At 34.3% G+C, this 133,075-nt stretch overlaps 13 protein-coding genes across 26 annotated transcripts; 10 read left to right on the plus strand and 3 right to left on the minus strand.

Moving 5' to 3' along the window:
* Window positions 1–941: 941 nt before the first annotated feature.
* On the plus strand, window positions 942–4,413 carry LOC133670602 (protein TRIGALACTOSYLDIACYLGLYCEROL 2, chloroplastic-like). Of its 3 annotated transcripts, none has more exons than XM_062091132.1 (6): window positions 942–1,087; window positions 1,562–2,254; window positions 2,356–2,685; window positions 3,456–3,571; window positions 3,808–3,898; window positions 4,008–4,413. In XM_062091132.1, the coding sequence occupies exons 2-6, from the start codon at window positions 1,730–1,732 to the stop codon at window positions 4,098–4,100; spliced, it is 1,155 nt and encodes a 384-aa protein (XP_061947116.1). In that variant the 5' UTR covers window positions 942–1,087; window positions 1,562–1,729; the 3' UTR covers window positions 4,101–4,413. The 3 variants fall into 3 exon arrangements, with proteins under 3 accessions (XP_061947116.1, XP_061947118.1, XP_061947117.1); XM_062091133.1 differs by having other exon boundaries at window positions 944–1,087; window positions 1,547–2,254; XM_062091134.1 differs by lacking the exons at window positions 3,808–3,898; window positions 4,008–4,413 and having other exon boundaries at window positions 3,445–3,571.
* An 8,092-nt stretch (window positions 4,414–12,505) lies between these two features.
* On the plus strand, window positions 12,506–17,758 carry LOC133671164 (uncharacterized). 2 transcript variants are annotated; one of them, XM_062091820.1, is made up of 4 exons: window positions 12,506–14,535; window positions 15,040–15,348; window positions 16,063–16,157; window positions 16,715–17,758. In XM_062091820.1, exons 1-4 carry the CDS (start codon window positions 13,603–13,605, stop codon window positions 17,562–17,564), a joined length of 2,187 nt encoding a protein of 728 aa, XP_061947804.1. In that variant the 5' UTR covers window positions 12,506–13,602; the 3' UTR covers window positions 17,565–17,758. The 2 variants fall into 2 exon arrangements, with proteins under 2 accessions (XP_061947804.1, XP_061947805.1); XM_062091821.1 differs by having other exon boundaries at window positions 12,508–14,535; window positions 16,066–16,157.
* A 3,558-nt stretch (window positions 17,759–21,316) lies between these two features.
* On the plus strand, window positions 21,317–25,673 carry LOC133671368 (calreticulin-3-like). Of its 2 annotated transcripts, XM_062092112.1 has the most exons (13): window positions 21,319–21,613; window positions 21,710–21,905; window positions 21,995–22,253; window positions 22,377–22,433; window positions 22,532–22,579; window positions 22,864–22,950; window positions 23,044–23,101; window positions 23,543–23,610; window positions 24,165–24,257; window positions 24,354–24,410; window positions 24,522–24,593; window positions 24,909–24,941; window positions 25,301–25,673. In XM_062092112.1, exons 1-13 carry the CDS (start codon window positions 21,379–21,381, stop codon window positions 25,310–25,312), a joined length of 1,275 nt encoding a protein of 424 aa, XP_061948096.1. In that variant the 5' UTR covers window positions 21,319–21,378; the 3' UTR covers window positions 25,313–25,673. The 2 variants fall into 2 exon arrangements, with proteins under 2 accessions (XP_061948097.1, XP_061948096.1); XM_062092113.1 differs by lacking the exon at window positions 24,522–24,593 and having other exon boundaries at window positions 21,317–21,613.
* A 943-nt stretch (window positions 25,674–26,616) lies between these two features.
* LOC133670383 (hydroxyacylglutathione hydrolase 2, mitochondrial-like) lies at window positions 26,617–31,049 on the plus strand. 2 transcript variants are annotated; one of them, XM_062090870.1, is made up of 8 exons: window positions 26,617–26,801; window positions 27,456–27,638; window positions 27,753–27,956; window positions 28,223–28,346; window positions 28,998–29,098; window positions 29,650–29,724; window positions 29,821–29,919; window positions 30,677–31,049. In XM_062090870.1, the coding sequence occupies exons 1-8, from the start codon at window positions 26,748–26,750 to the stop codon at window positions 30,725–30,727; spliced, it is 891 nt and encodes a 296-aa protein (XP_061946854.1). In that variant the 5' UTR covers window positions 26,617–26,747; the 3' UTR covers window positions 30,728–31,049. The 2 variants fall into 2 exon arrangements, with proteins under 2 accessions (XP_061946854.1, XP_061946853.1); XM_062090869.1 differs by having other exon boundaries at window positions 26,620–26,801; window positions 30,712–31,049.
* A 3,482-nt stretch (window positions 31,050–34,531) lies between these two features.
* Window positions 34,532–45,883, plus strand: LOC133670890 (flowering time control protein FPA-like). The gene is made up of 7 exons (XM_062091485.1): window positions 34,532–34,928; window positions 37,134–37,379; window positions 37,678–37,752; window positions 38,086–39,002; window positions 39,535–40,516; window positions 40,653–40,938; window positions 45,499–45,883. Exons 1-6 carry the CDS (start codon window positions 34,623–34,625, stop codon window positions 40,920–40,922), a joined length of 2,796 nt encoding a protein of 931 aa, XP_061947469.1. The 5' UTR covers window positions 34,532–34,622; the 3' UTR covers window positions 40,923–40,938; window positions 45,499–45,883.
* A 6,911-nt stretch (window positions 45,884–52,794) lies between these two features.
* LOC133671248 (F-box protein SKIP16-like) lies at window positions 52,795–57,899 on the plus strand. Of its 7 annotated transcripts, none has more exons than XR_009834232.1 (6): window positions 52,795–53,110; window positions 53,905–54,627; window positions 55,067–55,285; window positions 56,032–56,167; window positions 56,761–56,853; window positions 57,628–57,899. XR_009834232.1 is itself a non-coding variant. In XM_062091954.1 (6 exons), the coding sequence occupies exons 1-5, from the start codon at window positions 52,907–52,909 to the stop codon at window positions 56,837–56,839; spliced, it is 1,332 nt and encodes a 443-aa protein (XP_061947938.1). In that variant the 5' UTR covers window positions 52,797–52,906; the 3' UTR covers window positions 56,840–56,853; window positions 57,628–57,899. The 7 variants fall into 7 exon arrangements, 3 of the variants coding, with proteins under 3 accessions (XP_061947939.1, XP_061947938.1, XP_061947937.1); XR_009834229.1 differs by having other exon boundaries at window positions 52,797–53,110; window positions 56,061–56,167; window positions 56,761–57,554; XR_009834230.1 differs by having other exon boundaries at window positions 52,797–53,110; window positions 56,061–56,167; window positions 56,761–57,283.
* A 1,805-nt stretch (window positions 57,900–59,704) lies between these two features.
* Window positions 59,705–64,718, plus strand: LOC133671358 (probable transcription factor PosF21). The gene is made up of 4 exons (XM_062092096.1): window positions 59,705–61,066; window positions 61,593–61,725; window positions 61,903–61,987; window positions 64,003–64,718. Exons 1-4 carry the CDS (start codon window positions 60,384–60,386, stop codon window positions 64,359–64,361), a joined length of 1,260 nt encoding a protein of 419 aa, XP_061948080.1. The 5' UTR covers window positions 59,705–60,383; the 3' UTR covers window positions 64,362–64,718.
* A 1,182-nt stretch (window positions 64,719–65,900) lies between these two features.
* Window positions 65,901–74,141, minus strand: LOC133671562 (electron transfer flavoprotein-ubiquinone oxidoreductase, mitochondrial). The gene is made up of 18 exons (XM_062092339.1): window positions 73,610–74,141; window positions 73,383–73,459; window positions 72,810–72,916; window positions 72,083–72,164; window positions 71,892–72,000; window positions 71,357–71,403; window positions 71,182–71,256; window positions 70,707–70,823; window positions 70,375–70,443; window positions 70,046–70,138; window positions 69,692–69,794; window positions 69,240–69,364; window positions 68,743–68,792; window positions 68,547–68,613; window positions 68,115–68,194; window positions 66,608–66,736; window positions 66,446–66,512; window positions 65,901–66,154 (listed from the first exon to the last, which is right to left on the minus strand). Exons 1-18 carry the CDS (start codon window positions 73,995–73,997, stop codon window positions 66,071–66,073), a joined length of 1,869 nt encoding a protein of 622 aa, XP_061948323.1. The 5' UTR covers window positions 73,998–74,141; the 3' UTR covers window positions 65,901–66,070.
* A 2,878-nt stretch (window positions 74,142–77,019) lies between these two features.
* Window positions 77,020–78,886, minus strand: LOC133670938 (protein STRICTOSIDINE SYNTHASE-LIKE 13-like). Its single transcript, XM_062091537.1, has 4 exons — window positions 78,519–78,886; window positions 77,903–78,187; window positions 77,646–77,813; window positions 77,020–77,419 (listed from the first exon to the last, which is right to left on the minus strand). The coding sequence occupies exons 1-4, from the start codon at window positions 78,884–78,886 to the stop codon at window positions 77,020–77,022; spliced, it is 1,221 nt and encodes a 406-aa protein (XP_061947521.1).
* A 3,348-nt stretch (window positions 78,887–82,234) lies between these two features.
* LOC133670440 (protein ENHANCED DISEASE RESISTANCE 2-like) lies at window positions 82,235–85,550 on the plus strand. The gene is made up of 3 exons (XM_062090936.1): window positions 82,235–82,467; window positions 83,288–84,240; window positions 85,245–85,550. Coding segments are annotated over exons 2-3 (948 nt in total). The 5' UTR covers window positions 82,235–82,467; window positions 83,288–83,293; the 3' UTR covers window positions 85,246–85,550.
* A 1,260-nt stretch (window positions 85,551–86,810) lies between these two features.
* Window positions 86,811–88,819, minus strand: LOC133670512 (RHOMBOID-like protein 13). Of its 3 annotated transcripts, none has more exons than XR_009834104.1 (2): window positions 87,215–88,797; window positions 86,811–87,037 (listed from the first exon to the last, which is right to left on the minus strand). XR_009834104.1 is itself a non-coding variant. In XM_062091017.1 (2 exons), the coding sequence occupies exon 2, from the start codon at window positions 88,204–88,206 to the stop codon at window positions 87,397–87,399; it is 810 nt and encodes a 269-aa protein (XP_061947001.1). In that variant the 5' UTR covers window positions 88,207–88,570; window positions 88,664–88,819; the 3' UTR covers window positions 86,811–87,396. The 3 variants fall into 3 exon arrangements, 1 of the variants encoding a protein (XP_061947001.1); XR_009834103.1 differs by having other exon boundaries at window positions 87,181–88,797; XM_062091017.1 differs by having other exon boundaries at window positions 86,811–88,570; window positions 88,664–88,819.
* Window positions 88,820–102,962: 14,143 nt separating this feature from the next.
* Window positions 102,963–104,948, plus strand: LOC133671378 (cytochrome P450 81C13-like). Its single transcript, XM_062092129.1, has 2 exons — window positions 102,963–103,934; window positions 104,158–104,948. The coding sequence occupies exons 1-2, from the start codon at window positions 102,993–102,995 to the stop codon at window positions 104,779–104,781; spliced, it is 1,566 nt and encodes a 521-aa protein (XP_061948113.1). The 5' UTR covers window positions 102,963–102,992; the 3' UTR covers window positions 104,782–104,948.
* Window positions 104,949–110,819: 5,871 nt separating this feature from the next.
* On the plus strand, window positions 110,820–112,772 carry LOC133671623 (cytochrome P450 81C13-like). The gene is made up of 2 exons (XM_062092432.1): window positions 110,820–111,779; window positions 111,999–112,772. The coding sequence occupies exons 1-2, from the start codon at window positions 110,838–110,840 to the stop codon at window positions 112,620–112,622; spliced, it is 1,566 nt and encodes a 521-aa protein (XP_061948416.1). The 5' UTR covers window positions 110,820–110,837; the 3' UTR covers window positions 112,623–112,772.
* The last annotated feature ends 20,303 nt before the right edge of the window (window positions 112,773–133,075 follow it).

The following is a 133,075-nucleotide window of genomic DNA, read 5'->3' on the forward strand; positions in this document are numbered from 1 at the left end:
GGAGAGTTCTAAATAGTCTATAGGCAAATTTGGATTCAATTAATAACTTATTATAATTTTATATTTGAAATAAAATATTGAATAATATAATTGAAGTTAATTATACTGTTTATATATATATATATATAAATTAAATTAGCAATCTTAACTATTTTTTTTTGCTTAACTTAGAAATCATTCTTGTTATGTAAATATTTTTTTTGTTACAAAAAAAAACTTTATATTTATTTAAAATGATATAAAAAGAAAAAGAAAAGAAAAGTTTAATAACATACCTTATAAAAAACAAGAATGTCTTGACAGTGATTGATGCAGGTCGAGAATGAAAGGATATTCTGATGTCAATAGTTTTTGGAAGAAAAAAAACAGAGGGGTATGCTAAAGACAAAATAAAAATAAAAGTTTGTGTTAATATCTGAATATTTTTAAAATATCGTTTTCAAACATTAATTTTATGAGATATTACTCTAGCAAATGAGAGGAACTCCTATCAGATATATTTTCGCATCTCTTTTATAAATTAAATTCTATTTAGAATTTAAATCAATATTCTTAAAAAAATTTCAAACACAATAATAATTCAATTCATGAAGTTATAAATAGGTTGCATGTAAATTAAATATGTGAAATTAATTTACCAAATTTCAGTGAAGCTTCATGGACCATCATAAAATAAAATATCATGGATTATAAATAAAATATTAAAAAAATAAAATTTATTAACATAAAATAAAATAATTCAATTCAATTGAAAAGAAACTCGATAAAAATACCTTTATCTTTTATGAAATGACTCATCATGTTTTTTAAAATTTAAAATTTTATTTATTATTTAAAATTAATTTTTATATGTTTAGATTATTTTAAAATATTCATATTAAAAATAAAAAAAAATATTTTAATATATTTATATAAAAAAAAAGGCAAAAGAATACTTTGAAAACAAATCTTCATGCGAATCAAACGTTTCTCTCTTTTTCCACATGTTTGAATAACATACACTCCTGTTGCCTCTTTGATCTAATCTCTTTCTCTCTCACTTCAGATTCTTATAATATCAGTAGAAAGAAAAACCCAGCTCTCTAAGGTAAGTTGTTTTCCTTCTTTAATTTTGTGTGTGTATATACCCGCCTTGCTTTTTATCAATATGTGCACTACTCTTTGGTGACTGAGAAAATGCTTTGACTTGTAAAGGAAAGTTGAAATTTTGAATCATGGGTTTTGTTTAACTGGTTGATATTTGAATAACCCATTTTGTGATTTTTCAAATTGAGAATTTATTCTATTAGTGTTTTGTAGTGGAATCTTACGTTGAGTGTATGGTTGGTGAAGATGTAGTTATGTAGAGAATGATCAGTGCTTAAGATTGGTAATTGAATGGCTATCTCTGTTTGGCTGCTGAGATAATGTGGGAAATGAAAAGAAAGGGTTTCTCTATGAGTTAAAGACTAGAACCTTGCTTTGTTGTTTTTGGTATTTTAGTTAACTCGAATAGAAATTTGCAAAATTTCTGATTGATTATTTATTTCTGGGAAACACATAAAAGGGTTTTGTTTTGTAGTTGCCTTAATTGGACTGGTGGAGATTTCAGCTGCTGAAGAATGTTATGAGGGTAAATTTTAGTTCAAAACTTGGTTAAAGGATAAGTCTTTGTTGAGGATATCAACTCGTACCATTGTTGCGAGGCATTGTCATAAAAGCTTTCATTGAGCTGTGATTGTGCAGAAAGATGGTTGGGAAGTCATTAGTCCAAGTTTCAAACTGTCCTCCTATACTATCTTCGTCATCATTGATTAATGTATCTCATAGTTCTTCAAACTTCTTGCCTTTTCTTCCGGCAAGACCACAAAAGAAATTCATGGGGGTGCGAGCTATGTCAGCAGATACAGGGCATAGCCAACAACCACCCTCTTCTTCGGAGAAAATGAATGCACTTGCAGTTATTTTGGAGGTTCCTCGTAATATTTGGAGGCAAACATTGAAGCCGTTAAGTGATTTTGGGTTTGGTCGGAAGAGCATTTGGGAAGGTGGTGTTGGGTTGTTTCTTGTGTCTGGTGCAGTGCTTGTTGCACTCAGTTTGGCTTGGTTGAGGGGGTTTCTATTGCGTTCTAAATTCAGGAAGTACTCGGCTGTGCTTGAATTTGCTCAAGCTAGTGGTATTTGCACAGGAACACAAGTTAGGATTAGAGGGGTCACTGTTGGTGAAGTTATCCGCGTTAATCCTTCTTTGAAGAGTATAGAGGCTGTTGTGGAGGTTAGATTAATGATTATTTTTTTTAGTGTTTCTTCCTGACATATAAATGCTGAGGTTTGTGGTTTTGTTTTTAGTCAAATGTGTTCCCTTGTATTTTTCAGGTTGAGGATGATAAAAATTTCATACCTAAAAATTCATTGATTGAGGTGAACCAGTCTGGTCTTCTCATGGAAACAATGATTGATATCACTCCTCGTGATCCAATTCCAACACCTTCTGTTGGACCTCTTGATGCTGAATGTGTTAAAGAAGGTCTAATTGTTTGTGATAGGCAAAAATTAAAGGGACATCAAGGGGTGAGTTTGGATGCCTTGGTTGGGATATTCACTCGTATTGGACGAGAAGTAGAGGAAATTGGTGTTGCCAAGAGCTATTCATTGGCTGAGTGTGCTGCTGCTGTTATTGAAGAGGCAAAGCCACTGCTTACAAAGGTTTGATGTGCCCTACTTATGCTTTGTTCTAGTTTCGATGGATAACATATTGTCATGCATGCACTCTTTAATTAAATAACTGTCTCAGTTTTGCAATCATCAACATGGTTCTTATGAAAGTGAAGGCTTTCTTCTCATACTAGTTAAACTTCACCTGCTGTCTTATGAAGTTTCTGCGGACCTCATTTGTCTTAATAAAATATGCTGCATGAGAGCCAATCCGTTCAATTAAATTGCTGGGGCACCCTTAGGACCAAAAGAAGTGCAGAATTGATGATGATATTACATTTCTTAAAATTTTGATAAAAAGAAAGAAGGATTTAACTTGAGCATTGGGTTTGTAAAACTCTTAAGAAACTTCATGCACAGTTTAGGTGTTCAGGAACCATCTAGTTTCTTGCTTGTTCATTTGAATGATCAAATAGAATCATGTGAATGACAATGCTTTTCAGGTTTAAGGTTGTCGGCCATTAATTTGTAATTACCCTGTAAATGAGTGAACTACATTATGGAATTTGAGAGTGCAGCATTTCATCTAACCAGAAAACTTAAAGATGAACTCATTCCATTTCACTGAAACTCCTGCATTATTGTCATATATGCCTTATGATATTTGACAGTTAGGCAATTTGGACATTGATTGGTATAAGGTAGTGCATGTATCTTGTGCATGTACTTTGCCTACTGCGTGATTGAAATTCTTCCATGTTTGTTGTCAACATTTAACTTGTATCCATGCATACTTTGATTTTGATGTAGTGATGTCTCAGATTAAAGCCATGACTGAAGATATTCATCCTTTGCTGTCTGAGGTTCGTGATAGTGGCCTGCTAAAGGAAGTTGAGGATTTAACCAGAAACTTATCACAAGCCTCTGAAGATTTAAGGTAAATTGTCCCAAACACTTTTCCTTATCCCCCCCCTCCCCACAATTTAGAATGTTTATTGATGTCTCACGTTTACCATTTTAACACTCAAATATGATGATGACCTAAATGAAAAATCCAAATATAACCCAAAAGAAACAAAGTGGTGGTTTTTTTTCATGGAAATCTAGGTTTACTGCATCTTTATCCTACTTTTTTACGCTAGCTCACAATTGTAGACCTTCCATTTTCCTCAGAAGGGCACATACATCCATTATGACACCAGAGAACACTGAGTTGATTCAAAAGTCCATTTACAGTTTGATTTTCACTATGAAAAACATTGAGGTGAGATCTTAATCTGAAACTTATTCCGTTTTCTGATAATGCAGAAATCATGAGTGCTGTTGTCTAATTATTTTTTATCCCTGTTCTGTGTATTCTTCAACCATATCAGAATATAAGCTCTGATATTCTGGGATTCACGGGTGATGAGGCTACAAGACGTAACTTGAAAGCACTTATAAAGTCCCTCAGCAGGTTATTATAAAATCCAATGAACCGCGAAAATGGTATGGCTATCTTCAACAGCTGATTAGATGGCCTGAAACGGTTCCCTCATTGTGTTAGCATTATTGATGCAGAAGGGCTCATTCTAGACTACTTGTTGAATGTTCTCCCATGGCCTAGCTAGAAGTGACAAGAGAATGCTTTTTAGACGAAAGCATTTTTGTTATACGAAATCATTGATTGGCATTCTGAATATTTTCAATTTTTTTTCCATGAGATATTACTTCCCAACCAAGAAACTAAGTCCATATTAGAAGAAATAGAATACATCATCAAGAATTCCTCGTCCATAATTCTTTCTTTTCTTGTCATTTAGCTCTCTTCTTGAAAGAATCAAGATGGTTATTCAAAGAATCAGAAATTTCCACGTGTATCTTGGAGTAAATTCAAGTCCTAATCTTCGATTTAGCTACTCTTATGCTTCTAAGAACCTGATACAATATCTTCCTTGATCTTTATTATTGAATTCAAAATCAATGGCTAAAATAAAAAAATATGAATAAAAATTATAAATGTAATTTTAAAATTAATGATTTAAATTTAAAGAATATGACATATTATATTTTTAAGAATATAAAAATATAAAGTTTGATAGTGTGGTACTTTCTGCTTTTTAAAATGTTTTTCAAATTATTTTTTGCATGAAAAAACATTAAATTAATGCTTTTTAAATATTTTTTAATGATTTTCATGTGTCAATGTTGAAAATAAAAAAACTCAATTTGATATATTTTTAATTTAAAAAAAATATACACCACATTAATCAACTCTCATGTCAATTAGAAAGACAAACAAATTACGAATATATCACTCACCATATTTGATTTTACTTTTAAAAAGTACTTTACAGCTCATTATCAAACATTAATGGATTAAAATTAATATTGTGTTTACTTCTGCGTTTCAAAGTGTTTTTAAAATTATTTTTCATTTAGAAAAACATCAAGTTAATATATATGTTTTAAGTATTTCTAGAAGGTTTTGATATGTTAATATTTAAAATAAAAAAATTTTAAAAAATCTAATTTTAATATGGAAAAATCACTTTTTTAAAACTATTCCAGCACAATAATAAATACCCAGTAAATACAAGTGTATATAATTATTTGTTTCACAAGTGAAAGTCGGTGTAGTTACAATCATTCACATGCTATCCTTGAAGAGGTGGTAGCCAGCAGCACCATATATCTGACCATGCAACCGATCAACGTCTGAGTCTTTGCGTATTTTTTTGACAATATGGTCCTTTTTTCTTCCGTGATTTCCTTCATTTTGTAGTGTTCTAAGTTTTAGCTTCCTTTCACGTTTATCTTGCTGTGTTTTTCGTTAATTACTTGCAACTTTATGGTGAATTTGCTTTTAGAAACATAAATGTCTGATTTGAGGCCAAACATTCAAGCAAAATGTTACACAACAAATGAGGGATTTTCTTAGGGCATGGTTTTTTTTTTTGTCATAATTATTAAATTCAACTTGGTGTGGTAGGTTGATTTGGGATTCGGATCTTAATCTTGATTGGGTTTTAAAAAAAAAAAAATAGACTGGAAGGTTGATTCAACAGGTCAATCCATGACTCAATTATACCTGTTTGGTTTTTTTAAAAATCTTTAAAATAATAATGTTTTAATTTTTAAAAAAATATTAAAAATTTATTGTTTTGATTATTTAAATTAACTCATCCAATTCGAGATTCTGATAATAAGCTTAGCTGAGATTAATAACTTTGCTTTTTGCATTTTCCATCACACTTCTAATTACAATATGAAATGAAGATTTATTTTTACATAATGCATAGGAAAATAATAAAAAAATAAATTCACAATAATTAGTACCTTAAACAAAATCTTACAGATTACTGAAAGATTGTCTTCATTTTGACCTCACAATGGTTTTTATATTTAATCGATGGAGTGTTAATTAGAGGGGGAAAAATGAAGAAAATGTCATTTTAGTTCTTAATCTATACTTATATATAAAAAATTAATTATATGTCAAGCAAATGATTATTGATTAGGCTCATCAACCTTTGGATTAATTTGTCTTGTCTGAAACCTTAATGAGATTTGATCTCAAATCTTTAAGAGGATGTCAACTGATTATTATTATTATTATTATTATTTTGATAATTAAATTGTTCATAATAAATATTTGTAGAAATAATTTAATGGGCCATTATTGCCTAACTTTAGTGCTGCTGTAATAAGAGTGTGCCTCAGCTGGTGGGGGGGCGATGGTGATGTTTCTGCAAAATGAACACAAAATTAGGCATGCGTGGTCAACGTGCCATCCCAAAAATAATTGGTAGGGACTTCACTATATGTCATCATCATTATTTTTTTATAGGTTAAGGTGTTTCTAGGTTTTATAACAAGGAGATTAATAAATTCTCTTATAATTTGGTTTTAAATATGCTCATCTATATTAAAAAAAAAAAAACTCAAACAAATACATTGATATTCTTTTGAATTAGAATTTGAGATGATCATATAAAAAAACAATTTTTCTTAACGTTTGATTACTATTTCAGGATAAAATAAATTAAATTAATAAAAATAAAGAGGATGTATTTTCTATACTTTTTATTTTAAAACTCCAAAAGTTCACTTTAAAACTATTTTGAAAATAGATTTATTGATTTTTTATATGTCTCTTTAATTAAACATGTTTTTTTTCTTTATTATTTATGTCTCTTTTATTTCAAAATAGTAACCAAACTATATCTTTTAAATGTCATCCTCGCTAATATTTAAAAGTCATTCAAGTTGTAGGGAGTGCTTGTTTATGTGATTGAACATGTTTTTTAAAGTGATTTTCAAATTGTTTTTTTGTTTGAAAATATATCAGATATATTTTTAGATATTTTGATATGATGATATCAAAAATTAAAAAAAAAACATTATCATAATACATTTACAATTAAAAAGTAATTTTAAAAAGTAATTTTCACTACACTACTAAACACACACACTTAAATTACATGATTTTTTTTTATTGTACGATAAGTTAAATCCAAGTCACTTTTAAAAAATTAAAAAAATAATTTTTTTTTAATAAATTATTATTTTCTCTACATTATCCTAATATAGTAGCATTAAATAAAAATCCTAACCAATGGGAAAACAAATATATCAAGAAAAAAAAAGGTAATATGAACAAAATCACGAAGAAGAGATGTATTCAATTCAAAGTGTCGGGATTTTGTTCTAGATGGGTTCTTGACTAATCAACATTATTAATCTTTTTGCTTAGGGATTACATTAATGCAAATGAGTGTTGTCAAGAAACCAAACCTTCTTGCTTTATTGACAATTAACTTTAAATCAGCAAATAATTACAACCACTTTAGCATATTCTAACCCTTAATCTTATTGCTTTTTTCCTTGTTTTCAATTTGTTCAACAAATACTCAAGAAATTAAAAGAGAGAGAGAGAGAGAGAGGAACAAAGAAATTATTAGGTAATAAGTCGCAAACAGAGATGTATGGCATGTGTGATGTGTCGGCAACCATAAGATTAGTAATTATTACTCGATAAAAAGAAAAAAAAAACAAAACAAAATATACTTGATCTTGCTTAAGAGTTACACTGTACCTTTATATATACTTGAATAGGATACTTGCCTTGTTACATCCAAAGTATTAATCCCTCCCGGTCTAATATTCAATTCACAGTTTAACTTATCTTATAGATTCACCGAATTAACTCAAGTCAATTTAAAATTATATTATTTTAAAATTTAAAAAACAATAAAATTAAACAACATCAATTTGAATGATTAGAAAAACAGGTTTTGACATGGCCAACTCTCTTTTGGTTTAATTTAAAACCGAATTCAAATCAAGTCTTGAATTGATTAATCACCGGATTGGTCTAGCTGGTCGGGTAGGTTTAATAATATTGAATGCATTTCTGGAGATTTATCAAAGAAAAACTTCCTTTTTCTTTTTGAAATATTGGAAAATTTTATTTTTGAAAAAGTTTAAACAATGTAAATTTAAATTATTAGAAAAACAGGTCATGATAAGGTCGATTTTCATCTGGTTTAATTTAAATTCGGATTCAAATCAAGTCTCGAATCAAGTAGTCATCAAATTGGTCTGACGGATCAGGGTATCTTTAATAACATTGAATACATTTTTGTATTCTCGAGATTTATCAAAGACAAACTTCCTTTTCTTGAAATTATAAGCAAACTTGTTCTCTCCATTGTCTTCCAATCAAAGTCAAGCCTCCTTTGAATGAACACAGAAGGGTATGGGCTCTCCATCGATGTTGCCATATCAACTTCTCCTACATTAAAATCATAAGCTATATATTTTTGAATCACACCAGTGATCTTATACTCTGCAGTAAAAAGATGAGTTAAATTCCTAGGATGATGCAGACAGCAGGTCTAAAACCTGGATTTTGGTGGTAAAAATTGTAAAAAAAATACCTTAATGGCTGGAAAAAAAGAGAGGTAAGAGGTAAAATTTTGCATTGAGGCTACAGTGGCTGCTGCCATGGTCTCAAAGGAAGACAGATTCTTTTCATCTTCCTGTAATCTTTAGAGATTCCTTGTGCTTTCACATCGTTTATGTTCATCGAATTTGTTGAAAAAAATGGTTGAAGTTGAGAATCTAACGTTAATGGCGGCAATGATTAGACAAACAAAGCTTTAGGACAGCTCTCAAGTTAGGTCCAGGATGTCACAATGACATAATCTTTTTGCAACTTGAAGTATTTTTTATTTAAATAATATTTTTTAATTTTTAAAATTGAATTTTAATATTAACATATTAAAAAATATAAAAAAACAATTTTTCTTAAAGAAATCCAAAACTTTTTGGAGACGCTTAGTCTCACCTCAACTAGGTAATTAAAAACTTAAAAACTCCATCATATTTTTCTATTTAACTTGGAACTTAATCCAAACCAAATCCGGAATCTTGAGTTTCTATGCAAACCCTTTATGTTGTTCCTAGTTTATTCTATTAACTATAAATAAAACATGAACCACCTTTTCTTTATGTTCTTTGCAAGTATTATATATATATATATATATATATATAATTGTTTGCTTTGGCATGATGATGTTGATTAAGTACAAGAAAACATTATTAAAAACATGCATTGTCGTTAAGGGTGAGAAAAATCCAATTAAATTAAGAAAATAAAAAATTTAAAAAAAAACTCAAATCATGAAAAAAAATCAATTAAAATATTTTTCAAATATTCAGTTTGGTTCGGTTTCAATTTTATAAGTCCGAAACTAAGAAACCAAACTCAACTAAATTAAAAAAAAAACAAACTAAACTGAAACCAAACTCATTAAAAAGTCCAAAAAAACCCAAAAAACAATATAATTTTTTGTTTTTAATATAAAATAACCGAACTTAAACCAAAATTAAAATCAATCAATTTGAACCGGTTTTAATTTTATTTTTTATATTTTATAAGATTTTAATTTAATTATTTTTAGTAATAAAAATCAAATTCGATCGAAAAACATCACCCCCAATTGCTTTCAATTTGATGAGAAATAGAACCTTGCAACGGCATTGCAGACGCTAGGGATTCTGTGGATTGACTTGGCCATATCAGTTGTCAGCATACTAAACATCGCAGAGATGCCTCACGCTTGATTGTTTTTTAGCATTCCTTCTCTGTCAAGTAAAACGCCCCTTTCTTGGTTGACCTCGGAGCACAGCTTTGTCTTTCATGGCGATCCATGTCTGGCTTGCTCAGCCTGCTCACTGTCTTGATTGCGTAAAATCATCCTGCAATTCTCTTTTTTATCAGTTTACAATTCCTGTCATCACGCAGAATCCTGTCCAGATAAGCAAATCCGCAAAATAACATAGTTTTTATCAAGTTGATTAAATTACGAGTTAATTTATCAGATTATCTAGATTTAATCAGTAAATTTCATTATAAATATTTTAAAACCTAGCCTATGCCATGTTTCAGATTGACTTGACTGAGTTTAATAATACTGATAATGATTCAAAATCCAAACTCAAGAACTCATTCAATCCTCTACTCATTCTCACCAAAATATTACACATTTGATGAAAAAGGTAATCAAGAACTTAATTTGGAAAACTTCCTAATAATCTTAGAAAAGGGAATCTGATAAAAATGGATGCTTTAAAAGTCCGTCCAAATACACTGCAGAAACTACTACGGTAACAAAATCACCATGCAAGAGAGGTAATTCATCCCCAGTTGTGGAACAATATCCAAGAAATCAACATGGAAGCACGCACACCCATCAATATTGTGGATAATGAAGCAACACAAGCCATGAATCTAAATGAATCATGACAAGATAATGCAGTAGCGATGAGATCTTTCTACTGTGAGGTGAAATCTTCATACCAGTTACAATTTTTTTGTGGGGCAAATTCTGTCTCTGAAGATAGCCCAAATCAAGCATGATCATATGTTTTGATTGCATGAGATAGAGCCAAATTGGTGTGGGGGCAAAACCAACAAACCCTAAAAAGAAGACTCATGAGAAGTGAATCAGCTAAGCACAAAAATCGACAGCTCACGCAAGATTTAATACCCTTTTAAACATAATCTTAAACAAGTTATTCATATTTGTAGGATGTTTGGAAATATGATAATGGTTATTTTTTAATGTGTTTGTTGTTAAAAAATACATTAAAATATTTTTATTTTTTAAAAATTATTTTTGATATTAATACATCAAAATGATTTGAAAACACCAAAAAAATATTAATTTAAAAAAAAAAATTTAAAAACACTTTTAAAACGTAAAAATAAAATGCCATTAAACTTATATACTATAAAAAAAAAATATTTCTATTATTAAAATAGAGCATGACATGATATTGTATCAAAGGAGCTAGGACTAAAGTTCAAGAACTTGGACCTAATCTATAAACACAAAATGAAGTAAACATAAGGCGATAAAAAGAAACACATAGTTTCAATTGAGAAACAAATAATGTGAAGGATGTAATTAAAAAAATCAAGATTTCATCAGGACTAAAATGTAAACTTTTATATGCAAGATTTATTCCTTTTTTATGCCTTCTACGGATCTATAGATTAAAGGAAAGGAATACTTACCTTTGTAATCAAGTGCTTATCTCTTCCTTTTGCAACATGGGGTCACAAATTCTTTGTTTTTTTTATTTTTTTTATATATTTTTCCTTAAAGTTTTGGAGAAGAATCATAGTTATAAATTAAATTAGAGGGTTCATCTAGTACATTAATCTAAGTTAGTAAAAAATAAAAAAATTAACAGGATTTTATATTCGAGTTTTAATAAGGTCAAGCACATTATAAATTTACTTGCTGGATGAATCAAATCAAACCAAATTAACTCTAAATTGACAATTTAAAACTCAATTAAAATTTAATTAACCGAGTACCGAGCTGATATACAGACCGAGTATAGAGAAAAAAAAAACCAAAAGTTATTTCCAAGATAATAGAATAGAGTAATAAAAAAAAAATAGAAACAAGATAAAAGAATGCAACAGGGCAACTGCCATGCTATCTTAGGGATGTGACAACCTTTTCAGGTAGCCGACAACCTTTACCTTGTAAATAACACCCCCAATTGCGGAGCACATGCACCCATTTGCAGCATAACATACAGTACACTATCAAAATTATTATTTATTATTTTTTAGTTTTCTTTGAATGTTACATATAACTTAATGGATGATGATATTCTTAAATCAATTTTCGTTTTTCAAGATTATCTATTTTCTGTTAAATATATCTTGTTTTAAAACTTATGAGGCGTTTAAAATTGAGTTTCAACGTATTTTTTTTTGTTAAAATTTTATAAAAAAATTAAAGTATATATTTTTAAAATATGTTAATATTAAAAATAATTTTTTTAAAAAAATAAAAATTTGATATTTTTTTAAGTAAAAAATATTTTAAAAAGTAATCGTTACAACACTTTCAAACACCATCTCAATCTAATACTTAAAATAACCGTGTTAATTTATAAAAATCCAAACTATATTTAAAAAAAACTAGTCAAACAACATCAAGTCATAAACTATATTTGTAAGTATGTGTATAATTCAATGCATTTATATGCAGTTAAAAAAAAAGGTGTCCATCAATGGTGTTTTATATAGATAATGTATATTCTTCTTACCTTTAATGAGTTCATACCATTTAATTCATAAACTTTTTTTTTTTATCAACGACTAATGTTAAATTAAAAGCAGCAAATTCTTTAAAATTCAGGAATTATAAAGGAATAAATTTAATTATTTAAAAAATTCCATAGATTGATTACTGACAAAATAAGTAACTTAATCCTTACATTCTATGACAGTAATATTCCTCTAACAGTTTCTGCAAGAATTCAAGAGACTTTTGTTTTTCATAGTCCAAATCCACAAAACCAAACACTCCCAATTCACTAAGTACGATTTACAAATCCTTTTTTATATTCATGGATTGAATTCCTCAATCCAATCAAAGAGAGCTTGTTGAAGTGGGTCAGGTTTCATTTTTTTTTTCTTGGACACATTACAAGTTGTTGTGCATATGTCAATGTGTCAGGTTCTGACAACTCTTCTCTCTCTGGATTGTGCAATACATACCAGTCATACATTAAGCCTGGCATCATCAAATTATTCTCTTTAGCTTTTCATCGGTATGTTGCAAAAATTTCAGCTTCTTATGATCACATGATATCATATCCCATGTTACATGCTGCACCTGTCAAGAACTGGCTTAGCTTCTTTGTGTGCTTTGTATTAAAAAAAAGGTTGCCTTTTTTAAGTCCATTTTGATTTACAAAATAAATTTGCAAACTTGCCTTTGGGTTTTCCTTATCTTGGTTGTCTCTTGTAATGAGTTGTTAGCAAAAGGAAGACCAAATCTTATTTGTGAGTCTTCCTTTTTCTCTTTCTGAGTTGTTAAGTTTTTGAGCACGCACTTCAGTTGCCTCTGCCAAGCTGGACACCATTATTGCTTCTGAAAGCATCTTTAAAGGAGTTTTCAGTTTCTGGGTTTGTTTTGTTTTTACTGATTAATGTATTTTCTTGAAAAAAGTTTCCATCTTGGTTGGTTTTGGTGTCTAATATTTACTTTTAGTTAGGTTCTTTATTACTGGGGCTTGGTTTTGTTCATAGTTTATGTATTGGTTGGTATCTTGTTCGTTCTTCTAATCTGGATCTTGAGCATTCCATTTCTCTCACTTTTTTGAAACTGATATGTGGTTTAAAGCTTTTTGTGGTAAAAAATTTCATTTGGGTCTAAAGGGTGATCCTTTCTTTCCTTTTCTGAAGAAAAGTAAATATCTTTGATTGCAAATTTGCATTTTTTTTTCAATATTGACAAAAACTCTTTCTTTTCAACTATTTCTTCAAGTTCTCCATCTGGGGTATCCTTGGAGTATCTGGGCATTGGCAAAAACTCTTCCTTTTCAAATATTTCTTCAAGTTTTCCATCTGGGGTATCCTTTGAGTGATGCAAACTGAAGGCCTGTTAACAAATGGCAAGTCTTGTACCTGGAGTGTTACTCAAGCTTTTGCAGCACATGAATACAGATGTCAAGGTTGCTGGGGAACACAGGTCATCTTTATTGCAAGTGGTGAGCATTGTCCCAGCATTAGCAGGTGGTGAATTATTTCCTAATCAAGGGTTTTATCTTAAGGTATCAGATTCATCTCATGCGACTTATGTGTCTTTGCCTGATGAGCATGATGATTTAATTCTTAGTGATAAAATCCAGTTAGGCCAATTTATTCATGTTGAGAGGCTTCAATCAGCCTCACCAGTACCTATTCTTAGAGGGGTTAGGCCAGTACCAGGGAGGCACCCTTGTGTAGGGAGCCCTGAAGATATTGTAGCAACACAGTCTCCTGGTTTTCTCAATAATAATCACGTGGGGAAAGCCAAATCACCTAGAAGGGGTGTTTTGAGCAGTACGAATGTTGGAGAAAAGGATAAATCAGTGGGGGCTAGACTGAATGGTAATTCTAATAAGGATGCTTTGTCAGATAAGAAGACGACTCTGACTAGATCAAAGTCTCAATTGTCAAAACTTACACTAAATCTGGATTCGAAGAAGGAATCTGTGGCAAAATTTAAGTCAACGAGTTCAAGATCAATTCCTTCTTCCCCGACTAGTTGTTATTCATTGCCTACTTCATTTGAGAAGTTTTCAAATGGGGTTCGACTGCAGGCAAAGGTTAAGGGACTGGACAAGGGATCACCTAGGATTGTAGAAAAGGCAAGTTCTGTTCGTGGGGCCAGTCCCACTGCAAGGAGGGTGCCGGTGATCAAGAATGGTTTTCAGGGGATTGAGTTGGGGGCAAAAGCCTTGAGGAAAAGTTGGGAGGGGAATGTGGAGGTGAAGCATAGAGAGAATTCCAAATTGAGAGCTGCCAGACATGATTCAAAGCCTGAAGCTAGGAGTATTTCTGTAAGTATTATTATACATGGATTTTGTCTTTAAGCAGATTGTGATTTGGTTGAGATGTACTTGAAAAAATGTCCTGTTTCAGTTTAGATGTAAAATGTTGTCATAAATTTGGAGTAACAGGCAGGCCAAGTCTGATTTCGTTCTTTTCTTGATCATGGGTTTTCAATGTTCCTAAATATTCAGTACTTGAGCCTTTTTTTCAAACTTAAATCCTTTTTGATTGGTAAACTGTTGAATTGATTTATCTCACTCTTAATAGTGTCCTGATTTTGTGTGACCCAAAAGGTCCTGAATCTCCTTTGGTAAACTGTTGAATTGATTTATCTCACTCTTAATAGTGTCCTGATTTTGTGTGACCCAAAAGGTCCTGAATCTATGGGACTCAAAGGAGATTTTGGAAATGTTGTGCTGTTTACTGCAATTCTCCAATTCACTGTCACTGGTTTCCCAACTCATCCTTGTCGAATTATCATGATCGACATCTAAGCTAATTGTACATGGCAGACTTTGAGAAAAAGTACATCAAGTGAGAGATTGCCATCTAAAGAGGATTATAGGGCCCAAGTATCTACCAAGTCGTCTAAAGAGGAGAATAAAATTCAGATATCGACCAAGAAAAATGTTGCAAATGGAAGTTTGGATGAACAAGACAAGTCAAATAAGCTAAGAACAAGTGTTGGAAAGAAATCATCAGAACATGCTAACAATGGGTTACCAGGAAATCTGGTCAAGGTCTCGATAAATAGCAGAAGACTGACTGAAGGAAGTGTTTCATGGAGTTCACTACCCTCTTCTCTTGCCAAACTTGGAAAGGTAAAACTTCGTTTTTGACAAGTTCATGGGCTTTCTTTCTGTTTTCCGAGAGAAAAAAAAGATAGTGGTATATATGTTTGAGTTTCTAGACTTTATTAACGTTACCTGTTTGTTGAGTGCTGAATCACTGTGCTGCTTAAGAGCATTCCGTTAAGCTATTTTATAATAAAATGCATGGCCCGAGCATAACATAGTAGCCACACCTCCTTTGACAAGGAGGTTAAAAGTCCAAATGTGTCGCTCCCAAACAATCCCATCATCAAAAGAATTCAAAACAGAAAGTGTGATGTAGTTTTTAGCCAGCATTTCTTCATGAAGTAGTTTTGAATTAATGATAACAGAATACATGGCCTGAACCTTGGAGGCAGGGGCCTCAGGCCACTTAAACCTTAATTCTTCTGCTTTCAGCTGTTTGCTCATAGCAGCATAGTCATTAGTAACTTTCAGACTGTAAGTAAATATCAATATGTAACACAACGCTACATCATACATTCTGTAGTTAGTGATTTGCTCATGAGAAATGCAAGTTTTCCACATAAACTAGGGACACTGCTGATACGTTAATTACTTGAGTGGTTAAGAGCAAATTCTTTTGATTCCACGATTATTATCTGTAACATTAAGTACAATTGGTTTCTGGTATTCTAGAAGATTTATTAAATTTAATTACTCTGATATTTTCAATTTTCACATATCTCTACACTTTTTTTATAGCAGGAAGTTGTGAAGCATAGAGATGCTGCACAGATGGCAGCAATAGAGGCTATTCAAGAGGCAACTGCTGCAGAGAGCTTACTTCGATGTCTAAGGTATAACTACTCAAAGAAATAGTGGCAACAAGGGTAGAAGTATTAGATCACTAGGCTGTAACAAGCAATCAAGTTGTATAGCTTGGTTTAGGATGAATGATGCTGTTGTCTTGGTAAATGAAGACATCTTCATTTGATCTATAAGGCATCAATTGCAAGAAAAATGAACTCATGAATTGGTCAAAAGACTCCCGGGCAGCTTCATAGCAAATACTGTTGAAGGTTCTATGGATCAAAGAGTAGTTATATGCAAACAGCGTGGTTAATTATAAAAAGAAGAAGAAAATGTCAAAACTTTCTACTTGTACTTCTGATTTCTTTGTAGCTTGGACTACATCCAGTCCATATTTGAGAAATGTTGGACAAACCGAGATCAACTTGAGTTCTACTTGCATGATTAAAATATTGAGAATATGAGAAAAGTAATTTTCAGGGGATTCTTTGATTTGACATCTCGGATGTGTAATCTATGTTCAGTTTTTTTCTAGTGTATGAACATTTCAGTTTTAATTTATTTTTTTTCTGACATTTTGTATTGTGCCTCTTTTCTCTTGCAGTATGTACGCGGAGCTGACTTGCTCTGCTAAGGAAGATAACCCAAAACCTGCTGTGGAGCAGTTTTTAACTCTTCATGCGAACTTGAATAATTCTCGCTTGATTGCCGATTCTCTTTTTAAAATTACTCTAGTTGGTTCATCCCCAGATTCCAATGACAATCCATCTGAAGAAGCACTAAAGGTCACGTCTGATAGACATAAACATGCAGCCTCTTGGGTCCAAGCTGCACTGACCACCAATCTGTCGTCCTTTTCAGTGTTTACCAAAGATTCTACAACTCCTACTCTAGGTACAAAGCCTACTGCCAGCAATCAATCTATTTTAGTCCTTGAAAATTCTTCGAAGAATACCTCAACAAAAACTCAAGGGAAAGCCCGTCCAATGGTTGGCTCCAAGCTTGTAGCAACAGGAGCTTTTCGCAAACCAGGGGATAATTCTGCCATTACTCGAAAGGTGCCACCCCAACCTCCACCAGAGTGGATCAAAGGAAATGGCCTTGACGAGGCAGTGGACTTGGCAGAAATGTTGCGGATGGAATCCCAGGATTGGTTCTTGGGATTTGTTGAGAGGTTCTTGGATGCCGATGTGGATACCTCGGCTTTGTCAGATAATGGCCAAATAGCAGGGATGTTGACGCAGCTTAAAAGTGTGAATGACTGGTTAGATGAGATTGGATTGAACAAGGATGAAGCAGAAGCACCCCATGTTTCATCAGAGACTGTTGACAGGTTAAGAAAGAAGATTTACGAGTATCTTCTTACACACGTTGAATCAGCTGCTGCAGCACTAGGTGGTGGATCACAATCATCACTGGCGATCCGAACTGTAGACACTAAAACAAAGAGGTGATACTATTAGTTTTTGTAGCTTGGCCACATGCAGTGTTGGTGATGCATATAATAGTAACATACCATTTGAGCTGTGCCCCTTAGCAACCAAACCAAGTGGGCTTAGGAGCTCAGTGTTCTAATCAATGTACATAAATCCTACATGGGTTTGAGTTATAGATCACTATTAATTATCAAAGAAAGCATTTGTTGTAAGTGCAGGGTTTTTTTTATCCTCACAAGAATTTGTTTATCTTTTTCCTTGAAAGCTACACAAAATAAACAGTTCCATAAGCTGGAAAAGCAATATTTTATCTCCTTTTGGAATGCTTATGCAAGTTTCTATCAGAATATGTCCCTTTTAGATGTTCTCGTATTTGCATTCTGTGGATATGAATTGGCTCAAGAAATTGAACACTTGCCAATGCGAATTTGAAACTTAATAGGTGCTAGTTTTGTATACTGGCAAGCTTCTCAACCTCCAAGGATAGATAGCATAAAGAGATATCATGGTACAGTTGATCAATTTCTGCCAATCAACAACAAAATGCAGGCGCTGAGTCTGTCATCAACATGTTATCCACATCCTGTTTTGATGTCATGGTCTTGAAAACAAAATGGAGGAATGTTTTGAAGAAAAATGGCTGCTGGACTTCTCCAATTCCAATGTCATTCTAAGTGGTATGTTTCACCATAATTGGCATCAGAATACACCTGAAGCCAACAAACTGAAATAATTTTAATTTCACATAAAACATAGATTTGAAGTCCTGCAAACAACAAACTGAACCTTCCTACTGTCAATCTTAGTCCCATTTCCTGATCTTCCTGCCAAGCTCAATTCACCAAACGTCGTCCCACTAGTGACTTGCATAGTCTCGGATGCTTGCTGTCATGTTCTTCAGTCTTGTAGCTACGGAGGAACTCAAACTTCCTACTGTCTGCTTTTGGACTACTAGCCTATATGGTTTCTTAGCCTATTCACATTATAAAACATCTTATAGAAGGAGGAGGCATCACGCCTTTTAAATATCCTAAACTTACTCCATACTCCATACTTCAATAAGTCAAGTCTAACAAAAAGTCTAGACACATGCATAAAAACAAGTATAATTTTTAATACAACTGGTGGATTATGGTGAGATTTGACCAGCAAGTTCTACAAACCTACTTCTATAATGGATCAAATTAGTTGTAACCTGTTTAAGTTGAGATCATATCCAAATTAGAGGTGATGTTTTTGAATTTTCATTATTTTTCTAGTTGTTTTAGGATTCATTTTTCTTTGTAGTTTAAGTTGGTTTAACTACTATTTAAAAAGTCTTACGTGCTGTTCTTATAATATATTTTATGCATTATTATATTTTAAAATATATCATAATTATCTCTAATCTTAGAGTTTGAGTAAACAAAACTAGTCGTATACCAGCATTATTTTGTCGTAGCCTACCTTTGAGAAATACATTAAATTTACAGGTTTGCAATTTCTAAGATAAGAGTTATTTAACAAATGGATACTTAGGCTCCATTTATCTAAGCTTCTGCTTTTTACAATGCTTTTCAACCCAAAAAACAGAAGCAGCAACTCATACAAACTGGCTTTTGGAGACCACAATAGAGTGGATTCCAAGGATGGTAGATGTTCGTCTAGAGGACTTCCCCAGCTTCATTCTCACAACAGAACAAGATGAGGTTATGGTAAATTAAGTGATCAGAGCCGCAGAGAAAGCTTCGAAAGTTTCAGATATTATTCTAAATACTTTTGATGACTTGAAGCATGATGTTTTAGCTGCTCTCTTATCCATTTGTTAAATAACTTTGCGGATTTCAATGGAACAGGTCGCTACAATGCCACAGGGAAATAATGGGACACATGCTGCCTAGAATGGAAGAGCATGTTGAGATGCTTCAGAGACATCAAAGAAGACCATTTTTTAAGCAGGAGTACATCTCACGAGCTGCCATAATAGCTCGAGCATGGTGAACATGTGCTGGTGTGTGAAAGGACCGGTTGCCAGGAGGGAAAAAAAATCAATTACCGACAATGCCACGGGGCAAATAATTTGAGATGTCTTATCTAGAATGCAAAAACATATATATTTGAATGCTTCTGGGGAAAAAGAAAAAAAAAACCATTTTTTAAGATAGAAGTACGTTGCACGCTCCACCACAGTAGCTAGAGTATGGATGGACGGGGACCTGCTACCACAACTTTTTTTTTTTTTTTTTCACTTTGGTTTTTCATTTTATAAGCACCCATCAATTAATTCTTAAATTTCATCTTCCGTGTATCTAAACTCTTTTCTTTCAGTTTAGTCCTTAATTATCCAAAACAACTCTTCAATTTAGGCTCTAATTCCATCTAACCCAAGTCTAATAAAGACCCGAGCTAGGTAAAAAATAAAAGAAGAAAAACAAAATAAGACAATTAACCAACTATGTTAGCGCATTGTGATTGTATCCCTAGCTCGAGTCATGATTTTTGTATTAAACTAAGATTGATAGAGTGATTCGTTGTATCTCTATTTCAAAATTAACATAATTAAATATGTTATATTAAATTTTTTTTAATCTATCACACATTGTTATTAGTCATCCAAATTGCATTTATCTTATCAAATAAATTTGATAATATTATGACAATTTTTACATGGTTAATTTGATTCTCGAGCTATACATGTAATCAGGTTAGAATGCTTAAAATTGACCCGCTAAGTTAGTTGTAATAAAATTACCAAAAGTTTTCCATAACCTAACAATTTTTTTATGTGCCCAAGAAAACAACGGCATTTAAGATTTTCTTTTTTTAGATTTGTTTTTTATTCATACTAAGTTAACTTAGTTCGACATGAGATTACTCCTAATGTTTGCAAAACAAGCTCACATGAACCTTATTGACACCTCGCAATTCATACCATTAACAGAGCTCGAGGAATGAGACTAGTTGATCTCTACAAAATGATGAAATAATGTTAAATTATTCAAAATTGCCATTTGTTTGAGTGAGAGAAAGTTGTTGTGTGTGCCTTTGATCATGTCTCATGACGATGCCTGGACAATTACAAAGAATTTCATGAATCTTTCAGTCAAGAAACACTCCAAATGTTGAAGTGGCATCAATCACTAGATTCAAGAAGTAATTTTTATTATATTTTCAATTTCAAAACCTTCTTTTTTTTTTTCAAAGGAAGAGAAGAAATCGACCTAAATTTAAGAAAAAGGAGATGTTTTGAAAAGAGAATGGATGAAAAGAGAGGGGAACGAGGAAGAAGAAAGTTGCAAGGAGGGAAGAAATGAGAAAAAGGAAATTTTAATTTTTTTATTAAAATTACCATTGATCCGATATGTAAAATATAATCTTTTTTAAAAAATAAATCAAATGTTATCACACTAAAATGTTTGAAAATTTATGATAAATTTTCCTAAAATAACATAAAGGGTATTTGAAAATACAATAATGGTTAATTTTTTAAAAAAAATTCGTATGGAAAATTATTAAAATGATATTTTTTTATATTTTGAATTTATTTTAGATATTAGAACATCAAAACAATTCAAAAACAGTAAAAATAATTAATTTAATAAAAAAATATTAAATTTTTAAAAAATATATATATATTAAAACACACTTCTAAACAACTTCCATAATCTCAAAAATTAAATTTTGACATTAAATAAATTTATAGATAAAAAAAAAACTCAAATATTGAAAAACTGTAGATTTGTAGAGGGGTTATTTATGTAAAATCACTGCTCACACTAGATTCTCTCGCCCTGCTATACCAAATTACCAATCACTAGATCTCTGGCACTCGGAGCCAACTGGTTTACCAGAAATGGAGAACAGGCCAAAACTACATGTCGTTCAAGCCTTAAAGCAACTATTTTTGCTCTTCGCTGTCCACTCTCTCTTCCTCTTCCCCTTCACTCTCTCAGAAATCTTCTTTGAGGAACGTTTTGAAGATGGTTGGAAAGGTAGATGGGTTTTATCAGACTGGAAAAGAAGTGAAGGCAAAGCTGGTACTTTTAAGTACACCGCGGGGAAGTGGCCTGGTGATCCAGATGATAAAGGTACAATAACATGTTCAAGATTTGATCTTTTTGTGTTTATCTTATCTGGGGTTTGAATTTTTTTCGTTTGATTTGTGTGGAAATATGGTGTTTCAGGTATTCAAACATATAATGATGCAAAGCATTTTGCTATATCAGCAAAGATAACCCCAGAGTTTAGTAACCAGAATAGGACTTTAGTGGTCCAGTATTCTATTAAGTTTGAGCAAGATATTGAGTGTGGTGGTGGTTACATTAAGCTGCTTTCTGGCTATGTTAATCAGAAGAAATTTGGTGGTGATACTCCTTATAGGTAAAGAAAATGACCCATTTAATTCTTTTGAGGTTTGAGAATTGGAAAGTGGTCAGGTTTAAAGCTTGCTGTGTCTTTTGTCTTTGCAGTTTTATGTTTGGACCTGATATATGCGGTACACAAACAAAGAAGCTTCATGTTATATTGTCTTATCAAGGACAGAATTATCCTATCAAGAAGGATTTGCAATGTGAAACTGATAAGTTGACTCATTTCTATACATTTATACTTAGGCCTGATGCATCTTATAGTGTGTTGGTTGATAATAGAGAGAGGGAATCAGGAACCATGTATACGGATTGGGATATTCTTCCTCCACCAAAAATTAAAGATACTAAAGCAAAGAAGGTATGATAGGAACTTAGGTTGGATTTTGGTTCCATTTTTTGCAGGAAAATGTGGTGATTTTCATTGTTGATAGTTTGGTGTTTTTAGTCTAGCCAATAAAGGTTGACTTTCATTGTTTCGCAGCCAGCAGACTGGGATGATAGAGAATATATCGAGGATCCTAATGATGTCAAACCAGAGGTATTGCCTGGTAGTCTGTTTAATAATGTGGTTGAAATAGTGATTTATATGTGTTCGTGGTACATTTTGTACATTAACTATTTGCTTTGATGTTGCAGGGATATGATTCTATTCCCCGGGAGATTCCTGATCCTAAGGCTAAAGAGGTTTGTTCATTGCCTTTAGCATTTTAGAATCTCTTCTGTAATTTTCTCGTTCTCACCATGTTGGGGTTTGAAACATGTGATTAGACTATTCATCGATTAACTTGCCTTTACACAATGACAATGCTCTAGGAAAATGTCTTTCTTTTTGGCCCTCACTTATTCAACTTGATTGTTGGATAATTAGGTTATAAATAAGAAGAGATATGTAGGTATGTCGTTTATTTAACTGTCACAGCCTAGAAGACAAAATATAACATGCCTTATTCTATTGCTGCTTTGAATAGCCCGATGATTGGGATGAAGAGGAGGATGGAATATGGAGGCCATCCAAGATACCGAATCCAGCTTACAAAGGACCATGGAAAAGAAAGGTGTGCATCCATACTACTAACCAAAAGTTTGAACAAAATATCTTAGCTGATTAATAATGATTATTGAATTAAGTTGTTATCCTGATATTGTAGAAAATCAAGAACCCTAACTATAAGGGAAAATGGAAGACTCCATGGATCGATAACCCAGGTATGAATCATTCCATTGAGACCAAATGGTTATTTTTATCACTCATTTGGGGAAGAATGCTTTGGAACATTTTGGCAGATACAAATGCTCAGAAATAGGAAAATGAGCATTTTGGCCTATATACCAGCATTTAACCAAATAATGGAGTAGGCAGCATGTTCCAACTTCCAAGTGGTGAACTTTGCTACTGGGTTTTAGACAAGTCTTTTATTGTATAAAAAATGGAAATTTCATAAAGGATACTAACAGAGCATAGTAAATGAGCTAGCTTCTATGTTGTAGTAGGAATATTTGCTGGTATTTTAAAGACAACTGGTCCTCCAACAAGTTTGTATCAGTTGTCTCTCTAAGTATGTGGTTGATCTAATAGATGTGCCTGATTTTAGTATCCAATTTCATTTTGTAAATGCGTACAATCCACTTTCCCTTTCTTTTTGTCAGAGTTTGAAGATGATCCTGATCTTTATGTGCTGAAGCCAATAAAATATGTGGGTATCGAAGTTTGGCAGGTAGGTCTCATAACTTCTTTCCCTCTTCTGGAGATCATTCATACAACCTATTGTTTTGGGGGGTGGGGGTGGGGGGGAATAGCACATTAATGATACCAAGAAAAAGTAAAATTTAGTTCTTTGAAACAACAAATGATTGTATTATCTAATCTGACAAACACATTTGCCTCTCTTATTTAACCTGGCTTTGTTTATCTGAAATCAAGATAGTAGATTTTATTATATTAGTATCAGTAAACTGGTTTGTTCGAGTGTCGACCAAGCCTTTCATTCTAGATGGAAAAACCATTTATTTTAACTCATTTTTGCTGTACTGGTTTATTGACTTATATCTACCCTCTTAGTGGAGTTAGGATTTGTACTCAGCTCTTTTGATCTGTCCAAATAACTGAGATGCCTTACCCTAAAACAGATTTGAATTTCTCATTGTACATTCCTGGCAGAAAGATTAATCTCTTCCATCATTGTGTTTTCAGTTGAGTTTGGATTTATACTCTCAACTAAAAAACATTCTGAGTTACCTTGATCTGATGACATCAAATATTGCATTGCAGGTGAAGGCTGGATCAATTTTTGACAACATATTGATCTGTGATGACCCACAATATGCAAGAGAAGTTGTAGAAGATGTTTTCCAGAATAGAGAGGTGAATTTATTGATTTTAGAATCCATAATGGCTGCTTGGTTCCAAGGAACATGGCTTAAATTTGGTATTTGGATTCTCATTTTATGTATATGCCAGATAGAAAAGGATGCCTTTGAGGAAGCAGAGAAAGTGAGGAGAGCTCGAGAAGAAGAGGTGACTACCTTTGTTTGCTTGCTTTTGGGAATTTGCATTTTGTCCTATAACTCTACTTTTAGCCATTCTTTTTGAGCATTATCCAATGGATTTGAATCATTGCATGAGTAGGAAGCTCAAAGAGCAAGAGAGGAAGGTGAAAAGAGGAGGAAAGAAAGGGGCCACAGGAAGCCTCGCAGAAGGGTATAATGTCTCTTGATATCTTCTAACTAAACCTTAGTTGCCACTTCAATGTTGCATCTCTTGAATGCAGCTGCTTGAGTTTTTTAATGGTACCCCTTAAATAGAATCATTTTGATGAATGATGCTCCAAACCATTAAAAGAAGTAAGGAACAGCACATTAAACCATTTTCAGATTACCTTTCATCATGTTTCATTGAGAAAGAGAGATGAGCAGCAAAAGAATCATAAAAAATAGAACGTCATTTTTTTATTTATTGTGAAGCTTTTTAATGGTTCGGTGAATGTTGATATAACATAAAAAATTGGTTTTGCAGCATGATCCCCGGGACTACATGGATGATTACCATGTAAGCATATCTTCGGCACTCTCTCTCATTTTCCCATTGAATTGACTCTGTTTTCAATAAACTCATAGCAAGTGGTAAAAGATCAAGGCTTTCTCTACAGTAGGCAGGAATTACTTAGCTCGAGTCTTTTACTTTCCATCACATTTCATTAAAAAGGGTACCTATATTGTTTTCCAATCAATATAAAGCAACACAAGCAGATCAACTTTATGGTAAGCTGTAATAACATCAATTTCTTGGCAATGAAGACAGTACGCAGCTTGAGATGTTCTCAACAATCATGCATGATCTACACTAGAAAATCATCTCATGCTTCAGCTCAAATACTTTAGTTTCCCCCCTGAACTTTTCTTTTGCAGGATGAACTATAAGCTGTCCATGGCTGTTTCCATTCACACCTTACAATCGCAAGAGAGATCAAGTTTCAGATTTCCAAAGGCAGCATGTTTCAGTCTCAAGCATGTCATGTTGTTGTACCTCCTGTTGTATTACTGTTGCTGTAACATAGAGACCTACCACACCAAATAAGTTGACCAAGTTGACGTGCCAATCCAGCCATTAAGGCTTATGTGGGCTCTTGTTACTTGAATTGACGGTAAATTGATGGACAATTTTGAGTCTTCTAATCATCGAAAGTCCTCATGGTTTGAACGGATTCAGGATTGTTTATTAGTTAAGATTTGGCTGTATGAAACCTTTTTGCGGTATAAAGAGAGCAACTTGTGCTGCTAAGTAGATAACTTATGCACTAGGTCATATGGGTTTCATCTCCACAATGGCTCAATTTTCCATTGAAGTAGCAAAGATTAAATCACGTGCTCTGTGGAGTTGCTTTTTTTTTTTAAAAAAAAAAAAAGTCAATTAGTTTCTTATTGTGTTGAACAGGTTGAAAGTCTGCTGTCTGGGTTTTTAATTGGGTTATAATAAGTTAATTATCTATTATTAATTACAAAACCCGACCCGAGCCAGGTCAGGTTTGATCTACCAAGTCGATTTGGATCTCGGGCCGTCCTCAAGAATCTCAAAATGGCCTGAAAACACTACAAGACCTAACATCTTCTGTTCTTGTTTGCTCTGTGTGTGTGTGTGTGTGTGTGTGTGTGTGTGTGTGTGTGTTCTCGTTATATTCCACTGTTGCTGAAAGCATTTATAATGATTATTCTTTGATTAGGGCTAAAAAACAATTCTTGATTAGGGTAATTTTGGGAAGGAAAAGGAAAGAATGGATCGGACTTGACGCGTAATCTGCCACGTGGGCCCGGCATAAAGCAGTTAATGACGTTACTCTGCACTACGAACACCCACTTACACGTAAAGGGTCTCCATCACCTTTTCCTTTTAACGTTCCTCACTGTCATGTAACTTTATCATCTCTTCTACAATGAACAAGAGCAACATAAATTAAGCTAATAGAATAATAATACAGAAGAAAACAAAATTGCAGTCCATAAAAATTGATAAAAAATAAAAAATAAAAAATAAGAGGAAAATAATATTTAAAAAACTGACATCTATAGTTCCAATTGAGCATTAGAAAAATGTTTGAATTATATATATATATATATATATATATATATATAAAATATGTTTTTAAGATTCCAATTTAGGTGACTTGTTTTCCATGTTGGTCAACAAAGTATCATAATAATAAATCATCATCATCATTCAAGTGACAAGTGCCACCAAAGTGCCAACCCACAAGCATTCACAATAACACTCTCTCTCTCTCTCTCTCTCTTTCTCTCTAAAAACTCAAAAGAATAAAAGAATAAAAAATAAAAGAGGGAAAGAGAAAGAAGGGGAGCGATGCAGATGATCTCCAAAGCATCTTGTGCCATGGCTTCCCTTCCTTGCTCCAGGGTGGGTTTACTTTCTTGCTTGTTTGCATTCCTTGTTTACTCCAAACCCTTTTGATTTCATTCTATGTTTTGTGCTTTAGTGGTTGTTTAAAGTTTAAAGTTTCAGTCTTTATGGGAAATGAGTGATCTTGATGTCTTAACCCATTTGAGATACTGCAAAATCTTTGCTTCTGTTTTTTTTTTAGCACTATCTGCTTGTTTGTTGTTTAAAGTTTTCTTTTTAACTGTTTTAAAGAAAGCCCATTTACTGTTTTGTACTGGTTTAGATAGTGGAAGTAGAACAAATGGTAGAAGTTCAGGAGGTTGGATGGTAAAGAATCACGTGATTTGATGCAATGGACATTTTATTTTTAGTGAAAGTTGAAGGAGATGGCATGATTGGTGACTTGTATGTTGACTTATAAACTTTTGATGAAAGGAAATCATTTTGAGAAGTTAACCTTCCATGTATACTGTTTGGCCTTTCTAATGGATATGATCCATTTATTAATTTCCATCTGGTGCCTTTTGTTGTGAACCGCAGGGGATGCTTTTCCATCTATATGGAATAGGTTTTTGGTGTTTGTTTCTGGCCTTCGGTGCAGTAGATGTGCTTGCAAAATTTGTGGAGATTGATAATTAGGACCTTACTGTTTTTTCTCTCTCATATTATTAGGTGAGGAGTGGGATTCGCGTAAGGCCAGGCACGAGACAACTTTCCCTTAGAAAAGTTATTGTGTATGGATTCATGCGTTTGTTGTCCACACCGTTCAAAACCTTACGTGGAGCAAGTCGAACACTTAAAGTTGCTCAATTTTGCAGCGTTTCCAATATGTCTTCTTCATTGCAAATTGAATTGGTAAGAATTTGTAATGTTTTTATTTTGCAAGCTCTGTTATAGTTTTGAAAATATTTAGTGTTCTGATTGTGAATGGATGCCTTATATCGTTTTTTGTTTTGTTCATTGCTTCAGGTGCCATGTCTTAAGGACAATTATGCATATCTTTTACATGACGTGGATACAGGCACAGTTGGAGTTATTGATCCGTCTGAAGCTGCACCTGTTATTGATGCTTTAAGTCGGAAAAACCGAAATTTGACTTATATACTAAACACTCATCATCATTATGATCATACGGGTGGGAATGAAGAGTTGAAAGCAAGGTATGGTGCAAAGGTATGCGACAGTGTTCCCAAGTTCTTTTTTCTCCCAACTCTCATGGGATGAAATTAAATGCATTTAATTGATACAAGAACAAGAAGCCAACATTTTTATTCACCATTTTAAATCTGCTTGTATTGAGTCTAATTCTATAAAAGAAATCTCAGACAAAGGTTTTCAGTGAATGTCTTCCATCTGAGTATTAAGAGGGACCTAGATGCCTGTTTGTAAAGTGGCTCTCAAAATTGTGTAGTTTTTACAGTTTTGCTTTTTGTTTGTAGGTAATTGGTTCAGGAGTTGACAGGGATAGGATTCCTGGCATTGATATAGTTCTGAATGACGGGGATAACTGGATGTTTGGAGGCCATGAGGTGCTAGTAATGGAAACTCCTGGCCATACCCGAGGTTCTATTTCCTTATCAATCTACATTAGGAAATCCTATTTGTGAGAAACATGCCATTATAAGGTCAAAATGCAATCTTTTCTTCTGTTGACACTGGAAAAGGCATGTAAAATCTACACGTTTCCTTGCAGCTCCAAAAAAAAAAGAAAAAATAATGCATTTCCTAGAAGCATGAACCTGTGATACATGAGTTTATAAGTAGAAAAAAACTCATTTGAAATATGTAGAACACCAATATAAAGTCTGAGTCATATGAAACAGTTGGAAGGCCACAACAGGCTATACCTTCTGATATATGTCCTCCATGCCATTAAAATGCGAAACTTATGACTTTCTGCTTGGACATTATCTAGTTAGAAAGGGACATGTGGTATGCATTCAATACAAAAAATGAAGCAAGCAAACAATTTTTGTTGTTTCAGCTAAACCAACGAAAGAAAATGTAGCAATTTTGTTGGTTAAATTGTCTGTCGTGTCCTCATTCTTTCTAGTGATTGCTTACATGGAGAATCTGGGTATTTTCAAGTGGGATGGTGGGATATTTGCTGGCTTCTCTTGTGGGTTTTGGGTTTAGTAAAGAGTACAAGACTTTATGGTTATGCAGCTGCTGAGTAAATAGTTGTCTTGACATTCAGCATTCATTTAATTGCAGGCCATGTAAGTTTCTACTTTCCTGGTTCGGGGGCAATTTTTGCAGGAGATACTTTATTTAGTCTGTCATGTGGCAAGCTTTTTGAAGGAACACCTGAGCAGGTAATTCATGACACGCATTCTTCACTATGCTATAATTTTGAGGTCGGAAATAATAACTGATGATGCAATATTGAGATGAATATATTGGATTGAGCCTTCCTATTTAGACAAAGTTTCAGCGCTTGAATCCTCAATGTGAAACAATTCTTTAAAATATCACTTCATCTTTTTAACTAGAAGAGTAATGAATTGTTAAATGATACATGTTTTCTGAACTTGAAGGTTGAAAATTTTCTCAAGCTACCACACAAAAAAACGTAAAATTCTGTGTTTTTAAAGCCTCCTGAAAAAATATATATTTATTTTTGTATTTACTTTGCAAGTTGGACGTTTGGATGGAATCTTTTATAGTCACAAGTGGACAGTCCTGTTGTCAAATATTGAAATGAACGAGTGAAACATTGGAGGATGGGGATAGAATTACCCTCCCCCCCAACTGTAGTCCAAAGCCCAGCTGGCCACTCTTAACCAAAAGAGCATATTTAATAAGAAGCTAGTTGCCTGATTTCATGATGATTGAATACTATAGCATCTGATTTTCTTTGTTGCAGATGCTTTCATCCCTCAGGAAAATCATGTCACTGCCAGATGATACAAATATATATTGCGGTCATGAATATACGTTGGTTGGTCACCTATATATTTGTTTTCCATATTCTTCTTGTTTTATCTACTAAAGATCAAAGTTAAATGCCCTAACCATGATGCATGTTTTTTGACAGAGTAATTCGAAGTTTGCACTGTCCATAGATCCAAATAATGAGGCACTCCAGTCCTATGCAGCCCATGTGGCACATCTTCGCAGCAAGAGTTTGCCAACTGTGAGTCTTAAGCCTTCTTTCTTTATTGAATACCTGGCCAATGACGGGCTACTGTGATGAGAGAAGCCTTTGCTCCCTGAACCCCAACCCCCCCCCACCCCCTACCCTACCTTGAGTTCACAATGAGAGCAGGACTCTATCCTGTGTCTAGTATAAGGCCAGGAGAATTTAGCAACTAAGTGATGTGCCACCAGATTTTCTGATTTTTTTTATCTAGAAAGGAAATGATTTTATGATTTGTGCCTCTTATCAGTCTTTGATCTTGAACCCTCACGGAGCTCTTCACTGTGTTGGACATTCCTATCCATGATTGATCTTTTGATTTTTTAAACTGAAATTGACTTTTGAAAGGTATCTTGCTTTTTGATAGAAAATATATGCGCACCAATTTCAGTTGGCATGTCATGCAATTATCCAATTTTGAAGTTAACTTCTCTTTTGCAATGCTCATTACTGTACAACAGCACATACCTTCTTTGGCTTTATTGAAGCACTTAAAGTTATATGCCCTTAGTTTTCCTGCCTGGCACCGGCTATTTGTCAGGCGGTGAACTTTGTAGAATCGCACAAGCTTCCTCATGTTTGTGTGCCTTGAAATAGTGATCGGTTTCAGTAAAAGTTGAAGTGGCAAGCAAGCTGGGTTGCTTAGCCACAATCAATCTGCATAATGATTGTGGACTTGATTTAATTTGGTAGTCCTGTGTGTGTTTTTATTTTCTCTTCTTACCTTTTAACTTTAAGTTTTATCTTCCTGAAGTTCCACATTGAGGGTGAATTTTTGTGTCTCGTCAGATTCCAACAAAGTTAAAGGTTGAAAAGGCTTGTAATCCTTTCCTTCGCACTTCAAGCACAGCAATCCGGCATACCTTAAATATCCCAGCAACAGCAAATGATTCAGAAGCGTTAGGCGTTATCCGCCAAGCAAAGGACAATTTTTAAGATCACTTGCAAGATTATATCTACTTGTCTATAGGATAGGTGTCCCCGCCATGTATTATTCTCTGCCAATATGTTCTTTTATCTAGAGTTTTGATATCTTGAATTTCCTTTGGATTCTTTAACCACAAGAAACAGCAAATCCAGTTGCCAGTAACAAATGCTTTCTTCTATTCGAAAAATTGGTTTAATTTTGTACTGGTTCAGCATTTATTTGCTTTGAAAATATTGCATGAAGGTATTCATTTCTCCTTCTGGTTCATGCCATGGTGTAAAACACTTACTAAAGTTAGGCTTGGCAAGAGCTTTGACTTTATCAGTCAGCGAGTGCTGCTCCCTGCTCTTGTTCAAAGATGGAGAGCTGAATTATCTCTTTGGTCAGTGTTCTTTGAATAGAAAACTCACAGAAAATGGAATATCAAGACGAGAGTTAAAAACTTGGTCGTCACTATTTAAAATTAAAAAATATAAATTAATTTAAAGGAAAAAAAAACAAAATTTTTGAAAATCACGGTACAAAGAATGGGTGGGTTTATCGAACAAAGCAAAACCCAGACATTGTTCCCTTCTCCCATTAAACATAATGGCACCATGTCCATGAAGCTGACAGAGGCAGTCATGAAGTAACCTTATCTGCTCTGCCACTGCATGTATTCTTGAAAATTGAAACCAACAACATGCCCTTCAAGCCTTGGACCAGTGCTTGCTTGTTTTATATCGTGGTAGTTTTATTTTTTAAAATATTTCTTTAAATTCCTTTTTATTTAAAAGAATATTAAATTAATATTCTTTAAGATGTTTTTTTTAATAGTTTTGATGTGTTAAAAAAAACAATATTTTGATGAAAATACATCTATTATTTCTAATTAAAAAATATTTTTAAAAAACATCATATACTACAATGTCAAATATATAATAATATTATTTCTCTTGTTTGTAGAATCAAATTCAGGATCTAACTAGTTTTAAAACCCTAATTACAGGTTGACGAGATCAATTTACAGTTGAATAGGTTAATTTAATTTTTTTATATCAAAATAACATCCACCTAGGTTTTATAACTATGTTAATTCTTTTAATTCTCTCATTATTAGATCACCTAATTAATATTTTTATACGAATAATTTCTTTTTTATTATTCCAATAGCTTTGAAGCATTAAAATTAAATTTATCTTAAATTAAAAATACATTATTCGTGTGCTTTCTAAACTGAAAACTCAAGATTAGAACACTAGAATTTGAGAGTTAGACCTTTTAGGATTCCTTAAATCAGATGAATACACACTCTCTGTTCTTAAGGTACTTTCTCGCTATTGCAAATGCACATGAAAAGCATCTTTCATTTTCATTTTTAATCAGTTTTAGATAAAGATTATTATTAAAATATTTTTTATTTAAAAATATTTTAAAAAAATATTTTTTAAAAAAATACTTTTAATATCAACACATCAAAACAATTCAAAAATATATAAAAAATAATTTAATTTTTTAAATCTTTAAAAAATGCAGTTCGATCTTTAATTAATATTATAATATATGGTGCTTTTTAAAAAATTTACGTTTGAAAATATTATCGCCTGTAATATTAATACGTTACAAGTTATATCGTTTTTGCTAGGTTAAGAAGGACATACAATGGTAGATATGCTTACTGATAACATTGCTGCAACTCCTGTGAAATACTAGAAAGAAAATGTTCAGATATGATCATGGATAGATTTGCATTTGAAATTTTGCTCGATGGTGTTGATTGAACTCGTGATATAAAGTTTAACTTGAATTGATTTTAAGTTGAACTAGAAAAATATTAATTTAATAAAAATTATTTAATATGATTAGATTTTTAATGATTTAGTTAATTTAGTAAAATTCGGTTTAAATTCAATTAGGTTAATACAAAGTAATTTTTTGAAAAAATAAAACTATGCAATTTTGATAAAAATAATGAATATAGATTGTGTAAGCTTCTATTTATATCTTTTGGATTGAAAAAGCATGTAAAATGATGCTTTTTAACCTAAAAAGTAGAAGTAACAGTTTGTTTAAATGAACTCTAAATCCAAAAAAAATATAAAAATAGCAAATATAGTTTTATTTTTTATTATTATTATTAACATGGGTGTTTTGGATAGTTTGTGCATACCTCAATTAATTTTACAAGTTTTAAAATTAACGATTATATAAATCTCTAATTATAAGACTCAAATTAATAATTTTTTAAAAATAAATCTATAATTAATCGAGAGCTATATCACTCGGGGTTATAGTTTACATTTCATATTAGGCAATGGAGAGTAAATTCTCATTAGTTGTCTTCGTATGTCTTTGCTTGTTAATAAAAAATATATATCATATTTTTATCCTTACAATATATGTTCTTTTATTTATTTTTATTCTTTTCGTGTGTGTGAATTCTCAAAAGGTTATTTGAACCTTGCGTTTCAACAAGATTAAAAAGATTATTTTAGTTATTTTTTAAAGTATTTTATTATTTAAAAATATATTAATTTTATTATTTGTAAAATTGTATTTTTGATATAGAACATTAAAATAATTTAAAAATAAATAAATCAAATTTTAAACAATAAAAATCAAATTTATAATAAACATGGGCCTAGCTACGGTTTGCCAAATAAATTACAAAAATTAATTATCAAGAATTTATTTGGGTGTGGAATTTAGTAATCTTCTAGCGAAAGTATTCCTCTAGATACTTTGGCTATATGAGCAATTATAGTTTTTTTTTTCAATAAAAAAAAAAGTAAAAACAAGATCTAATACTGTATTGCTTTTAAATAAAGCTAATAAAAGGAAATCTTTCAGAAAAACAATACCAGCCCATTGTAATATTATAGAAAACAATGTGTTGAAAGCACTTTACAGATTTGGACATTGTTGTTCACCACTCCTATTTTTACCAAAATCATTATAAAATAAAAACATAAATTATAAATAGATAAAAACCTCTAAAAATATATATAAGTCGACTCAATCAACAAAGTGTTGGTTTAGTGGTTAAAATACCGTTATATTCCTATAAAAGTAAAACTACAAGTTTGATTCTCAAAAAGCACGGTTGTTGGGAGGGACAACCATAAACTTCAAACAAAACTAATTTTATTTTTTTAAAAGGATGTGAGGATATTCGGGTAAGAAAAAAATTAGAAAGAATTACCATTTTTTTCTTTTAAATGATCCAATAACTCACATTCTAAAAATTGTTTACTTGTTATTTTTAAGAATATCATTAAGTAACTCTTACTTCTTTTTTTTTTACTAAAATATAATCTTAAAGTTTCAACTCAAATAATAAATTAAATTTGATATGTTTGGTATTGTGGTACAAGTGTTTTTTATTTAAATATATATAAAAATAATTTTTTTTAATATTTTTTATTTTTAACATTATCATATTAAAATAGTAAAAAAACTCTAGAAAAAATATTAATTTAATATTTTTTAAAAAATAAATATACTTTTAAAAATAATTTAAAATAAAAAACTAACACACTCCCAAAAAAAAATAAAAAATAGAAAAAATATATCTAATTACCCTTAAAATATTTATATAAAAAAATACTCTTGAAATTATTCACAATTTAACCCAACAATAAACCCCAAAACGACAAACCGTTTCCCAACCTCACGCCTCCTATAAATAATAGCCACCCGTCGTCATCAGCTTCCCTTCCCTTCTTTAAAAAAAATTCCCCAAATTAATTTTATTCAAAATCGTCAAAACCCTAATTTTCTAACAAACTCTCTAATGGCGCCGCCGCCAATGAAATCAAACAAGGCAGGAACGCTAAAATCAGAGACAGACCAACAGAATTCATCGGAAGTCAAAGAATCGAACAATCTATGGGTAGGGAATATATCGAGAGAAGTAGCAGATTCAGATCTAATGGAGTTGTTTGCGCAATTCGGTGCGCTTGATAGTGTAACGACGTATTCAGCAAGAAGTTATGCGTTTGTGTACTTTAAACATGTTGAAGATGCTAAACAAGCTAAAGATGCCTTGCAAGGGAGCTCTCTTCGTGGAAATCAGATTAAAATCGAGTTTGCTAGACCGGTTTGTTGTTCTTTTCATCTTATTACTATCATCATTTTTCATAATTTTGATTTGATTTTGGGTTTTACTAATGATGGGTTTGTGGATTTTGGGTTGAATTTGATGATTGATTTGTTGTGTAATATTATTTATTTGCGTCTGTGTGGTGATGATGATAACAGAATTAACCACAAAAAACCCCCTTTTCCTTCCCCGATCGTAAAAAAATTAATCCTTTTAAAATTATAATATAAATAGAGAGGATTTGCGAATTTGGGCGTTTTGATTCAACGTGCGAGCCTTCTATTTTTTTTTTTTATCAAAATTGAAATCGAAACACTCAATTAAGATTGGGTTTTTAAGTGATTTGGAGAGGAAATTTTGGTTAATTTGAAATTTAAAAAACTTTATTTTTTTTTAAATTGGGCAATAACATTTGACAAAGGAGTAGTTAAAAGGAATAAAACATATATGTATATTTTTAAAAAAAGACATTCCAATCGTTTTCTCAAACCATTCTGGGGTTAGATTTTCAATTTCTACATTGATATTCCAATGGAAAATCATCTCGTATTTCATTATTAGGCATATCAAGTTGTACTCGCAGCCGATTTCCGATGCATTCAAACAGTAATTTCATATCCACGGAGTTGTACTCCCTCGTCTTCTTGCTGGAAAAAAATCGTATCCCATTCCAAATATCATCTACTTCCCATTATATTTCTCCGTAACCAAGAAATAGAGAAGGGAAATGAATTCTCTGTTGCCCAATTCTCTTTCCTAACCATTGGATTCTTCAATGAATGTCAATTCATAATTGACGGTAGTGTCAATGGCTGCCAATCTAAATCCAATAGTCAGTCAGTCAATTCAATGGATTTCGTGAAATTACTATGAGATAGCCAATTATTTGTCAAATATATTTCTGCGCACAAGCTTCACAATACTCAAATCCCAATAGGGTCTGCGGTTTTTTCTTCCTTCACATGATAAATATTTTGCGTTGCTAGTTAGATGATAGAGCTTTACCACGATTATTGAGTATACTAAAATAATCAAGAGGAAGGTTAAAGAAAAGGGACAATTTCCTGGAAACTAATCAAACCTCCAAACGTGAATTTGCCATTCCAAGACGTGCATAATTATCACTTTACATACGCCCTTCAGGTTATAATCGTGTGTCGACTGGTGGGTGGGTGGGTGGGTGGGAGCGACTAGTCATCATTTCTGCCAATTCAGGAAAGATGGATAACCAAAATCGCAGGCTGCTGAATATTGGATGCCTAGGGAAAGCCCGTTTAGATCCTTAACCAAATATCAAGTCTACTCTGAAATGTAGTCACCTGGGTACATGCAAGAGTTTTAACTGTATGAGTAAGAAGATAAGTCCTCACAAGCAAAGAAAGTAAAGATCGGATATAGTTTATCTCTGGAATTTGACAAGGTATACAATATGACCTCGTGAATAGTTTAGGATTATTAGCTAAATTGTATAATCAATTGCTTTGCATGATGGATACTATACCATCTAAGCCTTCAAAATATTCCAATTAGAAATTTGGTTTATGGGTGATAAAACTTCCAAAACCGAACTATTCAATATGACTTCATTTTGGAGGAAGTTCAAAGACAATTACGAAGCGATTCATAATGTTGAAGCATGTATGGTAGATCGTCTTTTAAAGATCATAGTCTTCATTCATTATGGCTAGGAAAAAGGAAAGAAAATGGAGTTACTTAGTCTGAAAGCCTTCGTTTGTTTCATGGCTATCAACCTGAAAAACTTGTGGAAAGAAATATAACATTACCTTTTCTTACCAAAGGACTATCCTTGTTGATATTAATAGTGATTTTTTATTATTCTAATGTTTTAACTCAGTGATTGTACGGTGGCAAGTTTTCTAGAATCTGACTGTTTTCTGTAGTACTCTTATAATGGAAATTTGACAAGTTGGTCAGTATGAAGTTATTTTTGTGATAGTACATGAAAATATTAAAATTGTAAGTGCTATAAACAAGTTGTTCAATGCTAAGGTTGCTGTTTTATAGATCTGTAGAATTCATGATTTATCGATATTTTTCTCTTATTCTTAGTTGTTATTGATGCATTTTCTATGTTTTAACTATTCAGAAAGTGGTAATACCGGCAACATCTTTTTTCCCACGAGAACATGTGTCACTTGAGCTTCTTCCTTTTCTATTCTTAACCCTCCCTCTCCTTTCCAGGCCAAACCTAGCAAGTATCTGTGGGTGGGTGGAATAAGCTCATCAGTTTCTGAGGAACGGCTGGAAGAAGAGTTTCTTAAGTTCGGTAAAATCGAGGATTTTAAGTTTCTTAGAGATCGAAAGATTGCATATGTTGAGTATTTGAAACTGGAAGATGCTTTTGAAGCGATGAAAAACATGAATGGAAAGAAAATTGGTGGTGATCAGATTCGTGTGGATTTCCTTCGATCACAATCCACAAGAAGAGTAAGTTGATATCTTTTGGACGTGTAAATACATATGTTTGTGCTGAGGGCAATCTTCACTGATAGAGCTTCCATTATATAAACAAACTAGAGTTTGTTGAAAATTCTGAATGATTTATGTTTAAACTGATTCCAGCAAGGTATTAAATGTGCCTGCCCTCGTATGACATGCATCACTTTAATTCATATACCTGATTGCTTTTTTTTCAAATGGATTCAATATGCTTTAGTATTTTTTTTTATTTTTCCCTTTTATTCATTTGTATAAACATAGCTGACATTTTCTTTACCGTCTCCAGGAACAGTTACCTGACTTTCTTGATGCAAGAGAGGATCAGTTTTCAGCAACACATTATGGAGTTAGACGACCTCAGGTGATAAATCATGAACAACCTTAACTCTAATACAACTGCAAACTCTCTCGTTTCTCATTTCCTTAATCATGCATGTTAAGTTATTACATGTCTGCTGGTTGTATACCCATTTACTCATCTCGCAACCTTAAGAAACTTATACTGCAAACTAAAACAGTTAAGCCTAGACCTGTTCAATGATTTTTTGGGAGAAACTTGGGCTTCATGTAATGATATTTGAAAAGATTTTTAGTTGGCTAGTAATGTTTAAATTGGCTTAGTTGAGCCAAATTTTGTTTGATAGTAGTCTGTCCATATGGATTATATTTTGAATTTTCATTTTTCATGTTGCAGCTACCTCAGTCTTTGGGAGGACGGAAGGACGGTCAACCCAGTAATATTTTGTGGGTAGGCTATCCTCCTTCTGTGCGGATTGATGAACAAATGCTACATAATGCCATGATTCTTTTTGGTGAGATTGAAAGAATCAAAAGCTTTCCTTCAAGGCATTATTCATTTGTGGAATTTAGGAGTGTTGATGAAGCCCGGCGTGCTAAAGAAGGCCTGCAAGGGCGGCTTTTCAATGATCCTCGTATCACAATTATGTTCTCAAGTAGTGGGCTGGCACCTGGGAAAGAATACTCTAGTTTTTATCCTGGAGTTAAAGGTCCACGGCCAGAGATGTTTAATGAACATCCTTTCACACCCATGGATGTCATGTTCGATCAACCTGGGGGGCCAGGAAATTTCAGTGGTCCATTTCCACCTAGTGGCATTCACAGACCTAACCTGCCAGTACGGCCTTTTGGTCCTCAAGGTGTTTTTGACACTTTACTTCAAGGTGGAGAGTTTAACGATTTAGCTCCATCACATAGCACTCGAGATCCTGCATCTGGGATCCTTCCTTCTCCTGCTTCTGGTATTAGGCCATCCATGAGGTCAGTTTCTAGTGGTTGGGATGTGCTTGATCCCAGCCAGTTTCCTAGGGAGGCCAAGCGATCAAGGATTGATGCCGCACCATCTATTGATGATGATTCTTTTCCAGCTAGAAAGATGGATGATCGTGATCTGGGGTTGGACAAATCATATGGGCTAGGTCCTAGAGGTGCATATCCAAGTCTCCAGGGGAATAGCAGTCTTAGTCCAGTTGGTGGTAGGTTTAAGGGTCATTTTGATAATGATTTCATATGGCGTGGGATTGTGGCCAAGGGTGGAACGCCTGTATGCCATGCTCGTTGTGTCCCAGTAGGGAAAGGGATAGAATCAGAGATGTGAGTATGAAATTTGCTCGTAGCACTTTTTTGTCTCTGCATTTTGCACATCGCAACCATTTAAATGTTGTAGCCTGTATGTAATTTTGTTTACCTATAGCACATGCGTTCTTACATGGAATAGTTTCACCCGACAGAATTATTTTTTCTGCTCGTTGTAGAAGCTGAGACACATGGCTGGGTTGGCTTGCCAAATTTCCTTGAAATTTACAAAATCTCCTCACCTTAATTATTTGCATAAAGTTGCTTATAATGCCTTTTTTCTATCACCATTAAATCTCCTGCTGTTGTTTGCTGCTGAAACGTCATTTTGCATCATAAATATTCTTTAGCTAACTCTTTGACATGCAACCTTCTTGACCAACTCCTTCCTGATAAATTCCAATTCTGCTCCTCTGGCTTCAAACTTAGCTTTCAAATGGATGATGTCACTCAATAATGGCTCCGTTCTCACGCAATTCACCTTTTCCATCAAGCACCTCAGCAATAACCTCCTTTTCACATCCTAACATGTGATCTTCCTACTTTGCAGACCTCATGTCATAAATTGCTCAGCAAGAACAGGGCTGGATATGCTGGCTAAACACTATGCTGAGGCAATTGGGTTTGACATTGTCTTCTTCTTGCCCGATAGTGAAGAAGATTTTGCTTCCTATACAGAATTTCTGCGTTATTTGGGTTTAAAGAATCGGGCTGGTGTAGCAAAGTTTGATGACGGGACCACTCTATTTCTTGTGCCCCCATCCGATTTCTTAAAGAATGTGTTGAAAGTTGCAGGACCTGAACGCTTGTATGGTGTAGTTCTCAAGTTGCCACAGCAGGTCCCTAGCAACACATCAATTCAGGAACAATTGCCTCAGCCCATCCATTTTTCTCAGTATACAGACAATCAGATTCCACCACCAGAAGCTGACTACAATCAGCTCCGTCAGGGGGAGGAGCGAGGTATGCCAATCCATCATAACAGGTTTTTGCATGAGGAATCAAAGCTTCCTCCAAAATCATTTTATCCTTCGACAACAGAGTCCATTGCAGTGCCACCAGTTCCCCAAGAATATGCGCCAAATCTTAGTGCAGGACCATCCACTGCGGGAGTTCTGACACCTGAACTTATTGCTACTCTTGCAACTTTATTGCCCACCAATAAGCAGCCATCTAGTTCAGAAAGTAATCAACCAGCATTGGGCTCTTCTATTGTCAGGCCACAATTTTCTTCAGTTGCACCTGACAGAGGAATTACCTCTCAGGGATGGAAGCATGATAATCAAGTTTCTGGAAATGCAAGCCATTTACAAATGGGGAACCAGTTCAATTCTCAGGTTCAGGTTCAGTCTCAGTTCCAGCCTTACCCATCTGTCCCCAACACATATAGCCATTCAGCAACTGTGGTCCCTAGCAACAGTCAGATCCAAGATTCTACAGCCAGCCTATCGCATCAAAGTGTAACTTCATCCAGACCATTGACTAATTTTTCTATGCCTTCTCAAAGTGGACAATTTGCTTTGTCCCCACAGGTCAGCCAGAAAAATCTGCTCAAAGTCCCTCATGCTACTCAGAAGGGCCATGGGGTGGTCCATGGAACAGATGTTCCGGAGCCATGTAGCCCTTCAATTATTCAGAAACCTAATCATACTGATACCTTGTTTTCAGGTTCAGGGAACGAATTATTCTCAGACCCAATCAGGGATCCCACCATCTGCAGACAGAGGGAACTGGGAGCTCCCCAATCAAGTGCAGCAATTCCAACCTGCTCTTTCTGGATCTGGGCAGGGCACCTCAGAGGTTGAGGCTGACAAGAATCAGCGCTATCAGTCAACTCTGCAGTTTGCAGCCAACCTCCTGCTCCAGATACAGCAGCAGCAGCAGCAGCAGAAGACTGCTACCAACCCAGCTGCACACGGATCTGGAAATCAGCAATGAGTTTGCTCTCATCAAGGTAATTATTCCTGCTATGACTTTTTTATTTACTCAATTGTTAAGTCCTTGTAGAATAAAGTGATATTGCGGCTGTAAGTGTGGTTTGAATGTTCAAGTGATTAAATGTGTTTGTTAATTGTCTATGATCTTAACTCACAGGTATAGTACAGCATCTTCTCTAGTAAAGTGAACACTGTGGTGTTTCATGTATTTCCCCCCCCTTAATTTAATTGCCCATATCTATTGAAAACCTTTTTAGATAGATTAGCATTTGAATGCAAGATCTGCTATGATTGTTATTTGATAGAGGGTCTGCTCTGATATAGAAAACATCGATGTGCAAATGAGTAAATTCATTGACGTACTTGTAGTCTTGTACATTACATTTAAGATGGTAACATTAGATGTTGGGAAATAGAATTGTCCTGGCTGTTTGGAAGAGCTTGAGTTGCTGTAAGGTTCCCAGGAAGAGATGACTTACTTTAGATTGGGTTGGGACTTAATTATTGGAGTTCTATTTGATATTGATGATACAAGGGATTTCATTCAGGAAGAAATGGACGATTTTAGATCAAGTTAGAACTAGTTTTTTGGAGTTATTTTTGGTAATAATGATAGAAGGGATTTGATGTGGAAGATAGTCTTCTGAAGATGATTGCTGGCATCATATGCTGCAGTTTGGCACTTAGAGAGCTGACTATGCTTCGACAGTGTTTTATTCAAGACTGTTATTTTCAAGGAACAGTGGTATGTTTTAGGTCGAATCGGTTGGTTTTGGTCTGTACCTGTAATTGTTTTTTATCTGGTAATTCAATAATCATCTCTTCTGGGATATTGGCTTTCAGCTTGTTTTATTTGCTTAAACTAACATTGAAGCTGATTTTCAATGGCTTTCAGCTTGTTTTCAATGGTTAAAATAACCTTGAAACTGGTTTTCTCTTGGTAGAAGTTTTTTAAGTTTTGGGGATTTGTAGACATGTTTCATTTCATTTTTATATTCTAATCAGAAAATTGCCTCTCTACTCTAGTGAGCGTTGTAAGATGATTGTAACAGCCAAAGGACAAAAAAATGAGAATTTATTCTTTGTCTTCAAGGTAATGTTTGGTACCAAATAATGAATGCAATTTAATAGAGAGGAACATATTCCTCTCTCCACTACAGTGCAATCACATTCCATTACGATCTTCTAAATGTATCATAGTTTGAAGAGCAAGCATCATTTTTTCTTAAAGGCAATCTGTTAGTGCTTGATGCAGCATTAAATCAGGCACTTAATAGATTTAAGGTTAAATTTTATGGGACTGAATTTTAAGCTTAGACACAGGATTTGGAAAGCCATATAAAATCAACTGCATGCTGTAATGCATGGGGATTTGAGGTGGAATGGGTGTTTTCATCTCCTAGTCATTTGTGGGTCATGTCTGCAGTTTATGGACAGAAGGTTTGCTTGTAACTTAGCAGCAATGATGACAGCAGATTGGTTATTCTATTTTGAACCATGCCTTGGAAATGATAATGCAGCAAAATGAGGGTGATATTGGTAGAGGGTTATAATGTTCACTTCGCAATCAGTGGCATTGATAATGAAATTAGGAACAATACTTTTTATTATGAGATTAACTGAATGGGCAGCTGTTTAAAGAGGTTGAGTCCAAGAATTCTATTTTTTTGGATGGCCTTTTTGCTTAGGATTGCGCCTTTTAGCCTATGGAACATGACAATCAACTCTGCTCTTTTGGTGCTTTGCAGTTTCTGCGCACTGTAACCTATCTTCATGCTTTTGATGCTTTAAATTCTGTTAGTCATTGAATACTGATGCATTCAAATTTCAATGTTGACATGCATGTCATTTTTATTTCTATCAAACCTGTCGTATAATCTTTTTTTCTTTGCATTGCATGACCAATTATGGTATTATATTATGTTGTGTATCATCGTTCATCTTTACTGCTATCAAGTTTTTTCTCCTGCTGATTAGATGTATTCGTTTGTTTGTTGATGCTTAATGTTGAATGCCTGAACAGATGGCTATGCTTTCGTTGTTTTAAATGCATGTTTCTTTTTATATGCTTGTATTTTATGGTCATATGCCCCCCTTTTTGTTTGCATTTCTATTATCTAAGCTTATATTTCTCTGTGACCGTGTAGCTCTTTCTTTTTCATGGACTTTTAATATATGTTACCAAAATTTAGGTTGGATTTGCTTAATTGTAACCATGAGATGTAATTGTACTTTGTAAGAGTTGGTTTTACATAAATATTTAAGACATCTGCTATTGAATTTCCTGAACTATGGTCTGCCAAGGATGTTTCCTAAAATGAGTCTTAATTTTGTTAAAAGGCCCTTGAAATCAATACACTCAATAACGTATGCCCTAGAAGTTTTTATAGATATAAAAAATGATGAGAGTTGATATATTGGAGCTCATTTTCACCTTTGCATTTACACTTATTTTTTAACTGTTTGCCCATGCAAACTGAGTTGGATGAACCGTATCATCCTCTACATCAGACATTGACAGAATTAGAACCTAGTGCATCCATTCAAATGAACCATTTACTACAAAATGCCACACGAGGAGGAACTTCATTCATGTTCGTGCTGTAGAAACTTGTATGGTTTCAAGGATAAGGAACTGCATAAACTACCTAGGTAAATGTAAGGTCTTTGAATAAGTGTCACAGCGCATCAAAAATGAAAACTCACGCTCCACAGTTATGTTCCGTTTCGGTTAGATATTCTGTATTGGTAATCTTACTACTACTATTAGAGTCAATTCCGAGCATTAAACAACACTACTGAGTTTGTGATAGATAAATGAATTAATCACGATGGGAATGCATATTGGGTCAATTTTGTTAGGTCTGCAAATGTTGGATCTGTCCCACTTAAATTAATTTATAGGGCTGTTAATTGGAAAATTGTTTCTACTGGTTTCGCATGACAAAATTAGAGTTATTAGTATTTCAAAAGTTCCCCTTCCCAAATATGCAGAGACAAAACTGAATTATTGTCAGTGACTGGAGATCCTTTATCCTCCAAAGTATATACATTTTGATACAAAGCTTAACTAAAGGTGAATCAGCCCTTTTCTTTTCACTACACTTTTCTTGTTTTTGATTGCAGATTCAGGCTAAGATAAACTAATTAGTTTAGGGTTTTCTAATGTAAAGAAAAACATTTAGGTAGAGCTTGTTAAGTATTCGATTCTGCTTTAGCTTATGAAATGAACTTAGAACAGTGGAGAGCAAACTTCTTTAGAACCTCGTAAGTACAATCAAAAAGGGATAAGCGACAGATTTTGCAAGAAATGTCTGTATTGATCCGTGTTCATCTTTAATTGAGATTGTTATAGATTTTATTAGATCCCCACTATTTCAAGAATCAAGACCATCCCTTGGCTCTTGGACAGGAACATAAATGCAACAGCCTGGAAGCTGCTAAAATCCTTCTTGGTTTTTGGACATTCTTTACGAGGACTCAATTTCATCAGCTGTCATTGGAAATCTTCCTGCGCTCAACCCAATTAGCTAGCAGTCATTCTAGTTCACTGGGTATTTCCAAGTATCCAGTTCTTCCTTTATCTCTTGTGCGTGTGAGAGAGGAATGTAAGGAGAGGCAAAACCTTAATATCTTTGGTTGCAAACAGCTTTTGAGGACTGTTACCGCTTTGTGTTCATTCCGAAAGGCAATCAGGGCACTTCAGATATTGTTACGATGACAACGAGCATTGTCAATCATCGGTCTAGTGTTCTGTTTTAGCAAATTTCTCAGAATCGAGTGCAATTAGAAGTTAATATTCCACTTTCTATTAATGATTTGTTTTAGCAAACAGGCTTTGGCTATAGTTCTAACCTGTATATTTTGAACAATCATATCATAGTAGAATGGTAGTAATGAGAATCCAATTTCAGCTCCCAGCAAATATCAACATGCTCGTTCCTAGTTATTTTCAGTTGGTTTTGCTGTTCGCATATCGATTTTCATGTATCTCGACTAGGCTCCATTTGTTTCTGTGATGTGGTTTGGTGCGGTGTTTTGTCCATTATAGTTTCTTGAACTCTTGATCAAGAAAAAGCTATAATTTTATAGGTTTTTCAAAATATATATTTTTCTACTCGCGACTATAAAAACTACCAGAAATGCTAAATCTTCTATCTCATCAAAGCGAGGCAGTCTACGTTGGTCAATTCATATAGTAGTTTCGATCAAAACTATCCGGACCCGCAATTATGGCAGTGATGGCAATTGCTGGAGGTGCCTTCTAGCAGTTGCACTTGATGCTCCTTCATATGGTGTCATTTTTCTGCACGAGCAGAGTAAAGAATCGCTATGAATTTGGGGTGAGATCTGGCTGATAGCCTCCTATCCCATAAGAAGTTGATGCTTTTCCTGTTTGTTAAATGAGCTATTATCATATAATTAAGTAGGAAACAAATGCTAAGCATACAAAGGAGGAGCATATTTCCATGTCTGTGGCTTATGTGCCTGTGCCTGTGCCTGTGACTCGAAGTGAGAAATGGCAGTGATGGGCGTCTTTCAGCACCTGACGAGGATTTCGTTTTTGTGTTGTGTAGGTGAGTGGGGCCCCGTTTTCCTCTCAAAGTGGCATCCATCCGTACAGAATCTACCTCTAGGATTGGCTATTCTGCCTGTAAATATCAAGGAGGAAGTGCAAGATCAAAGCTGTCTAGTGTTTGGATTGGGTTGGGTTGACTTTGTTTGTAGTCAATTCAGGAATGTAAATGGGTTTTGTCCCCCTCTCTCAACATGATGCCATCAGATTTATTTTTTTCCTCCTTTCTTACAATGATTTGATTTGTTCTAGCTGATGCGCGCTCTCTCTCTCTCTCTCTCTCTTTGCAAACTCGTACTGGTATGCTATTAGCCAAATTTAGTTCAGGATTTATTTTGAATCGATTTGAACATGAATTTAACTAAATTCGAGTTATTATTACGTTATTTGATTGATTTGGTGAAACTTCATGAGATTTATTGAGTTAATTTTAAAGAATATTTTTTATTATAAAATTTTTACTCAAAACAATATTATTTTAAAATTGATGTTTGGATCCTATCTAGTTGAATTGAATCTAATAATTGATAAGAAGGACATTTTGAAGCAGCGGTGAACAAAAAATTTAAATGAAGCAGCGGTGAACAAAAAATTTAAAAAAATAATTAAACTGAGAAAACTGAAAAAAATAATAAAAAAAACTGAATCATAAAAAAAAAAGATTAAACAGATTAAAATTTAAAAAAAAACTGGCCGGTTTGGTTTCAGTTTTATAAATGTGAAACTGAAAAATCAAATCGAACTAAAATAAAAAAAAAACTAGAAAAAACTGAGTTAAAATCGAGCTCTACTGAAAAAACTGAGCTAAACTGGTTTGAATTAATTTTAATTTTTAAAAATAAAAAAATAATTTAATTTTTTAAAAAAAAATCAAATCAAATAAAAAATAATCATCCAAGGTTGAAATTATTCGGCAAGATCATTTTTTACCTACCTGCCAAGTAAAATAACCGCGGCTCTCAACTGCTTTCCCCAGCAGCAGTATAATTAATTTTGAATACAAAACATTAAATTGAATCAAACATCTAAAAATCAATAGAACATTGGGTTTTTTTCTCTTTCAAATTAGCGCCGGAAACATAAAACATTGATGGAATACGTTTTAAATTTTTTTTTTTGGTGAAATATCTTCTCTCATTTTAAAAGCACAACAAGATGAAAATTCAATTATCTTATTTAATTAGTCAACTAATTTGTAATGATTAATGAAATTAGTTAACTGTTACACATAAAAACTATAATTTATGAATCAATAAAATATGTTTAGGTCCAAAAAAAAATTTGGTCATGTCATACTAAAATAACAAATCAAAATAACTATTATTTTTTATATCATTGTTGGATCGAACTCAAATATTTATAGAAGTTTTCAGAGTTTGTTTTTTTTTTTAACCATTACAAACTAATTAACTAATTGAGTCAAATAATTGTATTTTTATTCTGTCACACTTCAAAAACACGACATTTACTAAATATTATTATTCTGAAATATGACAAGGTAAAAACATACTATTTTATTAAAAAAAATTCAAATAATATTATTCTAAAAATATTTTATTTTTACTGTGCTAATTGTCATATTTATTCGTAACATTGGCAATATTACAGCAACCCTTAAAGGGAGCACACATATTAAGATAGCTCTTGATAATTACTTTCTTCTAACGAGGAAAGCATGACTTCAAGAACAATAGCTCCCCGAAAACTGGGCTGCCAGCTTTTTTAGAATTAGTTTTAAAAAAATCAAGAAAGGCATCATCTTTTTTAGAATTTACCGTCTAAGAAGTGAGAAATACATATTTTAGGTTTATTTATTATTCCTTTTATAGAAAAAAAATATTATTTATTGTTCTAATCTAAAATAAAAAAAATAAATTTAAAAAACCTTATTTTTCTATAAAAATATAATTAACAAAGAAACTTAGGATTTCATTCTCCTTTCATAACTCTAAATTTTGAATGAAAAGGAATTCTCCAAACTTAGTTGCATACTGGGCTTTTTTTTTTCTTTTGTTTTTATCCAGATATCCTTATACTCTTTTAAAAGATGAGACTAGTCCTGTTTGAAGTTTATGATTGTCCCTCTCAATAAATACGTTTCCTGAAGCATACCAGGCTAATTTAAAAAGTGTATAAATGGTTTGTAAATATTTTTGAATGAATTAATTAAGAAAAGAATGATTTGTGAGGTTTGGGTGGTTAGGTTGGGAGGAAAAAAGATGAGGATGGTGATTATTATTAAAAAACATGTTTTTGAATAATTTTAATTTATTAATATAAAATGTAATGTCATGTACTTTTTTGTGTGTTTTTACTTAATTTTAATGATCGAGTCGGGTAATTTTTTTTATTTATATATATAAGAAAAGTTTCAATAATCTTTCAACAGTTTTATAAATGTACACAATTTATTACAATTTTTGCTAAAATTTTCATCTACATTAACTATTTATAAGTTTTTTTTCTTCTAAAAATACAAATATTTTTTTATGTATAATACTAAGTAGCTTAGTGATCCTAATAAATGGATGTCCTCAAAGGAATTTATTTGTGACATATATAAAATTACAAAATAAATCATATTAGATATTTGCATCGTTTCAATTACTAACGTTTAATAGTTATATGATCAAAATCAATTTAATAAATTTTTCTTTAAAAACATTGATCTTATATCAATTTTTAACATTTTTCATTATTCCCTCATAAAAAAAATTTCCCATCATTTTATTCATCACCTTATCATCTTTGCATCATGGTAACTGTTTCATTCATAATTTAGTTTAACTCGTCACTATATGATTTATTTTTTACAACTTTAAAATTGATTGGTTTCATTTAAACACTTTCATATAATGTTCCTTTTTACATCGAGGTTATTTAATAATCTTTTCCACTTCATGAATATATTCAAATTATATTAATAATATCATTTCACAACTCATAGATTTTACCCTCTCTCAGCCACCTTTAATACATATCTTAACTCATTGTATAAGCATGTCTTATTCACATCGTTATTTAATTCACAACATATCTAATTCATGTCGCCTTTTTTACTTCCCGAATATTTATTTCATTTATGATACATCGTACTTCAATCCATATAACACCATTGTTATATAGAGAAATTTCTTGATTCATTATTCATTCCACTTATTCCATATCCATTTTCAATATTTATAATTTATCACATAATCTTCCATTACTTTTATACTTGCAAGACGTGCTCAAATCATTTTTCTATTTCATTAAAATTTGTCAATATGGCTAATTAAATACTCAATCATTAACCTGTCAACACAACCAAACTCATATACATCTTGCTTCATTTCATGTTATTGTAAATACCAATTATATGATATATTACTTGACACGATGTTGTGAGATACCTGAAAAATTATTTAATACCAAATACAATGAGCTTTATACACAATGAATATTTGTTATTATCTCTTTTATATGTTTACCACGTCAATTACTAAACAGTTAATTTCTTACTTTACCATTAACCTTACAATTCAGTACAATTAGCACAATTTAAAAACATATCAATGTCCTCTCCATCCCAAACTGGACATTTGTTCCATTACTAAATTAATTGGATTGCCTATTTACCAGGGTAATAGTCATATTAATCAGGGTAACTAGTTTCATTAATTACCCATTAATCAGGACACTAGTTCCATGAACTTTGATAGCCCATTAACTAGGACATTAATCTCACTAACCAGGGTGATTAGTTTCTCTAATAGCCCATTAATCAGGATACTAGTCTCATTAACCAAGGTATCTAGTTTCTTCAATAGCTCATTAACTAGGGCACTTGTCCTATTAACTAAGGTAACTAATTCCACACATATTAATATGAAAATAAAAATATACCACATTTAACGTACTTGTCATCACTTGGCATAATGAATTTGTTGAATAAAGTATCAAGCTGTCATTCATCTTTTCTACAAAAATATATGTTAACTTGCCGACTATCTTACACGTCAGTTATTTTAGAATTCTCGTCTCACACACACACACACACACACACACACACACACACACACACACACACATATATATATATATATCGACATTAATTTCTATTGTGGCAGTGTAATATGAATTACACGCGATTTCCATTGTCTCAATCAGTAATAAATCATATATGCAAGGGCTTTTTTTTTTGTTATTGTTGCCGTAGATCACATCTCATAATGTACTAAACATTATCGTTTATGCGATTAAATAAAATTGCATACCAATTTCTACCTCGAAGGCATACACATTCCATTAACAATAACAACAGTAATGCACTATACAATTTAATCACTATGGCAATTCTAACAATTATAAAAGCATGTATAAATAATTAAAAAAGCAAAGGAGGGTCAATCTATTACTTTGAAAATCCTGGAATACCTACTCTTGAGAAGTCAAGTCCCACTCTGAACACTTCTATTACATTTCAATATAACATCCTGAATCAATATTTAAACATTTTTAGTCAATTCATCACGTTCACTAATTTACATAATCGAATACCTTCATAAATGAATTGATGGATATACTTTGTTTTTTTTTTTAATCATTTCAATTTATCTACATTAGCATCTTTTTACACTAGCATTAAATGCTTGAATGCCTCTATTTTTCTTTGATGATTTTTAATATCTTAATTTTTCATTGATGCTTTTTAATTTTCAGATGACTTAATTTTTTCATTGATGAATTCCACACAACAATTCAACCCAAGTTCGACATAGTCCATGATACCATGTTCAAGCTAATCCTTCCCTTTACCATATTCATAATTTTAGCCAAGTAAACTTTTGTTATTTTAAAAAAATTTTCTCTATTAAATATCTCACTTTACACAATCATCACTAAAAACTTCAAATACAATCAATTCAAATCATTTCTTACATAAAGATGACACATACACAATTTCCCTAAAATATCATAATTATTTTCTTCTCATCAAAATCAGTTTATAATCATTCCCACAATTTATCAAACAAATAATATATAATTAATTTAAACCACTTTTTACATAAAAAATATATATACCAAATCTTCCAAAACATAACCATAATAATCCCACGCATCATAAATCAATTTACAATGAAAATTATACATTAAATTTATCACATATCATATGATTTATATAAATTCAGAACACAAATTCTAGTATTAATTCCACACACACACACATATATAACTTTCCAAAACACATCTACAATGGTTCAACGTATCATAAATTAATTTACAATGATTCTAATCACAATTACATACTTAATTCATCATTATCACATATAATTTACATAATTTCTAACACCAATTATACATGTCAAATCTTTCAAAACACACCAAAAATGGTCCAACACATCACAAATTAATTTATAAACATTCACACAATTTATCAAACACATGGTGTGTAATTAACTCAATTCATCCTTCATCTAAAAAATATACAAACTCAATATTGAATCAATTTCAAATGCAAATAAAATTAGTTAAATCTTAATAATCCACCATTAATAAGTCTAAATTTCTTACTGGAAAACATCTTAAAAATTGTCTTTTACAACCAGGGACCAAACTATAGTTTTCTCAAAATTCAAGGTCAAATCATATTTAAAAAAAATAAAGGACTAAAGTGAAAAATATTATAAATCAATGACTAAACTGAATTTCATCATATAAATCAAAATTTTAGGGATTAAATTGTAATTTTTACAAATAAAGGATCAAAAATAAAATTTAATCATCTTTAACCTTAAGTCCAGTTTTTTTTTTCCAGAATTTTCCAGCAAGGTTTCTTCACAGTCATAAAATTACTTAATAAAAATACATTAATTAATCAAATTCAATCTCAAATAATTATTCTTAATAATCCACTCAAATTAATCAATCTAACCATTACCCACAACAATCATTAATCAATATTAACAACAAAAACCTCAAAATTTTAGAAACTCCTACAAAATCAATATCACATTTATAATACATATCAAAACTCACTCTTACCTTAACACTTAATTCCTTTATCATCTATGTCTCAACTTTTTCTTCATTTCTATTTCCATCTCTTTCTCTTATTCACCTCCTCCCTCTTTCTCTTCCTCCCACTTACAATTTTCTCTCTAAAATCTGGTGTCTTCTATTCTTCTTCTTTTTCCTTTTTTTTGGGCCAATATATATATATATATATGAAAAAGACTACAATGCCCCCAATCATTAATAAGTGTAATAATACACACAAGGGCACTACCACATTTTTAAATTATTTTTATTTTTTGACTTAATATATATTTTTTATCACGATATGTGAAGACCACAATGCCTTTCATAAATATCTTTATGTTCCTTTTTTATCAAATTCTGGTTTGTTGGTATTTTTGTAAGGCCTTCCCAGACTCCGATTGAACTAAATATTTAACTCAAGGTAGAATAATATTTCAAATGACTACTTGTAAAATTTTAGCCCGATCCAACGGTCAGTTTGAAAAATATAATTGATATTGTAAAATTGATCAATAGATAATTTTATGTCAAAAATCTGAATTTTGCGTATCATTTCATTTATTTATATCGTTGTGATTTTTAATTTAATTCATTAGCGACTCCTATCTATAACCATCATAAAAATTTATTCAAAATTTTCACCACTCTCGATCAAAATAGCATGCTTGTACATGTGGTTTATACCAACAATAAATATTTTCACGCGTAAAATTATACATTATTTTTTTTAAAAATTCCACTCTATTATTATTATTATTGTATCACTTTTTTTTCTCCTCGGTGTATAAAATTTTTCTCTTAAATGATTATTGCACCCAACTGGAGAATTTATGTTATTCATCACTAGATTGACAATTCAAGTATCAATTTATTATTTTATTTCGTTCAAAATTTAAGTTAAATTTCTAAAAATTTATTATCTTCATCTACAACAATCTTTCTTTTTAATTATCATTTCTCAATAAAATTTTTTACCATTTTTGATTTACTAGTTTCAAGTAGGGGATTTATATAAAAATATAAAAGAATTAAAAAACACATTCACTCGTTTTTTGCCATTAGTTTAAGACTTCATTAGATATCTTAGTAGCAATTGTTTGTTAAAATATTTTTTATTTAGAAATGTATTAAAATAATATTTTTTTTATTTTTTAAAATTTATTTTTAATATTTAGACGTTAAAATAATATAAAAACACACACAAAAAAAATTATTTAAAACAAATAAAAAATAAAAAATTTCATAAATATTTTTGAAAGACAAATTCAATTAAGTTATCGGTCTCTTCTCTATCTGCAGACGACAAACAAACAAAACCAAGAACCTAAAAGCAGAACACATCTTAATAAGCAAGAGAAACCTACACAGAATTTAGAAGACACAGAGACATGGGTTTGGATTCAGTGGGAGATTTAGCTCTCAACATAATCTTAACAAAATTGGGTCCAAAAGAGACAGCAAAAGTATCATGTGTTAGCAAGAGGTTCAAGGATTTAGCCTCTGAGGAATCTCTCTGGTCATTATTTTGCCTTCAAGATCTAGATCTATCTGCCCCTCTTGACCATCATGGAAACCCTTTACCCTCTTTTAAGGTAATAGACAATACATCCAATCACTTTTGCTTTCTGGGTTCTTATTAGTTTTTCTGTATATGATGAACATTTGGTAAAGTTTGGAACCTTACAGTTAGTTCTTGCTGTTGAAGAAATTTGTTGAAGTTCGGAACTTTATAGGGTGTTGGTTGTACTGAAGTGTTTGTCAAAATGTGGCATTTGGAATTGGAATCAATTCATTTTTTTGCCCCCTGGACTTGTAGCTTGCTTGTTTGCTTTTGTTAATGATTTTTACTTTCTGGGTCTTTGTTTTTGCTCGAAAAAAAAGCTTGAAGCTTTGTAGTGTTGTTTGTACTAGATTGTTTGTCAAGATGTGGAATTTGGAATGGTAATCAATCATATACTTTGTCTTGTGAATTTGCTTTTGTGGCTGATATCTTTGGTGACATGTATACAAACAAAACGGAAATATGGTTTTTTTTGTTAATTATTATGAGAATCACTTGTAGATCTCAAAATATGATAAATTGGGTGGGATGGCGTCCTGCTTTACTTTCATCGAGTTGAAAAGCTGAAACTTTTCAACATGTGTGCATATTTTCAAAGCTCTACTGGGTATGTTTTGTTCATTTGCTTTTACAAGAACTTAGTGGACTTTGTGTACTATTCATGTAAATCCCTGGATAGAGATTACTGAAAGAGGGTCTCTAGTTGATGGCCCTAACCCTTAAGTTGTAGCTTGGAATAATGCCTTGTTTGTTGATTTTGGCTCGTATGTTGGAATCATCCTATTGCATCATACATGTTTACACTCTCTCTCTCTCTCTCTCCAGGCAACTTATAAGTTATGGAGAGAAGCTTTTTGCATGTATCCATGGTCCCTTGTAAAGCGGGTTAAAAGTTGTTGGGACAGGCTGAAGAGCTGGTTAGCCACAAACTTTCCTGAAGTTAAGGCTACTCTTGGAAGGGGTGCATCAGAAGGTGAGATTCAAGAGTTTGAAAGAATTTTGAAAGTTAAGCTGCCTCTTCCAACAAGACTTCTCTACCGCTTTCATGATGGTCAAAACTTAACAGGTGAAAATTTGAACACTGATGTGGCTGACTGTCTATTGGGCCTGATAGGTGGTTACTGTTTTTATGATCACTTGGTTAATGTCTACTTGTTACCCCTACATGAGGTGATCTTGGAAACACGGGAGATAGTACGCCACCTGGACTTACCCAATGGATCACAGTTTATTGTTGTGGCTGCCTCATCCTCAGACATTGGAAAGTTTTTCTTCCTGAACTGTTCTGATGGCCAACTTTATGTTGGGACTCGGAATCTTCTGACAATTGGAGAAATGATCCCATGTGTACCTCAGGCATTAATTAGTCCAGTCCATGATTTCAACGTTGACCAACAACAGGATGCTATGCTGTTATGGTTAGAAGAACATGGCCATCGCTTGCAGAATGGCATGATCAAACTTCGGGATGAAGGAAATATCAAAAGTATCTCTCTTTTTCCAGAAGAATCTCCTCTCTGCTCAACTGCTGTAACCAATGGTGTAAAGGTAAGCAATTGAATATGGCCATGCACGCTTTTATATTAGGGCGTTTATTTTTTTCTTTTCTCCTGCTCTTCAGGCTTGGGATAGGATATTTTTTTTGTTCCTTGCGCAGCAAGGTTTGTCGAAAATACATGGTTGCCAAATTTATTTGGAATGTACAACTTAATATCATGTGTTTATTTCCAAAGTAATAACTAACAAACATGTTTTTGTCTCTTTAGCAATATGTTTATTCATACCTGTCTTTGTTAACATATTACTAATGCAATTTTTGGTTGCATCCACTGTCTCCCCTACTGGAATTATGACTATCATTATTCATTATCACTTTTGCAAGAAATATGAGAAAATTTTACATTTCTTTCATGCTTGTGTACATGTTCTTTTATTCCTTAAATAAATAGTTCTGTATCAGATCAAAAGAGCTTTTAATTGTTTCCAGGTTCGCGCTTCTGCTATTTTTGTGCCAGAGGCTGTTGATCTGCTAGATATCTCTAGAAAATACTTGTTTGCTTATTCAATCCGCATGTCCCTTCCACCAGAAGGATGCATCATCAATGGAATGCGCTTCAGCTCTTGCCAACTGCATTTGAGGCACTGGGTTATCAGTGCCAATGATACTGTCGTATCCAATGTCAATGCAGAGGCTGTGATAGGCAAGGTATGACTTAAGAATTTCTTGGGTTGATATTGCTAACTTGCTTCGAATGAGATTTTTATTTTTGTTTCTTGGGTAAATATTTGGAGTTTGAACTGCACTTGATCAATCTTTTTTTCCCTTAGCTTTTCACTTTATTCATAGACTTCTCAAGGTCCACCTGTGTGGCCTTCTAGATGCAACAGTTGGGAGCTTCTAAAAGGGCCTACTGGTGACAAAGTTGATGATTTGAATTTATGTAATGCTTAGTTTCCCTTGATTTAAGACAGCTTCTGGGGAGAGCGCACGTGACTTTACTGAATCTAATGGATTTTGTGCTGAACATGGATTAGCCATTGTAATATTTACCTGGACAGCCAAACTCCAGAAAAGAGATGAAGGCATGTTGATATTTTATTTTCTTGGATTTAATCAACATGAGCTTTAGGTAATGGAAAAATCATACTGTACTGGTGCAACTTCTTTGGTCCAAACAAGGAAAGGAAAAAATAGGAACTGCTGTAGTTCCCCTTGGTATTTTCTGACTCTGCCCATTTGCGAGTTTGATTTCTAGGTAACTGATCTCCATAGATGATATGCTGTGAACTGGGAATTCACAGTGACAATCATGACATAAAAGAACTTCTCTGTGCCTACATATGAAGCAGTTTTTGAAAGGGAAAAAAAGTGAATTTAGTAACTTGTTTGCTGTATGTTAAATTTATAAATCCACACCATGATGCATTGTTTCATGTTTGGAAAATGTGCAGAATCTCAGACTTATCGTTTATGTTTGCAGTTCCCCCTCTTACTTCCAGGTGAGAGAGAATTTGTTTATGAGAGTTGCACACCTCTGCAATCTCCTACTGGCTCTGTTAAAGGTTCTTTCACATTTGTCCCTGGCAGGTATTCCGCATGGATCCATGATATCCTCTGAGTTACATTGCTTTCAAATCTTTATGGGAGCAGGGATTGTAAATCCTACTTGTATCTGAGATGGTCTTGCAAAAATGACCTGCTTCTTTTTATAATGACATTCTATTGCTATGTGGATTTGCCACACTATTGATTTTTGAGTTCTCACATGACAGAAACACTTAAATCTCATATACCAGAATCCGGTAGAGATAATTATCATTAATGTATCTATTGAAGCACTCCAGGCTGTGCCTACCAAAACTCGCATATTGCTATGCTTGATTCATGTTTGCAGTGGCATGGAAGTGAAGTCTTTTGAATTTTTGTAGCCTTGTGATTGCTAAAACCTATTTATTGGGGTTTTTGTCATTGAACAGGAAATTTGAACACTGCTTATCTTAGTTTAATCATTGAACAAGAAATTTAAAAACTGCTGTCTGACAATAATATTAGCAACAATAATCACATCTTTCTTGCACTAGTTTGTAATGCAAAACTATGCTGCTTTGTTTCCTTGCTTGTAATTCTATTTTCTTTTTGTTTCTTTGTTTTTTAATTCTATTTCGTTTTGGTTCCTCAAGATTGACAGATCCAAAAGGAGGGCCATTTGAAGCTGAAGTTGCCCGGTTTCCCCTCCAACTGCCAGACTACATTTTCTGATGATCGTTCACCAGGTTGAAAGTCCTCAATAAAGAACAATCGTTTCCTTGTTAATAATTGTAACAAAGTCCCGGTGTCTTGGAAAAAACCTTATTGCGTTTCCTGCCGGGAAAACACATTTCATTACACATCTCCAAAATCAAAATCCCAGTTCCAAACCAACATCCAGAAGCAGAAACTTTAGCTAAAAAGTGTGTCCATGTCTTCCAAACTTTTGTTTCTGGCAAATAGAAGAAATAGAAGACCCAAACTACCAATGTGGACTCCGCAAGGAAAAAAAAGCTAACTCCATTTGAGCAACCGTGGCGCAATAACAAGAGTACTATAGCAAAAATAATCTTAACAAAAAGACTATTGTAATCACTGCAAAAATAATCTTACTTGCTGCGGCTCCTACAATGATGCATGTTGCCTCGTCGGAAGGATTTCTGACAGTAAACCCAGGTAATTGTTCCTAACCTTGCTGAAGAGCTGGCTGAAAAAAATGAACGTAGTATTAGAGCTCCTAACAACTTTGATGTGCCTTCGCAACTATTTTTTGGCCAAGGTACGTGAGAAGTTGTTGGGTTTTCTAGCACCACATGCCTTCATGGTAGTATTTCTTGAGCTTGCTTTTAATTGGGGTTAGGGCCTTTTCCTTGAGTTTATTATATCTAAGAGATCCTTTCGACGGGGAAGCAACAGGCAAAGAGCATCACTATGGGAGTCACATTGAGTAAGATTATTGATGTAGTGTTTGTCATTGCACTAGAATTTCTCCAATGGAGTTTGCTTCTTCTTCCTTGCAGGACCCCCCTAGGTAGCTCGGGCCTTCTGTTTCTTCTATCAGAAGACAGGGAGACAGTCCATGGTTTTGGAGTGTTGGTGGTCATGGTACCAGTAGGATCTCTTAACATGAACACAATAAGATGGTGAGGGACATGAAACGACACAACTTTCCTCATCTTATGCAAGGTTTATGTAGGGAATTTTATTTTGATAAATACTTGTACTCTAAAACTCAGTTGATGTCTCCCAAGAACTGTGAGCTTTATGATCAGTAAATGTTACTTTAGAATTCTATGGCGGTGTTAGTGTTCGATGTTACGATAATTATTGTTATTTAAATTATTTTTTATTTGAAAATATATTAAAATAATATATTTTTAATATCATTATATTAAAATAATAAAAAACAAATCAATTTGAAAAAAAAAATTTCTTCAATTTAATTTAATTTAATATAATTTACGTATGTTACAAGGCAAAACGACTACTTGATATCTTTGACGGTGAACGCCTCCCCTCCACATGCAAGATTATTACTTTTAAAGTATTTTTTATTTAAAAATATATTAAAATAATATTTTCTAATTTTTTTAACAATTAGACTATCAAAACAATTAAAAAAATATTAATTTAAAATATTCTTAAAAAAGTTAAATTAAAAAAAAAAACATAGTTGTATCACAGTACCAAAAAAGTCTTTAGATTCTCCTGATCGTGTGGTGTGAATTATTTTAATTTTTTCCATTTTATTATTTAATGTTATCTTTTTAAATACAGTTGAAAGTGTAGAAAACGGGGGTCTGAAGCATCCTTGTCATAAAATAGTCTTCTTCTCACAATGGAATTTGGCTTCTAGAAATTCCAAATGAACCACGAAGATAGAACCTTCCAATTAATAATACGATGATAATATTTTTTTAAAAATTACAAAATATTAATTGAATAATGATGGAAGTATTTATTAAACTTTCTTTGAGATGTTTATAAGAACATGATAAAATAATCATCTTCGAGATGTTAATGCTAAACTTTATATAAACTTGTTTAAAATATTTTCATAGATTTAGACGATCTCGAGGGCCAAATTCTATAAACAAAATACTACTTCCAAAACTTCTTTATCTACAATTTAAATATCAAAATATTTTAATATAGCTCGTTGTTATCTCAAAAATTAAGCAATTATTATAAAAATAAAAGTATCATGTTTTATATATTTTCACTTTTTTTTAATTTCTTTTAAATAAATTACGTATTCCTAGCTATCTTGTACTCTCCCTTAAAACTTTGAATATGAGCAACCTTAGTAGTTTATAATAATGGATATTAGATAAATATCAATTTAACTGTTTTTTAAAATAATTATTTTATTTTATAAGTAATGAAAAAGCTATAAATATTATCAAACCTAACCCAACACTTAACCCAAAATATATGTTTGTATTAGATAGATATATACATGAAATATTTATATATTTTTAAAATTTAATATAATATATATATCTTAATTTTTACATAATACAATAAAATATATACATATTTTAATATTGATATAACACAACCCAGACTTGATATCACAATCGGTTCAAATTTTATAAAAAATAAGAAAAAAGAATTGTTTAGTGTAACTCGATCAAAAGACAAGTTAACAGCTTGATCCTGTTAGTTTTTGAGTTTCAAAAGTGTTTTTGAAAAAAATTAATTTTTTTTTATTTTTTTATTTTAAATTAATATTTTTTTGATGTTTTTAGATCATTTTGATACGCTTACGTCAAAAATAATTTTTAAAAAATAAAAAAAATATAATTTTAATAAATTTTTAAATAAAATCACTTTAAAAAACAACCACAACCACACTCTTTTATATAAAAACAAAACATTGATTTTTCTTGGATTGTTTTTTAGATTAGCCCTATCAATTCATATTCATGACTTGAATTTTATAATGGATTGACTACGGGGTAAAGCTCAATAATTATGATAGCTACATTCACACCCTTTAAGAAGATTCTTTATTTCTACATAAATACGTATATTATCCATGTGTATAAATACATGTATGGTGTATAAACAAATACTATATATGTATACACGAAAGGTATGGTGAGAGCATGTGAGGTGAGTTGAATAGGAAGGATTCTCCTTTTGTTTTTTACCTTTTTAACCCTTTTGGTTTTTGTTTTTAAAATTAGAATTAGAAGATCTAAAAGCCCCCAAAATCTCTATGGGAGAGAGAATTCATGTCTGAAATATTTTCCTTGAAAGTTATCAGATTTTCCCTGGAAATTCCTGTCTCACTAATCCCAAGGAGCTTTCAGCTGTCTGATTTCTTGGGTTTGCTTGCTTTTCATTGCTTTTAATATTCCCTTCCTGTTTTGTGGAATCTCTATCTCTCTCTCTCTCTCTCTTGTGTTAATCAGATCTCTCTCATTTTTATAGGGTTTGTTGCTGTTATGTATGAAGTTAGAGACTTTGTGTCAAGTTTGATACTTTATTAGGTTTGTTGTTTGCGTGTCCTTAGTTTGTAGTGTTTTGTGGGAATTAGAGTGGATAATCTTTTGTTTTGAAGTGTAATTTGGGTGTTTATTAGGGTTTGGTTGTGTTCTCTTAGGTGTTTGAATGTCGTGTAGCTTCAAAATCAAGACTTTTTGGCATTTCCCTTTCTGTTGCGTGCAAAATCTTCGTTTTGCGGACTCTTTGTTTGTGCCTTCTTGAGTTATTGAACTAGCTGCCCAAAAGTTTGATTAGGGTTTTGGGGTTTTTGTTATTTATTAAGATGGATAAGGATAAATCTGCTAGCCTCCATAGTAGTGGTTTACCACCACCTCCAGGCAGGTACTCTAGTTTTTCACCCTCTGGGAGCTCCTTTAATTTGAAACCTGAGCAATCACCTTCTACATTTCCTCCAATGGCTCCCGGTAGTAGTCCAGACCCTAATCATTTCGGTCATGGATCGGATTCTAATCGATTTAGTCATGATATCAGCCGAATGCCTGATAACCCACCAAAGAATTTGGGCCACCGTCGGGCCCATTCTGAGATCCTCACTCTCCCTGATGATATTAGCTTTGATAGTGATCTTGGTGTCGTGGGTGGTGGTGCTGATGGGCCAACTTTTTCTGATGAAACTGAGGAAGATTTGTTGTCAATGTACCTTGATATGGATAAGTTCAATTCGTCCTCGGCCACATCTACTTTTCAAGTTGGGGAGTCATTGGCTCCAGCAATGGCAGCACAAGCAATGACACCACTGCCTGCAACAGTGAATTTGGGTGCTGGTCCGAGTGAAAGGCCTAGAGTTAGGCATCAACATAGCCAGTCAATGGATGGCTCGACAACAATCAAGCCGGAGATGCTCATGTCAGGTTCTGAAGAGGCCTCTCCTGCAGATTCTAAGAAAGCTGTATCTGCTGCGAAGCTAGCTGAACTTGCACTTATAGATCCCAAGCGTGCAAAAAGGTATCCCATCTCTCATTCTCTTAATTTTTTCTATTTTTCAAGGTGTGGTTTGTTAAGTTATGGGATTACTCATGATGCTAATTTCAGTAGTAGCAATATCATGTGTGTTTCGCGTGAAATTAAAAATTCGTGCCCATTCCATGAAATTTAATGTTTTTGAAACATTTTGTTATGGGGCATCTTTGAGTTTGTTATTGTCTCCATAAAAATAGTCTTATGAAGCACTGAATGTAATTGCACTCACTGTTCATAAGGTACTTCTTGTAGTGAACATACCTGGCATATACAGGACTTTTTTTAGGAATAGTTTGTTATACAGATAGCATGGAATTTTTGTTAAGCTCAAATGAAGTTTTCTGCTTGTATAAAAATGGTCTTGAATTCCCCTGCTGCAAAGGACTCATCTCTCTCCTCTTTCATCCCTCTTATTTTATTTCCTTCTATCAAAAAAGAGAGAGAAGACATTTCCATTGTTTTATTTATTCTAGATTGACGTCAGACATGTTCATTTCTGTTCCATCTATAGGATTTGGGCCAACAGGCAATCTGCTGCAAGGTCCAAGGAGAGGAAGATGCGTTACATAGCTGAACTTGAAAGGAAAGTGCAGACACTCCAAACAGAAGCGACGTCGTTGTCTGCTCAATTGACTCTTCTTCAGGCAAGTTGTATAAGCTCACTCTTATTTATTTGTGAACTGTATCTGGTTTGACTTGACTGTCCAATGGAAGTTGTAGCCTATGTTTCCTTTTTTCTATACGGTAATTTAACAAGTAATGTTTCCATCGGGAGCACATTAATGCATGTCAAATTGATATTGTTGCTTATGATTTGACAGAGGGATACAAATGGCCTGACCTCTGAAAATAGTGAACTGAAACTGCGTTTGCAAACGATGGAGCAGCAGGTCCACTTGCAAGATGGTAAGGGTCTCCCCTGAATTTTCTAAATACAATTAGCCAATTTTAGTTGATGTTTTTTTTCCATTAATATTTGTGTTATTTGTATATGGTTTTTATGAAGAGGCATTTTGATATGTATAAAAAGCATATGAGTGCATGCTGTGATCCACAAACAATGTTGTCCTATTTTATCTCTTCATGCCTGTATCTTCTAATAGTAATATACTGGCAATGTCAGCATGTGCATGGTCTAGGTATTTGACATTAATTGTGTATGATTCATCATCCTATGACTTACATATTGCCACAAACAGAAGTCTTTATATATATATATATATATAAGGCTTTATGATAGGTAACTTTTTTCGGTTGTAAACATTGTTATTTTGTGATCTACTTCTTTTTTTCCACTTATGCATTTTCTGTGTTGTACACAATCTAGATTTTGCTTAGAACTGTCGTTCAATATGGCGTCTGCAATTGCTAAACTTTCCTCTTCTTTCACGTCATTTGATCAGGAAAGGAATTGTAATATGCTTGGTCTAGTGGCCAGGAATGTTCGTAATCTTTTAATTTGGTTGCTCGTCATTTATGACACTTTTCATGCCAGAGGATTTTGTAGTTGTTTTTGTTGATTTAAATATGGGATCAGCTGTCTCTTTATATGGCTGATTATAATGTCAACCGGTTGATTATTTGTTGATATTTGCATGGCCAAGGGCATGCATTAAAACCACAGTTGTGGGTTATATGTTTCATCCCTGGATTAAGACCTAGGGCTGGGAATTGAGCTGACTTTTCTAAATTAGGAAGATAATAGCTGTTATTTATTTCAGCTCGGAAATTGTCTTCCAAAATGTGCATACTTCAGTCATCTTAGAGTCAGGGATTTTGGGTATTATTTATTTTCAAGTCTTAAAATGTGCACTTGATAGCATTCAATTAATGGTGTGCTTGGCTCAGGATGCGATAATGTTGTGATAAGTAGGTAGTTATGGATAACAATAAGAATGTATACTTAAAGCTCCAAAGAGATGCAAGACGTAGCTGGTGTAGACTGAGTTGCATGTGAAAGATCTCCAGGATGCTATGCATTGAGTTATAGGGATTTTGTCTTTATAGTAAGCTTGCTGATTGATATTTGATTGCAGAAGTGATTGTTGTCTATAAATTGGTGTTCAAGTAGCTTATAGGGATTTTGTTTTTATAGCAAGCTCTTCCACTTCCAAATTTTATGCAAGCACTTTATTTTGTGGAATGGTTTCTCATGAATGGTTTGTGGAATGGTTTCTCATGAATGGATAACAATAAGAATGTATACTTAAAGCTCCAAAGAGATGCAAGACGTAGCTGGTGTAGACTGAGTTGCATGTGAAAGATCTCCAGGATGCTATGCATTGAGTTATAGGGATTTTGTCTTTATAGTAAGCTTGCTGATTGATATTTGATTGCAGAAGTGATTGTTGTCTATAAATTGGTGTTCAAGTAGCTTATAGGGATTTTGTTTTTATAGCAAGCTCTTCCACTTCCAAATTTTATGCAAGCACTTTATTTTGTGGAATGGTTTCTCATGAATGCCTAAAAATTATTGCTAACTTAACCTTATTATTCGAGGTAGTTTCATTGGGAGCAGGTAGTTTCTATTCTCATCTGAGGGTGTGAATCGCCTTTTTTATTTTTTGTGATGTGAACTAGCTTTGAGTGGGCATTCCAAATATAAGCATTTCCTCATTTGTAAGACTTGTTAGGCACTTAGTGGAGGCATAGCTGTTTAGAACTGCTAAATAGAAGGAAGTCATAAACTTTGCACCAGTTTTATTTGACACATAGTAGAGACACTTCTGTCTGAGCATAGGCAAAATTTGCTCACGTGGCCTTTCATAAACTTGCAATTGCATCCATATGCAGCTTCTGTACCCTGTATCTTACATGGATAGGTCCGTTGATGAATTTGGTTGTGCATATTAATTTTGAATTTATTCAGATTCAACTTCTTTTGTTACCGGCCTTAATGATGATTTTTTGTTTTGTGATAGCCTTGAATGACGCGCTGAAAGAAGAAATTCAGCATCTGAAGGTACTGACTGGTCAAACACCAAATGGTGGACCCATGATGAACTATGCATCTTTTGGAGGAGGCCAGCAATTATATCCCAATAATCAAGCAATGCATACTTTCTTAGCTGCACAACAGTTTCAACAGCTCCAAATTCATTCCCAGAAGCAGCAGCAGCAACAGTTCCAGCTACATCAGCTTCAGCAGCAACAACTTCAACAGCAGCAGGAGCAACAGCAGCAGCAACAAGGTGGGGATTTGAAAATGAGAGGATCATTGACTTCTTCAAGCCAGAAAGATAATGGATCTGAGGCTAATTCCTCTTCATCAAAGGATTGAAAAAGAGAAGGCAGCTACTTAATGGTCTCTACTGTTGTTTACATCCTAGTTGCAATCTGTTGTCACAGGATATTTTCCCTTCCTTTTATCTCCAGTCCTTCTAATATACATTACCTTACATTTCTACCTTACATTTCTTTTAGGCAGCTCTATATTCTAGTTTGCTTAAAGTATTTAATATGGTATAGTCTATGTAGAACCTTTATTACAATCATCGGCCTTTGTTGGCGATTTGTTGATTCGAAATTCATAGGTTTGTCCTCGGTTGTACCTCACCAAAACCCTTCAAACTCTACTTCCTGTCCGATATGGGTGTTTACACATGCAAGTTCTTATTGATGTTTATGTGCTTGGTCACCTCTGTTTCTATACCACAGTCTCAAATGGGCAGTACAAATTTTGCTGGTTGTTACTAGTTTTCGTTGCTTTCAGTGTGGACCAATGAGGCATTTGAACCCAACACCCCATTAAAGAAAGAAAACAGAAAGGGTCATGTTGTTTTTAGCGGTGCTCATGGTACTTGCCTGACTATATTATGCCATCCAGTTCCCCACTGGGAGCTGTAATGGAAGTGACAGAATTTAGAGCAAGGACAGAAGTGGGTCCTAAATTGTCATTGTAATGTAAGAAAATGTTTTGTTGTCGGAGGTCAAGTTTAATATGTACGAGGAGATGTTGTTAGGTTGCCTAATTATTGTTGACAAAAGTGGATAGGGACTGCAACTAGCTCATGAAGTTGTCTAGAGGGATTGTTACCCTAATAAATTAATACTGGCCCAGCTTTCTATATCACCTTCATCATTACTTCGTGGTTTATTTCTTTTGATTGATGATTATTTTGGTGAATATATAGAAAGGGAATTGAAAATGATTTACAAACTAATTTCTTATTTATTTATATCATGTTTGTTGGTTTCCTGGCTTGAAAAGAAATTAGACTCGAGTCTTGATTAGTTTCTTTACTTGCTCTGGAATAGGACCTTAGGAAAGAATTTATTTGAGAATTGGGATGACAATAGCTTGGCAAGACTTTAAACAAGAGATTAAGCTCTTCTCCTAATCATACTTACTAAATTTGACTTGAAACATATGGGACTCGAAGCATAACCTAAGTGTAATTATTAATTAAATTAGATAAGATATTCATCTGATAAAACATGATTAATTAAGGGATCCAGTACACACCAAGAAAAAAAATATCATTTTGATAAACACAGTTGCTAGACTTTTTTCTGACAACTATACTCCCAATCCATCAAAAAACAGAAATAAATAATATAAATCTTTCATGCTAGTTTGCATGGTAACTCCCTTCGATTGTATTGACAATCTTTTCTTTATCAGTGCCCAGACAAAATTTTGCAAATGCGCACCATAGATAATTGGCCTAAATAGCATGGCTTCAAATCATAGTGAAAAAGTTTTTTATAGCTTGCTTAAGGATTCAAGTCAGAATCGATAATGTTTATCATTCTTGATTATTTGATACTGTATTTACAGCTAAATCAATCAATCAATCAATCAGCAAGGGATCTTCCATTTTCTGTGTCAACTATGCAAGCTATCAAATAAATATATCAGCATCATGAGATTCAAGCTTTGCTTGTTTCCTGTGAGGTATTTACAGGAAAATACTCTTTATTTTAGGGTTGCTTTGTTTCTGAAAACTTATACATGAAAAGTCTTTTTTCAATGAAGGTCAAGTAAATCTACATGACTGAGTAGCCTGGGCCACCTCCCCCTTCTGGCACTGTCCATTCAATGTTTTGCTTTGGGTCTTTGATATCACATGCCTGAAAATAATATCCAAGCAAAGTTAATGAAGAAACGAAGGAAGTTGAATCATCAAATTAGGCATTTGACAAGCACAACATTGATCCTTTTTTGGTTGAAGTTACCTCTTCAATGCTTACAGAAAAAAGAAAATTCATCACTTCAGCTTATAATGAGGGTTATCATTTCATATTTATAATTTATGATGGTTCCGGAGGCTGGAGGTAATTTCTAAGAGCTAGAAAATGGAACACTCAAAACAGACTGATAAAGGAAAAAAAGAAGAAGCTAGAAAATGGTCTAAACAATACCTTGCAATGCAGGCAATTCTGGGCATTGATCTGTAACTTCAGCTGACTGTTCTCATCGGAGACATACCTGTATTTCAAAGAAAGGTGAAAGGAATTATAACATATACAATCCATTTGAAAAAGGAAACCTAAAGTGCAGGCCATATCAAGAATGTGTATTACTCATATACACGAGCAGGACAATATCGTGACTCTGGTCCAGCATATTCTGGCAAATTCAGAGTCTCAGGAATCTTGGGGTCCTTCAAACGAAGATGAGCAGGCTGATCGTGGTCATGATTAGTGTTGCTCCTAAACAAGCAAAAAAAAAGAAGAAAGATTGTTATATAATTGCTGCCCCCTTTCTGGCATGGAAAAATTAAGACTCAAAGTTCTACTACTGAATAGATAACAAAAAAAGAACTTGACTTGCAAGAACCTCACCAAAAATTGAATATTTTTCTCAAATATGCATAGTATAGACCACATGGTATCAAAGAATCATCTCAACCTAAAAACTTAAGCTATTAGGTGAGGTTCAAGATATGATTTATATTATTCTCTAACACACCCTCTCAAGTGAAAGCTTTTTGGACTTGAAACTTGCACAGGCCCACACTACCTTGTGCTTAATTTTTATCAAATAAATAGGGATGATGAGATTTGAACTCGTGACCGCTTGGTCATCAAGGCTCTGATACCATGTCAAAGAACCATCTCAACCTAAAAGCTTAAGCTATTAAGTAAGGTTCAAGATATGATTTATATTATTCTCTAATACATGGATCTAACATTGCCAATCTATTCTATCAAGAGTTAAAATCTCTGTCCAAATATAAACTTTATCTTATAATAGAGCCTGTCATGACCATGTTGACAGGATTGATGGTCTTTTAGAACTCACACCCCTTAGCTATCTGATGTCAGTAATAACAGTCCCACTCTACTATTACAGTCTACAGTCTGCCAAGCCTGACAATTTTCTCAAGACTTTGAATAACCGAACCTCTTCATCAGTAACAATTATCAAAACTACTCGTATACATACATGCCAGAATCTTATTTCTTACCTTTGTAAACAGTGCAGAAAAACATTGCTTCTAAAGCCACTAAGTTTTCCACTCTTGTTTATGAAAATTGTTGATTAGTCTGACATATTATGCTAGTAATTCCAGCATGTCTCATTTTCTATCAGCGCACAAAGTGAAAAGGAGCAGAAGAAGAGGAAGGTTGGCTATTTAAAAGGAGGGCAGGGCCTTGGGCAAGTACTGAGTGACATTCGAGTAATGCTGGCTATTCAAGTTTTTCATAATTCAGACATGGAGAAGTGTGTCAATGAGAAAAGACAAGAAAAGGGAATTAGAAGGAAAAAGAAAAGGAGAAAAATGTGCTATAGGTTCCACATCAACGGAGCCCAAAGAAATGGGAACTTTATTACAATATGTTATTCCTTCCAGTCATAAGAAGTAGAGACCCTTCCCCTATGTATTATATTCATAGCATCCTAAAAATAAACACTTCACCACAAGTTCTTGTAATTAATTTAGAAATGCTACAAAAAACACATCCTCCATGAAAAGTCAACAATAATAGCATCCCCATGGTAACCATCCTGGAAAATGACAAGGCTATCCACCCAACAAAATTGAATGATAACTGAGCAGAATAATCAAAGTGTATATTTACAAACCTGTGGAGGGAGGTTGGCACATCAAAAGAAAAAACTCCATCAGGCTTTGGATATTCAATTGGAGAGTGTAACCGTGCAGCCTGAAAAATATGAGGGTTCATCAGTCAGCATTCAATTGTTCCATCTCTTACTCTTAGTCTATACTAAGAATTTATAGTGTTAGTTAAACTCAAAAATAATAAAAGAAAGAAAAGTGTTAACTTCCTCTTCACTCAGAGTCCACTTGCTCTTCACTCTTTTTGACAGATAGAACTGGGAGAGTAACTCCGCAGACATTTATTGAGCACATCATTAAAGCAAAAGTGATAATGCTGAAGCAACAAACTTATGATGGTCAAACTATATTCCCCATCTTTGCAGTGTTCGATTGCTGAAGAAATTAAAATATCATGTGTGATAGAACAAACTGTTTCCTAAGAAGTGTCTTCTTACATTTGTTGCCTCATGATCAGGTTTCCCATGTTTCAGCGTGAATGGGGACCTTCCTTTTAGTATGTAGCTGCCAGACAGAAAAATTCAGCTAAATGAGATTGCAAAGAAAAAATTATTACATAATTAGAATTTTTCAAAGGTCAAGCAGTCAAGCGATAAATGATTAAAGTACAAAACCAGTGAGGTGAAATCTTACCGTTCTAATGCACTAATGACCATTCCAGGAATAACCCCATATTCAAAAGCCTGCAGCGATAAAATCATATTTCAGAATGAATGAGTTCACTATATATGCAACTTAAACAAACACCCTTTCTTATTCACACAATCAAACTCCATATTACCAATATTTTTTGCACAATTAAGGGACCTTATTAATCATCGTGCACTGTATAAATACAGCCTTAAGCAGACTGAACATACAGTGGTTTCTCTAGTGTTTGACTAACAAACCGATAACAACTCAAAAAAGTGTTATATACTGTCTGCACGAGTCTATGTTATTTCATGCTATAGTAATATATGAAATAAATAATTTAGGTAACATATGTATGCTCAGTTGAGGTTCCTTCATCAATTAAAAGAGTCATATAAGTTAAGTACAGAGCTCACAATAGTAGACGGACCTATTTGTAGGTGAACAAACAGAACATTGTTTGGAAAGAAAAGAAGGGATTGAATTGGTGCACATACGGGTCGATAGTTTCGAGCCCGGTGGAGTTCATCCCATATCCAAGAACTCCCTAAAGTTTCCCAATATGATTTCAAGCTTGTGCCTTCCCTAAGAGAACCAAATGCTGCTTCTGCTGCTAGCATTCCTATATGAAGCAAGAAAGAAAAATAAATTAGACATTCACTGTTACCTAAAAGATGGATGGTAATATTCTGAAATCTCTGTTTCTCTTCTAGGAAAGTTGGTAACTAGATTCATAGTACAACCACAAATGGACATACTCTAGAAAGATCATCTATTTACTGTAACCTTTGAAGTAACTTGCCAGTCTAAAGTGTTCTAACAGTATTTAATTCAAACTTTGCATCATCACATGGTTCATTAAATTGATTAACATGCCCTAATCAGAACATACTTAAATAGGAAAGTTAGGTGAAGATAAGCCAAACTGTATGATTAATGCGATTGGTACCTGATTTCATTGCAGTGTGCGTTCCCTTTATTTTTGGTACATTTAAGAAACCAGCTGAACATCCAATAATTGCTCCTCCAGGGAAAACTGGATACGGAATGGACTGAAATTTAACTAGTATCATATTCTTATTGTATAGCATTTAATAATGGACAGAAGATGTTATGCCTCATATATCCATGAACAGTTTGATCAATGGTTTATGTGAACTTTTGGAATTGCATCCTTCCAAATTTACGTGTCAAACATGTACAACTTTCAAGAGATTTGTAAATCATTGTTTTTGGCACACAAAAATTGCATTTACTAACTGCAAATTGCAAGCTACCTATAAATTAGAGATTACCGACTCACCTGAATACCACCTTCATTTAAAGTGCGAGCCCCATATTGGATTACAGTTCCCCCTTCCAGAAGGGGTCTGATGGCAGGATGATGCTTAAATTTCTAAGAACAAAATCCAATAAGTGGAAATTGAGTAAGATTCCAAGAACTGGTGCTTCACGGATGAGCAAGTTAAAAACCAGAAATATAAGACAACATTTTTTGACTATTTTATAACACAAGCAACCCAGAGAAGCATTAAATGATATGATAACCTAGATCCATGTGCACATGCCCTACAAATAAAATGGGAGATATTGAATGCAAAGCTTGACAAAAGACCTGTAAATATGGTTCACCTGGAATTCCTCATAAGGGTTCAAGTAAGGATTGTGATAATTCAAAGCAACCACCAAACCGATTGAAACCTATTTGATCAATCAAGGTAAATATAATTACGAGCTTTAGTTATCAAAATAAATGGTGATAAATAGCTCCAAGGTTAGAAACTGTTGAAAGAAGGTGATAAATAGCTCCAAGGTGAGAAATTGTTAGAACAGTATTGTCAAATGATTTTTAAAACTTGAACAGCAATTACATTTTCAGGACAAAGAATGAAACAAAAATCTGGCAAGAAACGCAACACTCAAAAAACTCATCTTGTTTTTAGAGTTTGATTAAAACACGTTACCTGCCTATCTTTCATATGGTACAAAAATGACCCCCCATATGTTTTCTGATCCAAAGGCCATCCTATCGTGTGAAGAACAGCACCAGGTTTATGCTTACTCTCATCAATTTCCCAAACCTGATCGAACCAATCAAATAACAGATCAAAATAAATTAGATGAGTGAAAACGGCTTGATTAGACTTCATGTATGCCATTAAACCAAGAAAATTTCCTTCAGAAAATCCATCAATAACAATCAAAACATATTTGAAGGATACTATGAACTAAGCATGAAAACAAGGACAATTGCAACAACTATAATTTCATCAATATATCTAACCTTAGTGGCTATACAACTAGTGTGAGTGCTTTGTTACAATTCCTAGTGTAAACACAAGGAAAATTGACATTGTTGTGTCAAAGGGAAAGGACAAATAGAAATCTGAAAAGTTAAAAAAGGCAGTAGAACATAAAATTTGCTTGAAGATAGGTTACCTCTTTAATTCCTAAAGCATAAGTCTGATGTTGAGCATGCCCCTTCTCTCTCAATTTGTATTTTTTAATTAGTTTCTGTTAGAATGAATATGAGACCAGCCTTAGCATAATTATCAGCAGGTTAGCTCAGAAGTTTAACAGTGTCTACTACAGCTAAATACTTATTCCTACAAACCTCTGATAAAGATCCTCTACAACCTTCAGCTAGAAGCGTTACGCGACCTGCACGTTCACGTCACCCTTATAACCATTAATTAAACCATAGAAAACTTAATACTAGTCATTCTCGAGAAAAGAACATACTAGATTGAAGTCTGATATATGTGTAACAAATGAGCATTGATTAAATGGCCATCCGAGGTGTAAAAAAGGGCATTGAGGAAAATGATACGTTGGCTCTCATTTCATGGCTGTTTAAGAGGGAAAGGCAGCATAGACATCTTATTTTGTTGGAAGCTAAGAGTGGTCTGTGGCCTTATTGAAAAGAAAATCCAAAAGGGTAAAGTCATGTGTCCAGATTGGAATAGAAATACTCATAGGATGCATTATTAAATTCTATATGGTAATGCTAGAGGAGAAGAGGTAAGAAAGTACAATTTTTGTTCAATTCTTCATTGTTAACTGAAACTAAACACAGGAAATAGTACCCTGAAAAACCACCTTAGATCTGGTAAAATTTCAAGGATTTTAGATAACAGAGGGTGTCGGACCTTTCAGCTCTACACCACGTTGAAAAGTATCCTTCTTAGAACCATCTTTGGCAATTCCCATATCGTTAGTTCCAATGCCAACAACACTGTCATTTGCATCATATAAGATCTGGTAAAATTGCATAACTTGTAAAAACATTCCTGCAGTGATATAATTGTTGAGAAAAATACGAGAACCAAACTAACTGCACCTCACTTGCTGCAAAGCCAGGATATATCTCAACTCCAAATTCTTCAGCTTTTATCCCCATCCAACGCACTAATTGACTTAAACTGCATCAGAGGACCCACAATGACAATGAACTGACAGAGTAAAAAAAGAAGAGTTGCAGAGCAAGTACTAATTGTTGTAAAATAGAGACAAAGGAAGAGACAGTTTAGTCAGATATCTTAAGATGCAAAGTGTTAAGATGACCTAAAAGTTCTCGCAAGCCTGTAAGACTCTATTACATGACCAGCTGCCTTTCCAAAGAAGTGAACCAACAATGCAAACAGAATCAATTTCAAATTCAAGTCACGAAGTGGTTACTCCACAGAATTACAACCTCCTTTCTGGTATCGCAATCACATGCAGTGTGTCAATTAGGCTGCAATGACTCCACCATAGACTGATAATCAAACTTTAACAAAATTGTTCAGAAAGTCAGAAAAAAAAAACTTTATAACAATGGCATGAACAGTATAAGGCCCAGCCCAACAGAGAAACATCATATACATAAAAGATTATCAAGTGCTCAGTTTGACTATTTGTAAAACTGTTCTCAGGTAAATTGCATAAATTCTCAAGAATTCATTCATGATGCGAAGGAAACAAAGACAAAAGAAACAGGATTTGAAACCATTCAGAATCGTATAAAATCAGATTTGCATCATCACACAAATATTCCAGGCAAAACAGGAGGACATCACATTAATTACCTTATAACATAGTTCCCCTTGTTATCAAAAGGACATGGAAGAGAAAAGGCACGATCTTTCGTAAGAAACCAAAACTTGTCAGAAGATACAGGGACATTGATTGGTGCCTGCAAACCCAGATTGGCAAAGAATACATACAAGAATCAAAAGAGGTATGTGGTGGTGATACATTGTGCAATGCAATGATTCTACTTCAGTGTACTTTTTTAGCAACAGCTAAAAGCTTCACTACACAATTACTGCCAGATTTATACACCAAGCAAAATTTTTAAGAAAATAAAAGGGAATCATAAATATATCTGGAACCAAAATAAAGTCTGCTAGAAATATTACATATTCAATGAAAGTTTATTGCTAATTGAATCCTTCATCCAACTTGAAACACAAATCAACTACTTTTAATCAATGAAGAACCGGTAAGAAACATTAGCAGGATGAGGCTTCATTCTATATTTCCATCGTTAACTGTATGATTCTTGTATGTATTCTTGATTACAAATCTTATATCACATTAACCTTAAAAAAAATGGCAAGAATTGCAATGAATGCCATAGACAATCAATGAAAAATTACCTCTTCCTCTTTCCAATGCGGTAGAAGTTCATCCAGTGCTCGGGGCTCAAACACATTGCCGGATAAGATATGAGCACCTACAACCACATTGAATAACAAAAAAAAAAAAGAGCCATACAAATAAATAAAATCAAAGAAAAAGAATTAAATAAACTCATTTCGAAAGCTCTATTAACACTAATACAATCTCGAAAGCCAAAAATGCGACCGGCAATTTAGACAAATACCTACTTCCGGGCCTTTCTCAACAACACAAACCGATAAATCCACACCCTTTTCACTACACAACTGCTTCAATCTTATTGCAGCTGATAATCCAGCCGGTCCAGCACCAACAATCACAACATCATACTCTATAGACTCCCTTTGAGCTTCATTACTAAACCTCCTAACAAAACCTTGATTTTTATCAAAATTCCTCATTTTAGCACAACTTGGCCAAAGCCCATATGAAAAAACCCGGCTGAAGCATCCTTTTGAGGCTATAAGACTCCAGCTTTGATGGAAACAAGAAGACCAATCTGCAGAAATTGAGTGTTTTTGAGGTGATTTCAATGGATTGAACAAAGATTTAAGAGAATTGGACTTTGAACGAAGTGAAATGAGTCTCTGCATAATTTATTGATTGATTGATGGATAGAATGTGGTGATTGAGAAGCTAAGTTTGAATCTTTTTTATTGCACAGCTTGTTTGGTTAAGGATGATGAGCTGACGTCTCATGTTCATCTTTCCATGTTGGATGTGACACATGATGACAAATGGTGAACTTAAGGAGGATTTTTTTTTATTATTATAATATCCTCACATCATACTATACGCTTGAATAATTTTTTTAATTTTTATTTTTTTAATATATATTTATAAATTTTTATTTTATTATTTAATATTAAATTAATAATGCGGTGTATAATTATTTTAATATTTTATAAGGTTGTTCTAAAATCTAAATTCAAACTATAAATTTAAGGAGTTAATTTTTTTCTTTTCTAATTAGTTTTTTTTTTAATTTTATTTTTTAATATTAAATTAATAAGAAATTAGATTTCATAATTTATTTTGGTCTTTGTCTATGATATTATTTCTATTTCATGATTCGGGTCATGAATTTGACGAATTAATCCTGGTTGATTTGAGTTATTTTTATGTTTTTTTAATATTTATTTTTCAATTTTATTTTTTAACACTGAATTAATTAAGAAATGAATTTCATAATTTATTTTAATTTGTTTTCTATTGGGTTATCCTGATTTTATTACGGATTATAGATTTGACATGTTAACTCGAGTTGACTAAGATCATTTTTTTAATTGCTTTTTTTTTTACAGTTTCATCCTTCAACATTATATTTATTAGAGATTGAATTTTATAATTTATTTTCTATATAGTTATCATAATCTCATAAATTAATATATAGATTAACAAGTTAATTTGAGTTAACCAAAATCGATACAATATATTATTGTCTTTATTTTTATTAAAAAGATCTCACCTTAGATAATTATATTAAGTTAAATTATGTTTTTTCTAGTTATTTAGATTTTTTTAGACTTATTAAGATAACCAAGTCATATTGAATAAATTTTTACACAATTTATTTTCTACTAGAAAAATATTAACAATACTAATATATTATTTTTACATTAAAAAAAATTAATTCAATTTACAGCACAGCATGAGTGAATTACCTGGTCTTTATCTAAAGATTCTATGAATTAGATTCATCCATTCGATGAAATTAGACATGTGGAAGATAATTTTTGTAAGATATTAATTAATTAAAATTAAAGTTAAAAAAAAACTCATTAGAAAAGGGTTTTTCATTACCTCTCCTCACAAAATGCTATTAATTAAAATAATTCTTTATATTTTTTTCTTCAATCAATTAATTTTTATTCTATAATATTAAATTTATTTTTTTTATTGAGTGATTTCACTTTCATGACAAGAATTATAAGTTTGATGAGTTAACTTGGTTAATTCAAGTTTTTTTTTCTTAATTAACTATTTTTTTTAATTTCATCATTTAACATTGAGCTATTTGAGAATTATACTTCATGATTTGTTTTATTTGTTTTTTATTATATTATCCCGATTTTATGACATGATAATAGTGCTTTATGGGTTAACTCGAGTTATTTTTTATGTTTTTTAGTTGAATTTATTTTCTTCTAATTTTATAATTCAATATTGAGTTTGTTAAGAATTAAGTTTCATAATCTATTTTGATTTGCTTTCTGTAAGGATATCTTGTTCTCATGATTAAGGCCATAAATTTTGGTATTTTATCTCAATTAAATCAGGTTGTTTCTTTAATTTTTTTTCTATAAGGTTATCTCAATTTTACAATTCGAATCATGAATCCTTCAACATTGAATTTGGTTGTCCTCATCTCATATGATCCAAGTTGCGGGTTTGACAGGTTAACTTAGTTAACTAAGAATTTTTTTTAATTGATTTTTTTTCTTCTTTATCATTTAATATTGTATCTGATCAGAAATTGAGCTTTATTATTTGTTTTAACTTGTTTTTTTATTAGGTTATTTCAGCCTTATGACTAGGGAATAGTGTTTAACAAATTAACCTTTGTTGTCTTGACTCATTTTTTAATTAAAATTTTTATAAATTTTATCATTTAATATTGGGTCCGACATAGTTGACTGGGAATTGAGGTTTATAATTTATTTTGATTTATTTTTTATGAGGTTATCTCGGTCTCATGACCAACATAGCAGATTTGACAGGTTATCCCGGGTTAAATCAACTTATGACCCGAGTCAATCCAATATGTTGTTATTTTAATATTAAAAAAGATGTCATCTTAAAATCTTTTTTAGTGAAATTATATTTTTACAAATCGTTCAAATTGTTTTTAAATTCATAAATTCAACCCTTACACGGTTTAGATTTTTTCTTCATTAGAAAATAAAACAATAATAATATCTAAATATTTTTTATGCTAAGTTAAAAATTTAACCCGATCCCCGGTGGTTATTTTCTATTTATGTAGAGAATTAGTTATCTTGAGAGGAGAAGAAATAACCTGTGGTCTGAAGTTGTAGTTAAAAATCAATTTTCATTTGTATTATTTCGAGTCAATTTTTCGACAAAAAATGTGAACAAATCAATATCTACATCCAATTCCAATTGACTTTATGCAGCTAATTAATGGTTATTAAACTGGATTTATCTTAGCAAATTGATTCGAGAAACTTATAATTCAGAGCTTAATTATAGTCGGATTTTTAGTTAATGAAACAAAAACAAAATATTAACCCAACTAAATACTTTCTATCTAACTATGTTCTTAATAACTTCGTTCAAACAGGGCTTAAATGCTACTAGATCAACATGCAAGAAAAAAAAACTATAATTTCAATAAAAATTACTGACCAGTGACTCAATAACTCGGGCTTTTTCCCAGGTTTTTTCGTCGAACAATTTGACAAAACATATTGTTCACAAAGGGATGAATAATCTAAAAGAAAAAAAAACATTAAGGGGGTACAGAGCTAGGAAAGTGACAGAGGAGTCTGCAATTTGTTAAACCATTGCTAAATAAAGGAAAATCCAAATCAAAGGGAACATGCAGCACAGCACAGATGAACAAAATAACTATCAGGATTTGTGCTGTTGGTGCTAAGGATATGGGAGGGTAGCAATGTGGTTATGAGCCACTGTTCCAATCCACAGCTTCCCTTCTACTTCCCTGACTTCACTCACTAGCTTCATTACTTCACCCTTTGGATCCTCAAGAACTTCCAAGATCTCTCCATTCTCATTGAAGAGGGATACAACTGTGTACATCTTCATGCCCATCATCCTGGCTAAGTACCTCATTTGGATTGGCAACCGGAAATAAACACTCTTCATCCATGGATTCTGAGTAAGAACCTCCTGTGCTGCTGTCCTGCAGCAATCTATTGCAACCCAGAATTGGCCTCTATCATTAAGTCTTACGTTGTCCGGAAAACCAGGCAGGTTTGCGACAAGTTCCACCCTCCCGGTCTTCGGTCCTTCCAGCCAGTATTTCATTAGCCTGTGGCATTACCATACATGTTTTACAAAATGATCAAGCTTGTCATAACCTACTACTCATCATGCACTCATGTCCATGATGTTCATAGTGCAATCTTTGAATGGAGTACTAATTTGGTTTGTTTTAGTCGGTCGCTGAAACGATCGAATTGGATCATACAACATCTCAATATTTATGTCAGGATATTGAAATTTTTTGTTGAATTACAAGGATGTATGCACATTACCTGCAATTGGTAGTCTCGGTGAAGACAATGAAAGTTTGGTCCCTAGATAGTTGCACTCCATTTGGAAATGCTAGGCCATCCAATACTACATGAGTTGTTTTGGTAGGAGGGTCATATCTGAGAAGCCTACCAGTGGATTCTCCTTCCAACAATATGAAGAAATGGTCCCTGCAAAACAAATTCCTATCAACAGCTCCAAAATTGTACAGAAAGAGCCAAATCTTGTAAAAACAAATTCCATTTTTGTGTGCTCTTACACTCTGTCGTATCTCTTGCTGGTGTCAGTAAAGAAGATGGATCCATTCTTGTGTATATCAAGGTCATTTGCAAAGAGTATTGGGTCCCCTCCCAAATGAGTTGCCAAAGGAGTAGCAAGCCCTCCTTCAGGTCCAACTACCAGAAGGCCATAATAAGCATCAGCAATGTACAAATTCCCACTCTCTTTGTGGAACCTTAGACCCAGGGGGCGACCACACAGTTTCTCATGCTTCCATTGCTTAGATGTGGTCGAGTCAACTCCTCTAGCACAAAGTTTCTCAGACCTTTCAAAGCCAATTCGAAGAATAGTTAGTACATATCAGTAAGGAGATATTAAAAGAGAGAACAAATTCATGTTCCAGACTTCTTTGATTTGATTCACTAGCTTATTGATCTTAATTAATAACTTGATTAGAGAAAGTTTTCCCTCAACACAAGCTAATTACTTGGCAAAAACTCCAATTAAAAATGCCAAGAATTTTCGTATATCCAAGTTATAAATCATCTACATGAACTTGATGATCCTCTTGATTTGTTGAGATATGAAGTGGGTTAATTTCAAGGTAGATGAATACATATTCTCTCTGTTTTCATCAAGTCATTAATAGAACTCACCAGTTTGTGGTAACAAGTGCAAAGGTTTCCCATCCAACATCCTGTCCCATCCATCTCACAACGCGTCCATCGGCCAAACCAGCGTAAGGGCCTCGCCCCAGGCTGTCGAACTCCAACGATTCAGGGCCGAAAACTTCATCGACAAACTCCAAATTTCCGGACCCTAATCGACTTCTATTGTCTCTAGGCCAGTGTTCCATGACTTGCTTGTAAGGGGCAAGGTCATGCTTAAAAGGCTTGAAATCATGGTCTCCTAAAGGTCCCATTCTAAACGGATCCATTATAACAAAACTTATAGCTAGAGCAAGAACTAGGAGAAGTGGATGCTGCAACAAAGTCCCATCTCTTTGTGATCCTTTCTTCTCCATCTCGAGGAACTTGGTTCGATCGAGAGAATGTGTGTTGCGGTAAGGAAATATCTAGTGAGGGTGTAAATGGTGGATCGTGAGGACACAACTTAGTTGATTTTCATTTGTTAGGAAGTAGAGAGCATGCAGTGTTCGTGATTTCATTGAGTTCAGAAGTAGGTTGTCTGTTGTTGGCCATGTTATTTGCATTTCTTCTTATTGTTGACATAAAAACCAGAAATTATGATTTCCCTCTGGCAACTGAATAGAATTTTATCCATACATCTAATTCAATCGAAACATTCAAATGTAAGCATTGCCTCCATGAATGGAGTCTTTTTAACTAGTGATGAAAGTAAGTTGGCTGCATCTACAAGCAGTGCAATTTGTACAAAACAATTTTTATAGGACAACTGCAGAGGATAAGCCTCATCATGATAAAGCTTTTGGGTATCTTGTTTACTGTATTGGGACAAAAAATACAGAGATGATAGAGATAGATATGGCATATACTTCCTGTTTTGAAAATATAGAAATTTACTCAAAAACTATGAAAAAGACATTTACTTTTTGTTCCATTTCCATCTCTTTAATCAAATACGTTTCTGTTTTTTCTGTATTTGTCCCTGGTTTCCAAGAACTGAACAACTTTCAAATCCATCAACTAACATGTCAATTACTTGTATGTTATTTGAAACAATGAATGATCAGCATAAAAACAATAACCCATCTACTGATTTAAATATAGTACAGAGATCATATTGCAGCTGAAAAGGAATAGCAGGATGGATAGACATAGTTCCCATTCTCTAAGAAATCTATCACTTCAACATCCAATGGATGAATACCAGCATCTGATTTTGGAATCAAAGACAGGCAGTTTAGTCCAAGTTCCCTCAACAATGTGATTGATGCCAAGAACACAACAATTTTATGTGGTTCAGCAATCTTCTATGTCCAGGCCGAGCAGCCAATTTCATTATATAGAGAAAAAAACTACAATCTACGACAATGGAGGAGGAGCAACACCTCAACTTAACTCCCACTCTCTGTAATGGTCTCACATCTCTCTCTCTCTCTCTCTCTCTCTCTCTCTCTCTCTCTCTGCTGCTACAGCTACTGCTTGCTCTAATGCACTACATTGTGCTGCTTATTTTTTCTTGTTAATGCCTCTATTTATGGTGGAAATGGGGGAGCAACCATCCCCATTTCTAGCTCACCTCCACCTTTCCAGCCTAGCACCACTTTCCAGGTTGTCTTTGTCTCCATTTCTCAACACCGTACTCCATCACCATCATCCACGCCTCCGAAGATTTTGAATTTACAACACATCAACTACTAAAATAAAGGGAGTCTTCAAATAATCCTACATCTACCCTTGATTTATAATTACCTCGAAAATCCGGAGGCAATGAGAATAATCTGAATTTCTCAATTTCAAAATCAAAAGCACAAATTCGAATTGGAAGAAAGATACCGCAAGTTCTGATGAAAGCTCGGAACTTCATTCAAATGCAGCAGCCAGGTGTGACTAAATCCTCCTAATTAGATTGATCAAGAAAGTAGTTTTTTAAATTGCTTTTCACTTAAAAAACAATTTCTTTATATGTTTTTATGTACTTTTCTATTGTATCTGTCTTTTCTGCAGCAAAACAGAAACCAACTACTGCCTTAGTAACTCTTGTTCATCCCAGTTTAACTAAAAAAATCTGCAACACTATTACCTTCTCTCAACACATGCTGCGCAACACATTACCTGTCTCTCTTAATCAACAACTTAATGTATCAACGAGTAAATAGAAAGATGAGCAGGGTTAACATTATCACCCCGCGACAAATTAAAGGGCGGCTGGAAATAGGCTGTCTGGAGCTTGAGTGGCCTGCCGAAGGATGCAAAACACCGGCATTAAAGGCTTGCAGACCAGGTTGAGAGAGCAGCTATGAAATTAGCGAGAAAACACGCAGGAGAGAAGGAAAGGAGAAGGGCATATCGATCCGCACGTGACAAGGGGTATACAGTTCTAAACTTTACCAACCGAAAGTAATCGGTTGCTACTCGGTTGCAGTGCTATTTAGCAACGGAGCTTAATCATTTATACGTGCTATGCTGTTGAATATTTTTTTAAAAAATTTTAAAAACTATTTAAATATTATTGACATGTTATTCAAAACTCAAAAGGATTAAAAATTAGAAAGTCATCTTATGTAATAATTTGGCAAGTTCAACAGTAATATGGAAAATAATAAAAATATAATTTAATTAAAAATAATTTTAAAATAATATTTTTTTAATATTAAAAAATAAAATATTAGATCGACTCGGATTAACCTAAATTAATATATAAGTTTTATATCTAAGTTATAAAATCATGATATTCTAATACAAAATAAATAAAAAAATTTATTGAGCTAAATTCTCAATCAATTTAATGTTAAAAAATAAAATTAAAAAAAATCAATTAAAAAATAAAAAATAAAAAACTAAAGTCAACTCGGATTAATTTCTAAATCTGAATCATGAGACTGAGATAACCCAATAAAAAATAATAAAATAAATAATAAAATTTAATTTTCAAGTAATTTAAATGGTAAAAGATGAAATTGAAAAAAAAATCCAATTACAAAATAAAATAAAAAAATTTGAATCACTCGAGTTAATTCACAAAACTCATAACTTGAGTCATTCAATTATGGTAACATTATAAAAAATAAAGTAAAATAAATTATAAAATTTAATTTTTAATAAATATAATATTAAAAAATAAAAAAAATTATTCCTAATCAATATTTTACAAAAAAAAAAGAGAGAAGGAAATAGCGATTTCCTCTCTTCAATCATTTCTTGTTAATTTCGATTGCAAACTTCGGCAAATTAGTTTTTTTTAGTGAATTCGGTTCCAATTTTAATTGTCAACCCAATGTAGATTCTTAAAGTTAAAATTGAAAAAAAAATAAATTGTTGTCATTCGGTTGCAAATAAAAAAAATTAAAAAAAGGAACCTTTTCTTCCAAGCATTTACAGGATTATAAAAATATATTTATTTTGTGTTTCTTTCGCATTCCTCTGACTGCCTGTTCTTTATCTTTAAAGACTAACCAAACGCAAGGCGGTTAAGTCTCCTAATTAAAGAAAATAGGGAAAGACTTGAGAGCAAAAAAGCAATTCTATAGAATAATAGGGATGACATTGTAGTTTTTCCATGAAACAATGTACTTGAGATAATCAAAGTAGCCCGAGAGACGTGGAGCTTTTCTGATTGGTCAACAGCATTGACTGGTCAACAGCATTAAATCTGTCAGAAATTTACTTGGTACCGGTTTATCCGGTATCTCCTCCATGTCATAATCATCTCTCACTCTCAAAGCTAACTGCTTTAGCCAGTTTTCAGTAAATAACAAACGGAGCTAGTTTTCTTCGTAAGGAATATCAAAATCCATACAAACGAAAAGCAAACAACTTTTAACCTTTATTGAAGGCTGTCTTTGAAGCTTCCTTGTAAGACAAATCAAGCAGACAAAACCCTTTATGTATCTGTTTCTAATTTGGGTTTTTTTCAGAAATCTTGATTCTTTGAGTGACCCTTTGTCTTCTCCACAAAAAGGTTAGAACTTTGTGGTTTTAATTGCTTTTTTAGCTTAATTTCTTCGGTGTTTCTTTTGGCTTGTGGGATTTTAGTTATTGAGTGATTTATGTTTTTGGTTGCAAATCTGGTAGGATTTTGTAGCTGCCCTTTGTGGGTTTCTTGCTAAATTTACACTTGTGTAGATAATAGCATGTTTGTTTGTGTGGTTTTTTTTTTTTGTTTAAAGGTGGCTCTTTTGGTTTTGGTTATGGTTTTGATAATTTGTTAATTCTTTTTGCGGTTTTAGATGTAATTGGTGTAGTGTAGTTTACTTTCTTGGCATATGCTGTGGATTTTGGTTTGGTGGGGTTTCTTTGCTGGTTTCAATCATGTTGTTGTGTGTTTGGTTCATGTGAATTTGTTTTCATGAAAGCGAGGTAGATTTGGAAACATTTTTCCATGAAAACTGTGTTCATTTAACTATATGTACCAAAGCTTATCACTTATACGTGTTGATATATACGATGAATTATTAGTTCTTGATTATAAGATTTTTATTCAGGTCAATAAAAGCTCATAGAACAACCCCTTAAAGAAAATTTTGCAGTGCCTAATGTATGGAGATTCTTGACTCTGAAAATAGCAATATCTTTATCTGGTTATGTTTTGATGGGTTTGAGAGAGTAATGTTTAGCCATTTCAACGCATGTTTTGTTTTATGACGTGAGGGTGCTTTTTATCTTCATAGAGTTGGCAGGAGCATGTATAGAACTGTGCCACAGATTGCACATGTCTGATCTTTCCCATTATTGGTTTTGTTTTGTCACGTTTGGTTAATTGATATGTTTGGTCCAAACAGAGTCATATGGCCAGCCTCGGTGATGGGGAGCATCAATGGTTAGAGAGAGTAAAATCAGAGGGGGCTGTTCCTCTACTTGATCCAGATAATTGTTCAAATGGCTGGGCATCTCCACCTGGAGACTATTTCATGGTAAGAGGTCCAGAGTATTTGACAACTAAGACTAAAATCCCTGGTGGAGAATATCTTTTAAAGCCTCTTGGATTTGACTGGGTTAAAGGGTCTAATAAGATTTCAGAGGTTTTGAAGAATCGAAAAAACCGTGTGAGGAAGGTTATTGATGAAGAGTTTCCAGATGGTGATAAGCCTTTTGTTTGGGCATTTAATCTACAACTCCCTGGTAAGGACAACTATAGTGCTGTGGCGTATTTTGTAGCCACAGAGCCATTTCCTGAGGGATCTTTAGTTGATCAGTTCTTGAATGGTGATGATGGGTTTAGAAATTCAAGGCTTAAACTGATTGCCAACATTGTCAAAGGCCCCTGGATAGTAAGAAAGGCAGTCGGAGAGCAGGCTGTGTGCATTATTGGGCGTGCCCTTTCTTCCAAGTACTGTGTTGCAGAGAATTTCTTCGAAGTAGATGTGGATATCGGATCTTCAATGGTTGCAAGTGCAATAGTTCATTTGGCGTTTGGTTACATCTCAATGTTGACTGTTGACCTGGCTTTTCTCATCGAGGCTCAAAGTGATTCAGAGCTTCCAGAACGAATCTTAGGCGCTGTCAGATTTTCTGATCTAAACCCTGCTTGTGCTTCCTTATATGAACTGACATATGGAGGTACTGATAATTTGCAGTCCTCATTGCCGACCCGCTTATGGAAGTCAATTGGACAGGGGTTTTCTCAACTCCTTCATCCCATGCCAGGGGCTCAAGAAAATAGTTCTGTCTCTGGCACAACCCATGGTAATGAAACTTCTGAGCTCAAAGAGGGGAGTGAAGACACAAAGAAATGGTAAGAGTTGTGAATTGCAATTACCTTCATATTCTTACATTTGAATGAGTGAAGGTTTAGATTTTGGTCTGTTTCGGGCCATGTAAAAGTGAGCTCGCAAAAAAGATCTCAAGTTTTCAATAATATCTTTGGTTTGCATCACAAGAAGACTATTATAATGTCATGGTGCTTTTATCCATAGAATATCTGCCTTTTCAGAAATCAGATGGACAGGGATCTGGCATGTGTAATTAAACTCTTTGCATGCAACTTCTTCATTTGTATGTCATATTGACATGTGCTGATTGATGGTATTTAAACCAAGATGCACGCAATCTATTATTTGTTTCCATCATCTGGAGGTTGTTAACTTACAATACTTGTATAACATGCAAAACCATTCAATGCCTTAATCTCCAAATCTGTTCTCATGCCTGCCTTTCCTTTTCTAATACCAGTACTAGGGTTGTTCTTCCTTATGTTAATTATTGTTTTCCTGTCATTTTCTGTCTTGGTTGAGTATGCAAGTATTATCAATCACCACATTCTCAATCCTACTTCATAGTCCTTGCTTTGGAAAATTTTCCTCCTGATGAAAGTCCGTCATCAGTGTCCGTTCCCAAGACCATTTCCCTAATTTACAAAATCCGGTTACTCCAGAAGTTGGCTATATTCCCACACGTACCATGTCTCAATAACTGTGTCCAACTTATCCTGCGCCTCTTGTGCAATTAGTTAAAGATTGATTAAAGCTCTGAGATATTCTCTATAAAACTGAAGTGCAGAAACTTTATGTGACAGATTTTTTAAGGCTCTTGTTTATTATCAAATTTCTCTTAAGAATTGTTCCAGAGATTTCATTTCATGCATGTGATGCATTTGTAATGGTGCATAATCTATTCTTATAAAGTTATTTGCCTTGCTGGTTCTAAAATTATTAATTGACATCCATTTTTCTTTTAACCAATCAATGTGGTCGAGCATTGAACTAACTGTTATCCTTTGATGAACTGTAATATTTGCAGATGAATCAGATGCTCCTGGTGGACAGTGTATATGTGGGTGTTGGACAGTGTATATGTGCGTGCTGGAGTAGCTTAATCTAGAAGTCACAGAATGATTTAAGTGGTAACAAGTATCCAATGTTCACTGCATTCAACTGCTTGGTTGCTAGTCCTAGTCGTGCCATTTTATTCTTTCGATTTGTTGTAGTTATGAATATACTATATGGGCGAGCAGTCAATGAGTCATGTTATTTATTGGCAAGTATTAAAATTGTTGATAGCTTATTCTGATACATTTGTAATTCAAAAGTATTATTTCCACAAAAAGCCGAGTTGAATTTGCCAATTTCATTTCTGCTATTAACTTGGGGTTATGAGGAGATGATCGAGGCAGGAAAGTGTAGCCTTCCTTAGCAAGTTGGAATTGTGCCTCGATTAGCTTCAAGCTCGTCCACTGCCACAGGCTGTAATCCTAATGGTTGGTACCTTGTTGTTTCTTGATCTAGACCTCTTGCATCGTATTATGGATTGCCTTTTCCTTGAGCTTATTAAGTCCCTTTCCTGTATAGTTGGCTGTAAACTTAATGGTAATACGGCAAAACTTGCAACTTTGTGTCAATTCTTTTCGGCTATCAATGGCCATCTGCAGGAACTACTGTCAGCGTCACATTTGGTAAGGATGAAACATATCTCAGCTTTGATGTAATCTGCCTACTGTTGCCCGTTGGACTCCACACGTTACCTTCTTTCTGGCTTGATATAAGGATTGGATTATGTTGATTGTCATTACTTTTGTGTCTAGTGGGGCTCAGGCAACGCAATCAAAGCAGTTTTAGCCACTATAGATGGCACTCAAAGATGATGAAGAGCATATTTAGCAGTGTAGTTACTGGTGTTTTTTAAATAATTTTGTGTTTTTATTTTTGATATTAACGTATCAAAACGATCCAAAATATACAAACCATATTAAATTTTTTTTTTTAAAAAAAACAAATCAAATTTTTGGCTGCGTTCCCAAACGTAACTGAAGTATGCTGCCATTCTGGAGCTTTGCGGTTTGGTAAGCTCGGTCCAAAAATCTGTTACAGCTTATTAAATTTATGGTATTTTGGGTTCTTTTAACCTAAGCAGTGCATAATCCAGCAGGCAACAAAAATCAGCTGAACTAATTGTTCCATCAGGGAATACTTGAAAGCTAAATGATAAGGACCATTCAACAATGAGAATTCATGGCTAGGGCAACCGAGCAAAGTGATCTCCATGCAAAAAGAATCCATGAGAACCCGCAGGAGACCCTCAAACAATGACATTGATAGCATTGACGTCGAGTATATCCAATATAAACGATTGGAATAACTGCCAATCTCAGACTGAGAAATCGAAGGAAAGTCTCATTCCCAGCAATTTTTTTTAGCCATAGCCAAGTAGGAAACAGTGCCTCCCCGAGTCTAAATTGGATGCGACTTTGCATATGATGATTGATAGTGATCCGTGAAGGAATGAAACAGGAAACGTCGTCCAAACAACCATTGTGTGCATAGATGCCCTAGCCATTGATTTATGCAATAAATAACTATAAGCATAGCATTCATCCAAAAGAAAGGAAAATAAAACTTGTGCATCAAAGTCAAACAATGGTAAGAGTGCGAAATACAAGTAGAGAGTTGAGCAACAACTGAAGCACAAAAGATTGAATACAAAAAAGCATGTTCAGTTTTTAAGCTTTATAGTTACATAGAAAAGTAATATCTTCATTGCATTACAACGGATCTGTGAACAAGTTACTTTTCATCATTTCTTGAATAATATTGTGCCTAACAAAAAAGAAAATCACGAGATCAGAAGACCAAAGAATTTCAAAAGGAAGAAAAGCTGCAGTACAACAAACAAAGAACTAGAGGGCAAAACAATGGCTGATAATCTCAAACCACATTGGTCTACAACAACAAGCATTTACCATTCTAATAAATGACTGAATGAGAAAGCTGCACCTGTAGATCTGTAAGTCTACAGCAGAAATGAGTGCCAGCTTGAGCTTTGATAGCCGGGAAGATGTGACAAATCCCAGTGTAAAAGTCCAGCTTGACAGAGCATACTTAAATAGTATCGAGATTTGACTCTTCAGAAAGTAAAGCCCCTAGTTAACAAATGGGGATAACATCTTTAACAGAAGTTAGACGATTTCAACACCTTCAACTGGTAGTGCACTCATCTGCAAGGTTCTACCGGTTCCAGGAAACCGCACAGAAGGCAGGGAAGGATCCATAACAGATTCAATCTCAATAAAATCAAAATCATAAGCACCTGACCGCTTCAAACTGACCACAGAAAAAAGCACAATCCATCCAAGCATTGATATTGCCCAGAAATTGTTCATCCCATGTATCAAACCCCATGCTATAGCATATCCAACAACAATTCCTGATAAATGGCCAAGAAAACTCGCTTGTGGAACAATAATTGATGTAAAAATCAATGACTCAAAAGGCGCAAAACTGATAGGAAGTGAAAGGAATCCAAAAAGATCCAACTTCGAGGATGGTTGCTTCACAGAAAGAATTGTCATCCACCCAAATACAACACAAGAGTACCCAACAGCTGTCACTCTCCGAAAATACTCTAGCTTGAATCTTTGTATCAATATATGATACATCCCCAGTACTAGTGCCCCAGACAATACGACCAACACAAGTGTGTAGTGAAGATAATAAGCCATTCCAAGGCCAATGTGCCCCAACTGTTCTACAACCCCTAGACTCCAAAGCGCGCTCATATTGAAAACAAGATGAATAACACTAATATGTGAAAAAGCAGAGGTAATTATCCTCCAATGGTGCCCTTCAACTGCATTTTCATAACTTAATCCCACATGAGAGTACCCGATATTTTTCTTCTGTATATAAAACCATATAGCGCAACATATTCCAATTATACAACTTGTAGCTGGTTTTTCCACGATCTCATAAAACAATGGCCTCCCCATCTATGACAAAGCCCTTGTTCACTTCCTCTCTTTAAAACCACAAGTTACTCAACAACGCAATACCAGATAGAGCTTTTCCACAACCAAAACATCCACCAAAGCTCCAACAAAAGTGGGTTCTCCTCAGAGATCAAAACTTTATAAGACAACACAAACCCTTTTCAAATCTAACAAATTTGAATAACCCCAAATGAAAATAGCACCAAAAAACCTAAACTTTACACATCTAACCAATCCAACATGAATAAAAATCGGGGTTTTCTATATAATCAAACACCAACCCTTTTCTCACACTTAATTCCTCATAAAGTACAAGTAAATTCTACACGCAAATCCCAGTAATGGTACTAAAGTTCTGAAATTCCTATTGCAAGAAGAATAATAGAGAAGAAAGTTCAGATTTTTTACACCAAAAAGTAAGAGAAAAAGATAAATTTTTTAGAGATAAATTCGTCACCTTTTTGCTTCAAATTGATTGAGAAGTTGCTTGAGCTTTCTAGATTTCTGTCTTTCTGGGTGTTTCTGTCTTTTGCACAGATGTCATGGTTTTGAAAGTTTATATATGGTACACCCTTTTGACAGCAAGGAGACATGGCTCACCTCATTGATGTTTGTCCCCTATGGCCCCGAGGTGGCATTTAAGGACAAATGACGTGTAGTTTGTTTGAACGACATATGACAAAAGCACAAGTTGTGATTAGGAGCTATTTGTGAACGCGTTTAAACTAAAATTTGAATTTTTTTTTATGTTTTTGATTTTTTTAATATGTTATTATTATAAAATAATTTTTAAAAATAAAAAAATTATTTTAATATATTTACAGATAAAAAAAATACTTTAAAAAATAATTATTACTACAAACTTAAACATCTTAGTAATGATACTCAAAAAGTAACTAATTACATTTTATTAGTTACTCATCAAGTTTATCTTAAAAAAAACATAAAAATAAAAGTAAAAATAAAATTTATAATTCATTAAAAATAAAAAATAAAAAATTATTTAGAATTTTTTTTCTTCTATTTATATATTTTTTTAAATAAACACATAAAATAACTAATAAAATTTATCAGCTTGAGATAGTCCGAGGATGCAAGTGGCAAAATGATTTCATGGGTTCCCTACTAATCTACTATTTCTTCCTCTTTAAAGCATAATTGTGAACAACGTACATGTCTACAGTTTATTTTTCAAATTATTTTTTATTTTAAAAAATATTAAATTAATAATACTTTTTAGGATATTTTTTTATATATAGTTTTGATGCATTCCTTACTAATTTGTTATTTTTTTAATACATTTTAATTAAAAAATATTTTTAAAAAATATTATATATCATAATACTAAATATATATTACATCATATTGGTTAAAGGTTGAGTTTGTCAAAGAACCAATTCAATTTAAAAACTTAAATTGTTAGGTGAAGTCCAAAGATATGATTTATATTATTCTTTAACACACTCATTTAAATGAAAGCTATTTGAACTTAAAACTTGTACAAGTTCATACTATTTTATATTTATTTTTTAAATAAATAAATAGGATGGTGAGATTCAAATTAATAATTATTTAGTTATTAAAAATTTAATATTATATTAAATAATTAATTCAAACTAAAATTTTAAATTATTAGATTAGATTTAAGATATGAAAAGAGAGTTCAGTTGAGCCCATGCGCCTGAGCCTGAGTTTGCTTTATTTTTTTACTTCTTAAAGGGTCATCGAAAAATAAAAGCTTTGATTTATTTATTTTTATTAAAAATTCATTTTTGACATAAAAAAACTGCAAAACACTTTGATAAATTTATCTATGGTCACAAAAAACCCAAAAAATAGCTCAAAATATCAAAATCAACCCGAAGCTAAAATTATTCATATAGTCATATTTACCTCCTTGGGCAAGGAGAAGAAAATAAATGCCTAGGTCAAACTCTCCTCATCCTCATGAAATGAAATCTATTAATATAAAAATCAATAATTTTTATGGTTGGATATATCAACAATGATGAATTTCTCTTTCTACATTAAAATTTAGTGAGCTTTTCTCTCTTTTTTTTTAATCAAAAGAGACTGAAAATAAGGGAAATAAAATATGGTACTAAAATTAAATTTTAAAAAACTAAAAAGACTGGTCACCTAATAATTAAAAAAATAAAAAACTATAATAAACTTTTCAATTTAAATTTTAAGATATCTATTTTACATGTCTTTTACATTTTAATTTTCTATCTTTCAATTCAACAATTTCTTTCAAAATGACATGTAATTGGTGCTAATTTGGGTTTTAAAAGACTCAATTATGTTTTAAAAAAATTTTAAAAACCAAAATAAGTTTTTTTTTAAAATATTACTATTTCAATTCACAATAACTTATATAAAGATAAATTAAAAAAAATGCAACAGTGCATTAATAAGTGATTGGTTAAAGATTGATATATATCGAGGGGGTATCAGAGGCTTCTTAGCATGGTTTTGAAATCGGTCTGGCGGGTCGATCCGGGATTCAGCCAACTTAGAATTGGAACCAGACCAGGTTGAAAAAAAACAAAAAACAAAAACCCGGTGTACACTCATTTAATATTTTTGGAAATATTTGACTCATAATAAATATAAATCATAAATACTCAAACAGGATCGGTTCAGAGTAAAATCTATATTGGGAGGATTAATTTTTATTTTTTTCAAAAAAAAAACTAAAATGATATCATTTAACTAATTTTTTTTATTTTTTAAAAGGTTAACAAATTAATAACTAGGTCAATCCAAATTTTTAATCAGGTGGACCGTATTTTATTTTCTTCAATCCCATAAGGATTCAATGGTCGGTAGACATCATAGAGGACTTTAATTATTTAGGGTATTAATTTTGAAGTGAACCATAAAATGATTAGTGAATTATTATTCTAAATCATTTTAGTATATTAATATCAAAAATTTAATTTTAAAAAATTATTTTAATATATTATTAAATAAAATAATACTTTAAAAAACATCATCTAAATATCAATAACTCTCAAAGTTAGGCAACCCAAGAAGGATCTTCCCCGCTTTATTAATGTCGTTTATTACACTTGGCTAACGATAAGCCGTGTCGAGACAAAACACTTGATGGCAATAATAAAAATAAAACAAAAGGAAAATTACGATCATCACTCACACCATTGCCGTTGACTCATCATCAACGAGAGGAACCAATTCTCCACCACCACCACCACCACCACCACCACCACCACCACCACCACCAGTCCTCTCCTCAACACAGAAATCCTCTCTAACCCACAGAACAGCATGAATCAAAACAATAGGAACTGTGGCTGCTAAGGTGATAACAAGATGCAAGCCAGCTTTTGTCACTATGAGCTCTATCATAGTTGCAACAGCTATCAAGCCAAGCACTATACTCTTATCAATAATCTTATCCAGCAAATAAAAATTTGGAGGAAGGGCACGTAATAATAGCAGGTAAAGTGATGCCACATAAGTCATGATGACCAAATAAATCAGAGAGACCTTGCGTTGTGGGATGAGGGTAATGAAGAGCACAATCCACACAAAATGTGTGTAATACAACGCAAAGTGGCCTAAATTTCTTATAATTCTGAGAGAAGCTGCTTCTGGGCTTGAAGGGATGCTGAAGGGGCACACTAGCCTGAACTCGGGTCGCTCGAAATCGTCACGGTTCTTTCCAGTCGAGTCCTCAGGATCGGTCGGCGTGGTTGGTGTTGACATGGTGCTTGGCCTCTGAATGGTTCCATGACCAGCCATGGTTTGGTTTGATTAGAGGGAGATATGAAGCTTTATCAAGTATGTGGTGTGTTAGAGCTCAAGTTGTGTCCTTGGTTTATAGAAAGGAGAGTTAGGGTTCTGTAGTCAAGGAAGGAAAGTCTTGTGAGTTTACTTGGAAAGTTCTTTGCAATTTACCCATACATATTGCTTGGAGTTCATTTTGTTGCTTAAATAAATTAATGGATAATTAATAGTTAAAATATAGTTTTATTAAAAGATTAATAGAAAAAAAAAAGGAAGAAATCATACACGAGAAGACAAAGTAAACGGTGAAGTGGACTTGTGATGGATAAAATTGAAGTGACTTCTAAATCGGGGCTATACTCGTGAAGGTTTTACCTGGTCTTAATTTGATTTCTTTTGTTTTAGTTTAATTTCCTAGGTGCTCAAGGATATAGTGAGATTAATTTTTTTTCATCTTCTTTAATTTCTCTTGATTCTTACATTACATGCTGAAATTCTTTAAAAAATTATTGAAAAGAAACTCAGAACCAAAATGTCTAATGGAGAGAAGTGAATATCAAAAAACATTTTTTTCTTACAAATCTCCTTATTAAGATTGTATTAAGATTGAAAGATGTTTTATTACGGTTTGCTTTTGTGTTTGATTTTTTTTTTAAATTAAATTTTTTTATTTTGAATTTTTTGAATTTTTTTAAATTATTTTGATCTGTTGATGTTAAAAATAAATTTTAAAAAATAAAAAAAAATATTTTTTTATATTTTTAAATAAAAAACACTTTAAAAATTAATTAATATTACCATACTAAATTTTTAATAATAAAGTTTCAAAGAATTAAATTTTTTTTAAAGATAATTGAGTTCTTACAGGGAGCTCAAGCCCAAACAACTATTCAATATTAAAAAATAAATAAAAAGAAAGAACTTAGGTGCAAACGAATAAGAAAGAAATCCCATTATTAAAATAAGAAGCCATTAAAAGTAACATAACTAGTTTTTTTTAATTAAAAAAAATATTCAAACTCAAAACTTAAATAAAAAAAAGGGAGGTGAAGCAATTTATTTGATTATATAATATAATTCAAATGGATAATAAACTTAGACAACATATTCATTTACCTAATTTAGCTTAGAATTGAAGATATACTCAAGTGACTTGTTGAAAACAATAATTGTAAGATGACAATCGGTAGTTTTTTGAATTCCCATTACCTTCCTTTAAGGCAGTTCATGCTTTAAGAATTCTATGTATTTTTTATTTTAAAAATAAGAAATTTATTTTAAAAATAAATAATTAATGTAAAATACTTGTCTTAGTGGCACCTTTTATTTTTAATTATCTATTTATAGTTGTATATATACTTAGTTTATACAATTATAAAATTATAAAACTTAAGTCGCGTTCACCTACAAAATCATTAACTAGCTATTTAAGGAATGCCTAGTTTACGCAAAAGTGAGAATTTAATTAGACTCTTAGCAAGAACTAATTGAGGAGGAAAATCACTATTCTTTTTTCTCACAAAGTATTGTTCAATGGAACAATACTTTTTATTTTTATTTTTTTAATGTTTAATATTATATTTATTGGGGATTGAATTCCCATTACCTTCCTTTAAAGCAGATTTACATTTTCACAAAGTATTGCTGGATTGTTTTTTATTTTTGAAATGGATTGGGTACAACGGAAATAGAGGTGAGCAAAAAAACTAAAAAACTGATTAAACTGAGAAAAAAAAATAACTGAAAAAACCAAACCGAAAAAAACCGATTAAAATTTTGAAAAAACCGGCCGGTTCGGTTCTGTTTTATAAGCTGAAAACTGAAAAAACCAAACCGAACCGAAAAAACCGGAAAAAAACCGAGCCAAACCGGAAAAACCAAGAAAACAGAACCAAAACCGAAAAACCGAGCCAAATCGAGAAAACAGAGCCAAAACTAGAAAAACCGAGCGAAACTGGTTTGAACCGGTTTTTGCCCTATAAAAACCGAACCGAAACCAGTCGGTTTGACCTGGTTTCGGTTCGGTTTCAATTTTTTTTTAAAAAAGTTTTGATTTGATTATTTTTTCTTATAAAAACCAAACTGAATCGAAAATGATCTTTCTTAAACGAGGATACTGAGGAGAGCACTGTGATAAAGAGAGGGATGAATTCTTGCAGGGCTTGATAGAAGAGGTGAAGCGAAAAGAAACAAGTTCAGAGATACAAGTAACACTGAATTGTTTACGGATGTAGTACTTGTCGATCAAGGGTACCGCAATTCAGACGATTGATTTTCATCTGTTTTTGGGTTTTGGTTCTTACAAATTACAAACTTGTTTTCAACAATTGTTTTCCAAAAAGAAAATTTAGTACATACTGATCATTACAAAATATTAATTATAGTAATTGTCTTTGAATAAAAAATTAAAGAAATAAAATTCTGAAAATAAAAAAATTGATATGTCATTAACTCAATTCAAATATACATACATTCATTCCTATAAATTTGTTGATCATCGAAGTAAAATAAATATTTTTTTATATCAAGAAAATAAATTTGATATCCATTAAAAATGAGGGAAATCGATAAGATTACAAGTAAATTAATTAGACAAAGCTCTTTAATTAATCTCTTAGTATCAAGTGAATTTGACATTGAAAGCAATTCTCATTCACTCGGAAGTAGTCTTAGGAGTAAAGTCTGTGCATTTATTCCAAGCAAGCGTTCAAATGTTTGACAATTTAACTTGGTTTATTCTTCCCTAATAAATTAAGATGAGGGTTGCAGCAATCAAATTAATTCTTTTGCTTCTCACTCTAGTCTTTAACAACAATTAAGATTGAAAAAAAAAACTAGAAAGCATACATGCCATCTCAAAATAATTCAATAAGCTTAAATAACAATCAATAGCATAATTTTGAACAAAGAAAAATAAATACTTGAATATGAAAGAATTACAATGATAATGTTACTTCTCACAACTTGCTAATGGAAATTGTGTGTTTCCTCTTGAACTAAAATTAGAAATTAGTTCATAGTTGCTGGAAAATTGACAAAAACAAAGAAGAAAAAAAATGTTATAGAGCCCATGTTTCAGTTGTATTCTGCTCTATTTATTCTCTTCTTTGGCTACCGAATTTCTTCAAAATTCCTAGGCTACTTATAAGTACTTATGATACTTAACTCCTTCCTTTTTTATCTAGTGCTTAAGGTTAGTTAAATCCCTTATAATTTGTGTTGAAAACAGACTGTGCTGCTGTCACAACTCTGCTGTAATTCTAACTTTGTTACAACTTAGACTTTGTTTCTGACTTGGTTTCTTGCGATATCCAACCATCCCAACTATATTATTTCATTTATGGCATGTTAAAGGCTTTACATGAACCTTTCTTGGGTTATAAGACCCATTATTTCTATGTCAGACTCTCAGCCGTAATGAGATGCTCAACACCGTAGTATACTCATCAGATTAGAAGACTAATCTCGTCTTTCAGATTGCGTCTAGATTTTCACCTTCAAAACAATTTTATCTAACCTAGAATCCTTCATAGAAGTTGTATTCCTGGATGTGTGGATGATATTAGGCTTTTGAATTGCATGATTTCAATATCTGAGGCTAAAAATAATGTCCATTTGAATATGTAGTGTGAAAATAGAGAATTCTGCTGTAAATAGGATTTCAGCCTGATTTTGTAGGTCTGATTAGAGGTCCAAACGAACTTTGATTTCTGCCCATAATACCTTTTTGGAAAGCTTGATATGTGTACTTAACGTTGATTCAGCTCACTTTCATATTCTGAAATTAAAACTCGGTGAAAAACCTGTCACAAGAAGTAAGGTCTGGAGTATAAAATGCAGAAATTCTTATCTTTTAACAATTAATTCACAAAGTCTCTTAGGCATGCCAAACTCATAAAATAACTTCTAATAAGCTCATATAAGCTTAAAATACATTAAAAAGCACAATGTAAAACGAATAAAAACATATATATATATTTCGCATTTGTCAACTAAATAAGAATTTAATTTTCATGTTCAGCAGACACTTTATTTGGCAGGAGTAGATACAGTAGATTTCACTGCAGAATGGGCAATGACATTTCTGCTGAACCATCCAGAGAGATTAGAGAAGGTGAAAGAGATTGACAGGGAAGTCGGACATGAGCGCTTCAAGCCGGAGAGATTTAAAGGTCTTAATAATGAAGGGGAAAAACAAGGATTCATCCCATTTGGTATTGGGAGAAGGGCTTGCCCTGGAAATCACATGGCCATGCGCAGAGTGATGCTGGCATTGGCTACACTTATTCAGTAGATGAGCATAGTAGATGCTCTTATCTGTGTACAAAAGGCTAAGCATTTGGAGGCTATTTGTGTTCCACGCCCTTATACAACTATACAACTAGTCTCATCTCCCCTAAGGCCAACTATGCACAAAGATTGTGACTGTCCATTATACGTGACTGTTAAGAGTCTAGGGTTAGCAGAACTATCTCTGTTTGGAAATAAAGTTCGGAGTGCACTTTCTTTTTAATGCAATCCACCATTAATGAGGGCTAGGTTAGCTACTTTTAAGTTCGTTTGGAAATAAAGTTCGGAGTATACACTCATAAGAAAATAATTTTTTTTAGAGTTGGAATCTTGAATAATGATGCCAATCAAACCAAAATTACAAAATTCCTCTAACTTCTAAACAAATCTTTTTATTTCCCATTTTAATATTCTTTTTAAATTTAACAAATAAGTTTAACTTTAATGAAGCCACTATCACATATCGGCTAGGAGACAAGAATTTTAATTATATTTTATGAAATGAAAATTATTATCATTTAAAAAGAAACTTCAAGTATAAAATAAGAAAAATTGCTCAAAACTTTACTTCTATTTATATATAAAAAATAAATCTTAAATAATTTAAAAGATATTATTTATAATTTTATATAAAACCTCGTTCATCTTTAGATTGGCTGGTTTTAATATTTAAAAGTTGATTCCTCCATCTTCTCCATTTCTCCAACTCTACCTTTAGAAATTGAAATTGTCATAATCTTTTGACGAGCTTCTCTCTTTTAGGCATCCCCAAAAGTCATATCATTTTTTTTTATATAAATATATTAAAATAATATTTTTTATTTTTTAAAAAATTATTTTCAATATTATTGTATCAAAATGATTTAAAATTATATAAAAACATTTAATTTAAAGTAAAATAAAAAAAATTTTAAAACACTTTTCAAACATAAAAACAAATATACCTAATATATTCATGATTAAAGGAATTGTATTAAGGACAAACTATAGGCTCGAAGTGTGATTAAACCATGGAAAACATATAATATTGATCAACAACTGATAGTAAGCATAAACTTTAGAATTTCTCAGAAGAGCAAAACTTGAGATCAGGCTGTGAAATCCATTGATTCTGTATACAGTTTAAATTGATTAAAATTCGTTGAAAAGAAACTATCAGAAGACGCGATTAATTTCTTTTCAAAGTGCTTTTTACTCATAAATATATTAAAATAATATTTTTTTAAAAAAAATTATTTTTAACTGATATGAAAATATCAAAAAATATTAATTTGAAGACATGAAAAAAATAAAAAAAATTAAATTTTTTTAAAAGTGTTTTTTAAACACAAAAACAAACAGGCTTAATCATTTACGTTTCCTTTTTTTCTTAAAAAAAAAAACCTTGCCCACCAGTTAATTATTACGAGGAAAGACATGTAATCAACAATTTAATTACTCTAGAAAGTCCTTATGATATAATTTTGTATAATTTTGCTGTTCCAATTTCTTACAATTGGATTCTTGACATTTGAAGAGAAGGAACGTACGTGTCCAATTTCTTACCTTCGTGGGAAAATGAAGAATTTATTGGAAACCCAAAATTAAAATAGTGAACAACTTAATATTTTAGTTTACTGAGTTTTATTTATTTATGCCTTTTTTTATTGGCAAAATATTTTTTTTAAGTGACGTATTGGGAATTTGACACCTCACACCTTTTCATTTAAATTCCTAATTAATTGATTTTTATTTTATTTTAAATGTGATGTAATGTATAGCGTAAATAAAAACCACGGTTCTCAATATCTAAAATTAGAGCTCGAAACTAACAAATAAAATTAAGATATTTTTACAAAAGTCTTAAATTCAATAGTTTGATTAAAAAAAACCATTAATACCAACTATTTATATAAAGTTAAAAGTGATCTAATCAAAATAAACATGAATTTAAATAGGATAATTCGATGAAATTTAAGTACAATTCAACAATTAAATATAAAATAACAATTGTATGGGGATTTGATATGTACAACTTTTTTCTTAAAATTTTTCAAATTTTTTATCTTATCCATCTAATCTACACACACACACACAACACATTCCATATCAAAATAGAAGAAGCAATGGTACTGTCACATCCTTGCGGGTGGAGCGCGGCGTCGCGACGATTCTCGATTGATTTCGGGGTCTTTTGTTTTATTTGTGAATAAGGGAGTCGTCACTTAGTATTATAATCACTAGAAAACCTAACTGGTCCTTCAGAGATTCTAAGGCAAGGGATTGGTTGCGTAAAGGAAAGGTATTAACACCCCTAGTACGCCCTACCTAAGGTAAGCTGCTTGGTGTTTGGTTTGCCTTATAATTGCTATGGTGTTTGTGTTTTTCTAGGATACGTTTTGCTATGGTGTTTGTGTTTTTCTAGGATTTGGGCTGAAAGTTTAAAAAGAAATAAACCTTGGTCAATATGGACCACACCCTTAGATATGTCTACAAAGTACAAAGAAGAACCAATGCAGATCTCTTGAAATCTGTGTTTGATTCAGATTAAATTTATTAAGATAGAAATCTAAGAAGATTCCGTTAAGCGCTGCTGCACGGGGAGCGGGCCGTCGCTGCTGGATTGTTGTTGCCGCTGGAGGCTGTTCGGCCTCCGTTAGGGGCCGAATGGAGAAGAGACCTGGTGATTCCTGTTTGGCATGTGTGAGAGTGTGTTTGGTATTGCGGTAGCTGTTGTGGTTGTGGTTTGAAAAAAGTTGTTTTATAAAAAGTACTTTTAGTTGAGGTTAGTTTGAAAAAATAGGTGTTTGGTTAAAATTGTGGTTGAAATTGAGGTTGAAGAAAAAATAGTTTAATGTGTTTGGTTAAGAATGCTTTTGAAATTGAGGTTATAAAATAATTTAAATATATATATATATATATATATATATATATATATATATTAATATTGATGGTTTTAAATTTAAATATTGTAGAATTAATTACTCCTATTACATCATGAAATAAATAATACTTTATATAAAATATTTTTTATTATTCTATTAAACTATTTATAATTCCATTACGTACAAAATTCATCCGATAAGAACTACAGTTTTCATAATTTTTTGAGCGTGTAATAAAATTAGATAAAATATTATCATGTATAAAATTGATATTACAGTGCGAGTGAATTTAATTCTCTTTACTAGTTTTTCGGAAAAAAATATTATTCACATCATAGTACGAGTGAATTTAATTCACTTTAAACTAGTTTTTTTTAAAAAAAAAACTGTTAAAAAAACATGTAATTGCATTGTTCATTGAACAGAGCAATTAAATTACTCTGTTCAGTGAACATTGCAATTAGCATAAACAATTCTGAAAAGCATGAATTCCCTGCTTCCTGAAAATTAAGTTCTTGCCGCAAATAAATAGTGGGACCCGTGGTTTTTATTTTTTAACAATCCGTAACCAAACGGATGATTACTGTGTTTTTGAAGAAACGCGAACGCTAACGCGTAAACAAGCGGATTATAAGGGCAGTTGGATCTGTGAGGGGGAAGATCTGCGTTTTGTTTCAGGGAGGGAGGCGGCTCCTCTTGGCGAAACAAGAGAAAGCGATCGGGAGAGGGTAGTGTTGTGGTCGGCTGAAGAGGGAAGAGAAATTGCCAGGTTTGGGGAAATGGGAAGAGGCCAGCTGCTTTGGCCAAGGCAGGGGCGATGCTTTGGAGAGGGAGAATAGTTGAGACAGGGAGTGGAGTGGCAGAGAGGGACATGTCTGGTGAGGGGAAGAAACGGCCAGGAGGTGGTCTGTGGTGGCAGTGAGAGGAAAAGAAGCGGGGACGGCTGTTGGAGGCTGTGAGAGGAGAAGAAGGTAGGGGGAATGGGCGGCTAAGGAAAAGAAACGGGTTTAGGGTTTTTTTTTTTTTTTGGTGTTTGGCTTCTATTTTCTGAAAAATGGCCTCCTTTTCAATATTTTTCTCTCCATGCATATGGTTGGAGGTTTATTTATATAGAAAATTTTTAAATGTGTTATTTAAAGAAATATTATAATAATTATTGTAGAGATTATTTTTTATAACTAGCACCAACAAATCCTGTATATATAATAGTTTATATTGTAGTGATTTTTTTCTATAACAAGCACAAATCAAATCATATATTTATGGTATTTTATATTGCAGTAATTATATATAATTTAATAATTATTTTCTTGACACATTGCTTCTTTAATATTAGCCCTAATACTTTATATTATCGCCACACATAAACCCTTATTATTTTTATTTGTATTTTTTAAAAATTTATTAAAATATAAATCAAAAATTGGATAGCAACAACTACCTTAATATTCAAATAACTACAAGAATACGTTTGCAGAAAATCGAAACCAAAAAATATCTTGTAACTTTACTCTTACAATCGATGGAGAAAAGGGGAAGCTTGTGAGATGTAGAAGAAAGCACAATAAGGATAACAATACACGTACGTAGAACGATAGATAGTTGGTCGACATAGGTTTATCACAATAAAACCCTAAATAGTAATTTTATTTTTGAATAAACTATAATAAGTTCACATTTTTTAGAGATTTAGAATCTTTTAAACAGGTTAGAAATATCAACCTTAACATAAAAATAAAATTATAGTTCTAATGCAAAAAAAAAAAACATATAAAATCTATAATTATATAAATCAGGAAATTATCAAAAAAAAAATAACAAAATTAACTTAAACAACTTCTTTAGAATCTAATTTGAACTCTTCCAGGTGGGATTTTAAATTGAACTCTTCCAGGTGGGAGCTTGTGCAAGTCTATTGATCTCACTATATATGTGAAGCATAAAAAATCATTCTAAAAAAATTAAGTGAATTTAAATTAAAAATTATAATCTTTTATTGCTAGGTTGTTGATTTGGCATCACTAGACCTACTTTTAGGCTTCAACTTTATACAACCAATTGTTATATCCTCGGACTATTCAGAAACTGTTTTTTATTGGTCCACTCACATCAATGCATTTTACCTAATAAATCCAGTTGACCATTGACCATTTGTTATATATCATGTTTGACGATCCATAGGATGCCAATTACCGTGATCAGTGGGAAGAGTTTTTATGCTGCTCAAGAGTCCTGAACTCGGGATTATAGCTGGTGGGTGAATGTGAAGTTGTCTTTGATGCAGCCGGCAAGTCCAAATGCGCACTTGGTACGTAGAAGAGCCTTCGTTCGTATTCTCCATCACCACCTTTGCTGCCTCATGCTCCTCCTGAAGACTGTATCGATGTTTTTAACCCACGGATAAGAGGATTCTTTGCAATCAACTTTAAATCCTAGATAATAGTGCTTATCCAGGGAAAAAAACATACTCCAATAATTACTTTGTGCATGGCTGGTAGCTTGGACTGATGGATGGATATATAATGACTGCTGGGTTGGAATGGTTGATAGAGATGGAACAGTGCTAGCTCATGTTGGTGTTGAAACCATAATGTAAATGATTTTGAATACCATAATAAGTACAAAGAACTTTTGAGAGTGTTTGGAAACGCAGGTTAATTCTTGATTTTTTTTAAATTATTTTTTTATGTTTTGGATCGTTTTAATGCGTTGATTTCAAAAATAATTTTTAAAAAATAAAAAATTATCATTTTGATGTATTTCGACATGAAAAGTATTTTAAAAAGCAACCACAACAACACTCTCAGATCTTTAGATGAAGGAATGTATTTTTTTTTTCTTGTTGGTTTCTTATAACTTGTATCTTTTCTCTTATTGGTTTCTTAAAATTTAAATTGTCGGATGGATGGGACATTAAACAATCATATAATTATCACTAAATAATATGATACTAATCAGTCCTTAATTGTTAAACTCATATAATTATCACTTTGATCAACCATAAACTATGTCTATTTCATAATATGTTTTCTAACACGAGTTAATTATCAAGATTTATTTTTCAATTAATTAAGGTATTTTTTCCCCTCACTTGTAGCTTGAAGTACTCTGAACTCTAGTGGCTAAAGAAGGAATACACCATCCTAACTATTACACCAACACCTCAAGTAAACTATTCAAGGAATTTGATTACTTTTTCATTATAATTTAATTTTTCCTTCTAATCTATTGTAATTACTTTATTTAACTATATATTGCTTTGGTGTTCGGAATCCTTGTCTTCTACATAATTTTTTCACTCTAAGTTTCTTACAATTTATTAACTTACTATACCTTATCAAGTGTAATTGTCATTAATTACAATTCCGGCATTAATTGACATTAATTAATCATTTAAAAATTATTGCATTAAATCATGGCTTATTAATTAACGAATTATTTTTAGGGCTCGTAGAATTAGTCGAGATACGCGTAAGCTGACCCGGACATCCATGTTAATTAAAAAAAAATTAACTAATTATAACACATTTGTTCCTTTTTCAAATGATGAAACAATATATCCGATCAATTTTTTTTATTTTTAATTCTTTGCACGTGAAATAACATTTCAATCATCTTCGCCATTATTAATTCGTTAATTTAATAAACACAAATTTTCATTATTTCCATTTTATTTTCTTGAGCAATTCTCATTTGATTTCAAAATTGAGACCACCTGCCAGTCTTTGAGTTGGAATCCGGCAGTTGTGACTTCTTACTGTCATCGTCAAATGCATCAAGAAAACATTGTTAAAAATATTATTTAGATTAAAAATTAAAAATATCTTCCCTTATGTCACTATCTATATAAACCTTGTTCTCCACCCACAGCAACCCACCATGCTTACAAAGAATTTGTCCTTCACCATGGACTACATGTACTACTGCCTTGCTTTCTTCCTCTCCAGCTTTCTTCTATTCAAACTTGTATTCCAACGTTCCCGCAACTTACCACCAAGTCCTTTCGGTTTTCCGATCATAGGCCATCTCCACCTTGTCTCGAAGCCACCAATGCATAAAGTGCTAGCAATTCTTTCAAATAAATGCGGTCCAGTTTTTACTCTTAAATTAGGCAGCAGAAACATTGTTGCTGTTTGTTCTTTATCAGCTGCTGAAGAATGTTTCATCAAGAATGATATAGTTTTTGCCAACAGGCCTCAGAGCATATTTGTCCATTATTGGAGCTACAACTACGCTGCCTTTTTATTCGCTCCGTATGGCCATCTCTGGCGGGCTCTGAGGCGTTTCTCGGTCACTGAACTGTTTTCTCGAAGCTGCCTCGATAGGTCTACTGCCATTACCGAAGAAGTCCGCACCCTTGTCCGCCTGATTCTGTCCAAAGTCTCTGATGATGGAGCCAAGAAGGTGGACTTGAATTATTTCTTCACAGTCACCTCTCTCAATGTAATTATGAAGATGAATGCTGGAAAGAAGTGGGTGGAAGAGGAGAAAGCTGCCTGTATCGATTCAGGAAAGCAGTGTATTGAGGATGTCCAAAAGATATTCCCTTCAAATCCAGCGACCCCCTTGTTGGATTTTTTTCCATATTTGAAATGGTTTGGGTACAAGGGGGAGGAGGAGAGTGTGATAAAGGTGTACAAAGAGAGGGATGAATTCTTGCAGGGCTTGATAGAAGAGGTGAAACGAAAGGAAACAAGTTCAGTTACAAGTAATCCTGCTGAAGGAGTGAAGGATCAGACAACTGTGATTGGAAGTCTATTGGCCCTCCAAAAATCAGACCCTGAATTGTATACGGATGAAGTTGTCAAGGGTACCATGGCGGTAAGAAACTTACGGGCCCTTCGAAGTTTTACATGTTTTCTAAGGCTCTCTTGAATTTATAAGATTTTTAAAGGTGTTCTTAGAAATGGCCCCTCAAAAACAAAAATTGTACGGTTTGCATGGTCACCCCACTTTCCAAAGTCTGGATATCCCTAGTTAAAATTAAGCAATATTAATATTTGTAATTGTCTTAGACTGAGCATGAATTTTTCATCTTCCGCAGACACTCTATTTGGCAGGAGTAGATACAGTAGATTTCACTACGGAATGGGCAATGACATTTCTGCTGAACCATCCAGAGAGATTAGAGAGGGTGAAAGCGGAGATTGACAGGGAAGTCGGACAGGAGCGCCTGGTACAAGAGTCTGATCTTCCCAAGCTAAGATATGTCCGTTGTATCGTTAATGAGACCCTTCGTTTGTATCCTCCAGCCCCACTTTTGCTGCCTCACGCACCATCTGAAGACTGCATCGTAGGTGGATACAAGATACCACGAGGCACGATTGTGATGGTGAATGCATGGGCCATACATAGGGATCCCAAGTTGTGGGAAGATCCTGAGGGCTTCAAGCCGGAGAGATTTGAAGGTCTTAATAATGAAGGGGAAAAACAAGGATTCATCCCTTTCGGTATTGGGAGAAGGGCTTGCCCTGGAAATCACATGGCCATGCGCAGGGTGATGTTGGCATTGGCTGCGCTTATTCAGTGCTTTGAATGGGAAAGAGTCGGGCAGCAACTGGTAGATATGAGCATAGTAGATGCTCTTATCTCTGTACAAAAGGCTAAGCCTTTGGAGGCTTTTTGTACTCCTCGTCCTTTCACAACTACTCTCATCTCTCCACCCTAATCCCAACTGTGGCTTTCTACGGAACCATTTCTATTTGGAATTGAACTTCCGGGTCAACAGAACTATCTCTAGTAGGAAATAAAAGTTCGAAGTCTACTTTGCTTTGTAATCCAATCCCGAACTAGTTACTTATTAAACTTATAATGAATAACGATCCACGTCAAAAATACTATCATCTAGAGAAAATATTGAAGAGTGTAATATTAATTAAGTATTTTAAATATTATAAAAAATATTTTATAATATTTATATATATTATATGGATTTGATAATGATATGGCTTCTAACAATGCTCAGTTTTATATTTTTCATTTTACAAAACAAATCTATGATATGTGGTGTATTCAATACAAGGCAATACTAAGTGTCACAGGGTCAATTTTTCGTTCTCGCAAGAGACCTCGCGCGGCAGTCTAGTCTCGCTAGACTCAGCCTTTCCCTCGCCTATTCACTCGTGTTTTGCCTACGACTAGTTTGTCCCACAAACCCAAGAGATCTCCACACTCTTACAATGTCACAAGCAAGCGGAATAACACTTAATGAATATGAATAAAATATAAAACACAGCAGATTATAGGAACAAGTCCCAACCTTTTCATTAACTCAATTAAAGGATTACACAAAGTCCTTCTTGTGTGCTATGCCCAATCCGTCCTGCATGCTACACATTTTACAGCCTATCTATTTACAAGATATGGAAGTTACAATGTAGAAACTACCCCTAACTTCCTGCACAACTGGAGCACCCATTATCCCATGTTCAACCAACTTCTTCCCCACATAAGAAACTGCCGCAAACTGCCGATAACTGCTCCCAAAACTGCCACAAATGCATTGGCATGTTCTCCCACAAGCCAACTGCCCACTGCCAGCATAACTGCCTCGCATGCCTTGGACCGTCCGCTGTCCAAGTTATCGTCAACCCCTGCTGCCGATTTTGTTGACGCTGCCGAATTCACCAGCGCTTCTGAATTCCCCACTGTCTCATCGTGTCATCCCAGCACTGTTTCGTCAAGCCTTGGACAATCCTCGCCCAAGCCCCAACTCTTGTCAGCATACTGCCTTGCTAGCTGTTGTGTGCTGCCGCACACACACTCTGCCAATTTTCGCTACTGTCACGCGAGCTGCCACCCCGTAGCTACTGTCCAGCAATGCTTTTCGTCAGCCTATGCCTTGACAGATTTTAACCCTGTGACACTAAGATCAGAAGAGTTATGAGAGTTAATTGAAAAAGATTATACTGAACTAGAATAAAAAAAAAAGGCAACAATGACTAATGTAGAAAGACAAACATTGAGAGAATTGAGAAAAAAATAATAATAAGGTTTTATTCATGATTTATCAAGGACTGGATGAAGTAACTCTTGAAATGGTGACACCAACAAAGACATCAAAAAAAGCATGGGAAATGCTTAACAAGATATACAGTGTAGTTGAAATGATAAAAAAGGGACGATTGCAAGTGTTGAGAAGAGACTTTAAGAAGTTGAGTAAAGAAAATAATGAGACGGTTCTAAATTACTTAACAAAAGCAATCTTTTCAGTGCACCAGATAAGAAGGAATGCCAAGCATTTCCAAAAGGTCATCGATGGTTATGGTTTTAATAAAGATGAAGTTATTAAGGAGCAAACTATAAAAACTCATTAATTCGAGACCAAAAGATGCATAACATCATTGAGATTTCATATAATGTTTTTTTCTGACAGACATGGAGTTCATTTTTTGTTTTTCTCACTACATTCTGTATCAATATAACCTGTAAAAGGGAATGGGAAAAAACAAATTTAATCAGAAGATGAAGATAATTTCAATTCCTAAAGGTGGGGCAGAGCTAGAGAAATGGAGAAGATGCATGGAGGAACAACTTTAAATCCTAGATATTTCTTATCAAGGAAAAAACATACACCACTAATTACTTTGTGGCTGGTAGCTTGGACTGATGGATGGATATATAGCTAGTGGCTGCTGGGTTGGAGTGGTCGACAGACATGGAACAGTGCTCGTTTGGGTCATTTGTTATTACAAGTCGGTGTTGAAAGCATATTATTAAATGATTTTGAATAACATAATAAATACGAAGAACACTTAAAGATGTAGGAGTGTAATGAATTTATGAAATGAGAAGCAATGTATGACTCTTCGCTGTTTTATCTGGTACAAGTTATGTTGTATACGTACAGTTGGTAGACATGTATTTTCTTAATTGATTAATAAAGAATTTATTTGATATAAAATTTGGAAGCTATTAAATTAGAGCGACCTTTGTCTGCTAAAAATGACAATACTTACCTACTAGCCCCGTGTCGTGGCTCGAACTAAATTCTTTGTTTGTCGACTTAAAAAAAATACAAATATTGGTGATGCTTTTTTTATAAAAATAAAATCTGATGCTGACCTCAATTTGATTGATTATCTAATAAAAAATATCTTAAATATAATATTATTTATTAAAATCATAATTAATTTCGATTAAACTAAAAGAAAAATAATGATCACGAATGGCATAGCTAAGAAAAGGGCTTGCTAATATATTAAAAACAAATGGTATCTAATAAAAAAATTAAATTCTTTGAATGTAGGGGAAAAGAAGAACAACAAAAATAGGCAAGGCATGTGGGCCTGTACATCATCTGCTCTTTAATTGTTTTTTAAAAAATAATGTAGATAACATGTTATCTACAGCTACAGATTCCAGTTGCCAAAGGGTTGTTGAAAAATCATGTGAGGGGTATTTTATATCAAAAGACACAATGAAACCTTAATAAACTCATCTATCACATCAAATAATCTAGGAACTTGTTAAAAAAACCTGAATCCAACCCAAATTCCAAAACATTCATGTCCATTATCTATTCCCTCAAGCAAGGTGAAGAGGGTGTTTGGGAGTGTGGTTGTGGTTGCTTTTCAAAGTGTTTTTCACTCAGAAAAGTGTGCCAATAATATTTTTTTATTTTTTAAAAATTATTTTTGAGATCAGCACATCAAAATAATTTAAAAACATCAAAAACAAATTATTTCAAAGCAAAAAAAAATCATATTTTTTCTGAAGCGCTTTTGAAAAGCACTCCCAAACAGGCTCGAAGTCCAAAGAACAATCAGGTAAAACTTCTCTCATTAAATAAAACTTGTTGACATCAAAATCGACTATTTTCTTAGCCAAAATTAGTGGTCACAACGAATTTTTCTCTCTTCAACCTCTTTCTTCTCTCAAACCAATGGGCTGAAATGAGAAGAAAATAAAGTTTTGGATTAAAAGTGAGTTTTTAAAAATCAAAAGGACTACAATTATATCAATTGAAAAGTAGAAGGAGCATAGTTAATTTTTTGCATCAAATTTGATAGTGCCACTTAGTTTCTCTGCTTTTTCACTTGGGTGCCCGTCCTTAACAAATTATATATAATTAGTTATTAATTTGACCACCACAAACTCAAATACCTCAAATAATAGAGAAAAAAGTTTCATAACTAAATTGAAAAAAAAATATTATTCCTGTTTACTTTTGTGTTTTAAAAGCTTTTTTAAAAAAATTAAAAATATTTTATTTTTTTATTAACTTCAAATTAATATGTTTTTAATGTTTTCAAATCATTTTGATACACTGATATCAAAAATAATTTTTTTAAAAAAATATTATTGACATATATTTTGATACGAAAAATTATTTGATAAACAACCGTAACTACACTGTCAAACGTCCATAGTAATTTATGATATTTTTTCTTTTTTCAGTGATAAAAACACAATTTTTTTTATGGCCTATTAGTTAACGAATTATTACACATTTGTTCTTTTTTCAATTATAAAACAATATATCCGATCGTTTTTTTATTTTTATTTTTATTTTTATTTTTTTGCACGTGAAATAACCTTTCAATCATCTTCTCCATTAATTCGTTAATTTATTAAATTCAAATTTTCAATTTTCTCAGTTTATTTTCTTCAATTCTGGCTTTAGACTTTCGTGTTCAAGCATTCTCACGCGCGCTCATGTCTCGTGTTCTTTTACGCATCGCTCTTCTCATGCACTCTCACGTGCACTCATGCCACACTACTTGGAATCTGGCAGTCGTGACTTCTTACGTTGTCATTATCCTAGGTGGTAACCACCATTCAACAATCCAAAAAAATTTAATATATATCATAAATAAATTTTTAAAAAATATTATTTAGATATATTTTTAAATAAAATATACTTTAAAAAATAAACATTTTCTCCCTTATCTTATATCTATTTATTTAAACCTTATTCTCCACCGACAACAACCCATCATGCTTACCAGCACTTTGTTGTTCACCATAGACTACATGTAATATTGTAATTCTAGTAGATATAACAAAAAGGCTTGATATATGAAGATTATTATTTTTAAGGTATTAATTATAATTATTATATTTATTATAGAGTTAAAGTAATATATCTTATAACAAAGTCTTAAACTTATTATAGATAATAATTTTTATAAGTTTATTAAGAAGTTCTGTTTTATTTTTTATAAACATTAACAAAGAGTTTATAAATAAAAATTAGAGAGAGAAGAAGATTGTTTCTTGTTAATTTCTGTCAATATCAAACTAGTATTTATAAATAAAATAGTATTTTTTCATACTAATGTATTTATAGAGTTTAAATATATATCTTTTCAGAACAATATGTATATAGAGTTTAAAACACAACTCTTAAATTATCTGAACAATTTAGTAAGAGTTGTCATGTATAATTATTAGATTAATTAATTCTAAAAATTTAATTAATTATCTCAAATTAATGAATTATTTTGACATACTTGTATCAAAAATAAACTTTAAAAAATATTATTTATTAAATATATTTTTAAATAAAAAATATTTTTTTAAAAAAAACCGTTATTAAAAAAATCTTTCCTTCCCTCGTCTCCTATCTATCTATTTAAAACCTTGTTCTCCGCCCACAGCAAACCCACCATGCTTCCAAATAATTTGTGCTTCACCATGGACTCCATGTACTCCTGCCTTGCTTTCTTCCTCTCCAGCTTTCTTCTATTCAAACTTGTATTCGAACGTACCCCCAACTTGCCACCAAGTCCTTTCGGTTTTCCGATCACAGGCCATCTCCACCTTGTCTCGAAGCCACCAATGCATAAAGTGCTAGCAATTCTTTCAAAACGTTACCCATCTGACCAGTAGGTTTTTTCCAAGAAATTAACAGCTCAGTCCGGCAAGCTATGGCCCGGAACAGATGGTCAGTAAGCTTCTTTCTTAGTGTTCAATCTATGACGATCCATAGGATGCCAATTACCGTGATCAGTGGGAAGAGTTTTTATGCTGCTCAAGAGTCCTGAACTCGGGATTATAGCTGGTGGGTGAATGTGAAGTTGTCTTTGATGCAGCCGGCAAGTCCAAATGCGCACTTGGTACGTAGAAGAGCCTTCGTTCGTATCCTCCATCACCACCTTTGCTGCCTCATGCTCCTCCTGAAGACTGTATCGATGTTTTTAACCCACGGATAAGAGGATTCTTTGCAATAAACTTTAAATCCTAGATAATAGTGCTTATCCAGGAAAAAAAAACATACTCCAATAATTACTTTGTGCATGGCTGGTAGCTTGGACTGATGGATGGATATATAATGACTGCTGGGTTGGAATGGTTGATAGAGATGGAACAGTGCTAGCTCATGTTGGTGTTGAAACCATAATGTAAATGATTTTGAATACCATAATAAATACAAAGAACACATATAGTGTTAAGAAACGCGGGTCGGGTTATGTTTTTAAAAAATTTAATTTTAGTTTTGCTAATTATTTTTTTAATTTTGAATTGATTTGATGTGCTGATTTTAAAAATAATTTTTTTTAAAAAAATCATTCTAATGTATTTTAACATGAAAAGCACTTTTGAAAAGCAATCGCAACCATACTTCCAAACAAACCCTGAAATGTATCTTTTCTCTTGTTGGTTTCTTAAAATTTAAATTGTCGGATGGATGGGATATTAAGCAATCATATAATTATCACTAAATGATATGATACCAATCAGTCCTTAATTGTTAAACTCATATAATTCCGGCAACCCCCCATGCTTACAAAGAATTTGTGCTTCACCATGGACTACATGTACTACTGCCTTGCTTTCTTCCTCTCCAGCTTTCTTCTATTCAAACTTGTATTCCAACGTTCCCGCAACTTACCACCAAGTCCTTTCGGTTTTCCGATCATAGGCCATCTCCACCTTGTCTCGAAGCCACCAATGCATAAAGTGCTAGCAATTCTTTCAAATAAATGCGGTCCAGTTTTTACTCTTAAATTAGGCAGCAGGAACATTGTTGCTGTTTGTTCTTTATCAGCTGCTGAAGAATGTTTCATCAAGAATGATATAGTTTTTGCCAACAGGCCTCAGAGCATATTTGTCCATTATTGGAGCTACAACTACGCTGCCTTTTTATTCGCTCCGTATGGCCATCTCTGGCGGACTCTGAGGCGTTTCTCGGTCACTGAACTGTTTTCTCGAAGCTGCCTCGATCGGTCTACTGCCATTAGCGATGAAGTCCGCACCCTTGTCCGCCTGATTCTGTCCAAAGTCTCTGATGATGGAGCCAAGAAGGTGGACTTGAATTATTTCTTCACAGTCACCTCTCTCAATGTAATTATGAAGATGAATGCTGGAAAGAAGTGGGTGGAAGAGGAGAAAGCTGCCTGTATCGATTCAGGAAAGCAGTGTATTGAGGATGTCCAAAAGATATTCCCTTCAAATCCAGGGACCACCTTGTTGGATTTTTTTCCATTTTTGAAATGGTTTGGGTACAAGGGGGAGGAGGAGAGTGTGATAAAGGTGTACAAAGAGAGGGATGAATTCTTGCAGGGCTTGATAGAAGAGGTGAAACGAAAGGAAACAAGTTCAGTTACAAGTAATCCTGCTGAAGGAGTGAAGGATCAGACAACTGTGATTGGAAGTCTATTGGCCCTCCAAAAATCAGACCCTGAATTGTATACGGATGAAGTTGTCAAGGGTACCATGGCGGTAAGAAACTTACGGGCCCTTCGAAGTTTTACCTGTTTTCTAAGGCTCTCTTGAATTTATAAGATTTTTAAAGGTGTTCTTAGAAATGGCCCCTCAAAAACAAAAATTGTACGGTTTGGTCACCCCACTTTCCAAAGTCTGGATATCCCTAGTTAAAATTAAGCAATATTAATATTTGTAATTGTCTTAGACTGAGCGTGAATTTTTCATCTTCCGCAGACACTCTATTTGGCAGGAGTAGATACAGTAGATTTCACTACGGAATGGGCAATGACATTTCTGCTGAACCATCCAGAGAGATTAGAGAGGGTGAAAGCGGAGATTGACAGGGAAGTCGGGCATGAGCGCCTGGTACAAGAGTCTGATCTTCCCAAGCTAAGATATGTCCGTTGTGTCGTTAATGAGACCCTTCGTTTGTATCCTCCAGCCCCACTTTTGCTGCCTCACGCACCATCTGAAGACTGCATCGTAGGTGGATACAAGATACCACGAGGCACGATTGTGATGGTGAATGCATGGGCCATACATAGGGATCCCAAGTTGTGGGAAGATCCTGAGAGCTTCAAGCCGGAGAGATTTGAAGGTCTTAATAATGAAGGGGAAAAACAAGGATTCATCCCATTCGGTATTGGGAGAAGGGCTTGCCCTGGAAATCACATGGCCATGCGCAGGGTGATGTTGGCATTGGCTGCGCTTATTCAGTGCTTTGAATGGGAAAGAGTCGGGCAGCAACTGGTAGATATGAGCATAGTAGATGCTCTTATCTCTGTACAAAAGGCTAAGCCTTTGGAGGCTATTTGTACTCCTCGTCCTTTCACCACTACACTCATCTCTCCACCCTAATCCCAACTGTGACTTTCTACGGAACCATTTCTATTTGGAATTAAAGTTCCGGGTCAACAGAACTATCTCTAGCTGGAAATAAAAGTTCCAGGCCTACTTTGCTTTGTAATCCAATCCAGAACTTGTTACTTATTAAACTTATTTGTCAAAGATTAAGTGTATTGAAGATAGTATAACGATCCAAATCAAAAATACTATAAATTTAGAGCAAATATTAAAAAGTCTAATATTACTTAAGTATTTTAAAGATTGTAAAAGATATTTTATAATGTTTATATATATTATATGAATTTTATAATAAAAGGTGTGAAAGTATCATTATTTAGTGTATTGTATTCCATCAAAACATGTTAGTAGCATCCTGTTAGGTTGGTTGCCATTAATGTGCAACAAGCCACAATTGCAGCAGCCACCATTGTCAAAGAAGTTGGCTGCAATGGTGGGTTGTTGGTGGCAGCCAACAACCATTGTCTAATGTCAAAGTTTGGTAAGTTTGGCAGCCACCATTATTGACAAAAGAACAAGTGGAGCAGCACCATGTAATGCCTATAAAAGAGGCATGATTTTAGAGAGCAAAATTGTGAGAGTTGTAAGAAATGTAGAGAAGAAGAGAGAAAGTGAGGGGCTGCAATGGCAGCAACCTTGCTGCCATTGCAGCAGCTGCAAATGCAGCAAGAGAGTTGATGAGTTGAGTAGAGTGGATGTAATCCTCCTCCTCTACATGTATTTATTGTATCCTTTCTCTATCTCTAATAAAATGAACCTCTCCCGTGGATGTAGGCGATTTGCCGAACCACGTAAAATATTGTGTCAGTGTGCTTAAGCCTCCGATGAGCAAATATCAGTACATCACCGGTCGGAATTCCCAACAATTGGTATCAGAGCACATGGTTTAAAGTGGTGTTTGATTTTTGCTCAAAAATGAAAGTTGTAAAAATTGTGTTTTGACCATACCACTGTGTAGAGGAGGCCTAGACGAAGCCACTGGTGAAAACGGCGTCAAAATCGGACGTCGGAAAACGGCCGCACGGGCCGGCGAAGAGACTGCCCAGTCAGCGTGCCACGTCAGCGCCAGTCAACAGACACGTCAGCGCCAGTCAACAGACACGTCAGCGCCAGTCAACAGACACGTCAGTGACGGTCAACAGACACATCATCGACCCGTCAGCAGACACGTCAGCAAAGTGGGACCCACCTGCCACATCATCAGTCGCAAGCCGAGCCGAGCCGGGTGAGCCGAGCCGAATTGGAGCCGAGCCGAGCCGCGAGCCGAGGGACAGGATTCAGTGTAGCTGATCCTATGTGCAACCGGATCTGAGATTGAATCTGAGCCGTTGATCAGGCCAGAATTGTTTTGATCAAATCTTAGCCGTCTGAAGTGCGATTTGGACGATTTCAGACTTGTTTCCAGCTAATTTGATCGTTCTGGATGCAATGGTACGGTCCGATCATTGAGATTTGAGACCGAAAGTGGTGGTGGTGAATTATTAAAGAGAGATTGCCCGATCAGGAGGCATCTGAAGGTCATCATGGTGGTCGTTGAAGAGAAGAAGAAGAAGGTGCACATGTTTACCCAATTACATGTGCTAAAATGCTAAGTGGAAAGAATTTTAATTGCCTTGAGGGAAGGCAAAATTGGGACACTCTGGACACCCGATCAACTGGACAATTTGAGGTGTAGAGTGAAATTGACGAAGACCAATCTTGACGAATCTAAGAACTGGTAGTCTCGCCAGATGTTGAGAAATCATGTATTAAACTAGTATATTCCAGATTACTTGTAAAGGAAAGCCGCAACAAAGCTAGCAAATGGTTGTATATATGGAAAGATAGTACGATGGATAGATATGGCCTGAGAAGTTCTGTCTAGGAGATTGGGTTTTAAGCGGGACCAGTGTGACCCCTCCAATCTTTCCTGGGAACTTGCTTGGTGGAAGGATTATCCATACGGTACTATTTTCGTATATATAGCTGTCATCACCCAATTTTGGGTGATTCCCCAAAATTCTCTTTTTTCCAAAAAAATCAAAAAAAAATCAAAAAATCAAAATAAAAAAAAAATAAAAATAAAATAAAGGCTGCAAAAATAGGCGAAAATCAAGATGCAATTTTCGGAAGAATTTCAAGGCCCAATTGTACGCTGTTATGCCCAAAAATAGAAAAATGCAAATTCAAAGGTCAAATTAAATAAGTATTGGACGAATTTGCATAAAAATTAAGCCTAATGACATAATTAAATTTTTAATGGGCCAATTTGATTTAATCATGGGCCAAATTGAATTTTAATTATGTTCAAGAATTAATTCGGGTCCAATTGAAGGAGTTAATTAAGTGCAAGGACTTAATTATACTTTAAGCGGGTCAAAATTAATTGGAGGGCTTAATTGGTGAAAATTAAGTTTGGGAGCCTAATTTGGACTAAATTGAAAAATCAAAGACCCAATTTAATTTTTACCAAGTAATTGATTAAAATCAGGGGCCAAACACAAAACTTGAGGGACCAATTTTGAAGCCCGAAAAAATATTTTGCCTATAAATAACCTACATTTTCAGCTAAACAGGGGGGCATTTTTGAAAAAAAAAGAACAAACCCTAAAAACCTAACCCTACAAAACTTGTTCTTCTTCTCCAAGAGCAGCCGCCGCCCCCCCTGCTCCCCTTTGTTTTTCTGCAAATTTTTCCTCTCCAGCCGGTTGCTTCCTCCTCTCCACACAGCCACTGCAGCTCTTCCACATCATCTTCTCCCTTTCCTCCACGCCATTTCACCATTTTCCTTCCTCTCTCGGCTGCTCCTACTCCATCTTCCTTCTCTTCCCCACCGAACCAGCACCCACAGCTATCATTTCCCAGCTCCTCCTCCTGCTGTCCAAACCGGCCTCCAGCCGTTTCTCCCATTTCCCCAAGTTTTCCCTTCGGTTTCTTCTTCCCTCTCTACCTCTCCTGCACCCAGGAAACACTTCCTTCTCCTCCTCTCAGCGGCAGTTCGTCTCCATCAACAGCCGCCGGCCACACCTGGAGAAACCCACACCGAACGACAGCTTCTCTTCTCTTTCAGCCAGCCACTTCCCTCTCTCAGCTGCACACAGACCGACCTCTCCATCAACGCCGGCCTCCACCAAACCACACAGCAGAACAGCCCCATCTCCTCAGACCCACGGCTTCCACTTCAACCAGCGTGTCTTTCCTTCCTCAGCCACCGAACAGCCTCCAGCGGCAGCAACCAACCCAGCAGACTCAGCTCTCGCCGGCCAGCCTTCCACTGCAGCGGAGACACTGCAACACCGCCTGCAGACCGGACAGAAACCCAAAGGCCAGCAGCCCCTCCTTGCAGCTAGCGACCTGAAGCAGAGGAGAAGAAGGCAGAAATAAAAAATCTGCAGTGAAACAGATCTGAAAGAAGGAAGTGGACCGAGAGCAGATCATTGTTTGTTGCGTTCTTGTTTTTTTCCTTGTTTGCAGGTAGCAGTGGTTATGACAGCCAGTAGAGAAGGGCAGAGAAGAAGAAGCTGAACCAGATCTGCCCGTTTCTGTTTTGCCGGCGGCGCGTGGACCCACGCGCCGCCAGTGGCGGTGGCGCGTTGGAACACGCGCCGCCAGCTGTTCCTGCACACCATTCCTGCATTTTCAGTGGTTCCCTTGCAATTTCTGGAGTTTTGGGGACTGATTTGGAAATTTCGGATTATTTAATGTAATCTTTATTTATTTTTGAATTTTACAACTTGTATTGTGGATGTAAAAAAAAAAGAAAAAGAAAACAAAAGAAAAAAGAAAACAAAAGAAAAAAATAATAAAAAATGTGTGTTTGTGCTTGTTTTTTTTATTATGTTATAAAAAAATAAAAAAGCAAGAAAGAAAACAAAAAAAACAAAAAATTGCATGTTTGTATTTATTTCAGGGATCCTTTTATAATGAGACGGCAAAAGAAAATGAGGGATTTAATATTTTGATTGGATCACGGTGTAGAAGTACAAACTTGTACGGAAGTTGTATTTCTAAAATCCGATGAAAAGACAAAATTTTTAAAACTTCTTTAACACATCAAAGACATGAAGCAGCTTACCTCAGGTAGGGTGTGTTAGGGGTGCTAATACCTTCCCTAACCACAATCAGTCCCTTACCCGTGAATCTCTGATAAGACCAGTCAACCTGGGTTTCCTAGTAACCCTCAATTAAATACTAGGTGGCGACTCCCAACGATATCAATTCCAATTAACAGAGAGCAAAAAAACCGCCATCGCCAGGACAGGACGACGCCGTGCGCGCGGGGTGTTTTCCGACGTGCGACAGAATGGCGACTCCACTGGGGAGGTACTGTTTCTGACAATATTGGACTAAGCTTTGTGTGTTTAATGTGTTTAAATTTTGCCATTTTCGTCTTGTTTTAATTTACCATGCATTTTTAGAATTTTTCATGCATCAGCTGTATTTTTGAAAGCACACACAAACCTCTAAGTTAGGAGGGGAGTAGCGGTCTGCCTCATGACTTTCAGTCGGGGTTCAGATTCGTGAAACATCCAATTATGAGCTGAGTGTTTACTCGGTAATGGCGGTCACAGGGTGCCCTGACCATTCCTTGTAAACCCCTATACTGCCTTCACATGAGGTGGTCACTGGGCGGTTCATAGACCCTTTTGAGACCAGGTAGAAAACCCACCCATGTTCACATGAATAGAACATGTCCTGAGGTTGTATGTGCTATCATTTATTTGCATCGGGGCGAACCCTTCTTGAAGCATCTTGAATTCAAGACTTGTGGGTGACAGAATGATCGTCACTCTGAAAATTTTCATTGTAGAGTTTGGGCAAGAATCAATATTCTTGTTTCATCATACAAAAGTGACGATCATATGTCACCCCTCGAAGGGCAAGTTCATCATATAGATTGCATGTTCATACATTTTCTCATCCATGCATCAGAATAAAAGGTGGGTCCCCTCGAGTCTGCAACACCGAATTTTGAGAGAAAAAAACATTGGAGATACAGAGTGTGCTCGCCGTAAATCCACAGAGTTGAGCAAAAAAAAAAGTTGGAGTTTCTGAACAAAAGCTCGACTCGCCTCTAGCTTACTCGAGCAAAAACTGATTCCTTCCAATTGACCTATCATCTTTGTTCAAACCCCAACAATAACTCAGCCCAAAGAAACATGGTCAAGAGCCTAAACACAATCCGAAGGGGAATTGCACCTCCGTGGCAGAATGGAGTCTGTTCTTGTTCTGCCTAAAAAAATTTGATCAAAAGCCTTGACACAATCCGAAGGGGAGTTGCACCGCAAAATGGCGAGCCAGTTGCTACCCTTGCTTGATCATGCCTGCAAAATGTTCTTGATTTTTTCAACCTATTCCAGTTTTTGTCGGTAATTTGGCTCAAAATTCCACAAGACTTTCCTTGTCCACTGAGCCTTTCCTGTTAATAAAATCATGTGTTTTTTTTTTTTTGTGTTCATGCAAATAACATATTGAGCACACCTTTATACTTACCAAACCACTGCACCAAGAATTCTTGGGTGTTTTTCTTTTTTCCCAAAACAAGCAGCATGACCCCATGTTTTCACAAGGATTTTTGGGAAATCAAAGTTTAGTACAAAAAACAAAAATTATGTTGGTGTTTGTTCAAACAAACAAGTTTTGGAAATTCGGGTGATTCCTTAGAGAGGTAACCATACACCAAGAAAACCCAAAAAAAAAAAAAAAAAAAAAAAAAACACCATGAAGTGACTCTAAAGCTGAGTTTTAGTTGCATGAATAATGAGAAATCACTCTGCATACTCGCATGAAAGCAAGGCTTACCGATCCTAAATGCATGCATTTGAGATGAAGAAAGGCCATCTTTGATAATCCCTTCACAAGGCTGAAATATATCATTTGCAGTCCCCTTTTGAGCCTTATACATTTTTCTTGAAATAACCTTGACTAGGATCACACCCCACACTGGGAGGCAAGTGCAAAGTCTCAATGACTAAAAATGCCCAAATAACTCTTGGGGGGCACGGAAAAGTCTTTAACGATGAAAGTGCCCAAACAATACTGGGGGGCATAAAAGAAAATTCTTAATCATCGAAGGTGCCCATACAAAGCTGGGGGGTATAAAAAAAAATCCAAATGATCCAAAAATTTTGAGCAAAAAAAGCAAATGCAATGATGCTCAAAATCAAATGAAGAAAAAAATGAGAAAGAGCCCAAGCCCAACACTGGGGGGGGCACCGTGGACCATTTTACAAATCAATTCCAAGGTCCAGAAATGTATGAACAAAAAATGTTGGGATATAAGCACTTGTGATCCTTAGTCTTAAAGTCCCTTAAACACCTTTTGAGCCTACGAGTATCCTTTTCTTCATAGCCAATAGCCCAAGCCTACGTTACGTGCCTAATCAAGCCCTTTCTGATCAAAGGCAAGCAATCTGGATCGGTAGGCAGCGCTTTCTCATGCAAGCAAAATCATTATTCATGCAAACAAAATGAATGCTTTAAAGACGGTTCTCAATAACCCTAAAATTGAAATTTCAACCTTTTGTGACCAACCAGATGTCACCCTGTGTTCTTCATATTTTCGTCGAAAGAATGGTTCTCAATAACCCTTAAATTGAAATTTAAACCTTTTGTGACCCACCAGATGTCACTTTGTGTTTTTCACATTTTCGTCGAAAGACGGTTCTCAATAACCCTAAAATTGACATTTCAACCCTTTTGTGACCAACTAGATGTCACTTCTTCATATTTTCGTCGAAAGACGGTTCTCAATAACCCCCAAATTGAAATTTCAACCTTTTGTGACCAACCAAATGTCACTTCATATTTTTCATCAAAACAAAAACCAAAAGTTTTCATTACTTCTGAAAACCTCTCCATAGGAATCACTTGAATTTCTTCAGAATGAGTTTGCTTTGAACAAACATCAAAATGATTTCTGTGTCTGGAATAACTTTGAAATTCCAAAAATTCTGCATGAAAACAACTCTTTGTAAATAGCCAAACCTTCTTTCACATAGCCTCATCCCCAAACCTGATTTGAATACTTGGGGGCATGATCAAGCTAAGGGGCAATCAAAAAACATCTGACAGAGCTAGCTCCACGATTCCCTTTCTAAGAAACTATTGGGCAAAATTGGCAACCCTCAAGATAAAGGGGCGGTGGACAAAGAAGTATGATGACATCAAGTCTTTTCTAGGGGTCAAGATCACAAGATATGACTCGAGTAAGCAAGAGCGAGAGGAGCCATCAAAGCTTACTATCAGAGACTCAAACTTTTGAGAAAAGGAAGACACCATGAAGAAAAGGGGACCTACATTTCTCAGGTAAGTATACATGCATATTGATCATGATGCATAACCTTCATCTTGACAGATTAGTGTCTCACAATCACCTCTTTTTGAGTGGGCTTTCGAGCCCTCACCTCTTAGGTAGTGTGTTCTCTAACCCTACCTCCTCTTTTGAGTGGGCTTTCGAGCCCTACTTCCTTTTTAGTGGGCTTTCGAGCCCTCACATCTTAGGTAGTGTGTTTTCCAACCTTACCTCCTTTTTAGTGGGCTTTCGAGCCCTTACATCTTAGGTAGTGTGTTTTCCAACCATACCTCATTTTTAAGTGGGCCTTCGTGCCCTCACACCCTAGGTAGTGTGTTTTCTAACCCTACTTCCTTTTTCGAGTGGGCTTTCGAGCCATCACATCTTAGGTAGTGTGTTCTCTAACCCTACCTCCTTTTTAGTGGGCCTTCGAGCCCTCACACCTTAGGTAGTGTGTTTTCTAACCTTGCCTCCATTTTTAAGTGAGCCTTCGTGCCCTCACATCTTAGGTAGTGTGTTCTCTAACCCTGCCTCCTTTTGAGCGGGCTGTTAAGCCCTCACCATTTAGATAGTATGCTTTCTAGCCCTGTCTACCTTCCCTTTTAGTGTGCCTTAGAGCCACCAACCACCTTAGGTAGTGTGTTCTCTAACCCTGCCTCCTTTTGAGTGGGCTGTTAAGCCCTTACCATTTAGATAGTATGCTTTTTAGCCCTGTCTATCTTCCTTAATAGTGGGCCTTCGAGCCTTCAACCACCTTAGGTAGTGTGTTTTCCAACCATACCTCCTTTTGAGTGCGCCTTAGAGCCTTCAACCATCTTAGGTAGTGCGTTTTCCAACTCTACCCCTTTTTAGTGCGCCTTAGAGCCATCAACCATTTTAGGTAGCGTGTTTTCCAACCTTACCTCCTTTTAGTGCGCCTTAGAGCCCTTACCTCTTAGGTAGTGTGTTTTCCAACCCTGCCTCTCCTTTTAGTGTGCCTTAGAGCCCTTACCTCTTAGGTAGCGTGTTTCCTAACCATACCTCCTTTAGTGTGCCTTCGAGCCACCAACCATCTTAGGTAGTGTGTTTTCTAACCATACCTCCTTTTAGTGTGCCTTCAAGCCAGTAACCATCTTAGGTAGCGTGTTTTCCAACCATACCTCCTCTTAGTGTGCCTTCGAGCCACCAACCACCTTAGGTAGCGTGTTTTCCAACCATACCTCTTTTAAGTGCGCCTTAGAGCCAACAATCACCTTAGGTAGTGTGTTTTCCAACCATACCTCCTTTTTAGTGCGCCTTAGAGCCATTAACCACCTTAGGTAGTGTGTTTTCCAACCATGCCTCCTTTTAGCGCTCCTTCGAGCCATTAACCATCTTAGGTAGTGTGTTTTCTAACCATACCTCCTTTTAGTGTGCCTTCGAGCCACCAACCACCTTAGGTAGCGTGTTTTCCAACCCTGCCTCCTTTTGGAGTGCGCCTTAGAGCCATCAACCACCTTAGGTAGCGTGTTTTCCAACCATACCTCCTTTTTAATGTGCCTTCGAGCCATCACACCTTAGATAGTGAGTTTTCTAACTCTGCCTTCCTTTTTAATGTGCCTTTGAGCCCTCAACCACCTTAGGTAGTGTGTTTTCCAACCCTGCCTCTTTTTAAGAGCTCCTTCGAGTCCTAACCTTTTAGGTAGTGTGTTTTTCTAACCCTACTTCCTTTCGAGTGCGCTTTCTAACCCTCAAGAGGATTCTTCATTCCTCAACGAGATGAGTCAATCATATCTCATCCTTTTTTCTTCTTTACAACGCTTACTATCTAAATTCTCTTACAAGACTTTCTACCGTAAGCATTGTAAAGAGGGGGGCAACTGTCATCACCCAATTTTGGGTGATTCCCCAAAATTCTCTTTTTTCCAAAAAAATCAAAAAAAAATCAAAAAATCAAAATAAAAAATAAAATAAAATAAAATAAAGGCTGCAAAAATAGGCGAAAATCAAGCTGCAATTTTCGGAAGAATTTCAAGGCCCAATTGTACGCTGTTATGCCCAAAAATAGAAAAATGCAAATTCAAAGGTCAAATTAAATAAGTATTGGACGAATTTGCATAAAAATTAAGCCTAATGACATAATTAAATTTTTAATGGGCCAATTTGATTTAATCATGGGCCAAATTGAATTTTAATTATGTTCAAGAATTAATTCGGGTCCAATTGAAGGAGTTAATTAAGTGCAAGGACTTAATTATACTTTAAGCGGGTCAAAATTAATTGGAGGGCTTAATTGGTGAAAATTAAGTTTGGGAGCCTAATTTGGACTAAATTGAAAAATCAAAGACCCAATTTAATTTTTACCAAGTAATTGATTAAAATCAGGGGCCAAACACAAAACTTGAGGGACCAATTTTGAAGCCCGAAAAAATATTTTGCCTATAAATAACCTACATTTTCAGCTAAACAAGGGGGGGGCATTTTTGAAAAAAAAGAACAAACCCTAAAAACCTAACCCTACAAAACTTGTTCTTCTTCTCCAAGAGCAGCCGCCGCCCCCCCTGCTCCCCTTTGTTTTTCTGCAAATTTTTCCTCTCCAGCCGGTTGCTTCCTCCTCTCCACACAGCCACTGCAGCTCTTCCACATCATCTTCTCCCTTTCCTCCACGCCATTTCACCATTTTCCTTCCTCTCTCGGCTGCTCCTACTCCATCTTCCTTCTCTTCCCCACCGAACCAGCACCCACAGCTATCATTTCCCAGCTCCTCCTCCTGCTGTCCAAACCGGCCTCCAGCCGTTTCTCCCATTTCCCCAAGTTTTCCCTTCGGTTTCTTCTTCCCTCTCTACCTCTCCTGCACCCAGGAAACACTTCCTTCTCCTCCTCTCAGCGGCAGTTCGTCTCCATCAACAGCCGCCGGCCACACCTGGAGAAACCCACACCGAACGACAGCTTCTCTTCTCTTTCAGCCAGCCACTTCCCTCTCTCAGCTGCACACAGACCGGCCTCTCCATCAACGCCGGCCTCCACCAAACCACACAGCAGAACAGCCCCATCTCCTCAGACCCACGGCTTCCACTTCAACCAGCGTGTCTTTCCTTCCTCAGCCACCGAACAGCCTCCAGCGGCAGCAACCAACCCAGCAGACTCAGCTCTCGCCGGCCAGCCTTCCACTGCAGCGGAGACACTGCAACACCGCCTGCAGACCGGACAGAAACCCAAAGGCCAGCAGCCCCTCCTTGCAGCTAGCGACCTGAAGCAGAGGAGAAGAAGGCAGAAATAAAAAATCTGCAGTGAAACAGATCTGAAAGAAGGAAGTGGACCGAGAGCAGATCATTGTTTGTTGCGTTCTTGTTTTTTTCCTTGTTTGCAGGTAGCAGTGGTTATGACAGCCAGTAGAGAAGGGCAGAGAAGAAGAAGCTGAACCAGATCTGCCCGTTTCTGTTTTGCCGGCGGCGCGTGGACCCACGCGCCGCCAGTGGCGGTGGCGCGTTGGAACACGCGCCGCCAGCTGTTCCTGCACACCATTCCTGCATTTTCAGTGGTTCCCTTGCAATTTCTGGAGTTTTGGGGACTGATTTGGAAATTTCGGATTATTTAATGTAATCTTTATTTATTTTTGAATTTTACAACTTGTATTGTGGATGTAAAAAAAAAAGAAAAAGAAAACAAAAGAAAAAAGAAAACAAAAGAAAAAAATAATAAAAAATGTGTGTTTGTGCTTGTTTTTTTTATTATGTTATAAAAAAATAAAAAACAAGAAAGAAAACAAAAAAAACAAAAAATTGCATGTTTGTATTTATTTCAGGGATCCTTTTATAATGAGACGGCAAAAGAAAATGAGGGATTTAATATTTTGATTGGATCACGGTGTAGAAGTACAAACTTGTACGGAAGTTGTATTTCTAAAATCCGATGAAAAGACAAAATTTTTAAAACTTCTTTAACACATCAAAGACATGAAGCAGCTTACCTCAGGTAGGGTGCGTTAGGGGTGCTAATACCTTCCCTAACCACAATCAGTCCCTTACCCGCGAATCTCTGATAAGACCAGTCAACCTGGGTTTCCTAGTAACCCTCAATTAAATACTAGGTGGCGACTCCCAACGATATCAATTCCAATTAACAGAGAGCAAAAAAACCGCCATCGCCAGGACAGGACGACGCCGCGCGCGCGGGGTGTTTTCCGACGTGCGACAGAATTGAGGTAAAGGGGTGGAGGACAAAGAAGTGTGATGGTATTCAGTCCTTCCTAGAGGTCAAAATCACAAGATATGACTCGAGTAAGCAAGAGCGAAAAGAGCCATCGAAGCTTACTATTAGAGACTCAAACTTTTGAGAAAATCAGAACTCCATGAAGAAAGGAGGACACCATGAAGAAAAGGGGACCTACATTTCTCAGGTAAGTATACATGCATATTGATCATGATGCATAACCTTCATCTTGATAGATTAGTGTCTCACAATCACCGCTTTTTGAGTGGGCTTTCGAGCCCTCACTTCTTAGGTAGTGTGTTCGTTAACCCTACCTCCTTTTTTGAGTGGGCTTTTAAGCCCTCGCCTCTTAGGTAGTGTGTTCTCTAACCCTACCTCCTCTTTTTAGTGGGCTTTCGAGCCCTCACTTCTTAGGTAATATGCTTTCTAGCCCTATCTGCCTTCATTTTTAAGTGGGCCTTCGTGCCCTCACATCTTAGGTAGCGTGTCCTCTAACCCTACCTCCTCTTTCGAGTGGGCTTGCGAGCCCTACTTCCTTTTGAGTGCGCCTTAGAGCCTTCAAACACCTTAGGTAGCGTGTTTTACAAACCTGCCTCCTTTTTAATGTGCCTTAGGGCCAACAACCATCTTAGGTAGTGTGTTTTCCAACCCTACTTCCTTTTTCGAGTGGGCTTTCGAGCCCTCACATCTTAGGTAGTGTGTTTTCCAACCGTACCTCCTCTTTTTCGAGTGGGCTTTCGAGCCCTCACATCTTAGGTAGTGTGTTTTCTAACCATACCTCCTTTTTAATGTGCTTTCGAGCCTTCACACCTCGGTAGTGTGTTTTCCAACCATGCCTCCTTTTTAGTGTGCCTTAGAGCCATTAACCACCTTAGGTAGCGTGTTTTCCTAACCCTGCCTCCTTTTTAGTGTGCCTTCGAGCCATCACACCTTAGGTAGCGTGTCTTCCAACCGTACCTTCTTTTTTATGTGCCTTCGAGCCATCACACCTTAGGTAGCGTGTTTTCCAACCCTACCTCCTTTTTAGTGCGCCTTAGAGCCATTAACCACCTTAGGTAGTGTGTTTCCCAACCATACCTCCTTTTAGTGCGCCTTAGAGCCCTTACCTCTTAGGTAGTGTGTTTTCCAACCCTGCCTTTTCTTTAATGTGCCTTCGAGCCACCACACCTTAGGTAGCGTGTTTTCTAACCATACCTCTTTTTTTAGTGCGCCTTAGAGCCCTTACCTCTTAGGTAGTGTGTTTTCCAACTCTACCTCTCTTTGAGTGCGCCTTAGAGCCTCACCTCTTAGGTAGTGCGTTGTCCAACCCTGCCTCTTTTTAAGAGCTCCTTTGAGTCCTAACCTTTTAGGTAGTGTGTCTTTCTAACACTACCTCCTTTCGAGTGCGCTCTCTAACCCTCAAGAGGATTCATCATTCCTCAACAAGATGAGTCAACCATATCTCATCCTTTTTTCTTCTTTACAACGCTTACTATCTAAAGTCTCTTACAAGACTTTCTACCGTAAGCATTGTAAAGAGGGGGGCAACTGTCATCACCCAATTTTGGGTGATTCCCCAAAATTCTCTTTTTTCCAAAAAAATAAAAAAAAAATCAAAAAATCAAAATCAAAAAAAAATAAAGGCTGCAAAAATAGGCGAAAATCAAGCTGCAATTTTCAGAAGAATTTCAAGGTCTAATTGTACCCTATTATGCCCAAAAATAGAAAAGTGCAAATTCAAAGGTCAAATTAATTGAGTATTGGACGAATTTGCATAAAAGTTAAGTCCAATAATATAATTAAATTTTTAATGGGCCAATTTGATTTAATCATGGGCCAAATTGAATTTTAATTATGTTCAAGAATTAATTTGGGTCCAATTGAAGGATTTAATTAAGTGCAAGGACTTAATTATACTTTAAGCGGGTCAAAATTAATTGGAGGGCTTAATTGGTGAAAATTAAGTTTGGGAGCTTAATTTGGACTTAATTGAAAAGATCGGAATTTTAAGAGACCCAATTTAATTTTTACCAAGTGAATTGATTGAAATCAGGGGCCAAACATAAAACTTGAGGGACCAATTTTGAAGCCCGAAAAACTATTTTGCCTATAAATAGCCTTCAATTTCAGCTAAGCAAGGGGAGGCATTTTTGACAAAAAAAAAGAGGGGGAACAAACCCTAAGAAAAACTTAACCCTAAAAGTTTTAATCTTCTTCTTCTCCAAGAGCAGCCGCCGCCCCCCACCCGGTTGAAATTTCCTTCTCTCCTTCGGTGAAAAAAGACTGACCGGCACCCCCCAGTCTGTCATCTTCTTCCTCCACGCCGTTCCCCCCTTTTATTTCCGGTTGCTTCCTCCTGCTCAGCCGTCCCCGTTTCTCTCACTCTCAGCCAACAAGTCGCTGCCCTCTGCCAAACAGACGAAAAACAAGCTCTCTCTCGCGCTTCCTTGGCCGAGAACCAGCTCCTTCCCTCATCTTCCCTTCCCCAGCGTCTTCAACCTTCAGCACCGAAGCCTTCCCCTCAGCGGCGCCGTCTCCAGCTCCGACCCACAGACCCGCAGCTGCTCCCTGAGCCCAAGAAACACTTCCTTCTCCTCCTCTCAGCGGCAGTTCGTCTCCATCAACAACCGCCGACCAACAACAGGAGCAAACACCACCGACGCGCCAGCAGCCTCGACAGCTTCTCCTCCAACAGCAGCAACCCACAGGGCAGCAGACCCAGCTCACTGCCTCCAGCAGTCTTCATCTTTTCCTTCGGCGCCGTCTCCGACATTTTCTTCAGGCCAGCGGCGACGCCCCTCCTCGACCGTTCCTCCTAGAAGCCGGCAGCCACCTGAAACAGAGGAGGTTAGGAAAGGAAAAGAAACGAACAGATATGCTCAAAACGGAGAGAAAGAACAGAACAAAAAAAATAAAAAACTGTTTGCTTTGTGTGCATTTTTCTTGCTGTTGCAGGTGACGGCGACTCTCACCGCCGGTGGAGGAAGACAGGGAAGAAGAAGAGGCTCCCGATCCACTGATTTCTGGTCTTCACCGGCGGCTGCGCGTGGACACACGCGCCGCCAGTGACGGTGGCGCGTTGGAACACGCGCCGCCAGTATTCCTGCGCGCGAATTCCTGCAGTTCCAGTGGTTCCCTTGCAATTTCTGGAGCTTTGAGGACTATTTTGTAAATTTGAACTTATTTGATGTAATTTTTGAATATTGTAATTTGTATTGTGGATGTAAAAAAAAAAGAAGAAAAAGAAAAAAAAAGAAAAAAAGAAAAAAGAAAAAGAAAAAGAAGAAAAACAAAAAATGCATGTTTGTATTTATTTCAGGAATCTTTTTACAATGAGACGGCAAAAGAATAAAGAAGGATTTAATATTTTGATTGGATCACGGTGTAGAAGTACAAACTTGTACAGAAGTTGTATTTCTAAAATCCGATGAAAAGACAAAATTTTTAAAACTTCTTAACACATCAAAGCCACGAAGCAGCTTACCTCAGGTAGGGTGTGTTAGGGGTGCTAATACCTTCCCTAACCACAATCAGTCCCTTACCCGCGAATCTCTGATAAGACCAGTCAACTCGGGTTTTCTAGTAACCCTCAATTAAATACTAGGTGGCGACTCCAAAAAAAAAAATCAATTCCAAATAACAGAGAGAGCAAAAAAAACCGTCATCGCCAGGACGCGACGACGCCGCGCGCGCGGGGTGTTTTCCGACGTGCGACAATAGCAGTTTGTAATGAAACGGTTGAAGACTAGCAAGATAACGGCACAAGAGATCAGTTGGGTTCCGAAGGTTCAAGGATCTGATGAAGTGGTGATTTCTCCAAAGAAGTTAGATTCGGTGACTGTGATTTCTCGAGGGGAGAATTGAAGACCCTGATAATGGAAGAGAAATACAGCAAGGGGATAAAGATTGGCACCCTATTTTGACTTGGACAAGTGTTGTGACAGGATGAGCTACTGTCAAACATAAGCAAGGAATAGGGAGAAATCTGGAGAACAGAAATTGCATGAGGGCACGCAGAGATTGTGCACGAGTACCCGTAGGATCCAACGAGGTACTATTTTTTAGACAACAGGTGCAAGGAGAAGAAGTGCTCCCAGATGAAGCTTAGAGCAGAGACTGTTAAAGTTTGTACAACAGGAAGTCTCTTATGCTCTTGATGAAGACAACAGGCGAAGACCTTTCCAATGCATGCAAGGATGGAAAGAGAGCTGTTGCAGAGGCACCTAATTGAGGGGGTGTAAACTCCTGTGATAAAAGGCGACCGCCTATGATGAAAGGCGAAGACACCAAAGAGAGTTGGTGTAGGTGGAGCTGTCAAGCATAAAGGCATAGAAGCTCCAAACATAGAAATCGAGGTGGAGGATTGCGAGGAGTATACCGCAAGTTTCTCTTTCTATGTGATTAGTGGCAGCTATCTCTCCCATAGTGCACATGGTGGTAGAGAATTCTGGAGCCACTTTGAAGCATCTCAGCTGAAGGAGGGTGCGACCACCTATGAAAGGTGAAGACACCTTAGATGGAAGGTGTGTGAGGGTCGTGATAGAAGCCCCAGTTTAGATCGCCGCATGACGACGAGCGGAGACACCTAAGGAGAAGGTGTGTGGGCCACGATGTAGGCCCAGTTCAGAACAACCCCAGAGCCAATGTGATGGCTAGATATGAGTGGACAGGTGTATAGCCAATGAAGTGGCTATGATGAGTATGGAGACAAATGCAGGATTGACTTTCATGGATATTGCCCCCATGCTAAAGATCAATGAGCTAGAAGACATTTGCCTTGGACAATAAGTGTGTGACTTGTGGAGCATTAAGACGCGGCTGCTATGAAGAAGCAGAAGGGCATGCGCAGGTTCCGGGAACGAGTTGACTCTTGTCAAGGTGGTGAGCTCGGTAATGGCATTGTAATACTCAGAGTATGAAGACAGATATGGATCAACCTTTAATGGGCTGCCCCCATAGGTGAAGGTGGAGAGCTACCTGGACTCTTACGACTAAGAGCGAGAGACTCACGGAGAAGTAAGGCGTGGTTCCTAGGGTGGAACAGAGGGCAGGCGCAACTCCTGGATGAGTAGACTCTTGGAAGAGTGGTGAGCTCGTGATCATATTGAGATACTCAGATAATGACTGTCGCACTTGGAAAAAGAAATTTCCGTTTGAGGGGGTGTTGTAAGCCTTGGTGTAAGGCTTGATGAATCATTCCGGACCGAGCATGGTTGATACGCTCGAAGGGGAATGTTGTGTTCCAGAGACAAGCGTTAACACTCTTCAGATGTGAAGTGGCAGACCATCTGGTTGTAGTGATCCTTTTGTGTGAGAAAAGGTGTGCTTTGGTAACTCTGATGATTGAAAGGTTTGGCGAGTACCTGTAAACTCGGCCACAGACGCTCTCAGAATGGTAAGCTTGGAAGAGCTGCAAGATGCAAGCCTGTGCTGAAGAAGCAAGAGGACAGTTGCCCCACATGAATGGCAAAGGGGGTGATTGTTAGGTTGGTTGCCATTAATGTACAACAACCCACAATTGCAGCAGCCACCATTGTCAAAGAAGTTGGCTGCAATGGTGGGTTGTTGGTGGCAGCCAACAACCATTGTCTAATGTCAAAGTTTGGTAAGTTTGGCAGCCACCATTATTGACAAAAGAACAAGTGGAGCAGCACCATGTAATGCCTATAAAAGAGGCATGATTTTAGAGAGCAAAATTGTGAGAGTTGTAAGAAATGTAGAGAAGAAGAGAGAAAGTGAGGGGCTGCAATGGCAGCAACCTTGCTGCCATTGCAGCAGCTGCAAATGCAGCAAGAGAGTTGATGAGTTGAGTAGAGTGGATGTAATCCTCCTCCTCTACATGTATTTATTGTATCCTTTCTCTATCTCTAATAAAATGAACCTCTCTCGTGGATGTAGGCGATTTGCCGAACCACGTAAAATATTGTGTCAGTGTGCTTAAGCCTCCGATGAGCAAATATCAGTACATCACCGGTCGGAATTCCCAACAATCCTTTTTACAAATTTGGTATTAGATCTTAAGAGTAAATATGACTTCTAACAATACTCAGTTTCATATTCTTCATCTTACAAAACAAAACTATGATCTGTGATGTATTTAATACAAGTCACTATTAAGATCACAAGAATTATAAAAGTTAATTAAAGAGGGTTATACTAAACTAGAATCAATTAAAAAAAACAATAATGACTAATGCAAAAAGATAAACATTAAGAGAATCAAGGAAAAAGAATAATAAGGTTTTATTCATAATTTATCAAGTAATCTATGAAGCAACTTTTAAGATGATGATAACAACAAAGACATAAAGGAATAGTGGAGTTGAAAAGATAAAAAAAATAGGATTGCAATCGGAGGAGACTTTAAGAAGTTAAGTAAAGAAAATAATGAGTCGGTTTTAGATTACTTTGCGAAAGCAATCACTTTAGTGCACCAGATGAGAAGGAATGCCAAACATTTCCAGAAGGTCATCGATGGTTATGGTTTCAATAAAGATGAAGTTATCAAGGAGCAAACTATAAAAACTCATTAATTCAAGACCAAAAGATGCATAACATCATTGAGATTTCATATAATGTTTTTTTCTAACAGACATGGAGTTCATTTTTTGTTTTTCTCACTGCATTCTGTATCAATATAACCTGTAAAAGGGAATGGGAAAAAAACAAATTTAATCAGAAGATGAAGACAATTTCAATTCCTAAAGGTGGGGCAGAGCTAGAGAAATGGAGAAGATGGAGGAACAGCTTTAATTCCTAGATATTGCCTATCAAGGAAAAGACATACACCAGTAATTACTTTGTGGCTGGTAGCTTGGACTGATGGATGGATATATAGCTAGTGGCTGCTGGGTTGGAGTGGTCGACAGACATCAAAATAATTTAAAAATATAAAAAGAAAAAACAAAAGAAAATATTTTAAAATATTTTTTATCACAAAAACAAACATACTATATAAATTAGACAGCACGAAAATTGTTGCTGTGTGTTCTTTATCAGCTGTACAAGAATGTTTCATTAAGAATGATATAGTGTTCGTCGCCTCGAAGAATATTTGTCATAATCGGAGCTACAACTCGACTGTCATTTCTGTTTTCTTCCTATGATCATCTTTGGTGAGCTCTCAGGCGCTTTGCAGTGACCGAACTGTTATCTCAAGGCCGTCTCGATAGGTCTCTTGTTGTTAGTGAAGAAGTTTGCACCGTTCTTCGTCTAATCCGCCCAACTGAACAAGTGGTTGGGCTGAAGGCCAACTAGATAGGAAGAACAAGGGAGGAAGAACAAGAGATAGAAGGAGGAGAATAAAATATCCAACCAAGAGAGTTGTCCACTAGGTAGGCATTAAAGGTTCTTGTTAGAAGGGAGAGTGCTCTTTAAGGCGATCTTGATGAGGCTTTGATGGCTTCTACATGAACATAAATTAGGGTTTACGTGAACATGATAGGTTTGAAAGACAATATTATAATGTTGAATCGAGAAAAGCAAGCATGAATGCAAATAATTAATTATATAAATGGAAAGTTTACTGATCTCGATTTCTTGCACTAGAAAAAATAATTCATCACAGCTGGAAATCCTTGTTTACCTTAATTTTTAAATCAAATAAGTCTTTTAAATTTAAAATCTCTTAATTTTTAAATTTAGCCTGTATGCTATTGTGGTGGCAGTTGTTGTTCAAAATATTTTTCGTTTGGAAATATATCGAAATAATATTTTTTTAAAAAAATTATTTTAAATATCAGTATATCAAAACGATCTAAAAACACAAAAAATATTTTTAATTTTTTACAAAAATATTTTCCAACTACAAAAACAAACAGAGGTAATATCTAATTAATTTTGTTAATCTTTTTTAAAAAAACTATAATTAAGAAATCAACCCTTCCATTCACTTATAATAAAAAGGGTTTGCAAATCATGTCAAAATAAAAATTAAGAAAATAGAAAGCATAAGAAATATAAGATAATGGATAAATTCAAATCTTTACTTATAATTTTATTTTCTACCCTAATCCAACAATTTTTAAACCTCTAACCTCTAAACAAAGTTGAAAGGTAAACAACAAGGTGTTGAAAACTTCAAGAATTCAAGGTTATGGATCTCATGGACGGGGACTTGTTGATTTTTCTTGTGTATCGAAAAAAAGAAATCTCCATATAAATTTCTTTTAATACAAATTAGTCAGTTTTTCTTGGGAAAAAGACAATCTTGAGGTGAATCTACTCAGATTGAATAATATTAATGTTATAATTGAGGGTTATTTTCTAAAATAATTGATGTGTCTTTTTTATAATAAGCAAAACATGAATAAAGATAAATTTTATTATATAGTATTTGATTATCATTTCAAGATAAAAGATATAAAGATAATGAAAATAAAAATATATTTGGTTATAGAAATAAAAATATAAAAATAAAAATAAATTTTTATCTAGAATTGTCGAATTATTCATATCTCAGAGATAGAGATAGGGAATAGAAATGACATGTTTTTCTATATTTTTTATTTTAAAAGTACCAAAATTAACCTCCAAACTATAATAAAAACATATATATATATATATATATTATTATCTTTATCTAAATATAATTAGATATCTTCTATATCTATTTTCTGTTACATGATATTAACTATACGCAACCGAAGAGAAAATTTTATGTGTATTATTTATAACAAAAGACAAAAGTTGTTGTGATGAGCTGGAAAAGGAGCTTAAAATGGCAGAAGAACCCACGAGGCTTATGTTGGAGCAAAGCAGCAGCTGGACGAATTGTCTACTTTACGTGCACTGGAGGCGCGTGCAAAACATTCCCCACTGGAATGGCGGCAACCTATAGCAAGCCGCCGTTCCCGGAGATGCCTCCATATCACGTGATATTGATTTTCACTCCATCAAAAGAAAATCTAAGGGGAAACTTCGTTTTCATCCTTCATGTATTAGCTGATTTTTAATTTCATCATGAGATAATTCATTTTATCAATTTTATTTCTTCTATAGTAGAATTTTTCAACGGAGTAATCTT

Source organism: Populus nigra, chromosome 13 (genome assembly GCF_951802175.1).
Source record: "Populus nigra chromosome 13, ddPopNigr1.1, whole genome shotgun sequence".
Lineage (NCBI taxonomy): Eukaryota > Viridiplantae > Streptophyta > Magnoliopsida > Malpighiales > Salicaceae > Populus > Populus nigra.

Bases quoted from the DNA above. Each gene is read 5' to 3' on its own strand.
- LOC133671562 (XM_062092339.1), bottom strand. From the start codon at position 73,997: ATGCAGAGACTCATTTCACTTCGTTCAAAGTCCAATTCTCTTAAATCT. The intron at 73,460-73,609 runs GTATTTGTCTAA...ATGTGGTTGTAG, and splicing joins TGAGAAAGGCCCGGAAGTAG to GTGCTCATATCTTATCCGGC. The intron at 69,795-70,045 runs GTGAGTCGGTAA...GTTAAATTTCAG, and splicing joins TAAATGAAGGTGGTATTCAG to TCCATTCCGTATCCAGTTTT.
- LOC133670602 (XM_062091132.1), top strand. From the start codon at position 1,730: ATGGTTGGGAAGTCATTAGTCCAAGTTTCAAACTGTCCTCCTATACTA. The intron at 3,572-3,807 runs GTAAATTGTCCC...CATTTTCCTCAG, and splicing joins CAAGCCTCTGAAGATTTAAG to AAGGGCACATACATCCATTA. The intron at 3,899-4,007 runs GTGAGATCTTAA...CAACCATATCAG, and splicing joins TCACTATGAAAAACATTGAG to AATATAAGCTCTGATATTCT.
- LOC133670383 (XM_062090869.1), top strand. From the start codon at position 26,748: ATGCAGATGATCTCCAAAGCATCTTGTGCCATGGCTTCCCTTCCTTGC. The intron at 26,802-27,455 runs GTGGGTTTACTT...TCATATTATTAG, and splicing joins CTTCCCTTCCTTGCTCCAGG to GTGAGGAGTGGGATTCGCGT. The intron at 29,725-29,820 runs GTTGGTCACCTA...GTTTTTTGACAG, and splicing joins GCGGTCATGAATATACGTTG to AGTAATTCGAAGTTTGCACT.
- LOC133671358 (XM_062092096.1), top strand. From the start codon at position 60,384: ATGGATAAGGATAAATCTGCTAGCCTCCATAGTAGTGGTTTACCACCA. The intron at 61,067-61,592 runs GTATCCCATCTC...TTCCATCTATAG, and splicing joins GATCCCAAGCGTGCAAAAAG to GATTTGGGCCAACAGGCAAT. The intron at 61,726-61,902 runs GCAAGTTGTATA...ATGATTTGACAG, and splicing joins CTCAATTGACTCTTCTTCAG to AGGGATACAAATGGCCTGAC.
- LOC133671164 (XM_062091820.1), top strand. From the start codon at position 13,603: ATGGCAAGTCTTGTACCTGGAGTGTTACTCAAGCTTTTGCAGCACATG. The intron at 14,536-15,039 runs GTAAGTATTATT...TGTACATGGCAG, and splicing joins CTGAAGCTAGGAGTATTTCT to ACTTTGAGAAAAAGTACATC. The intron at 16,158-16,714 runs GTATAACTACTC...TTTCTCTTGCAG, and splicing joins AGCTTACTTCGATGTCTAAG to TATGTACGCGGAGCTGACTT.
- LOC133671368 (XM_062092112.1), top strand. From the start codon at position 21,379: ATGGAGAACAGGCCAAAACTACATGTCGTTCAAGCCTTAAAGCAACTA. The intron at 22,434-22,531 runs GTATTGCCTGGT...TTGATGTTGCAG, and splicing joins CTAATGATGTCAAACCAGAG to GGATATGATTCTATTCCCCG. The intron at 24,258-24,353 runs GTGAATTTATTG...TGTATATGCCAG, and splicing joins ATGTTTTCCAGAATAGAGAG to ATAGAAAAGGATGCCTTTGA.
- LOC133670440 (XM_062090936.1), top strand. From the start codon at position 83,294: ATGGCCAGCCTCGGTGATGGGGAGCATCAATGGTTAGAGAGAGTAAAA.
- LOC133670890 (XM_062091485.1), top strand. From the start codon at position 34,623: ATGGCGCCGCCGCCAATGAAATCAAACAAGGCAGGAACGCTAAAATCA. The intron at 37,380-37,677 runs GTAAGTTGATAT...TACCGTCTCCAG, and splicing joins GATCACAATCCACAAGAAGA to GAACAGTTACCTGACTTTCT. The intron at 37,753-38,085 runs GTGATAAATCAT...TTCATGTTGCAG, and splicing joins ATGGAGTTAGACGACCTCAG to CTACCTCAGTCTTTGGGAGG.
- LOC133670512 (XM_062091017.1), bottom strand. From the start codon at position 88,206: ATGGGGAGGCCATTGTTTTATGAGATCGTGGAAAAACCAGCTACAAGT.
- LOC133671623 (XM_062092432.1), top strand. From the start codon at position 110,838: ATGCTTACAAAGAATTTGTGCTTCACCATGGACTACATGTACTACTGC. The intron at 111,780-111,998 runs GTAAGAAACTTA...CATCTTCCGCAG, and splicing joins TTGTCAAGGGTACCATGGCG to ACACTCTATTTGGCAGGAGT.
- LOC133671248 (XM_062091953.1), top strand. From the start codon at position 52,907: ATGGGTTTGGATTCAGTGGGAGATTTAGCTCTCAACATAATCTTAACA. The intron at 54,628-55,066 runs GTAAGCAATTGA...AATTGTTTCCAG, and splicing joins CTGTAACCAATGGTGTAAAG to GTTCGCGCTTCTGCTATTTT. The intron at 55,286-56,060 runs GTATGACTTAAG...TTATGTTTGCAG, and splicing joins CAGAGGCTGTGATAGGCAAG to TTCCCCCTCTTACTTCCAGG.
- LOC133670938 (XM_062091537.1), bottom strand. From the start codon at position 78,886: ATGGAGAAGAAAGGATCACAAAGAGATGGGACTTTGTTGCAGCATCCA. The intron at 77,814-77,902 runs GTAAGAGCACAC...TTTGTTTTGCAG, and splicing joins AGCAAGAGATACGACAGAGT to GGACCATTTCTTCATATTGT. The intron at 77,420-77,645 runs GTAATGTGCATA...GTAATGCCACAG, and splicing joins ACCGAGACTACCAATTGCAG to GCTAATGAAATACTGGCTGG.
- LOC133671378 (XM_062092129.1), top strand. From the start codon at position 102,993: ATGCTTACAAAGAATTTGTCCTTCACCATGGACTACATGTACTACTGC. The intron at 103,935-104,157 runs GTAAGAAACTTA...CATCTTCCGCAG, and splicing joins TTGTCAAGGGTACCATGGCG to ACACTCTATTTGGCAGGAGT.